This window comes from Ischnura elegans, chromosome X, assembly GCF_921293095.1.
Source record: "Ischnura elegans chromosome X, ioIscEleg1.1, whole genome shotgun sequence".
NCBI classification, from domain to species: domain Eukaryota; kingdom Metazoa; phylum Arthropoda; class Insecta; order Odonata; family Coenagrionidae; genus Ischnura; species Ischnura elegans.
This window is the reverse complement of record NC_060259.1, coordinates 7,155,590-7,277,485: the sequence shown is the minus strand read 5'-3', so window position 1 is coordinate 7,277,485 and position 121,896 is coordinate 7,155,590. Positions and strand designations below refer to the sequence as shown.

Sequence of the window (121,896 nt, the reverse complement as noted above, 5' to 3'; positions counted from 1 at the left end):
ATAAAATTGTATCTCATCGATAAAACTGTATTCGGTCTGGGACTATTTTCTTACGCGGGTGGTGCCATCGTGCCATATCCTCCTAGAAAGATCACATGTCTTCACAAGCTAGCACAAGGCGTTGGAGATCGCGTCGTTTACGTAACGTCTTACCACATTTCAGGGATTTTTGTGGTTAAGTTTGTGAAAAATAGAGTGTCTGGTAATAGTGAAGTTTCCCTTATTCTTTAATTTCATTCACTGGGCTTCAGAAACGTGTTTGTGAGATATTTTTGTTAAAAATGCCTTTCGTGTGTTTATTGTCGGGATGACGTAATGGAAACTCCGGGACATGGTTCAAGGTTTTAGCTTTCCAAAAGTTCCTGAGTTGAAGAAGAAGTGCATTTGGGCGATAAGAAGAAAACATTTCACCCCTACGAAAAGCTGTGAGGTATGTACTCTTTCTCGCTGTAATTATTTGGATGTAATTTTAAGTTAGAAGTGGCTTCGGGATGTTGATGCATCAACATCCCGAATAACCGGTTTTTACCCGGTTAACCTTCTAAAAAAACCGGTTATAATTAAAACCGGTTATTTTTGCCCATCCCTAGTAGTCACGGTGTGGCAGAGAAGGGTTGACTTTCTAGTTCCATATGGATTGACTCAGATTGGCTGTAAGACGGGAGTAGGAACCATATGGTTCCTACTCCCGTCTTACAGTAAAATAAGGCCAGACAAGTTGCCAGGACCTAACATAGGCGGTACCCGAGGAACTTTGCCCCTACGATCAAGGGTTGAAAACTTTCAGGGGGTGGGTATATTCTTAAGTGAATTCCTCCCGAAAGCAACCACCCAAAAGCATTTCCGGCCGCGGCTACGCATGGTCCTCGATGGTGGCCTTGGATGAGAAAATTCTAATTCCAGAGTGGGGAGTTCTAAATAGGTAACCAGGCAAATAAATATTTCTAGACGGCCCCGAGAGTTGAAGAATTTATGTATAATTTTCCAATAAAACCATGGCGCTGAACTTGCGCGATGAAACATATCCAATAAACGCTCATCTTGGGTCGCGACAGAAAAATTTTCGATGGCAAGAAATGCACGAACAGTCTTGAAATAATATTTTTAACATAAGTATTTAAAGTCATCAGCTGTATCACCATCGAAGGATTTCATCATGTACGCATGCGTGCCTTCAGCTTGTCTTCACGTCCACGGCGTTGTCCCGAAACCGCCCATTGTAAATCTGCGTATTTGTTTCCTTGGCAACTCGAGACTGTAAGACCGGCATGACAGTGAAAATAAAACTCTGCTACTTGAGAGAGGGTTTGAGCTCGGTAAGTGTATGCCAGTGATAGCAATTATTGCAAACTTAGAAAGACGTCAACATGCTTCGTTGGGTATTCTTGTTCTCTAACCGTCTGGATAGCATGATGGCTCATCAATGCAGCTATATATTGCGTTGCTAGCGTAGACCCATGGCTATGTCGGATAATTGGTCTTTGGATTCTGTATATAATGATTCTTGCGGCTTTACGTAAGCTGCTACAAGAGCTTTTAGAAGAATCTTTGCGTAGGTATGCATGTCCACGTGCTAATTTATTCAGGGATGTCGTTATTGTCTTCCAATTCGAGAATTGTGAGAGATATAACGTAATTTCATCAACGTCCCCACATTGATATCTATTTATGCGGTTAACGTAAAATTTTCAACAGTTAATATATACATAATAGAGATTGTCGAAGTGAGTGATGAATTATCTTTGAATGTTAGCCCAACTTTCACGGTAATGAGCGCAAAAAATTGTGCGGGGAACGCGTTCAGTCGAAATAATCGTAATCATGATCTTGATAAACTATATTTTTCGATTAGCCATCCAAGGAATGTGTAAATTTCGTGTCTTTCATTCGCAGCGGTGAAGGAATAGCTTCTCATCAAAAACTCATTAAAAATATATTTTATGGTCCCTTATATTATTCATTTCCCAGTCCATAAATTATTGTTTATTCATAAATTCATACATGGACTGGGAAACTCAGTTGCATATTTCATACCTAGTTAGAGTTTCCTTTCACGTAGTGGTCAGTGCGTTATTTCACTAAAGACCTATTATGGTTTCACATTTTCAATGAAGCATTGCATTGATTCAGTTTCTTATACCAATCTCCATCTTCTGGCCTCTCTAAAACCTCTTTGTATTTTTTTAATCTCGCATAGCCTTATTTTGGCCCAGCCCGATACCTTTAAATATAAGTGAGTGATATTACGTTGTCTTTCTCACATTATCAGTTAACCTTTTCATTAGTAAATTTTTAGTCAGATAACTGTATGTAATGAAATTTTAATTTACCTTCTTCCTTTCCCTATGAAACTTAATCTTTTACTTGTCTTTATACATGTAAAGTAATAGGCCTAATTAGGCCATATGTAACACTATTCAGGGTAGTTATCATTGAGATTCAGATGTTCAGCAATTATTTTGGTTGATTTTGTTAGGGTGTATTGATCATGATTCAAAATCACCCTGTCTTCGTAGGATATCTTCTGTTCTATTCAAACTATATTCTTGTTGAATGACATGTGTAAAATGACTACAGTTTTCATTTACCTAGTCTTCCTTTCCCTTGGGCTGCATATTCATTGTGGAAAGGCCTGAGTGTTCCTATGCCCATTCTCAGCTAGCACAGATTAGCCTCATCCCTAAATACATTTATATATTCAGGGATGAGGCTAAATCTGTATGACCACCCTTATTTGTCTCAGAGAGGTTTGTATGTCTATGAGATCATACATGATGTCATTAGAGTCCATCATCGAGTCTATTAAAGGCAACATACAGACATTATATAATTATAATGTCTGTATATCTTTATGTGAGATGCCTCTGAGATATTTGACACCATATGTGGGATACTGCTGTATAAAAATATGCAATGATGAAATATAATGCAATGGATCTTTCACTATCTAAAGCCAATACCACACTAGTCTTAAAAGTAGGTTTATATTTACACTCTGTTACACATTTACATAAGTTTAAGTGTGTACTTATCAAGAAATCTGACAAAATAAAGTAGAAAATAAACAAAATGGTTGCTCAAATATTGATAAATTTTATGAAATATTCATCTTGATATGACATATATTGCTGTAGAACATGGAGCAGTCATTATACCCTCTGCGGTAAACACAAATCGTACTGTCCGAGTCCATGAAAGCCTTATCACATCATAGCAAAGATGATTGAAATTACTTATGCATGATTTTCTTTCACAAATTCGAAATCCATTATTGTTACCCAAGAAATTGATATTTGCAATTACTATTACTTTCCATTCATTCCACAATCACAGGCAATGTGTCGCTTCCATAAATGCACTTAATCCATAATATTTTGCTTTTTATGCCAAACATCTTAATATGCCTGTGCATACTGGCATAGCCCCCATCAAACCCAGGGACACAACAAGGATGATCGGGTAGCATTATAATTTTAATTATTACTGCATAGACAAAAATATACGTTTTTTTCATAAACTTCGCTGGAAGCAAAAATTTACAATGGTAAACATGACCAATGTCGTTAAACGGAGGAAGTCAGTGCCACTATGCGTCCAATTTTGGCACTGTGACAGCCCATCTCCAAATGCTTGAAATGCTGGAAAAAAGGGAAATTGAGCATGGAGGATAAGTTTATCCCCAAAATATCAGATTTCTCCAAGGATAAGGTCAAATCTGTGCTAGCTGGGCTGGAGCTGCTCTGGTGGGTGTAATTCTCAATTATTTCCTGTAGAGGTACCCATACAATATAGGTTGAAGGTTTAAAGCCAGGTGTCAGGTAGTCCATGTGATGGTGTCAAAGCAATATGTTGGTATAAAGCAATATGTTGGTATAAAGCAAGGTGTTGGTGTAAAGTAACTGTTGCAATGGACATAACGTCACCAGCTATCTGCCCAAAAACATGCAAGTTCAATCAAATGAGCCTCGGGCACTAATTACAATTTTTTATGCTTTGAAATGAATTCTTGTTTTTTTCTGCGCTTAAGCAATTTTTAAAATAAATTCTAGTGTTACAAATAATGGACTTCTGGACTTCCAGTCTTAGTACTTTGTCGTTAGCGTCAGCGTTATAAGAGTCAGGTATCCTAAATTACTGCTTCAAGGGATCCATGTTTGAAGATACAGTCGGAAATATTAGAAAAATATACTTATTAACCAGGAAGCTAAATAAATAATAACAAAATAGCAACGAAAATAAATGTTGGGGTTTATATAGCTCTCCACCCAAGTGATCACAGGTTATGATTGATCTTAATATAAGCCTTTATACTTGTTTTTATTAGAGTATTAACATGGTTCATTTCTTCTTTTGCCATTAATAAAGTCCAAATCATAATAATTTTCATAATTTCATTTTTCTAAAGGTAAATCAGCGTAGCTGTATCTACTGGTATCCTCCTATGAAACAATATTGTAGATCACTATGATTTTGTTGGCATACTGTCCTGAAATTTAGCTGCCTGTAAGGTGACCAGATGGGTGGGCAGCATTGAGAATTGGAATCTACTGATGTCTTCTCTGACACGTGGCTTTAAGCATGGCTGCACCCCATTTGCGCTCACGCCTTCCTTCACATCGTGACCCGGTAGAGTTCAGTATCCGTGGTCCAGTGGCAGTTTCTCTTGATGAAGAGCAGCTCACTAGTCCTGGCTGTTCTGTCATTGACCTTCTGTTTCCAGCTGCCACTCATGTAAGCTGAATACTCATATTTCTTGGGGCTTAAACTATCAACTGATATATCTAGTTAATATTGCTTCTATGTGAATATGTATTGCAATCAAGGGAAAAATTAAGTTTATAATAGTGCACAGCAGACTCCCGATTATCCGGCTGCGGTTTATCCTGACTGCGGGTCATCCGTGCACTAGTTCATGGTCTTTAGAAGTTTTCTGTGATCGTTATTTAAAAAAATCGAATGCAAAGGCACCAAGATATTTGCATTTAGAAAAATACAATGCTTCACCGGGCTAATCATTTCCATCAGAATCCCTTTCTTAAAGTGGAATTATTTTATCTACTTGCGGACGAAGAATATTTCAAGTTTACTTTTACGTCTGCTCGAGCATTGATTAATTGTAGAAGATTCTTCAATGGTTATTCATATGCAAATTCAGAGAAATGTTACTTACGATCTGTAATTGTGTATTTCATATCGCAAATGCGCAATTATTGCCATGGCCTCGCATGCGACCTTCAATACGACCCTAGGAAACAGGATATTTCGTCGCACTCAGGCATTTTTACGCCGTTACCAGTCAAGGCCAAACTAGTGAGGAATGGAATAGTAGAATTGAAAGCAGTTGGGGAAGTGGAAGTAGAGATAGCAAGAGTCATAGCCAAGCACTCACCAGCGTAGACAATTTGCCTTGAGTCCTGGTTTCCTATGACCGACACTGCGCGATGGCGTAATCGCGCGTCCGTTGCTTTCACGGCAGTTCCGTGCTCCTCTTTTCCAAGTATCGCGGCGCGGTATCGGTCACAGTGATTACGGATCCGCGTCCCACAGCAGTTGTATCCCAGGTAACTTGAGCGAGACGTGACTACTCGGCATGGTGCCTGTCAATGTAGGGTCCGGCGTCGCGCAGTGGTTTCGAAGCATTCTTGCAACCCACTTTTCTGAATCTGTGACCTCGCAGCCACGGGTGTTTGGTTTTCGGAAACCTGCAGATATTTCATGTAGCAGTAGGAATACTAGTACAATCACGTTATCACCACGAAAAAGATCGCGGTCGGGAAGAAAAAGCTCTTAACGATTTCGAAAAACGATCCAAAAATAAAAGGCAATGTGCGTAAGTATTAGTAGATTGTTTGAATTACGTTAATTTGAGAATTACATTAAATAAAAGTAAAGTTTGGATTATCCGTCTTTCCCAATTATTCGTGCCGTCTCTACGCATCATTAGCTCGGATAATCGGAAGTGTACTGTACTTATGCTATGGTATCATCACGTTAGTGATAATTGATGAGCTGTATGAGACATGTACTGATCTCTTTTTTCGTGAGCATGTGTTCAGTCCAGATTTAAATTATTTTATGTCAGTTCTTCTATGTTTGTAAAAAATAGGGATGTGTTGGTTCAGTTATTTGGTTTTAGTTCCACCAATTCCCAAGGTTGGAACTGGAACCAATGCCTGAACCATCACCAAAATAAATGTTGGAAAAACCAGCTGCCAGCTGAGTCAAAGGTTGCTGTGCATCCCTTGCAGAGTAATGTCAATTAAGAAACACTGTGTGGCAAATTTATTTTACTCTTCATACAACTTAATGTTTGGAAAATTCCAACTATCATTGTCAATAATCACTATGGGCCAGTTTGGCTTATGTACATGGCATGTCAACTTTTAAAAATCATTATGAATAAATAACAAAACTATTACCCTCTCTGTTTACATCTTCTTAATGTTGATTGTTACTTTTATATTTTAGCCACTTTTGGCAAGTTTCAAAGTTGGATTTTTTGAGATAATGCCTTGATTGCAAATGCAAAAATTTCCTTTTTTCTTGTTTCAAAGTCATATTTGATGAAAAATCAACATAAGCACTGGTATTAAAAAAGGCTTTGCCTTGTGATAGTCCTACAAATCAAGCTCATTTAATTCTTATAGCACTTCTCATGGCTGTAAAAAAAACTTTCCAAAGGTGACAAAATTTTGTGATTTTTTAAAAATATTGTGAAATTTATATTTCACCTTTCATTTGAATTCCAAAACTTTCATTCTAATCAGTGAAAGTAGTGTATGCTCACTCCATGTAAAGACATTGTTGGCGCAGGTTGGGTAAGAAAGAAAAACGTCCATTCTCTTTAACAATCAACGGTAGACTAAGCTTTTTATTCACACAGCTGTCAGCTGTTTTTCAATACAAACTTAGACCATATAAGTAAGTAGACCTGAAGCCTAGATTAACGTATTTACGCTGAAAATACGCATTTTGAAAAATCCTTCGTGAGATTAGAAAGAAGGCGTGGAGCAAAATCCCACGATATTTCACAAAGGGTGAAGGGAGGGGTCCACAAAAAGGCAAAATTATTTTAGAAATATTACTTATTTACTAGTAGATTAACCTAACGGTGACATTCCAAGAAAATGAATATACAGACTGTCCCAAGGGTCGTGTGCCATTTTTGACCTGTAATTTGCATCAATAAAACTTTGCATCAAGCAATATTCATGAAAATTGGCACACTTATGGGGAAAGGTCCTAAGTTTTGTTGAGTGTAAGAAAAATTCTACATTTTTGACCTCTCAATGTGGGTCCAAACAAAAAATTTGAATTTGCCTTATGGGGGTTTAAATGTAAATAAAGTCGAGATAGAAAAAAGTCTGAATTTCATTGACCAAGATGTCAATTCTTAGGTTTTCCGACCCGAGAAACCCAAAAATAGCACTTTTATTTACGAAAATTCAACTGTTGACCCAGTAAGGTCACCGTCAAGGTCATAAGGGTGTCAAAAAGAATAGCATACCAACAAAGGTGTCGATCCATGGGTTTTATAGGGTGCCTAAGTCATTGGTAGTGTCCAAACACCTGTATTATTCACTAATTGACCCCCAAGGTTAATACGGAGGTCAAAGGTTTTGACCACTGAGGTCTCAATGGGGGTCAAAGGTCATAGAGTTAAACGTCGGGCCATCATGACAACGAACGTGTCAAACCATTGGTTTTGAAGGGTGCCAAAGTCGATTAGGCAGTTCATAGATCCGCATAACAATTTATTTTGACCTCCGAAAGTCATATTGGGGGTCAAAGGTCATAGAGAAAATATGCAACGTGCTTACCCCCCCCTCCCTTCCGAAATTTTTCCATTTCCTCGCAGTATTTTCCGACAGGACTCCCTCTTAGTTTCACTTCGCATTTGATTATTTATTTCTCTAAACATCCTTTTGATTTGCCGCACAAAACTCCGTTTAAAAAGATATTGGCTATGTCCGAAAGTAAAGGTAAAGCATAAAAGAAATGCATGAATCCAGCTTTTATTTTGATTGCATCATGCAGTGTAATAAAAATTTGACGATTAAAGAGAAGTATCATAAAACGACAAAATTAATAGGATAATAAACTGAAATGTGAACATGGAGTTTTAATTGTGCTAGTCAACCATCCAACCGCAGAAATGGTTTCAATCAAAAGAATGTTTACAACGCAAAAATAGTATTTTTAAATATATTTTTTTAATGTCAACACAATTACAATTTACAAATACAAAGCATTAAAAATTAAGTTTAGAATAATTTTTTTCTTTGGGTTTTTCTTATATTTGAGTGATTTTCTTCATTACTTTTGCGGAAAATATCATGAAATTTTTCACACGAATTTGTTTCTTTAGTTTGTTTGTTTAGTTGGAAATTCATTTCACTCATTGAGTTGCTTTTAAAGTCTCAACACTTGATAAATGGTGATTTTTCTGATGCACACACTTTATTTACAGCAGTACAAAAACGCATTCAGTCGCAGCATTAGCTTGTGGTAAGGGCAAAGAATATTTCTTAATTTTAGTGCACTATTGTATGGAATATGCTTTGTTTCAAATGATGAAATATATATAACCATTTGTACTCCATCAAGATTTGTGGTGATGCCTAAGATTTTACCCTTTTCTAACCAATATATTTTTTTAAATAATGGTACCTCATTAAAAAGATCCAGATAGGTCGAAGGGTAGGAGCCAGACGAAAGGTAGTCCATGTGATGGTGTCACGTGAATAACACTGTTGGAATGGAAGTGGGAAACCCTACCAACTATCTCTTCCCTGAAAACATGGAGTACAACCAAATGAGCCTCGGAATCTCATCGCCCGGGACCCGTTCGCAGAGGGCGGGTGTCGGGCAAGGCAGCGAGGTCGTCAAGGTCCTCGGGGTCGTCAACATGCGAAATCCTTGCAGACACTTATCATCATCAGCAGCAGCATCAGCAATGAAAAAGGAAGAAAAGAAGACCAAGAAGATGGAGAAGAAGAAGTCGGCTATAAATGTAGGGACGTGGAATGTGAGGACTATGATGAGGGCGGGGAAGTTAGAAAATATCAAAAGGGAAATGGATAAAGGGAGGATAGACATCTTAGGATTATGCGAGGTGAGGTGGAGGGATGGGGGAGACTATTGGAGTGATGGGTATAGAGTTATATATAGTGGTGGGGAGGAAAGCCAGCGAGGGGTAGCTTTAGTATTAAACGGGAAGATGGGTAAGCGTGTGGTAGGCATAAACCAGGTAAGGGATAGGATTCTGGTAGTAGAAATTGAGGCGCAGCCCATAAACCTTGTGGTGGTCCAAGTTTACATGCCCACTAGCAATCATAGGGAGGAAGAAGTAGATGAGGTGTATAAACAGCTCGAGGAAATAATTAGACACCCCGTGTATGAAAAATCTGGTAGTAATGGGGGACTGGAACGCCTCAGTCGGGGAAGGCAGGGATGGAAACGAAATAGGAGATTTTGGTCTAGGAAAACGGAACGACAGGGGAGAGAAAGCAGCAGAATTTTGTAGGAGAAACAAATTATTTATCACAAACACGTGGTTCAATCATCATAAAGGGCAAAGGTACACGTGGAAAAGTCCAGGGGATATAGGCAGATATCAAATAGACTACATTATGGTAAGACAGAGGTTTAGGAATAGTGTGAAAAACTCGCGCAGCTTCCCTGCAGCGGATGCGGATTCGGACCACAATCTAGTGCTCATGAAATGCAACGTAAGATTCAAAAGACTTACGAAAGTTAGGAAGGCGAAGAAATGGAACGTAGAAGCCCTGAAGGGGAGTGTGAGGAGAGAATATCAGGAACCAGTGGACACCAGTATGCGGGACATTGATAGTTCTAAGACTGTTGAGGAAAGATGGGATAATATTAAAACGAGAATAGTCAAAGCGGCGGAGAAGTCAATTGGTTACGTTGACAGTAGAAGGATAAAGAAGCCGTGGGTAACGGAGAACATGATAAGGGAAATGGAGGAGAGGAGGAAGTGGAAGAACGTGGACACAGAACAGGGAAAAAGAATGTATAGGGAACTGAATAATCGATTACGACGTGAAACTAAGAGGGCAAGGGAGGCTTGGTGGAAAAGACAGTGTGAGGAAATGGAAAATTTCCAGAAGGATGGAGAAGTAGGTGGGTATGGAGAAGAATGGAGAGGGTGAAATGGACGGAGAGGAAAAGGAACGACGAAGTGCTAGATATGGTTGGCGAGGAGAGGCAGCTTTTAGATGAGATACGGAGGAGACAGAAGGTATGGATGGAGTTAGTGCTTAGCGGTGAGGGGATGTTGAAAATGGTGTTGGAGGGTGGAATGTTGGGGAAACTAGGGAGGGGAAGGAAAAGAATAGGATTTTTAGATAGATTCAAAGAGAGTAGGCCTTACAGTGAATTAAAGAAGGTAGTGCTGGAAGGAAAGGGAGGCTCCCAGATCGCTTCTGGAATACTCCATGGAAACCTACCTTAATTGGTAGAATACTATAATAATACATAATTTAAAAGATCATTTTTGGAAATAATATTACTTGGAAAATTTTATGCACATGGATCGAATGATTTTAGAACATCTTTCCAATTAAGTTCTTGTTTTAATGTAATCCAATGAAAATGTTCAATATAATTTTAATATATCGTCCACTCTTCTAAATAATCTTTGCAGTTACTATAGAAATTTTTAATGTGATTCGAATAGATATTGAATAGATTTGTGCAGATATCATGATCATGATATCTGCACGAATGAAGTGGGTGCAATAAATCATGATAATGATTTATTGCACCCACTTCGAGCTCACTTATGCTCTTACCAATGGTTAATTGAAGAAAATTACTCTCTGTCCGCTTTTGATTCAGATATTTTTAACTTCATTCGCTACTTTTGATTACCAAAATTTTATCACCTTTAATAACTTCAATAGCATTTTGAAAAAGAGGTGATTGATTGTGTATAGACTCTAGCTAAATTTGAAAATTCTTTTTCAAAACTCTCTTCTAAAATTCTAGTTTCAATTCAAATTCTAATTCATAGTGTGGTATAATTTAAAAATTCTGTCTACAGCTGACTAAAAAGGTAACTAGTGCGTTTTACAGTAACCAAGTATTTTCTGATATTCAACTTCCGCAGTTTCACAAAATTCATTCAGCATTTGAACACGCACAGTGTAATGTAGAAATAAAAAATATTTTAACTACAATATTTTCCACATCTGCGGGCAACAAACCAGCAGCTGTTTGAACGGCGTTATGTATCATGTGCGATGCAAAACCATTTTGATAACTTGTGATGTACAGATCTTAGATATGAAGGGTGATTATGAAAAATAGCATAGAAAGACATCCTTCTGCTAATGCTAGTTTCTTTTTTTCGTCTCCATAAGTTGTTTTTTGCTGAAAATGTCTGTATTTTGGAGGAAGATGCAGCAGTATTTAAATATCTTTTATGTTCTTGGGTGCATCTCCAAATGCTTCGAAATATCATTCCTACCGCCGTGCAAGATAAAAAATTATCCGTTACATTACACACATTTGACTAAGTAATTGCTTCTTGTTTTTTTTTAATAAAATGAGGTTCACTTCTTAGATCATCTTTGAATTAGCATCCTACTTTGTTACGCATTATGACAAAAATCTAAAAAATTAAATTATGTCGTAAATTGTTTAAAAAAATTAGAGATGTGCGAATAGTATCCGCGAATACTCGAATACCTCGAATACTAGAAAGTATTCGATATTCGAGGTTTCGAATAGTTATGCGAAAAGTACCGCCTCGAATACCTCGAATACTTTGAATTTCGCGTCATACACTGTCGCACGCACGTCGTTGGTAGTTGACTCGGAAAAATGTAGAGAACTGTAGTCATTTAGTGCTCGCGGTGCCGTTTTACGCAAGTTGACGAATTACATCAAATTCGTGGATTTTAGCGGTGAAAAGAGTTCGACGAGGGGAACCGAAAATGCTCGGGTGAAAAAATCTGAAAATCCCCGATTCCCCCCACCAGGAGAACCTCAGTGCCATGGGAGAAGACCCCTGCTTCGAAAAAAATATCGAGTTACGATAACAAAAAAAACGTGTTTCACGCCCTCCCCCCTTTTCTCACCCACTGACCTTTTTCTGGCTACCTGCTTCGAAGTTCCCCATTTCTGGAGGTCAACTGCTGTGTGAGTACCGTGGGATACTTACATTAGCGCATTTCCCAAGATCCGGTATCCCTCTCCACTCAGCACTAGCCCCCCCTCTGAGGCTTTCCTCTTCTTCGAAATAAAAAAAAGGTCACAGCCCGCGCAGGGATCATATTACGAAGACCTTAGCTTCGAAAAAATACCAAGTTACACGAGAACAATAGAAACTTGTTTCGGGCCCTCCCTTTTCTCCCCCACTGACCTTTTTTTTCCTACTAGCTTCGAAGTTCCCCATTTCTGTGGAGGTCAACCTCTGCATGAGTCATCTATTAGCACAAAAGGTGTCTAAGAATGACTTTCGTCAATTGATGTTACACCTTTATTGAATTGAAATATTAGTAACGTGCGCGTAATTTCAAAAAGAATAAGACCAAACACGACATATTTCTGAGTTTATTTAAGCATTTTATGCAAAGAAATAAATGTCAAAATACGACGGAGACTTAGCATTCTGGCGAAACTCAATATCCTCGCAACTGAGCTTCTGGGAAGTTGATGCGGTATTTTTTTCGAAAACATATATCAAGTTACAATTTATGAGTTATGCTATAAATCTCTTTTGTCACAGTCGAAGGGATATTTTCTCAGGATATTGGGTTTTTCCCCCGCTAGAAATTCAAATTCATCTGCTTATCTCGTGAGAACTTCCAAAGATGGACTGAAAATAATTGAAGAAAATCCGGTGGAGAAGCACCTGTATTTTGCAAAACGCCTCAGATTGTCAGCTAGCACTTGGCAGCAGGAGTGGGGGTAAAGCGATGTTAGTTGAATTAATTATATGCCCAATTGTTTCCATAAAATTAAAATATTCATTAATCAGCTAAATTCCTGTTCGAATCCTTTGAAGTAAATCAAAATTACTCCCCAAAATCTTGTGTTGCCTGCTGCATAGGCAACCGAGTCAAACATTCCAGCATTCATCATTTAGTATTCGAGGTATTCGAAATTCGAGGTATTCAAATATTCGAGCAATGATTTAATATTCGAATTCGATATTCGAATTCGAGAAATCTGCTATTCGACCCATCTCTAAAAAAAATTAATTGAAAACTCTGTAAGTACATATGTACCTACAACATCACATGAAAATATTTAATAAGTTATTTAATAAATTAAATATAATTGATTGTTATAAAGCAAATGTATTTTTAAAATTATTTTAATCCAATCCTCTCTTTCTTTCTAATTATAAATATGTTAATAGGTATTATTTATTCCCAGAATTTTCCGTAGCGTACGTAAATCGTTGGTGTCACTTGCAAGGCCGGCGCTAGACCTTTTTCCACCATCGCAAAATGTAAATAACACGAGAGCTGTCTGCCAAATAAAAAATTATGCATTTATGAAATAACTAAATTACTTACCTAAATCATCTGAATGCTGATTTGTTGACATCCCTTTTTTAATAGCACTAGCACGTAGTTCAATTTGCATCGCATAAGTGACCGTCAAAAAAATTACTATATGCGAAGGCGTTGCCGCATTGCTTCGTGGCCAGCCGGCAAATTCTTTACACCATGACCCTTTTCCTCTCTAAAATTCTCCAATTTTTGTGTAAGATTTCATGTTTTTATAACAATGTTCCGAATGATGCTAGATCGCTAACGAGATAAGAAAAAAATCTGCGGAAGTTTACAAAGGGCTCTCTCTTCATTTTACTGCCACAATATGTTTTCGTCGCTGCCAATGCCAAAAAATGCCATTGTTCATTAATTGTAAGTTCACCAATCCAACCATGGCTGAGAGAATACTTCTTGTACAGAACACAATAAATATTGGTACTTTTAACTGAAAAATTGCGAAGAAAATGGTCAAAATACCGCAGTGATACAGTGAATCCCCATTCGTAGCCATGCACTACAACGATGTGCTTCCCAACCGTGACGTCACGTCGCTTTAAAAGTGGGCGGGGAAGGAAGGGAGCGGAGGGGAGATGTTGGCCACACGGCGAGCCATGGGTAGGGGTGGGGAATCGCGCGTCTACTTGCTTATATGGTCTATGAATACAAAAATCTAGTAGTGACAGATGGCACTACTAGTATGCCGTAGAATGCCTCGAAAATATTGCAACTCCCAACAGACATTTTTAACTTACTTGTCTCATTATTGTCCAATTTATAGACATTTGAAAATTGACTTTTGCCAGAATGGCTATTTTTGTTATTTTTTTGAAACGTTAATGAAAAATTAACAGAAAAAATTGAAAGCAGCCAATGGCACGCTAGGAGATTCTCCACTCCACACATATGAGAATCCCTAGAAATACAAGCTTTCTTTTTGATAAGGTTCAAATGATTTTTAAAATTTCTCAGTAAATCTTTTTGTTAATAACTTGGCATAGGTACATGTTGTTTGAAGAAATATTATTATAGTATTCTACCGATTAAGGTAGGTTTCCATGGAGTACGCAAGAAGTGATCTGGGAGCCTCCCTTTCCTTCCAGCACTGCCTTCTTTAACTCACAGTAAGGCCTACTCTCTTTCAATCTATCTAAAAATCCTATTCTTTTCCTTCCCCTTCCTCGTTTCCCTAACATTCTACCCTCTAACACCATTTTCAACATCCCCTCACCGCTAAGCACTAACTCCATCCATACCTTCTGTCTCCTCCGTATCTCATCTAAAAGCTGCCTCTCCTCGCCAACCATATCTAGCACTTCGTCGTTCCTTTTCCTCTCCGTCCATTTCACCCTCTCCATTCTTCTCCATACCCACATCTCGAATGCCTCCAATCTTCTCTCGTCTTCTTTCCTCAGTGTCCACGTTTCCGCACCGTAGAGAGCTACACTCCAGATCAAACTCTTCACTAACCTTTTCTTTAAACTCTTACATAACGATCCTCTTAGAAGCTCCTTCCTGTTCATGAACCCCTCCTTCGCTAATGCTATTCTCTTCCTGATTTCCTTAGTACTGTATCCGTTTTCCTCTAACGTACTGCCTAAATAGTTGAATTGCTCAACCTGCTCAAGTTTTTCACCACCCACCTTTATCTTGAGTCTCACATTCCTCGCTCGTGATGCTTTACAAAACCGCATAACCTTAGTTTTCTTGTGATTAATCCTCATCCCATACTCCTCGCAACGTTCGTATAACGCATCCACTAGAGCCTGAAGCCCCCTGCTGACTGGCTGATCAACGCATGGTCATCTGCGAATCTCACTGATTTGAACATCATTCCTCCCACTTTTATCCCAGCTTCTAACTCATCCCACGCTTCTCTTACCATCTCCTCAGCGTATAAGTTAAAAAGAAGCGGCGATAGAGGACATCCTTGCCTCACACCACGGCCAATGCTTGCCCACCCAGATTCTCCGTCCGCTATCCTCACTTGCGCAGTCTGGGCCATATATAGATTACGAATCAGTCGTCTATCCCTCCAATCTACACCCATTTTCTTCAGAATATCCATTAGCTTTACCCAGTTCACCCTATCAAACGCTTTCTCAAAATCCATGAAACACGCATATACGTCCTGCTCATATTCTAGGTTCCTCTCGACGAGGGACCTCATTATTGCTATTGCATCACGAGTTGACTTCCCTTTTCTGAAACCAAATTGATCTTCGCCCAAATACTCGTTTGCCCTCGCCTCCATTCGTCTGTTCAATATCCTCAGCACCACTTTTGCCGCATGCGATATTAGGCTGATGGTCCTATAATCTCCGCATTCCACAGCTTTCTTCTTTTTCGGAAGCGGATTTAAAACCGTCTTTGAAATCCTCCGGCCAACATCCCTCCTCATAGATCCTGCACACTAGTTCGAAAAACCTTTTCTTACCTTCCTTCCCTAGATTCTTCAGAAGCTCACACGGGATATTTTCCACGCCTACTGCTTTTCTAGCCTTCATATCACAAAGTGCTCTCTCTATTTCCGAATCTAATGTCTCCGGCCCAAGATTATCCTCCTCCACTGCACTTTCCTCCTCTAGAGTCAATCTCTCTGGTCTGTTCATTCCGTCATACAGGTCCTCCACGTATTCCTTCCATCTACTCTGTACCTCTTCTCGCTCGGTTAGCATCCTCCCATCTTTAGCCTTAATTTAAGATATAGCTTGTCCTCTTTTGCCGCCCGATAGCGACTTAACTTTGGCGTACAACGCGCCTACTTCTCCTTCCTTCTGGAACTTTTCCATTTCCTCACACTGTCTTTTCCACCAAGCCTCCCTTGCCTTCTTAGTTTCACGTCGTAATCGATTATTCAGTTCCCTATACATTCTTTTTCCCTGTTCTGTGTCCACGTTCTTCCACTTCCTCCTCTCCTCCATTTCCCTTATCATGTTCTCCGTTATCCACGGCTTCTTTATCCTTCTACTGTCAACGTAACCAATTGACTTCTCCGCCGCTTAGACTATTCCCGTTTTAATATTATCCCATCTTTCCTCAACAGTCTTAGTACTTTCAATCTCCCGTATACTAATGTCCACTAGTTCATGATATTCTCTCTAGGGCATCTACGTTCCATTTCTTCGCCTTCCTAACTTTCATAAGTCTTTTGAATCTTACATTGCATTTCATGAGCACTAGATTGTGGTCCGAATCCGCATCCGCTGCGGGGAAGCTGCGCGAGTTTTTCACACTATTCCTAAACCTCTGTCTTACCATAATGTAGTCTATTTGATATCTCCCCACATCCCCTGGACTTTTCCATGTGTACCTTCGCCCTTTATGATGATTGAAGAAGAATATTTACGGAAAATCATAAGTATTAGTAGTTTGTACAAAATTTCCTGCTAGACATTATTTTATGATTAAGCTTTTGGTTTCACTTATCGTTTTTGATTGGTAACACCAAAGTTGAAAAGAGTTGAATGTTTAGTGGTGGGATGTCTTATTATTTGCTGGATGATTAGAAATAACTAACAATACTCGGGCACATTGTGGTGTCACATGTTTTAATATATACACACATGGAACCGAAAGCTAGAGCATATATAACGTTATAGCAGTACATGGGTACCCCACAAACAAAAATAATTATAGTGTTACCCACCGAAAACACATAAATTATTAGGAGGCCAAGTATCACAAACTAATACTCTCCCTTAATTCTTAGGCTCCAAACTCAAACTTTTTACACAGGAAAAATGTTTCGATATACTTAGCACATCTGCGGTCATAGAGTCCATTGGTGGAGTAATCAACCTTACCTTGTACTCTCAACAAAATCTGGAATAAATTGACGCTTAGTGTCTGTATGCTTTGTCTTGTGGAAAACCCTGTCGATTTCTGTAACAATAACGCCTGTTCGTTGTCTGTTAAGTTGGCTGTTCGTTAGGGTGGTGCGAAAAAACTCAAGTTCCAAATTTCGTGTCATAATAGTGCGGAAAAGTTGCAATACGTTAGTACAAGAAAAACAAAAAAAGAATTATTAAAATCGGACGTCATCTTCCGATCCCGCAAAGCACCTGAAAAAATGACAAAAATGAAAAAAATTGTTTTTTTTTTTTTCGTTGTAAAAAAATTAAATAAAATTTATATCTTTTAACGCTGTAGCAAAAAATGATTACAAATAGCATAGGTTATTATTTATATATGCATATTTATGGCTTTTAACTGTTATTACCGATCGCACAAGATCATTAAAAATGTATAAATTTTGCAATTTTGCCGGTTTTTCAGAGTTGTGTCATAATAACTTAAGGTAATATTTTAGTCTAAAATACATGTTTGATTATGCAGCTCTTCCTTTGTTTATATATGATTTAATAATATTTAAACAACCCAGAACTCGCCCCGAAGAGGAGGCTGCACTTCCGAGTTCTACCCACACCCTCCATCCATCCAACCAATGAGGGTTACTGCTTCTACAATATTTAAATTTTTTGTCCTTCTTTTAAATTTTAACTTTTGAAAACTACTTTGTACTGCGATTTAGTGGTAAGGTCTGGCATAATGGACCTTGATTTGAATTAGCCCTTATGAATCCATCTCTGGATCGATAGCCACAAAGCTCAAGGGATGCCTCCGTTACCAATTTCACACACGGCTCCATTGCTTGCGTGTGATATGGGAAGTTATAATATCCCAATCTTGTTTATCGCCAGATTCAATGAAGGAAGCTATTTCTTCATTAGTATTTATTCTCATAGGAAGAGGTGGAGTAGATAGTTTGACTACATTCCAGTCAATCAATTCTATATGGTCAGTTATTTCGAAGTTCATGGTAGGAGTAATGAAGTTTACGATAGGTTTGCCTTTTGGTTAAGTCTGTCTGGCTTTAAATACTCTTTTTAGCCCTAGCTCTCTAATGTGCCATCTGTAATCAAAAACCATCACCATCAATACATTCTCTTCGTTATCAAAGTTAGAGTTCCGTTCAATAACAGGTAAAACTACTTTCTTTTAATATCCAGGTATGTATCGAGAGGTTTCCTTTGCTCTGTTCACACGAGCCATATAGCATGTGAAAATGGTCCAGTATCCCGGTTTGCTAAGTCATTTGGAAAGTCGCCACTTGTGATTGCTTGACTAATAAGGTATCTTTGGTCCTAGCTCAAAATTTATCTATCAACTTGTAGAATTTCACATTCAATTGTTTGTAAATTCAGTTTGGAAGCTTTCCATAACCATTCATATTAGTCCAATTGGCCCAATAAATGACTTTTGGCCACTTGTTTCACCATCTAAATACTGAAAAATATGACAAAAGTAATTCAATGAAATGAAGTAACCCAACTGCCCACTGCAGCGGGTGTCATTGGTGTTTTCCGAGCTTTCTAATAGTGCAACCTTTCCATCTAATGTTGATGTTCGTGCCATCACAGCAAACTAACTCTAAGAACTCTAATGATACTCCATGATCAGAGAGATCTACATCTACATCTACATAATACCCCGCAAGCCGCCTAAAAGGCGTGTGGCAGGGGGTGTTAGGACACCAGCCGTTTACAGCTATTAAAAAAAAAGAAGTGCTCTAACGAGGTTGGGACAAGCGTTTATTAAAGTCCTTTATTGTTCGGGGGAAAAACGAATTCCCATATCCATCCGTTCGGCAAAAAATCTCTCTTAATTTATCGCTTCTGTCGGACCTGGAAATTTAGTGTGGCTCTAAGATTATGCTCTCTGTGTCGTTCTTAAAGATATCCATTCTTAATTGTTCAAGCAATCTAAGCCTAGCGCGCAGCCTCCGAGTCTCCAACGGCTCCCAGCCTAATTCGCTTAACATCTGGGTAACACTGTCTGTATGCCCGTAGCGGTTTTTGACGAAACGCGCAGCCTTCCTTTGTATCTTATTCAGTTTGCGGATTAAGTCTTTCTGCACTGGATCCCATACGCTCGCTGCATATTAGTGATAAGATAGTATGGAGACCACTATATCTTTAAGAGATCCGGAGCTTGGAGAAACATAACTCAAATACACAAAAGCCGGTTCTTTTATTAGAGATTGGTGTTCCGCTATAACTGTCCGACATTACTCCTTCGCTTCAATCATTTCTATTTCTATGGTATTGTCTACCCTTCCGTCAAAGTATAACCGTGTAGCTCACCTAAATCAAGATGGATTTGCTGTAAATCGCTTATAATATTTTTCTTTTCCCTTTTAATTCTGCATCGGTCAATAAACTTAGAAGTATATTCTTCAGTTATAAACCCAATGTCTACAAGTACACTTGATGCTATAGCAGCAGCTGTACGGTGAGATTAGAGAGCTGATTACGGAGAGAGAGAGAGAGAGAGCTGTGAGGTATTGATCACAGTGAAAAGCTGTACTTTGGAATTTTACCCTCATTTGCCATGGTGATTTATATTTTTTTGGATGTACTAGGCATGTAATCTTCCTTGTCAACAAATTTCTCCTTGATTGTTGAACTTTGCGTTGCGTCATTTAAAACCTTAACATCTTCACTTTCGGTTTCAATATGGTTAACATGCTGCCTTTTTAAAGTGCAATTTTGCCTTTCAATTCTAGTGGTCAGTTTTATTGTCATTTTTGATCTAAAGAGCTAATTAAAACTTCTCAAAAATTATCCACAAGTAATTATTGCAAAACTCTGAAAAATAGGCGAAATTGCAAAATGTATACATTTTTAATGATCTTGTGCGATCGGTAATAACAGTTAAAAGCCATAAATATGCATATATAAATAATAACCTATGCTATTTGTAATCATTTTTTGCTACAGCGTTAAAAGATATAAATTTTATTTAATTTTTTTACAACGAAAAAAAAAAAAACAATTTTTTTCATTTTTGTCATTTTTTCAGGTGCTTTGCGGGATCAGAAGATGATGTCCGATTTTAATAATTCTTTTTTTGTTTTTCTTGTACTAACATATCGCAACTTTTCCGCATTATTACGACACGAAATTTGGAACTTGAGTTTTTTCGCACCACCCTACTGTTCGTTCCCTGTTCCTTGACCAAGAGAGAACAGGCAGGCGACTGTTTCTAGAATGTAAATTGGAACACCTTGTCTGTTCCTTGTCTGTGAGAAAAGGGTTACTTGTCTGTTCACTCCCTGTTTAGGAAGCTGCATTCTCTGTTCCTTACTTGTTGGACCACAGCCAGTGAACAGGTGGGGGACTGTTCGCTGTCTGTCCGTTGCCTGTTTTTTTAGGCTGTTAGTTCCCTGTTCCTTGTGCGAGTGACAACAGCCAGGCGACTGTTGGTAGAATGTAAATCGGAACGCCTAGTCTGTTCCTTGTCTGTGAGAAGATGGTTACTTGTCTGTTCTCTCCCTAGGTGCATACTTTGTTCCCTACCTGTTCGCTGTTGCTAATTTGGACATAATAGACAAGAGATAATTTATGTAAACATAGAATTCAAAGTTGAAATTCATTTGAATGATTGTAAGAAAAACTTTAATTGTGCTTTTCCACATCTTCCATCAGTTATAAAAATCTTGAATAGGTATAGAAAAGCAAGATTTGAAAGCAAGAATAACAGAACAACCACTACACCAACAAATATTTAGCATGTCTTCATCAAAGAAATACTTCCTTAAATTAATACAATTTGGATTCTGAACTATACCAATATAATATGTGTGATTTTAAAAGAGAAACACGCCATTAATGAATATGAATGAACACGATGATTTCACTTCTCACTAACAAACCTACAAGAAACACAGTCCTCTGACAATGTTTGTCGGTTCTTATTGGCGACGTAACACATACGCATTATACATATTAAATACAAATATCAGTAATTCAAAAACTGAAGACACGCAATAATTAATTAAATAAACACACTCAAGAACAAATATCACTTCAAGACTTTCACTATCACTGAATGGATGCACGAATTACTTAATTCAACACTGCGGGCATTTAGCACAAGTTAAATAATACTCAAATAAATAACTGTTTTCTCCACAACCAACAACTTCACCACAATACAGTCGACCATGTGCTCATAAACTGTCCGGATAACGGTTTCGGGTATCGGCGTGATTGTTTGCATTTGCTACCTTCGATAGGTAGGTGGCAGCACCATGCTATCTTTCCTTACCTGTTGAAAACCTGTTCACTGTTTTCTGATCGTACCCTGTATCGTGAAATGGACTATGAACCGGCCCTTGCCTGCTCGTTCCCAGTCTGCTGAAACCACAGGGTATATACCTACTCTTTGGCTGAAACATACAACCAACCGTCCCCTGCCTGTAATTGGCGAAGTAAAGTATTTAACATGCATAAGCCGTGCAGATAGCTGATATATTTTGCGTGCTCACTTCATTAGCCGTCATCCGTGGTTGTTGGTAATCGTGATAATGAATTCAAACGTATATAATTACTGTTTAAGTAGATAATATTTTCTTTGGATTCAATTAAACTTCCTTGTACTCCATTAAATTTGGATTGTTCGTAGGTTGTTCATACTCTGTTCTCTAAATCTCCAACAGGCTCCAAACTGACAGCGAACAGGCATTATTTTTACCAAAATCGATTGGGTGTTTAGTGTCTTTTCACTGTTGTCTGTTCGTTCCCTGTGCGGTGAAACATACTACCAACCGGCTCTGCCTGTTGAGTGCCTGTTCACTGTTGTCTGTTCGTTCCTTGTTTGGTGAAGCGCACAACCAACCTGCCCCTTCCTGTTGAGAGCCTGTTCACTGTTGTCTGTTCGTTCCCAGTTAAGAGTAGGGGCAAATTCAGATTCAAGTTTGGGGGGTTCATGATCTGGTAAAAGAGAGGCATCCTCATGTGTTAACTTTTTTAAAATATCCATTTTAAAGTGCATTTTGGAGCTTAAAATTTCATCTTTATTCTTAACAACCAATGAAATTGAACAATTTAAATATTTTAAATTAATAGTGAAGAAAATTAATAGCAAAAAATACGATTAAACTAAAAAATTTTTTTAAATTAATAAAATTTGGGGGGGTCACGACCCCTGTGATTCCCCCCTAAATCTGCCACTGGTTGGGAGAAGCGGACAGCCAACCAGTCCCTGCCTGTTGAGAACCTGTTCAATGTTGTCTGTTCATTCCCCGTGCGGTGAAACATACAAACAACTGGACCCTGTCTGTTGAGTGCCTGTTCAATGTTGTCTGTTCATTCCCTGTATGGTGAAGCATACAACCAACCGGCCCCTTCCTGTTAAGAGCTTGTTCACTATTGTTCCCGAAATGCTTGTTGCCTGCCTGTTAAGGAACAAGCTGTAAACAGAGTACAAACTGTTGGAAGGCTGTTCGTAAGTTGTTCCTATTTGTATGTGGCCTGAGATTGTTCGTAGGCTGTTTATACTCTGTTCACTAAATCTCCAACAGGCTATCAACAGACTTCAAACAGACAGCGAACAGGCATTGTTGTTACAGAAATCGACAGGGAACCAGGTTGTTGGTACTGTGACTATCATTATATAATGCAGTGGAATCACTTACTTTTAAAAGTTCTGATAGGAATTCTTTGACATAGAATTGGCTTCCTTGGCTGATTCTGTCAATGCCATATACTCTGCCTCTGTACTGGACAGGGCCACAGACTGCTGCGTCTTTGATTCCCAGCTTACAGCACCACCACTGGGTTTAAATACAAACCTAGTGGAGGAGCTTCTGTCTATAGTATAATTGCCCCAATCTGCATCAACAAAGCCTTCAATTTGTGTGCCTCTCTTCCTAAAAGCAAGACAAAAGTCTCAGTAGAACCTTACTCAGCGGAGAACCAAACAAAGTTTCATAAGTGAGGAATTTTCATATATAAGGTTTTCCGGTAAAGGAGCATGAAATCCTTTTCAATAGGGTCAGCTTTGTTTCCTGGATGCACTTTTGGAGGCAAGGCAATGAAGCCTAATAATCTTATTTACTCACAAGCAACATCACAGATGACATATTACCTTAAGAGAAACATAACTCCTGAACAACGTTGCCCACGGTTGAATGTCTTGGTCAAATTCTGGCACTAAGCCGCAGGGCTGTTATACTGCAGAAATTTTGGAATGGTGTTACGAAATGTTCATGGAGAAGCCAATTTTCGAAAAAGTTGGCTCATGAACCGCAGTTTTCAGGAAATTGATTTTACCACCTACATATAGATAAACCAAGATTGGAGGTTGAAGAAATGAGGTACCTGAGGAAAGTCATCCAAATTAACCCCATTAACACGGAGCAAAATTTCACTAATGCATCATGAAGGCTTCACACCTTGTGGGCCTGGGTTCAAGTCCTGGCAGCGGCAGAAACTTATGAGAGATGGCCGTATCCCTGCTTGAGTGTAGTGTGGAGGGAACTTCGAGTGCAACACACTATCCGGCAGATGGGACGTTAAGCCCTGGTTTCCTTGGAGCCTATCATTACAGCCTGGCTAATGCCAACACAGGGTTTCTATCCTCCCGCCCTTATCTCATGGCACAAATGACCCCAGCTGTTGATTAACTCCAAATAATATACCATAGATAATACTGAGTACATGGCACCCGTGATATTCCATAATTAAGATTTTTCTGGTGTTTGATCACTTTATTTAATTGAGCAATTTAAATAACCGCGCAACTGCTGTCAGTGATGAATGAACAAAAATAGATCAAGAGCTCCAAAAAATCTCCTCTCTTTATAATGTTTATGCATTAAAAAAGAATTTTCCCATGAAATTTTACCAATAGTAGATTGAATTTACCGGATATAGCCTCTCTGTCGGGATTCTTCTGGGAATTCAGCGCCGGCACCGTCGATGTAGCTGCATGATTTGTCTTCATGGAATATTTTTCTTTCCCATTTCTGATAACAACACTGAACACTTTTTGTATTTCGATCTTATGGTGCTAAGCCATTCCTGAGTCAAAAGGAACTGCCTTATATATTTTACGTCTTGAAGTTGACTGTAATGATTACGTGATTACGCGAGTTTTTCTCGGAGGGCATTTACAGTAACTCCCGTTCTGGTAAAAATAACTGCTTGCCACCTGGCAGGGCTATGCTAATAGTTATTCAAGGTCAACCATGTTTCATTTAAACCCACTGAGATATAAGTTTGGTCAGTTTTGATCAGCACACCACATAAGCAGCTTTCCCTGGCTCCATTCGTCCTGCAGATGAGGGGTTAGCCCGTGGAATGAGAATCACGTCAATTCTACAAATATGATTCTCTCTTTTGGATGACCTTGGAAGCCTAAATTTTGGTACGGCGGGATTCTTAATGGCTCATTTGGCATTATTTCGCTGGGGCAATGGAAAACATAGCATTGGCAAATCTCTAGAAAATCTTCTGTTGGAGATATATATTCTGTAGTTCATACTTCTGATTAACAATCATCTACTAAAATTACAGTTAATATCTAATAAACAGCATTGCTCATTATTAAAACTTTTTATTCTTTTTTGGCATATCCATGTAATGAGCATACAGTAGGTACTCCTGCTAGTAAGACTAAAATCGGCTCGCAATCTTTTTGTAGAACAGTTCTCTAACAAGTGGTGTAAGTGAGGTATTTTATCTCATTGGACTGAAAAAATATGTTTCTTAACCAAGGCATGATTGAAAAGTTTCTTAACCGAGGTTGGAAATACATAGGTTCATATGGGGTTATTCACGGGACCAAAAAAATCAGCTATAACTGAGGGTCGTATAACCGAGATTCTACTGCATGTATCTGGATGCATACAAACTGATAGATACATTAAACTTCCTATAATTTCCTGATAGCTCAGGCTTTCCTCACATTTGTGTGGCTTACAATGGTCAGTTCCCTCCTCCAATGGTGTAGAAACACTGTTACAATTAGCTAAACTAAATTTTCTTTACAGCTTTTCAATGTAAGCAGCTTGATCCAAAGTGAGACTGTCGTCATATGTTCTTTGGATCCTCATCCCCAACACATTTTTAGCTACACCAAGGTCTTTAATATACAAGTATTGTAAAAGCCTTCAGAGCAACCAGCTACCATTATAACCTTCAACTTCTAACCCCACCTGTAATTAAAATTTGAACACCTTTATAATCAAATTGAGCTACTGATAGAAGGTTGCCTTTAAGTCTGGTGCACACAATACTTTGCTTAGTTTAAAGATAGTCCCATCACTTCTCTCATTCAGTTTCATTTCAACAGTACCCTTACTTTCTACTCTAGCTACGCTACCATCAGCAATGCTACTTGACCACTAATGTTGTCAGTAAAAAAATTCTGAAGAATGACCTGACAAGGAGTCATATAATCAGATGCCCCTGAGTCAAGGAACCAATTGTTACCTTCTCTATCATGATCCACCTTCCAACATAAAAGCTTTTCTCCTTCACTACCCCTGGTGTCACATGAACTCTTTCTTCCACCGTAGCAATTTCGGCTGCGGTTTCTCTCTCTCTCTCTCTCTCTATCTTTCACTTCCCTCTTTGAATCCCATTGATTTTTCCAGGGCAATGTCAAAACAGGTGCCCCACCAGAGCACCATTATAATAAGCAACTGTATTTCTTCTTGGCATCGCTGAATTTCTTTCCAAATTTAGAAATATGTCGCTGGTTATTTGTAGGTGTAGCATCGCTCTTCACCCTTTGAATTACCCACTATACTTCTTCCATCCTGGCTTCTTCCATGCCAATTCTGCCCCTTTCGCTAACCAGCTGCTAATGTGAGTAATTTATTTCTTTCTTCAACCTTCAGATGCAACATTTCCCTTAAGTCTTGTTCTTTTCTTTCTATTTCCACTTTATTCTCTTTTCTTCCAGAAATAATTTGGAATTCACCACCTTCTAATCCATGGCCTGGTTGTCTTGTTCCAGTACCCCACTTCTGCCCTTCATATGCCTTGGAAAGGTGATCATAACATGAAGACCACGTAATATTTTTCATTGCTATGTACTGATATTCCAGATATTTCTACTTCATTACACAGGCTCTGAACCTTATCAATATGCCTCCTCTAACAAATATCATCCTATTTTTTCATGGATGCACAGTTCCTCCAAGAATGTGATCACATGCATCATTCCCAAATTGCAGCACATTCTTTTCAGTCTCTTCCAGGCTTCCTTTGGCATTTTTTAATGCCTGCCACGTACTGATCTTCGACATACTGCGTGATCAGATTCTTTGCATAAGAGTTCTTAAGTAATTGCTTTTGAAAAACACCATTTGCTTCAATATCCACACCGGGATCTACAGCTTCCCACAGTCTCTCAGTTTCTAGTAATCCTTGTATCCTTGTTGCCATATTTCATTATTATTATTTTTATCCCCTTAACGGGAAAATCGCAATCCTCTCTCCTTCGTCTCGCTCATTATGCGAAACTTGAAGTTTTCCAATCATCCAAAAAACCACACCTCACTTTCAACAATCTACTCTTGTAAACTCACACATAAATAATAAAAACAAAACAGATTGTCCTTTCAGCAGTTTAGAAACAATCATGGCCCATGACCCAATAAAACAGAGGCTAGAGAGAAAAGATGGCATGGGACACAACCTCGTGGTACTTTTGAATGCATCTTTATTACAACCGCACCTTGTGCGGGAATCAACAGAGTAACGATACACAGACAAACAAAAGAACAGTAATAGGTGAATGTAAAAAAGAAATGTGCCGAAGCTATACTGCCCAACAGAAGTCAACTTTTTCAATAAATATTAGAATTTTTATCACACTCGCAAGCTCTCCATATTGGTTTATGGATTGTTTATACTAATTTCCTCTTGTTGGCTTTCACTAGCAAATCTTTCAGCTCTGTTACAAATGTGGTTTTTCCCGGTTGCAACCTTACCCATGGGTAAAAATATATTCGACCCAGCCTTAAAATAAAACTTCTGACTGGTATGCCAATAAATCCTTTTAGAATTAATCTGCCTTTTGTAGGTTGGGGAGTTAGTTTTTAGAAACTACTACAGCGGCTGGATATCAGTGCTAGTTCGACCAGGTAGCAGCTCATCTGCTGAGGGTTTGGATGAGTCACGCCCTGATCGCTCCAAGCATCCCTCATCCTCTTGGTGCATGTCTGTTGGGCGCAAGACTTTAATGCCACTACCTCACCAGGAGATTGGAAGCCATGATCTTGTCTCTGTGGTCGCCACTGAGGTGAGTACTCTTACATCTAGCTAAAAATAGCGTCATCCAAAAGTATTACATTTTATTTTATGCCTTACCTAGTTTTTGCGAGGTGCATTTTATTTATGGAAAAGAGAAACAATTTCCATAAATTAAATTTTTTTAGTAAACAAGTCATCATTTGGTAGTAAATAATTCCAGAAAAAGTAATAAATAGGTAAATTATTTTAAATTAACATCAATCATAATGATGAATAACATACCTGTGGAGTTATTTTCTAGTAGAAATTCAGCCAAGGCTGAGAAAGAGCTGGACCTGAACACCAAGCATTTCACTAAGTAGTTCTAGTTTTGTGAAGAAACTACCCAGAACTCACCACGAGGAAGTGGCTACCATTGAGTTCCATCTGTGTCCCCCCAACCACCCTTTCAAAGTTCACCATTGTGTAAGCATGAGTGGCAGCTCGTGAGTCAATTGCTGGAAGGGGCACACTCCACCGGGGGGTCAAAATTTTTTTATATTTTGTGTATTTTAGTGAGTTTGTAAGGCAATCCAGACACCATTATGACTCACTAATACACAAAACAATCACTAACCATAAAACACTAACAAGCACTAACTCGATTAACTCAACTACAAATAGGTCTACTTATATTAAAAGAATTTACACAAAAAGTCAACTGGTCACCAAAACAAGGTATTCTGCAGCACTGCAACACCAAGAATATACGGCCGCCGGCCGGCGTGGCGATGTCAACTCACAAGATACATCGCTCTGCGTATGCTCGGGCGGCATCCCAACACTTCCATAAGGCACAAGCTTAGACGCATCATAGCACCAGCAGCCCCCACCACTACCACTCTTCATATAACTGCATGTTAATGGATTGGGTTGTTCTGGCCAGTGCCCCACGGCTACAAATGCAAACTTCTCGCGCTAATTTTGAGTGTTTTTCCTACATTTTCGATGCATGCGATTGAAAAAACACTTTGGTTAATTACATGTGTATTTATAATTGAATGGGTATTTAATTTTTTGTTCCTTTTTCAAATCTTTGGGAGGGGCAGCGTGTGAGAGTCCTTAAAGGGCAAGCTGCCACTGGTAAGCACATCATTTACACTCACAAAATTATATTGTGATTTATTTTCGAATTTTGGCTGAATTTCTCTGTCTCTAATGCACGACAATGCCCATCCATGCCTATGCTCCGTACTACAGATGGATTTTGATGCCACCGTGATCATTTGTTCATCCTCAGGTACTGCCGCCGCTGCGTCGAAACTAGTTGTATCACGAAAATAAATTGGTGGATTAATTCAAAGTTTGTTCGTATTAATTATTGAAATGAACTTCCACAAAGTTGAGCCTGAGACTATAGAGATTAATGGCTTTCCTATTTTGAGGTATCGATTCAGCGATTAAGTACGCTAAGGAAATGGCTTTTTATGGTGCTACATTTATTTTGGGGAAATGAGACGAGACGATTGAGACTGAGACAAGACGATTGAGACCGAGACGAGACGATTGAGACCAAGACGAGACGAGACTCGAGATGATACCCGAGTGCGGAAAACGAGGCTGGGACGAGACTGTCACCAGTCTCGTCTTGTCTTGTGGCGACACTAGTTCACACAAATCTTTTGATGTTGCAAACCTGGATTACTTATGTGGTCACTGGTCCTAACGACATATGAAAAAAATTGGAATTGGATGACTTTTATGCATTAGCTTATGCTTTATTCGAATGTTGTAGTAACTATAAGACATGAGTCACTGTTACGAATGTAGAGGGAAGAATCAGTGTACCAAATTCATCACAATTCATTGTTAAAATTGTAGATGAATAATTTTTCAATTGAATCATTTTCGTCTTTCCTTCATTCTCTGACGTGAAATGAGCTGTCAAGAATACCTATTGTATTTACATACATAGGCGGATCCAGGGGGGGGGCACGGGGGCACGTGCCCCCCCCAGACCCTCAAAAATATGCAAGATTTTTAATACGGTCCCATTATCATTGCGTTCGTTTTGTATTACGAGGTATCCTTGTGCCCCACCCAGAACAAAATCCTGGATACGGCCTTGCTTGTGCCCCTCCCAGAAAAAAATCCTGGATCCGCCCCTGTTTACATAATTATAGGAACTGTAATTTCCTGTGGCTAACAAATCTATAGCTATGCTTCAGCATAAAACAAGGTCAGAATTTATGATAATGAGCTTAACATCATTGAAAATTATTAATGAGGGAAATTTCATGGTTGAAAGGAAAAATTTATTTCACCAAATTGACTGTAGTAACGAGATGCAATTTCTTACTGACGTGTATGTAAACTAAACAGGATATTTCGCAGAATTTTTTGGCCCCGCTGAGAATAAACCGCTGTTTCTAATAGTAAATGTACAAAATACATCACGCATTGATGTACTTTAGGAAATGCAGCGTAAATGCATTTTGCTTGCAAGAAATTACTTTTTTATAACATCGGAACGAAATATTCAAGGGAAATATTATCATGATATTGACGTAGTAGTTCTAATAGAAATGAGTTCATTTACTATTAAAGACTACGTTGCGTTCTGCACATCAAGCGTGAATCAGTTCCCTTCTCTGAGCGTGTAGATGAAGTAGACCAAAATTCGGCTCAGAAGCACGGAGTACATATCACACGCAAAATGCAGCAAGGGACATACATTTGACGAATACTGCACGGCGGCTGCTGGCGAACTGATGGCAACAGACTCAGCGACTCTGCCCCTCCTCTCGCATGCTGAGACTCACTCAGTGGCTGAAGGCAAAGTAAACGGGAGAACGCTGCTACCGAGGAGAACGCAAAAATAGCGTGCGTTGGTTAGGATGGATTGACTTAGTGTCGTTATTATGAGGAGTACATTAAATTGGTATGGATTAACATGAAGATAAAAGATTATTTCTTAAAAAGTACATAAATAATTTTGGGTTCCGTCATCATACGTAGCAGGCAGCCAATTTTGCCGAATTTAGTGTTTTTTCCGTGGTCAAAATTGCAGCAAGAAAAACGAGAAATGAAAAATTACGATGTAAATTTTAAATATCGATGTCTCTTCTTCGTAAATGACCAATCAAATGTTATGTGGATAAAATAGCAGAGTTCTCAGACGAATACGTCCAGACGTCTGCAGCGTAGTTTTTGGCTGAGGTATCCAGGATCCTATTTGGTGGAAAAAGAAGGCAAGCCATGTCCCAAATTAAGTCTAAAGATGGAAGGGCGCTAACCAAGCGAGGTGCAAATTAGATGGAAGGAATACGTGGAGGATCTGTATGGCGGAAGAAACAGGCCGAAGAGATTGACTTAAGAGGAGGGAAGTGCAGTGGAGGAGGATAATCTTGTACCGGGAATGTTAGATGTGGAAATCGAGAGAGCCCTTTTTTGATATGAAGGCTAGGAAAGCAGTGGGCGTGGAAAATGTACTGTGTGCCCTTCTGAAGAATTTTGGGGTGGATAGTAAGAAAAGGTTTTTCCAGCTAGTGCATTGGATCTATGGGGAGAGATGACGGCCGGAGGATTTTGTGAAAATGGTTCCAATTCCACTGCCAAAAAAAGAAATCTACAGCCGATGTCCCACGGTCAAATTTGCATCAAAATATTTGCATCAAAATTTTTGTCCAAAAATTTTGATGCAAATATTTTTATGCAACTGGACGGGGGTGTCCCAAGATGCATCTCATTTTGATCAAAAACAAACAAAAGACGATATTTATGTAAACCTTAGACCATATAAGAACTAGACCCACCATTCCCCACCCCTACCCATGTCTCGCCGTGTGGCCAACATCTCCCCTCCGCTCCCTTCCTTCCCCACCCACTTTTAAAGCGACGTGACGTCACGGTTGGGACGCTCATCGTCGTAGCGCATGGCTACGAATGGGGATTCACTGTATCACTGCGGTATTCTGACCATTTTCTTCGCAATTTGTCAATTAAAAGTACTAATATTTATTGTGTTATGTACGAGAAGTATTCTCTCAGCCATGGTTGGATTGGTGAACTTACAATTAATGAACAGTGGCATTATTCGGCATTGGCAGCGACGAAAAAATATTGCGGCAGTAAAATGAAGACAAAGCCCTTTGTAAACTTCCGCAGATTTTTGTCTTATCTTGTTAGCGATCTAGCATCATTCGGAACATCGTTATAAAAACTTGAAATCTTGCACAAAAGTTGTAAATGGGGGGAATTTTAGAGAGGAAAAGGGTCATGGTGTAAAGAATTTTCGGGTCGTCCACGAAGTAACGCGGCAACGCCTTCGCATATAGTAATTTTTAAACGGTCAATTATGCGATGCAAATTGAACTGCGCGCTAGCGCTACTAAAAAGGAATTCAACAAATCAGAATTCATATTACCGTATATCTCCGAATATAGTCCCCCCCCGAATATAGTCCCCCCCCCCAATTTTGAGACCTCAGTTTTGGGAAAAATTTTAAAATGTAAAGGAAGGCAATTTGTCTGTGGTTAGCAAGTTAAGATTCTAGATTCGATAAAAACTATTATTTTCTGTGAAGATTAAGAACAAATCTGTTCACATATTTTCCATCACAACAAAATAACTATACCTAAAACATGTTGTGATCCATTGCATGCATCAGTAATTTATAGTTCCTTAACCAGATGTAATGAAGAAATGAGAATTTTTTTTAAGTATCCAAGGCTATTGTATTTTTTAAACCTTCACAAATTATTAATATTTTTGATTTCCAAATGACTACAGACAATGTCAATATATAAGCTTTAACTTAAAGCCCATAAACAGTATTGCATTTGGCCCTGAAACTTCCTTAGATCCAGTGTAACACACCCATCAACTCATCACAAATCCAAGTGACCTGAAGAATTTAGGAAATCTAAATAAAATTGTGTTAAATAAATTATAAATATTATAAAAATATTGCTATCAAATGCCTGCTAAGCAAAACAATTAAACTACAGGACTTACAAATATCAAAGTAATAAAATTAAGAAATAAACTTTTTCCAACAAACATTAAAACTGAAAAAAAATTATATCAATTTTCAATGCCTCGTCGCGAATCATTGCATAAGTTACACAAAGAGCTTCTGCTCTGCATTTGCGCACAAATTCGACGATATTTTCCTCTAATTCTTTGAATCTGCCGCGTCGAGACCCCCGAAATGACTTCCGCGATGTATTAGCGCTTTGCTAGCGCTGTAAATACTATGATTTACGGCGTATTCTGCAACGGCTATTTTTAAATTGGAATCGAAACTCCGTCTTTGAAGGCCTCTAATCTGCGGCAGGATTGATCCTCATCTTTCTACTTGATCCATCACCTCACTGTTGAACGTAAAATTATTTTTAATAAAGAAAATATCGCGGAAATAATTGCGAAACGTTATGCGACGTTATTTATCGATCCTATTTACCCTGACGAATTGAAGATATTCCTCAATAAATTGATTACACTTTCGATGCTGAGTCGCTGTATTTCGATCAAATGCAGTAATGCCGGCGCTTCTGGTTTAAAGTCGTCGATTATTGCGCCTTTTCAGAAACAAATGCATCACCTATTGCGCATTCTTGTTCTGTGAAGGCGGTAAAAGCAGTGGTTGTAAACACGAACCGCACGGACGTATAGTAGCTACGGACGCAATGAAATGCTAAATCGTCACGAAAGGTTCACTTTATCTGTTTATTTTTCGCAATTATTTAAATCGTGTAGTTATTAAATGAGCGACGGGTACATATACTATTGATTCAATTCTAGTGTTCGATTAATGTAATGATAGTGTGTGTTTAGTTTTCATTTTAATTATTTACTGTTTTGCGTCATTAAGTGATCAGTGTCGATTGAATTATTCTAACAATACTTTTCCAAGAAAAATTAGCGGCTACCCGATGGATTCCGTGAAAACGCATATTCGATATGCTATTTGAATCGGAATAATCGTATCTGTACAACATTTGTGGTAAAAATTGTCTTAATTTCCGGTAAAACGTGGCAGTATTTACTAATATCTCCGATTATAATCCTCATAAATATACTCAAATAGAAAGACTACGAGAACATTAGCCATTATGCCGTTATTTATTACTTTATGGTCACCTTTAGTATGCTAAATTGGATTACACTCGATTATAGTCCCCCCCCCCCTTACTTTTCCGCGGCCATTTTTGGAAAAAAAGGGGGGACTATATTCGGAGGTATACGGTATTTAGGCAAGTAATTTAGTTATTTCATAAATGCATAATTTTTTACTTAGCAGACAGCTCTCGTGTTATTTATATTTTGCGATGGTGGAAAAAGGCCTAGCGCCGGCTTTGCAAGTGACACCTACGATTTACGTACGCTACGGAAAATTCTGGGAATAAATAATATGTACCTATTAACATATTTATAATTAGAAAGAAAGAGAGGATTGGATGAAAATAATTTTAAAGATAAATTTGCTTTAAAACAATCAATTATATTTAATTCATTGAATAACTTAATAAATATATTCTTGTAATTTTGTGCGTACATATGTACTTACCGAGTTTTCAATGAAATTTCTTAAAAATACTTATGACATGATTTTATTTTTTAGATTTTTGTCATAATGCGTTATAAAAGAGGATGCAAATTCAAATATGGTCTAAGAAGTGAATCTCATTTTATTTAAAAAAATCCAGGAGCGATTACTTTGTCTAATTATTGAAATGTAACGGGTAATTTTCTATTTTTCACGGCAGTAGGAATGATATTTCGAAGCACTTGGAGACACAAGAGCATAAAAGATATTTAAATACTTCTGCATCTTCCTCCAAAATACAGAAATTTATAATAAAAACGAAGAAAAGAAACTTGCATCAGCAGAAGGATGTCTTTCCATGCCAGTTTTCATAGTCATTCCTTCAAATCTAAGGCCTGTACATCACAAGTTATCAAATTGGTTTTGCAGCGCACATGATACACAACGCCGTACAAACAGCTGCTGTTTTGCTGCCCGCAGATGTGGAAAATTTTCTCATTAAAATATATATTTCTATTTCTACATTACACTGTGCGTCTTCAAATGATGTAAGAATTTTGTGAAACTGCGGAAGTCGCATGTATAAGAAAATACTTGGTTACTATAAAACGCGCTAGTTACCTCTTTCGTCAGCTGTAGATAGAATTTTTAAATTATACCACACCATGAATTCCTACTTTCTATATCAGGCTTTATGCCCTAGAATTGTAAAAGAGAGTTTTGAAAAAGAATCCTCAAATTTAGCTAGAGTTTAAAAACAATCAATCACCTTTTTTTAAAATGCTATTGAAGTTATTGAGGGTGATAAAATTTTGGTAATCGAAGTAGTGAATGAAGTTTAAAATATCTGAATCAAAAGCGGTCAGAAAGTCAAAGTGGTCGACTAAAATCTCTATGACTTTGACCCCCATTATGACTTTCGGAGGTCAAAATAAATTGTTGTACGGATGAATGATCTGCGTAACCGACTTTGGCACCCTTCCAAACCTATGGTTTGACACGTTGGTTGTCATGATGGCCAGACATTTAACTCTATGACCTTTGACCCCCATTGAGACCTCGGTGGTCAAAAAATCAACAATATGGATCTATTAGCTGAAAAATCGACTTTGGCACCCTTCAAAACATATGGTTCGAAACCTGGGTGTCACGATGGCCGGACGTTTATCTCTATGGCCTTTGACCTCCGTATTAACCTTGGAGGTCAATTAGTGAATAATACGGGTATTTGGACAATACCAATGACTTGGGTGCCCCATAAAATCCATGGATCGACACCTTTGTTGGTATGCTATTCTTTTTGCCACCCTTATGACCTTGACGGTGACCTTACTGGGTCAACGGTTGAATTTTCGTAAATGAAAGTGTTTTTTTTTCGGGTTTCTTGTGTCCGAAAACCCAGGAATGGACATTTTGGTCAATGAAATTCAGACATTTTCAATCTCGATTTTTTACATTAAAACCACATAAGGCAAATTAAAATTTTTGGTTTGGACCCACATTGTGAGGTCAAAAGGTCAAAATTGTAAATTTTTGCTTAAACTAAACAAAACTTAGGACCTTTCCCCACAAGTGTGCCAATTTTCATGAATATTGCTCGATGCAAAGTTACTCAAATTACGGGTTAAAAATGACACACGACCGTTGGGACAGTCTTAATATTCATTTTCTAGGAATGTCACCGTTAGGTTAATCTACTTGTAATAAGTAATATTTCTAAAATAATTTTGCCTTTTTATGGACCCCTCCCTTCATCCTATGTGAGATATCGTGGGATTTTGCTCCACGCCTTCTTGCTAATCTCACGTAGGATATTTCAAAATGCGTATTTTCAGTGTAAATACGTTAATCTAGGCTTAATTGTGTTGGGCTCATAAATAAAACGATTTGTTTAATTGTTTTTATTGAAGATTACCGAGATCGCAATAAACTGGTTTTTGCGGAAAAAATTACGTGATACTTTCCAGAACCCCTTCTTTTTACCTAGAGGGGGTGAAGCCATGGTCTAGGGGGAGGAAAGCCATGGTCTAGGGGGGGAAGTCATGATCTAGGAGGGGGGGGGCAAGCCAAGTTGTGACATTTTAGCATGGTAAAGATGAATGAAACCAACATTATAAGAACATTATAACAGCGCTTTATTAGTTTATGAGATTATTTCATTGAAAAAATAGTTTTATTGCAGTTACTTAACTTATACTAATACATATCATTTTTCGTTGTTTTGAAGAAAATTTGTTGAATACTTTCGTTTCAATTCAGTACTGATTTTGCTTAAAGACTTTTGCGATTTTTGCTTCTAGGGGGACAGCTGCTCCCCCTGCCCCTCGCTGGGTACGCCCATATTTACATATGACATTCTTAATCAATTTATTTAATACGATCGCTTCTCGCTTTATCTTGATTTATTTAGCTTTTTGCGCACAGTCAAGGCTATAAAATGCCTTAGTTCATCGTAAAAATATATTTATTAAGTGTATAATCATTTGGCGTGTCCAATATTGTCGCTTTTCAGCGGCTTTGCAGCGTATGAGCGTTAAAATATCTCAAGCGCGCATATGGAATATCGTCTGCAGTCCCAACCGTGACGTCACGCTCCCTCATCCCACTCACTTCCACGCCGTGCGATGTTGGCCACAGCGTTCCGCCCGAATGGCAGGTCTACTTACTTAAATGGTCTAAGATTTTAACAAATTTGGAAGCTTATGGAAGTGAAGGATTCTGTCTTATTGGAGAAGGAGTTGGTCGCCAATGTTATCGATAATAATTGACGATAAGTGATGATATTTTCATGTCCCTTATCAGCAAGGTTGAGGGCAGAATAAAACGGCAGGATACAAACGTGAGGCAGTTTATTCCCACGAGGAAAATGTTATTAATAAATGATCGACATTGTGGTTGAGAAGATGTTATGAATAGTGCTGTAACGTGCATTTAAATCACATTTTTTCTCTCCTAATCTAGCAGTTGCTAACATAAGGTCCTTATTCTATAATCATAGCGATAGAAACGGGCAGCTGTAGTTTTTCACAGGTTAATCGTCAGTCAATATTAGTCATTTCTCCAGCTGCTCGCTCGCTCGCATTGTATGCCCTCCACAAAGCTAACCTTTAGAATTCAGCCTCGATACCTTAAGTAAATCTTTTATTCTTTCCAAAACATCCCTCCTTGTATTGCGATTCTAAAGATTGCATCCTTCTTATTATAGATCAGCTCATTATTACGGATTTCCTAGTTGAGAGTTTCCATCGCCTATCGAGACCAATTTTTGGTCATTTTTACTTTTAGGACCACAACAGGCGATGAAATAGACGATCACGAATGTATATATATATTTGAAATAATGTTTTGTGAATTCACTTCGCGGTAAGGTGACATTATAAATTCAAAACTAAACCTTTTAGTATTCCATACAGTACTAATGAAAAAACTCAACCGGATTCGATCTTTTCAGGTCTTTTTTTAGAGGTTTACGATAATGATAATGACCTGAAAAGGTGGAAACCGGTTGGGTTTTTAATGCATACTGTGTGGAACACAACAAAGTTAATTTTTGTGTCCATAATATATATATTTATTAATTAAAATGCTCATGCAGACGATAAATAAGTTTAACCTATGTGGCCTGTGTGTCAGCGCTTGGCGATGCTTTTTTGTCAAAGGCCCTGTGATTGGCTGGTTTCATCCAGTTGGATGAAAATTTAGAACCTGTCCTATCCATTTGGACAAATCGGTGTTTTGTGCAAACGATAGGACCAAAAGCCAGTTGGATGAAATTTTGACCGTGGGACAGGGTGCGCGTCAGTTGCATCAAATTTTGATGCAAATTTGACCGTGGGACATCGGCTGTAGAATTGTGTGGGTTAAGGGACTATTAGCCTAATATTGTGTGTTGCAAAAATGGCATTGAGGATATTAAACAGACAAATAAAGGCAAGGTCAAACAAGCATATGGGGAAAGATCAGCTTGATTTCAGAAAAGGAAAGTGAACTCTAGATGCAATATTGCCTTTTCTTATTTCGCTATTTAGCGAAATAAGAAAAGGCGTGGGAAAAGTCTGGTCTTGAGTGTAGCCTTTCACGTGCAAAAACATGGACACTTGGGAAGGAGGGCAAGAGAAGATTGGAGACATTCGAGATGCAGGTTTGGAGAAGAATGGAGAATGTGAAGTGGACAAGGAGGAGGAAGGACAAAGTGCTGGACATGGTGGGGGAGGAGAGGCAGCTTCTTCATTATGGAGGTGATGGAGGGTGTGGATGATGCGAGTACTGATCTGGGAGGGGATGTTGCAAGCATAGGATTTTTAGTTATAAAGGGACTAAGCCTTAATGTGAATTTAGGAGGGATGTCCACGAAGGGAGGGAAGGCTGTCAGAATACTTCTTAACCCTTAACCAGTGACGTGCGGTCTGAGAGACCACTGCGTTTCTAAAATTATGAATATTTTCAAAATTACCATTTCAAAATATCTTTAAGTCTCATTAGCTTCGAATTTTTGTGTAAAAAGGACTAAGCACTATTAAAATTTTACCTTCTTATTATTTATTTCTGTAAATTTACAATTGAATTCTATTAACAGCCTTTGAGGTCGCACATCACTAAATTGGAAAAATCCATAAACGTGATGCTGATGGAAATGATTCAAAAAGTTGTTAAAAACAATTCGCACTGATTTATCAAGCATAACAGTAATTAATATTTTGTTAGGAAGCATTTTTAGTTGCATATTGTGGGCAATTAAGTACTTAAATTTTCTTAAATACATTATGTAATAATGAACTACTATTCAAGTTGTTTCTGAAGGCGAACTCAAAACAAATGAAATCCTGTTTTTATTGGAAATATCATCCATTTTGCACTTTAAATGTTAATATTTTATAGATGTTATCAATAAGTAGAATAAAATTGTGGTAAATTTCTGGAACCCTTTGCAAACATTATACATATTATGTATTTTGTATTTTGGAATCAATTTGACCATTTGAAATTTTGCGCATCCATGTCTGGAGGGAAACATTCATTTGCACCTTTTTTTGCAGTCTCCTAAGTTCATTCAATGTTTTAAATAGGAGTGAAATTGAAATATTGCAATTTCTAGGTGACAAATTGATATGTGCAAGTGCATATCCGGCTGTAAAAAAGTTGTTTGTACATTATAACTCTGGCCTCACATCCAGTGCTCCTGTGGAAAGGTTATTTTCTTTTGCAGGATTTATTCACAATTGCAAAAGAAGTAATTTAGCAGTCTCTATGTTTGAAACATTATTGCTTTTGAAGGGAAAGGAGCATTAAGGAGGAGTAAGTGAGACTAGTGAAATAAACAAATTATTACCATATATTCCCCATATTATTTAAAAGATTTTGCCCTGGATAATGGTCTGATTGCCAGTTACTTATAAATACATTGTAAGAATGTTTGAGCCTCTCATTCTAAAAATAGTTCATATTTGAATTGATTTTAATTTTTTATTAGATAAGAACTTCGGTGAAGGTATGTATTTTGTATTTTAAGAATGTATTTTGAAATTACATTTGTATTTAGTATCCAAAATACAATTTTTAGAAGTAATTTGTATTTTGTATTTGAAATACAGATTTTAAAAGTAATTTGTATTTTGTATCTAAAATACATTTGACGTGTGTTTTGCCCATCTCTGTATATATTTGCCTGAAGCATATTTATGGCTATGTTTTGGCTCATATATTTCGTGTGCGTAGTATCTCAAGCAGTGCAAAAATCTGTCGACTCATGCCGACAAATAAAACTGATGGTGAAGGAGGGAGCACAGATGGTGACAGAAGTGATGTAGTAAAAGTTCTCCCTAGGTGAGAAAAAGTTTTTTACAGGAGAAATCGCTATTAAATGTCATCAAATAAGCCAAAGAGGAAAATTTGTACACCCTTCTATAGCCTTGTTACTCATAAAGGTGGTTTGAAGGGTAGCATTACATCACAAGGTAGGGATATTGAGCCTCTTGATTATTAGTCTCAGATTTTTAATGAGCGAATCTTGCAATTGATTTTGCACTGGGCAAATACGAAGCAGTAAGAGACAAGTATGAAAGGGATTGCAGGCCAGAGAAAACATTGATTTGGTGGAATCAAAAAGCCTTTATAGGTTTTTGATGAAATGTTGATTGCCTTCAGGTGTGAATGCCGTTTCAAAATGTATATTACCTGCAAGACCTTCACGTATGGTTTGAAAAGGATGCGTTTGATTGATGCTGAAAACATTTACAGTAAAACCTCTTTACATCGTAATGGAGGGGACCAAAATTTGGGCAATTTTATGTATGGATGTTCACTATAGAGAGGTTTTAGTAATAGGCACCATTTTTTCATATCCTTCAGAAATGAAAGGCACTACTGTCTTTTAAACTATTATATTAATATATTCAAACACACATGCATACATTAGGGAACATATATTTACAATTTAATGATTACCTAAAGGTAAAAGTAACTTGTTCAAGAGGCATTTTTAGAAAAGAAATTAGTTATTGGGTTTGCTTAAACTTTTTTCAAACTCTTTCGAAATAATGTTTTCAATTCTATTGAATACAATTATATTATGATCGCATTCCTCCATGCTTAATTAAAACCTTTCAATTATGTTCAATACATCCTCAACCTCTTTTTTGGTGGGAACTGTAACTGACCCCTCATTATCAATATCTTCCTCTAAATCCATCTCTTCCTGCCCACATAGCACACGGACACCTTTAGGACATCCGGTGACTGTCCGCCAAGTGGCCTATGGACGTCCGTAGGACGTCCGAATTCATGCCAAAGGATGTCCACTGCAAGTCCGCATGTCAGTAAAAAAGGTGGCCTACGGACGTCCTGAAAGTGTCCGCTCCGGACACCTTCAGGACACGTTTAGGTTAGGATTGCATTTTGTTCGATACTAATAAATAATAGGTCCAAACAAGAATTTTAATAAATAAGGCATAAATTCCATGCACAATATTTATTTGGCTTCTTAAAATAATCCAATTCAAGAAACTACATACGAATTATTTAACTTTCTTCTTCCCCTGTAACCTCTCCTTGGCGTGCCTTAGCCAGCTTTGGATGGCAACCTCCACATCCTTTTCAGGGGCTGTCATGCTCTCCTGCACTGCTCCTGTAATAATGAAGTATATAAACATTTCATTGTAGCAAGAAACCGTCTCTTGTAGGTAACAAGCAGATTACATAAGACAGGACGCTACAGTCTTATTAGTCTCGTGTTTAACATTCTTAAGGTTTCAAAATTAGGAAAACTGTCCATTTTTGGTTGCATACATTTTATGAACTTTTCTTTGAATTTTTCTTCTTCTTAAATAAGAAAAGATTTTGAGAAAAAAGAAAAATATTAATATGTTAGTAATTTATATATGTATTGTAATAAAGAAAATTTTTCACAGAGCAATTGTTGCACTAGATTTTAATCCCAAATATGAGAAGACTGTTTGTCTATTAGACCCTGGTGCACAATCTAGAAAAAAATCTTTGATCCATCCTTGCCAGATAGCTAAGTAGAGGTCTCGAAAAAGAGATTGGAAAAAGCATTCAAATGGAGGATAATATTTCTGAACAATTGGTCTCTGCTTGAAGATTATGGCTACACTAGAGTGAATTGTGGAGGTAAAGAAAAGTGTTACGTAAGCTGGTTATAAAGGAAGACTAATGCATAAGAGCTGAATATGATATAGGAGGAAAAGAAATTAGAAAATTCAAAGGAGGAAGTTTAACCCTCTCCCTATTGAAGTTTAAATGCCTCATTCTCCGCTCCGTCCTAACCGGGCCGAAACCGGCCGCCACCATTTAAGTCGCTCCTTCATAAACCGGCCGAATCCGCCCGGCCTGGCCTGCTATACTTTGGGCAGCCTTTTGAGCTTCATAGGCATCTGTTTTATCTTGAGAGTGTTTATCTATGCTAGCACAAGCATCCTTCCTATCTCTCGTTTCATTAAGAAGAAGCAGAACGTCGTCACCATAAGCTAAAATCCCGAGACAATAAGGTGCTTTGTTCCAGCGTGGTATATTAACTGGGAAGTAAGGAGAGAAGATTCTTAAGCCGTTACAAAGGGATTTTTATTAGGGCCAGTTTTGAAATGATGTGATACGAAAACCTAGGCCTGCCCTGTGTTATTTAGAGTGACTGTCACATCTTATGGCGATATTTCTTTCTGTGTGGACACACACAAGCTCACGCTTTTCCTATCTCACATGGCAAGGAGGCGAAGCTCAGCTCAAATGAAAAGAAAATGATTCCCCCTCCGTTCTGTTTGTGGGTGGTCACACGCACTCTCACACTTTTCCTATCTCATATGGCAAGGAGGCGAAGCTCAGCTCAAATGAAAAGAAACCTAATGCCCCTCAGTTATGACCATGGCTTCTTTAAGTGAGGATGCTATCGCAGAAGAAGTGAACAGAAGTGAATTTTCGAGTGATTCAGATAGTTCTAGTTGTTTGAATGGAGAAGAAGGATACAGTGATAGTGACAGATCAAGTGAAGTAGAATTGGAGGATGACGTTACCCCAAGCACGAGTGATTTAAAAGGTGATGATCAGGTGCATGACTCTTGGAGGGACACCCTGATTTTTGAAGAACCGTCGGAGTTCAAAGAAGAGATAGGGCCTATTCATAATTTGGCGATAGGTGACAATGAATTTTCCTTCCTAAAATATATGCTAGGGGGCGAAGATTTTTTTTACAACATTGTCAAGAACACAAACAAATATGCAGAACATCTTCAACATTCCTCAGGAAAGGCTGAAAAAGACTGGGTAGATGTTACGTGCGATAAAATGGTGGCATACATTGGAGTGCTTGTATACTTGGGAATATTCGATTTGCCTGAAAGCAGGGATTACTGGCATAGCCAAGATATTGACTGCTCAATTGTTCATGATTGTATGACCTTTGGAAGATACACAAAAATTTCAAAATATTTCCATATTAGTGATATAACTCAGGAAAAAAAAAGGTAGAGGAGGGTTTTGATGTATTGCATAAAATTAGGCCGGTTCTTGATGTAATGGATACTTTTCAGGTAAAGTATAAACCAGGTAGGGAATTAAGTGTTGACGAGGCGATGGTTGCTTTTAAAGGACGTCATGACATCAAACAATACATCCAAGGAAAGCCAACGAGGTGGGGATTTAAAGTTTGGGTTTTAGCAAGCTCCCATGGCTATGTCCTGCAGGGAAATGTGTACTTAGGGAAAAAAGATAAAAGAAATCGTGAAATGCTTCTTGGGACGCAAGTTGTAATGAATTTAATGAAAAACTATTTAGGGAAAAATCATCATGTGTACTTTGATAGCTTTTTTTCGAGTGTGTCTCTCATGAAATTACTACTTATGAATAACACATACGCATGCGCTACTACAAGATCATCTCGTAAAGAATGGCCTGCGGAATTTAAATATCCAAAAAAACTTAGACTCCAAAGAGGAGAGAGTAGAAATTTACAGAGCGGAAAAGTTACTGCAACGGTTTGGCATGATAATCGGGATATTTGTATCCTTCAAACCAATTGCGATCTCAATAACAAAGTCTATGTGCAAAGAAAAACAGGAAAAGGGAACAAACAAACTATGGTATCCTGTCCAAATTCAGTTGCATTGTACACCAAATACATGGGTGGTGTTGACAGAGCTGATCAAAGAAGGTGCTACTATGGCTTAGGTAGGAAAACAAAAAAGTGGTGGAAATATTTATTTGCCTTCGTCGTAAACACGGCTATAGTGAACAGTTTTATTTTGTACAAAGAAACCAATTCACCCTCAAATACTAGGCATGGAGTAACACAGAAGAATTTTCGTTTAGCACTTTACAGGCAGATGATAGGGAAATTCTCCTCGCGTAAAGTAGTGGGACGTAAAAGAATCCTTCCGATGGGCACATTTTCACAGAGACAGCAACACTCTCTTGTAAAGTTCGTGGGGAGAAAAAAAGTGTGCGCCTATTACAGCTCTAAGAAAAGAAAAACTCCCGCTGGTCGGAGCATAGAAACGTCATGGAAATGCATCGGATGCGATTTACGTCTTTGCAAAATAGGATGTTATCATCAATATCACCAAGAAAATGGAGTTGAAGGAGGGAATTAAATTCAATATAAGGTAAGGCCAACTTCTTTCAATAAATTAATATATTCTTAAAACGTATACAAAATTTAAAACAAAACACTTAAATATATTTCAAGTTATTGTATGTTAATTGAAGTAACCTGCGTCAGTTCCTCATCGCCGAGAAAAATAGGTCTACCAGTGGGGCAAATGGGTATTTAAACTTCGTGCATGACGGGGAAATGTTTACGGCCGGTTTCGGGCGGTTTAGGAAGGAGAGGGTTAAGTGGACTAGATATCTTGGGATTAGTGTGAAAACAGCCACACTGATTTGGCACACAAACCACTTGGCTGCATTGGCCGAGATGCAACTTAAAAAATAGAAACTTTGAAAAACTAGGAAAAACTTGCTGTAGTTTAGGCCATTCCATGATTTAGATCTCCGAATTCTTCCAATCTGAATAATTAAAATAGATGTTCTTATGTAGTCTGGTATCGAGGCAAAAGTGACAACCTAGCTCACTGGCAATATTCACATTTCGACAGGGACATAACAGGGGAATAGCAGCCAAGGCCTGCTGTGAGCTACTGAAATTTCTATAGCTCCTACAATAACAGCTACTTCAAAACATCTAGTATCTTAGTTAGCTACAGCTACTAGAAAATAGTAGCTTCTGTAGTACTGTGCAACTTCCATCCCTGTTGAATAAGTTATCCCATTCTTAAGTTCTACAGGTGTTATACATCGAACTTTTATGGAGCATGTTTCAACCATGTTTTTTGAAATTATACCTCCCATGTGCAGAACAAAAATTGTTTTCAATTGTTTGAATTACTTGGTAGTGGAATCTGCATCTGAAAATAATACATAACAATACTATTTTCTCTACCTTTAGCATGGAAGGGTGAACCTTGTATAATAATTATTTAAATGTACTTTATATGAGCTCCCTAAACAGGAGCAACTTGCCAAAAAAGTATCCAGACCAAAATTATTCCTCCTTGCCCAAACCCATATAATAATCTAACGAATACTTACACCTCTCTCTCATGCCTTGCTTTAGCATGTTCCAGCTAATTCTTCACTGTAACTTCCACACTAGAATTGGTGGCTGTAGCGTCCTGGTTCAGTGCAACATCTGTAAAGGATGAATACAAATAAGTATACAGACAATTATAAGAAGACAGACATACAAACTTATAAATAGAGATAGGAACTAAATAAAAATACAGATAAGCTATTTTTATTCAACTCCACTAAATGAAAGCAATAGTCAGTAGATGCCTCCAGGTAAATATACCAGGTTCAAGATACTCTACATCAAAATGTGTACCGATGGCTGTACGAAAAGATGCACAAGTTCTATTTTCTGGGTGTAAGATTTCATGCAGCAGTTTGAGCAAATAAATGAACCATGAAACATAGCCGTAAGGTTTGTTTACACAATATATATCACTTACAATTAGACCTTGTTTAGATTCATCCCGAGTTTCTTACAGTCGTCCTATAGTTTCCGCTAAATTAAATGCATGGATGACTAATAGCACAGTTACTTAGTTTGTAGTTAAATTAGTTTATAGTTTAATAGGTAAGCAAAGTTTGACAGAAAAAATATATTAAACGCTTTAAAGTTACGACGGAATTGTAATTTTTTAATCCCTAAGCCTTATCTTTACTGACATAATAGATCATTTATTTATTTAGGACCTAAAATTTTTAATTATTAACCTAGTTCCATTAAACAGATAAAGAGTATAAAAACTTTTTGTAAAAAGGCTTAACATTGGTGGTTATCTTATCATAACATTAATGTTCTTTTTTGATGCGTGCGTGAATATACATATCGAAAGAAATGACACGGTGTAGTCCGATTTCAAAAAATTAATAATTTAAGTGAAACCTATTAATCATACATGCGTGTTGCAAAATCCCCCGGTTACACGTACAATTCCTAGTTATATTTATTGCCAAGAACCCTACTTTATTGCACTGATTTAGGAACGGACTTTCAACAAATTCAGCCGTAGCCTACATTATCAAAACAACAGGTTCTATTTTATACGCTAGCACTTACATTATTTCCTATACGTTCTCACGTACAGAGACTATAGTACAAGAACTTCCACTTTAAATTATATCATGTAAACAAGGAACAAAAGCGAAAATTTCACCATGAACAACGGAAAAAGACGCTACCTTTTGTTGCCAAGTAACGGTTTTACCAAGACGGTCATGTTGTTCCAAGCAGAGCCATATTTTTCCTCGAGATATTACAGGCTGAGTTATAAGAAATATAAGGAGTATGCAGAAACACTATACTGCCGCCAGTGAACGCCAAGAAAAAATTATTTAGAAGTCACATCAAACTTACTTGGAATTCAGCTGCATCTTTGTAACCAGCCAAACCACCATGAAACCATGCTGTCTCCGGTGTTCCGTTCCAGTTCCTCTGTTTGCTCTGTTGGAAAGGAGGAACGGAGGAATACCTTCCTGTATCGCGGAGTAGCGGTAGATTCAAAATTCGTTCGCCAAATTTCAAGACCAAAAAACTAGAATTTCAATATAAAGTAAAGGTACGGCAGTACTTACCTTCTATTGCCTATCCTTAGATTGGACAATTACAATGTCTTTCCTCTTCCTCGATCGGGAGGAAGTATTCTGGCTTCACAAACGAGAGAGAGTTTTTTTTTTTATATCTCCCTTCTCCTATACTCCCTACTCGGAGGAGGATCTCGAGACTTTCTCTCGGAGTTCCTCCTTGAGGAGGTGAGTGTTTTAAGAGGAAACCAAAACTCCCAAACCCTGCTAATGGGACACTAGCTGGACGTCCGCTGGACATCCGAGATAGGACAGTGTGCGGACGGATGGCCAGGACAGCCGGCGGTTGTCCTCTGGCTGTCCTGAAAATCCGCGGACACTGAGAGGACGCGGCGAACGTGCAGCGGACGTCCTTCGGCAACGATGTGCTGTGTGGGTGTATCCATCTAACGATTTGATCGTTGGATTATTCTTCTTCATAGAATAATCCTCTAAGGTCGCTAGAATATTAATTGCGTACGCATGGTTTCGCTGATGGTAGGACCTGCCCGCCTTGTGACGGTGCAGGATTCCTCGTCCCTTCCTTCCTTCCCCGTCCTTTCCTTGGAGGCGTCATCGGGCTCCTATCGCGGTGGCGCCTCCTTTCCTTGTTCCTTTCTGTCCTTCCCCTTCTGGGGGCGAGGAGAAAAGCTAATCGCTTATAGTCCTCGCCTCAGGAGTGTATCCAGCGAACCCGACCCAAGGGTTTCGTTACCATTGTGTGGGTGTATCCTGCAATATACATCTTCACCACAATCTTCCCACGAATGCGGTGAACATATGGATAAATCATTATCTACGTTTACAATGTCTTCAAATGTTGAATTTGTGTCAACTATTTTGTTCTCACTCCACTCTGTAGGTTCATTCTCAAATAAAATAAATAAAATTCTCAAACTTTCCTCCTGTTTGCTACCACCCGTAATCCCAGCCTTGATGAAGGATTTCTCAAAAACTGAGGATACTAATTCCTTCCATAGAAGGCACAGCCTGTGCATGGTCTGAAGGATGTTCCATGAGCACTTTTTAATGTCATTTTCACTATCCACTCTCCATAACAAATTAATTACTAGCTGTTTTCGATAATGCCTTTTGACCAAATAAATAATTCCCAAGTTGTAATTTACTAGTAGTGTTCGGAGGGAAGTACGCTAGTTTTATATTTCCTAACATAATTCCTTTATCCTCTAATTTCACTGCCTGAGTTTTTTTATTTGTGCAGCCTAGGTATACAGTTTCTTCTGTTTTTCATCAGTTGTTTATAAAATAGATAAAATGCCATGCAGGGAAATTTGGGCAAAAAATAATTGCAAAACTGTATTTGATATATTTCGAATCGCGGTAAAGTCATGAAATATTTTCATTTTAGCAGCGGAAATAGCAATGCGGTTCTTTCTCTATGGATGGGAGTTAAGTTAGTTGAAATATTACCGCCGGCAAGGGATTATAGGCTGCGCTGGTCGCCTCTTATATTAAATGAACATAGTATGTAAGCACTTATAAGAAAATAAAGCCATAAACAACAGAAAGCGATTGCTATAGCGCGATTTTTACCATGATTCGAGGGAAAACGATGCGCTCTGTCTTAAGGCCGTTTGACACGGTACACGGAATTGCGCAATCTGACGTAGGTGCGAAGGCGCAATAAATATTGCGTTGTGTAAAGCGGTGAATTGCTAGAACCATAGAGTATCTCTATGGCTAGAACACACGCGAGAATGCGTAGATGCGAGACGGCAAAATAGCCCCTGTTCTAATTTCGTTCATGCATTCGCGCAATTCCACGCCATTTTAGAAATTAATGCAGCTCTAACCTGCGCAATTCCGTGTACCGTGTAAAACGGCCTTTAATTTACTGTCACTTAAAATGATCAGAATAGTAGAATAGATGCCTGTACTGTTAGGTATGCTCTCATATGGAACAAAAGGCCCTAACTAATGGTTAACGTGAAAATTACATTATATTAAAGGTGTATAAGAAAAAAAATAAGTGCAAAACATTTATCGCTGAAAATGTCATTCCATCTACGTCATCGCGGCTGCATTAATGGTCTCTAGTTGTCTCGGTACGATTTGCGGAGGTAGTTAGGCCGTCTCGGGGGTGTCTCGTTAACGTTAACGAGACACCCCTGAGACGGCCTAACTGACCAATTGGTATGATATGTGGAGGTTTTACGAGATAAAGAGGTTTGCCTATACATTCACATGTAAATCTGACGGGACCAGAGGGTTGGTACGAAGTATGGAGGTGTACGATGTAGAGGTTCACTACATAGAGGTTTTACTGTATCAGTCTAACGCGTGCAAGTATTTGTCTGCTAGAAAAGACACAGATGGTATATGTCTGTCAGACAAAGACAAAAACCTATCAAATCCATCCCAGTCAAAATGCATTCATTTTTTTCTGTTCTTTGTGTCTCTTTGAGCCAATAATCGGGTCCAACAGGAAAATCACAGCGGATAATTTTGGTTCACATCTATTAACCCTTTCTAACCCAGAGCTGCTTCTAGGAGGAATCAAATTTCAAGATTTTTCATTTGAAAAACTTGAAAATTTTGCACTGAGTCATAATTATCGTGGCAGCTAAATATTTCGTCATCACAATTTACACCACAAAATAATGTGTAGTTTAGATATTTCCTAAAGAGAGCAGAAAATTAAAACATTTTGGATGCTGCTTAGAAGCAACATTGGGTTATAATGGGTTAACTGGTAGAAAAATTAAAGAAAAGGGCTGATGTACATTGGTACAATTAGAAAAAATAAAAGGGCCTAGTGATTTTGCTTCATCCACAGGGCGCGTAATGGGCTCTTCACTTTACGGATTCTCAGCCAACAATAAGGCTGTAATGTCCAATGTCCCCAAAATATAAAATGCTGTTTGCTTAGTTTCATTTATGCACTACTGGGTGAGTGATGATATAGAGTCAGGGAAACCAGGGTAATTGTATTTTACAACGCAACTAAAGGTGGCGTAGATACTTCAGACAAAAGGTGCTGTAGATACACATCCAGGAGGTTGCCAATGGCAGTATTTTTCAGAATATTAAATATTTCCTTTGTCAACTCTTTTGTACTTCAGCAGTCTGCTAAAGATAAGAGAGATACATATTACACGATTGAACTTCATTGAATCGATCGCTGCAGATCTTGTTAGACTCCATATGAGAAGGAGAATCTCAAATCTTAGACTCACGGGACCGGCGGGATTAATTATTGCGTAAATTCTCCATCTACCGTTGGAAGAGGCTGAAGAAGTTGAAAGGTTTGAGATGCTGACAACATGTATACTGTGTCCACCGCACAAGAAAAGGAAAACCTCATTCTTATTTTTCCGATGAAAAAAGCCTATACATGTGCTTTTGTGAAAAAATGTTATTTTGATCGCCTGCAGAATGCATCAACAAAAGGAATAAGCAGGATAAATGACAAGGTTTCATTATACTTAGCCTTCCAACTAACATTTAAGGCCTTATTTTTAAATCTGGTGAAATATTAATACATAAATATGATAATCATAACTCAAGTGTTTTTGACATCAGGTTTTTGATCCTGTTTCAAAAAACAATTTTTGCTGAAAAATTGGCCCATATTGGGATTGTAAAAAATTTCATGTTAGTTTTAGAATAGTTAAGCATTTAAGGAAAAATCAAACAAAACAATAAAAATGACATTGCAACATTTTATGAATATTTGATTAATTGCAGTCTCCGACACTGCACGTTGCTGGCAGTGTAACAAGAATTTCACGTCACTGGTTGAGTGTCAAATTCTTCATTATTGGCATAATACTTAAATAACAATATTATGTTTAATTTAATCGCAATTCGTTATGGAATTTCATGTGCATTTTTATTTTTTAATTCTTTTTTAGATTATTTTGAGATAATTATTTTACTATGATTGTGTAATTCTATTTATTGTACTCATCATAATACAAACATAAAAGCATGTTTTCTTTTAAATGTAAATTTTTATTTACTAGCTAATAAAAGATTTTGTTACACTATAGTTTTACTGTATAAAGATACAGTACAGTGCTTGATAAACCACATAAGTTACCATGGGTTGCTCGGAAGTGCACTCGTTATAAAGGTTTCAGAGATTGCAGTGTTACCGTGATAACACGAGTGCAGGCCAAAATAACCCACATGACCCTCAACTAGCTGAGTCCCTCAATAAGAGCAAGTGTGTTCTTATCGAGGGTCTCCTTCACTCCCTCTGCGCCAACAGAGTGCTGCTCCGTGGATTGGGCTCACTGCAATGCGGCTCGTGTTGAGGCAGCCATCGCCATCATGGAGGACATTTTTGGTCGAGGAAGTTGCTGTGTATCGGGACCTCCCAAGAAGACTCCCTCGCCCTGCACTACCCATGCATGTAATTTCATTTATCTTATTTAAATCTCTGGCCATCAAGCTGTGGAGTGGGAGTTCGTTATGATCGTGTCCATTGTAGTGAATTACTGTTTTGTGAAATATTTGTTAACTTTTTCATGTATGTATTGTTATGTTTAATATTTGAATTGAAATTTTGTGTTATGATGCAATAAATTTAAAGTCATTAAGAAAGAAAGGTAAAAAATATATTTTAAATTTAACAAAGGATTCTTATTAATCTCAGGGGTATTTTCAATCTGCTAAGAAATAGTTTACACTCTACCACAGGCATTGAGCAGTGTCTCTGTTTATAGTGCATGGCATTCAATATTTCACTCATCTTTTTCCCTTTCAGTTGACAGCTGATGGCTCATTGAGGTGTGTGGATTCAGCTTCAGGGCCAAAAGAGCAAGCTATGCCAAGGAAGGGCTCCACTGACGCTGGAAAGGGTAAGCGAGGAGAAACTCGCCCTGCTCTCCTGCAGCGACAGCAGGATGGCCATCTTGCAGTATTGCACACCCGCACTGCACTCGTATGGTCTCCTGGCAATAGTAGTCGAGGTTCCCTTCATTCATCAAGGGGAGGTGCACACCCCAAGGTTGTGGTGAGTATAGTATCTCTGCATTTCCCTGAAATATCAGCATTGGTGTCTTATGGTTTAAAAAAGGCAATTTAAGGTTGTAATCAGAAAAGTTTTCAAGGGTATGTTTGGAGAGTGGGTGCATTATGGGGATACACTCGAAGATGGTACACTTGGCACAGTATCTTCCAAACACTTCAGGGGGATTTGAGACCCTTAACCCCCCTACAAACACAGAAAGTATTAAATCTGTATTAAACTCGTATTTTGAAATCCACGAAATCCCAATTATATCTAGATTTAATCCATAAATAATCTCGTGCCACGCAAAGGATTTTTCAGGGATTAAATACGGATTTCAGTATATAGATTTTCTAGGGGTGCACTACAGTATTGCTTTTCATTTAACTTTGAGAAACCTTAGCACTTAGTTTAGGATTAATGAAAGATATTGAGGCAGCTTCCCCCAAAGGAAGAACCTCTTATCACCATCATAAGATCTACGTGTCTCACCACTTCACTCAAATGAGAATTAGCTTTTTAAGCACCCAACAAGTAAACTCTCTTACTGAAACACATAAGCCTATCAACAGGAAATCAAAAGAAGCTGTCATCAAGTGTCTTAGAGGACATAATATGATGGCCTGTTATGGAGCATTCAGGTCTTGACGAGATTCACACAATCCAGCTCAGAATTTTAATTAACACAACTAGCTTTTAATGTGCCCTTATCAAAGTCATAGATTTTTAGATGGAAAAATAAATTAAGTAACCACTTCGCAATAATACACTGACTTGAGGAAATAGGTTAATAATACGGATTAAAAAACATGAGATTGAAGAAATGATGTTTTATTAAAAAATCACAAGTAATGTTCATTAACGCTATATATGAATTCCAAATATTTACACGGCACGGCAGGGTTATAATGCACGGTTCAGATAGAAAGCAGGTTCATAAAAAAAATCCATTTAAGTCAATATAAGTGAGCCCATTGAAGTCACAGTTCAACCATGGGCCCAACGGTCACTCTAGTGAATTTTTTGGGAGAGAAACGATAAAATGTTTATATTGCAAGGTTCAGTTAGCAAGCAGGTTCATAATAACAAAGCCATAGAAGTCAACATGCGTGAGAACACTAAAATCACAGTTCAACCATGGGCTGAGTAAGAAAAAGGCCATTTCTCCTCGTCGTTGTTTTTGTTGCCAAGACCATCACATCCCTCGTCACTATTTTCTGTGGCGCTTTACACATTGAAACATTACAATACAGCCATAAAATGAAGCTAATAATGAGCCAGCGTAATATATAAATGTGCACCAACGTAATGGAATGTGGTTAAAAAAACTATACATGTATAATGAATGATACAGTTCACTACATACGGAAGATCCAGGTTATTGTGAGGTGCAAATACTGATGCAATCTATGGATATTAAGGAAAAATATAACAGAATATCAGAGCAAAACAACCATCAAATCTAGTCGTAGAGTAACAATAACAAAACACACTTCCGCACTTCATCACCAATGTTTCGGCCATTTTGTAAAATTACGTCACCAACGCTAGCGCTGCTTGTGGCGCAGAAACTTCGGAAACAGATTTAATACGTATTTAAAAAGGATTTGGAAATCTAGATTTGATGTATTATGAAATCTCTCTAAAATACAGATTTGATCCTTTTTGTATTTGTAGGTTTAGCGCCCAACATGAGTTGCCATGACTTTTATTACATTTTTTGTAGTTAGTTTGCATAAATATAATCACAAGAAAATGATAATACAATTTTTTTCAAATTTCCCTCATACATGTCGATTTCGCAACATGTTGCTTTGGAGCAACTGTGGTCTGATTGGGAATTTTTTCAGATATCTGCTGTAAATGAGTATTGCTTTCAAACTTCATTCTTTGAAGCTGTAAATATGGTTAATTATTCACATTATTAAATATATTATTTTTATTGCTATTATTGCTAAATTAATTTACCATGAAGGTTATTTCTATTAAATATTTTTATCAAATGAAAACTTTTTACTAGCATTAAGTACTTCATTTTCACTGATGCAGGAGTAAAATCAAATGAGTCACAAGGCATTGAAAAATAAAAGACAATAGGCAAAGAAAAAATAGGAAATAATGAGCACTAGGTATTGCAATAGAATAATTTGAAATGAAATTCAAGGAGCAATTTTATCCTGCCGTAAAGCGCAAATTTAGTTCACATTTCGAACGTTTGACCTGAGTAAAGCGGTTTCTGCAAAATTTATTACTCCCCTCGGAAGAATACTGATGCCAGTGGTGGTGACCATCATAGCGTACATCTTCTACTGTCAATGCAACGTTTTACTTTTGGAAAGAGGCCGACGTTCCCTTAGTTTATTGGGGTGAATTTTGCGATATACATGGTGTCCCATTTATCTTGACCATCCGAAATAACTTTTTGTCCAGATGCAAATTCAAAAATTGTCAAGCTAAATGTTCATAAGCAGTATGTCTTTTTTAAATGGCACCCTATATTTTTTATTTGGATATTCATTTCCTCTCCTATAACTCCTCCTGTTCATATCTTTGTAAATAACGAAGTGACAAGGAAGGCAATCATGCTGATTAATGTCCCCCTGACAGCTAATGAACATTTTCTTGACACATTTTTGAATTTGCATCTGGACAAAAAGTTATTTCAGGTGGTGAAGATACATGGGACACCCTGCATACTCATTTCTTTGCTGGTTCTTTTCCTTCTTCGGTGGAATGCCATTTCTAACATTTTTCTCTGCCAGCTAATGTTAGGGCAGCTGCAATATGTGCTTGAAATTTAACCAGGGAGTACTTAAAAGCCAGTCCTTGCTGTTGTTGATGCCTTTGATAGAATAGCCACAAATTTACAGATGCACCAGAATATGATTATACAGCAGTGGTGGCGCGTGCATATATGCATGTTAGCAACTGCACACGCATAGGTAGAGGTCCGTAAATTTTGCGAGACGCAATATCGCGAAATAACACGAAATAACGCGAAATCGGTAAGTAAAAACGAAATTTCGCGTTTTATGCGATTTTAGGTGGATTAGTGAAAAAAATCACATCTTATGAGTCATAATTTATTAAAGCCTAAGTTTTCATTATTTAATGCTGCCTACGTTCATTTGCTCTATCTCATTACGATTCCAAGGTCAATTAGCTCGTTTAGTCTCGCGCATAATGCATCCACGTAATATCGCGCGCTGTAGTGATTTCTCCGCCAGAATTTGCCGTTTAATTTATCACAGATTATCTCTTCGATTCCCATGTATCAATCCGGAAATGTTTAGAATGAGGCGCTTTCTCACCTGAAGAATTAGATATTATGAATTTAAAATGCGCGGAAAGAAATTTAACGCGGCCCGGAAGAGCGAAAATACAAGCTCACGCGCCCGGTACGCGTCAATGCCGAGCGGTGATTCCGGTGACCCACCGCGACACATTAGACAGCTTTATTGGATAACTTGTTACAGGTAAACCTTGAGTGTGGGTCTAATGTAACCATTTCGTTGACTTAAACACGGCCGCTGGCTGGGACCGGGCCGCCGTTCACGGCACGCTCCACAGCGTGGCAGAGAGTCGTCTCGTCTGAAAGCGGCCTGAATTTCACGGCGTCGTGACGTGAACGGCGGCCGGCGAAAAGTCGTTTCGTCAGAAAGCGGCCTCAATGTAGCACTGCCTGTATTTCACGCCGTAGATGGCGCACCGTCGCACAGTGGGCGGAAATCGGAAAAAGCCGGACAAAATTACAAAATGACTTTTTTTAGTTATAAACTTGAAACTTTGCAATTATACTCAAACTTAATTGAAATTTATGGATATGTACTTCATTTGACATAGATCAAACCCGTTACTGAGATACAGAGGCTCAAACGTGAGCAAATTTCCATAAAAACGCCCGTCTTCAATTTTCTCTGAAAATCTTCCAACGTAAGGGGATGGTGAAGTTATGGGTGGATTCTTGCGGAATAAAAAACCACATAATCTGTTGGCATGGTGTTTTTTCTTTAATTTTCCGTAATCTTAAAGAATACCGTCCATAAATTCTTACCGTGCAGTAACAAAATGGCGGATACTGTTTTTCGACAAAGTTTTACATTTAGGTAGAGTTTCAAATGGGTTTTCGGCAAAGTCACGCGGAGTAACTTATATGAGAGCAGTCTTTGAAGATTTGTTGAGGTTTTTATGCAGTTTTCTTTGAAATAAGTTTGCGTCGCCGGAAATTACATTGATTTTTCGATCGCGCGGTAGGGTTCGTCTCCGCGCGTCGGGAGTTGGATTAGCCGCGACGCGGTAAGGTTATTGAAGCTGTATGGGTTTTAACGCTCAGCATTCACCGTTTTTATGTTTTTCTTCAAGACACCGATTCTCAAATGGTCTATGATGAAGACAGTGGAGGTTTTTCATGCGATGTAAGTGCACGTTTCATCGAAGTTCATTTCGTTTTCTTTGGATACGATCGAAGACCATACTTCTATTAAAAGCTTTCAAACCTCGAAAAAGTGAGTTGTTTTCCTGGGACTCATACAAAAAGACCTACCAGAAATAAACCAGCTGAGACCCTTATACCTCCTTCACTCTCCGATCCCTGACCCTCAGGATTCTACTTCGAAAACTGTCGTTTTATGACACCGCGGAGCGGAGCCTTTGACCGTCGTAACGGGGGTATTTCCACGGGAACTTCTAGCTTTTTTAAAATGTGTATCATACCCTCAGTTCTACCTTGACTTATAGATTACCATGTCTTTTACCCATTTACCATACGTTCTTCCCCGTGTACTCATTAGGACATTGGATAACCATAGGTTCGATAAATTTATTATTTCTAAATTTTACATAGCCTCCATCCGCCATTCAATAGAAAATGCCACCTCACATTATTACACGACTTGATATCTATAAAAAAGTATCCCAGACGGCACAGAATCCTCCGTATCTAATTCGTATGCAGAATGTATCCATTGAAAAAAAAGCTACAGAGCGGTAGTCAATGTATACTATCTGCATACGAATTAGATACGGAGGATTCTGTGCCGTCTGGGATTGGAATTGAGAAAAAAATCATTCATTCGGAAAAAAATATTTGCTGCATTATTTATCGCGGAGGCTGAATTTAAGACAAGACCCTGATGCTCTGAAATTTCTCAATGACCTCCTGACAAAACGCATCCTATGGCCATACCTTAAGAAATAGAGAGTTCTCGAAATAATGAACGATTTTTGTGGCGATACAAAAGTTGGCTCGCGGAATCCATAACATTAACAGAATTTGTTATGCATCACTTTCCCGATACTTCAACGACAGGCGGTTGGTATTGTATTTTTGTAAAAATCTAGTCCTCTCAAATTGATTGATTAAATAAAACTCCCTCTGTATCTTCATGCTACAAAATTCATATTATATTTGCCATGCATTCCCGGGCGGCCAAAAAAATGTCGCATTTCATGTGTTGGATCACGCAGAAGAAAATTCAACCTTTAAAAACTACTGCTACTACTGCTGACCTTGCTCTCGCGGCATCTGTGAGTTTGAGAGAGAGGGGAGACACTGCAGCAGCTCACCTTATTGCAGAAATAACAACTACGACCCCTTTTCGGGCTAAGAGAGTTCTTTCAAAGTGGAGGACGAGTGAAAAGGTCCACCCAGAGATGACAGTGGAAGAGGCACTGTCATTGATGATTACCTCTGATTTAACCAAGAGTCAATATCGGTCTTTCCGTAGGACAGCTCTGAGCCATGGACACGAATTGTATCCTAGCTATGACAGAATAGCGCTAGCAAAAAAAGGCAGCTTATAACGAAGGAATTAAAATAACCCTGTAAACACAAATAGCTGCTGAAGCGCAGCAGCAGCGCTACACCGTAGCGCTGCAGGCGGTGCCCACGCGCTGCTGACGCGCGACAGCAACCTTCAAATTTCCGTTTTTTGAATGCCACACGCGTTGCTAGGGCGCCACTGTAGCGCTGCAGAACCATAGAGGTTACTGGAGGGGGCGCGCCCTATCCTTTCCAATAGCGGGAAGTGAAGCCAGGGGGGCGTGGCCAAATTGCGCATTTAGCCATGATGCCGGGCCCCGCTATGACACAGTCTTACGGGGCAACGACCAATTTTTGCTTTTAACTCATTAAATAATGCTTTTAGGCATTTTCCGCGAAAAGTACGATGAAAATAAATGGTAATACATGCCCAAAGAATAAATTTATGCTGGATCAGAGCCCTTGTGACCTGCAGGAAGACAATAATCAACGGACAATGAGGTGTTTAGTCAAGCATAATTGACTCAATATTACTAGCAAAACAATGGCTGGCAATTCGAAAATTGCATTAATTTCAACTTTGTGAATCTTAATCCGGAAATTAAAGATCGATTGAATATGTTGCCATGCATCCGTCGTTTCTTCTACGAACATAGTAGTCACCATTGAACTCGTCATGAACTGCTCCTGTACGAAAGAAATATTGACCAAACCCGAAGTTAAAATAATTTTTACGACATTACGCAGAAATAACTCACGACTTTGTTTCATATAATGCCATTTTCACTGTCAAAACCCCCGAAAAAGAGCGGTGCTACCTCTCGTAATGCAAGTTAGTGCACTACGAGTACGTACGTCCGCAGTTGACCATGCTCAGCTAAGATTGACGGACGAAAGATTACCAAATCACTATGTTTTCGATACAAATTAATATATTTTTACTACCCAAGCCCCTGGAAAATACCTATACTACATCAAGTAATGCCCCTTTGCACGCGAGTGAACTCGTCTGAGTCCGTGCCTCTAAATTTAACTTGACGAAAAGGTCGACATATTATGATTTTCAAAGAAAAATAAAAATTCATTTAAAGGGCAAATTACATTATTTATTGCTGAGGCTGAATTTAAGACAAAACCCAGGTGCTCTGAAATTTCTCAGTGATTTCCTAACAGAACGTATCTCATGGTCTTCCCTAAGAAATGGGCAGGGTGTTCCCGAAAAAATGAACGATTTTTGTGTCGCTACAAAAATTGGCCCACTGAAACCATAACATTTCCGGAATTTGCTTTGCATTACTTTCTCGATGCTTCTATGAGAGTCGGTTGGTATTTTTGTATTAATCTATTTCTTTCAAATTTATTGAATAAATACTATTCCACCTTTAGCTCTACGTTACAAAATTCATACTTTATTTATACGTTCCGACGGCGTTGTAATATCGACATAAATGGCGTGAATAAATTATTCAGCGACAACCTTGCGCTAGGTAAAGGAAACTTACCCATGCGGGACTCGAACCCTTGACTTCTTCTTTGACAGGCGAGCATTTTACCCCACCGCCACTCAAGCCGGCAAAATGAACAAATAACGAACTGCAAAAAGCGTCATTAAAACTAATATTTTCTTCTTGAGAAGAAGAGAAGAATGTTCAAAAATATGGCTAATAATACAGTGTTCAGTGACTTAACATGACTACTAATCATGAACATATGTTACTGATGGCAACTAAATAATCTAAAGTTTATTGACAAAAATTATGGATCGCGTGACAATCTCATGTTCGGCACATACAGTAAGCACTAGAAAGTTGTTGAAGCAAATACGATGAAGACAGGGTAGTTTAGGTAGACAATTCCACGGGAACTTCTAGCTTTTTTAAAACTTGTATCATACCCTCTGTTCTACTTTGACTGTGGTGAAGGAAAGTTAAGTTCTCTTGAATGCACAGAATTTGTTTGTGGAGCGTAGAAATTTCAAACTTCCACTTGCCTGTAACTACGCTTTTGAATAAATCCCCGAACATCTTTTTCAAAATAGTTATTTTAATTTGTATTACTAATTTAAGCTGAAAAATTTCTTAGCATTCCTTTCCTAACTAAAATAAATTAAATCTTAAATTATCCAAAGCCACTGTTTAAATTCCAATCGATACGACATATCCTATATGCATTCAGAAAATCGTATGTAGCAGTGCAGCGTACACAAACCAACAGAATATTTATCGATATCAGGTGTACGATATTCTACATCTAAGTTATTCATACCCGACGCTCTTGCTCCGCAGGTTTAGAACCTCATGATTCAGCTGTCCGTCAGTGTGTTGCAAACTATAAACTATCGTTTTTCTTAACTTCGAAATTACTATACTTTCCTGTAGAATAATAAATTATATGGGTTTTAAGATTAAGAAAAAATTAGGAAAATAAGGTAAGCAATATAAGCATTACTTTTCCGTTGATCATTGTCAGTAGTAAACAGAACTTGATCGTGTAAATTCCTGAGTGGAAATCATTAAGGCCATCCACCTGCCTTTCAATATAGGTAATGTCTTTCTGATTTTGTAACTTCTTTTGTCTCTTTTTTTCCCCTGAAGCGGAAGGGATGACAAAATCGTGTCGACGTCGGCCGTGGATTTTCCCAGATAGTGTCACCTAAAATTGTAGAGCCTATATGTGAGAAGTGTCTCCGATGCAAGTTGAATTCTTTATCAAAAGTTTAGAGACAAATGTAATTAACCAAGAGAAAGTGGAAATAAAACTTCAGTCGTTACCTGTAGTGCCGTTAATCAAACTAAAAGGTACAAGGGAAGTCATGACTAGGAATTTGTCTGAAGCATCCACTTGTTGCCACATTTGCTTACATTGAGAGCCGCCCGAACTTCCATTAAAACCGTAGTTAGAGATTAATGTGTAGTTCACCACACATTTTAATTCTTGAGAGGTGGAAGTGGTGGCTAAGCAGGCTATTGTTCCCGATATGGTGTGGTTCAGTGGTGCTTGAAGGTTTACCTCGCACATGGTCTCGGTTCCCTGTAAACACAAATAGCTGCAGCAGCGCTACACAGGGGTTTCACAGCTGCAAGTTCGTTTCCGTTTCAATGAAGCGCGGTAACAGCGCTTGTGCAGCGCTCTTTCGCAACGCGCTGGTGAAACATGCAATTGCAGTGCATGAGCAAAGCATGCCTGCAGCACGCTGCTGGAACGCTGCTAATGCGAGTTTGTGCAACAATCCTCCGCTATGCGATACGCGATTGTTTACCAGGGTGCTTGGGAAGTTTGCTGAGGCTATGGCGGCCAACGTTGTGGAACTGTTGATCGTCTTTGGGGATTCTTATTAGGTAAGAATTTATCATCTTTTTTTAAAATGTATAATTTTAGTTAATTTAAATTCAATTCTCCTTGAAATTAGGTTGAATTGGCATTCTTGCATGGTGAATATAAACACATTTTAAGAGTTTGTGTTTTTGTTTACATACGTGGTCGTAGTTATATTCGGAACCATTGGATATATAAGCTTTAAAATATTGATCATATAGGTTTCCATTAATAGTGAAATAGGAAATTTGTAACGCATGTTACAGGGAAAGGTCACAGTTCAAAAGTTTTTAGTTAGCCAACCTTTTTAGTAAAATGCTAAAAAGATTGTCTAACGAGATGGGCTGACGCGGGAGTGAGAAAATCATTAAAGCGACAGAGAGGATGCCCTGCTAAAATGGAAGACGTTAATACTGATTCATCCAGTAATTATCTCGTGTTACCAATTAAAAAATATAAGTTGTTTAAAGCTTAAGGAAGCCTTCAGGAATGCAATGACGAATTTTAAAATGAAAACACTTGTAGAGGAGTTACCGGATAACTCAAAAGCATTTTGGTCTGGTGTTAGGGAAGTATGAGCAATGTAAAATGTCTTCCGTTTGATTGCTAAAATATGATGATGGATAAGTATTAGCAAACAGTTTCGTTAAAGCCAATTTATCGAATTCCTACTTCAAGACTGTGTTCACTGAACCTTCTGAGAACTAATCAGAAAATATTGACAATGTTTTTGCAAGTTCTAGCTTCAGGGTAGATAGCCTTCACGAGTGTTTGGTAAGTTTAGCCTTTTTATAAATGAAGGAGTGTAACTTTCTGGCGTATGTAACATTGTTGTGACCGTGTGGTGTGCATGTGGGAATCCTCTCGCGTGCTTATGATTCATCATGATAAATATTACAATTATTACAACGCTATTAGCTTGGTATATTTTTACTCTTGTCATTTATTCCTTCCCTCCTTTTACAATTGGTCTCCTATTGATTGCATCTTTTGTATCAGTTGATGCTTTATGTGTGTTCTTTGGTATTTCCTCAGATGCTGATAAGAAGCCTACGCTGGTTCATGTCGGTTTTGGTAAAATAAATAAAAAGATAGGAGAGTGGTACCAGCAATTGCACCAGGATAAGGAGATCCGTTGTTGACAGCGATTGTGTATATTGTTACATTGTAGTGAATATGCTTTTATTTTTCATTGAATTGCTCTTGCTTTATCTGATGTGTCTAGCACAATTACTTTAAACGACCACTGTTTATTCTCTAATTTTCAGTTTTGTATTTCGAGGAAAGAGTATAAAAACTTCCGCTGCGTATTATATGCCATGCAATTCTGCCCTTGGGTACTGTCATTTTGTTCTGTAACTAGAAATTGTGATGCATTCTTATTCTATATTGAGTACTGTGTTTGTTGCCTTTGCATTTGATGATTTTTCGTTGCATTGCTTCTGCTGACATATCAAGCATTAATTACTTAACATGAATTTTGTTTATTCTCTAATTTTCAAATTTATATTCTGAGGAGAGGGCAGAGAAACTTCCAATGCCATTAATTGCTATTGAAATCTGGCCTTGCATACTGTCTCTTTGTCCTGTGACTTTTTGGAATGCAAATAAAAGGATCCATTGGAAATAAATTTTTTTAAGCATATTTTGAATTTTTTGCGATTTTATTCCTCTACCATAAACTCATGCTGCTGTAAGGATAATGCTATATAACGAATGGGGAGTAAGTATCTGTGTTTAAGGTATGCTTAGTTCTTCTGAGGATTTTTGTACTCTTTGTACGGAGTGGTTACCAGTTATTAATTTTGCATTCTTTTTTTTGTTTCGAGATTTGAGAACTAATGCTGTATTGGTTGAGTGAAGTACTGATGGTCAACCTAGAGTGAAAGTCTATGGAAATTTTACTTTCTAGTTTATGACCGTCATAGAATTCTACCCTGTGTGCCAAACTTCTTGCCAAGGTAATTTCGTTTTGTTTTACTACCCTGTTGTCATAGTTATGCAGGTTATTCCGGACCTTTTCATTGATGGTATGGTTTCAGCGTAAATCCCCAAAAGCAATTCCATCATTCATGTGCAGGTCTGAATTATCATCGCTGCTATGGTCGTTGATATGTCTATGAGTTCGGGCACTAGTCAGCCTGGCAGGTGAATGAAGAAATAGCTATTGGGCATAAGCTATGAAAGAGTACTGAAATAAATTATTAGGTCTTGATTGAACTGGGTTATTCGATCAAGACCTAATAATTTATTTCAGTACTCTTTCATAGCTTATGCCCAATAGCTATTTCTTCATTCACCTGCCAGGCTGACTAGTGCCCGGACTAGTAGACATATCTACGAGCATAGCAGCGATGATAATTCAGACCTGCACATGATTGATGGAATTGCTTTTGGGGATAGACCACCGGGTAGTAATCGGCAAGAATAAGCTTGATTCAGTACGCAATTAAAGCGAAATACGGGCGCCGCAGCGCCGCTGGTGTAGCGTTGCAAATGCATTTCTACAGCGCTGCAAGACGGTTGTTGCAGCGCTGCCGCAGCAACTGAACGGCGCTGCTGCAGCTGTTCTGCACATAGAGGTATCTGGAGGGGGCATAAGCGCTCTGAGGTGAAGCCAGGCATAACCAGGCATAACGGTACTTTTGCGCATTTAGCCATCATGCAGAGCCCCGCTTCGTCAATTTGCAGTAAGCTTACACGTTAAGAAAATATTGTTTTTTTCTGAAACCAGTGGCTACAGAGGTCATATAAAGGTACATATGTAAGACCCCCGATGCTCTAAGGGGTGCCGCCGATCAATTGGCAGGGATTTTTGAAAGGAAACTCATACACTACGGAGAGATGATTTTATTGTTGTACTCGTTTACATTACGCCACCACGCGTCCGACTACTCACGACCGCGTCTCCACAGCCCGCCTTCGCTGACCTCCCCTCCTCCTCCTTCTCCCTCCTCAGCCATCGTGTTTCTTTCACCAAGCTCTGCAGTTTCCCACGGGAGGTTGGAGTAGCCACTGGATACGCGGAGGTAAAGCGATCCGACCCTTCGCAAAGGCAGAAACTTGGGAAGGAATATGGAAGAGAGTGTAGGTGATGGGTTGAGGCGTGAAAAGGGTGGGAACGGAAGTGACTCTTCTGTTTCTGTCTCTTACATCACTTTCCCCTCAAACTGCCTTTAATCTAATTGATTATAGGCCTCGTCTGCTTCACCCATTGAATCCTGTGAAAAATCCGTACATGGAAATGGAGAACACAAAGAATAAAATACAAGGAGCCTTGGAATGGGTGGACTCGGTGATGACACAGAGGCTAAATACATTATATGTCCCCAAGGCACTAATTAGTCAAAACAAAATCCTCCAGCAAAACACTAAAATAGCAAATACAAAGAGAGAAAGAGAAATAAGGTTTTATACGTAAAATTGACAAACACTGCATTGCAAATGCATCCATTCGTTAATGTTCATTCATTGAAATTCTACCCAAACATAATCAGAAGCATAAAAATATCCTGATTCTCTCCCACTAATTAGAATTCATCTCATAACCAGAGTTTTTCACTTTTTAACATACTCAGCTCCATAAAAATTACAACCAGTAGATTATATTGAAAACTCAAAATTCCGTAACATACTATAAAAAAAACTGTTCGTTCCACGAAAAGACATAATTTACTCACAAATCTTAAATGACTTTCTCGGCCAGCTGTTCAAAAAAGTACACAGCGGCCCCACTTAACAAACACACGATAACAACACACGATATCAACAAACAGCTCTACTCTTTCTCTTCTCTCTACGCTCTAATGCGAACTCTACGCTTTCTCTTCTCTTACAATTCTCTCTGCCGAAGCACTAACACTTACGTCTTCCCTTCTGAGGACGGTCCGGTTTGCGACCTCAAAAGATAGGGAGAGCGGGCGGGATGGGTTGGAGAGATAAGGATGTTGTCATCTGCGTCGCTACTCCTGCTGTCTCCGCGGCCTTCCGCGGTATGTGCTGGCGTACGGGGTGTGGAAATGGGAGAAGCAAGGGCACTATCGTCTTCTTCACGGCCTTCACTGGAATGTGCGTACTCTCTTAGAGTACTGCTCTCGCTGGGTAGGCAGCTCGCTGGGGTTCTACGGGGAGTGCCCTCTCGTACACCCAACGGCTCTGGAGGCGTAGGGGTAGGTCGGGGCCTCAGGAGATAAGGGCTCCTTTGCCGGGCAGCTGCTTGCGACTCGGTCGTCGACGGGTATCTCTGCTCCTCCGTGCTCTCCGGCGTAGAGGCCTCTTCTGCTCGTTCTCTCTCGGCTATTGGCGATCCGGGCTCTTGGATCGCCGCTTCCTGCCTCTCTCCGCCCTCCGATGACGATGTCGACACCTGACTCATTTCCTCCCACCGTTCTTCGTCCTCCGACTCGGCCAATATATGGGATCGGGGGGACATGACACCAGGGCGAGGGGGAATATGGGAAAAGGGAGTGTCTCCTATTGGGCTTTCTGGGCCACGCACAATTTCCGCTGATTTGGTGGGGGGGTGTTTCCGTGGTCTTCCTCGACGACGTTCTCCACACGGGGGAAAACCTAGAGTTGGCAAATTACCTAAATGCAACTTTAAGCGATTTTTGTGCACCAAAAGAGATCTGTAGGGGAGTTCAATTCGCACGTTGCACGGGGGAATCACTTCCGTCACTAGGTAGGGCCCTTTCCACGGGTAATGGAATTTTTTCGCTCCGCCTGTCTTCGTGCACGGGTCACTCAGGTAGACGTATTGACCACACTCATATGCCACGTCCTTCGTCCCCCTGTTAAAAACCGCCGCCCTCTCTCGGCGAGCGCGCGCGTCATTGATCTTACATCTACTCCGTAATGTCTCCAATTTCTCTTTCAATCCCTGAAGATACTTATTGTCAAACTGTCCCAATGTCGGTTCAAAGTACTCGAAGGGAGATCGCATGACGTGCCCGAAAACGATTTCATGAGGCGAGAAGCCTGTACTGCGATGAATTTTTGTATTGTAGCAGAGGACAGCGTACGGGACCCACGTATCCCAGTCCGAGTTTTTGTCGTTAACGTAGTGGCTAAGTATACCAGCAATTGTTCTATGTACCCTCTCCACTTTCCCGTTCGATTCTGGATGGTAAGGAGAAGAGCGAAGTCTGGAAATTTTCATTAGTTCGCACACCTTTTTAAAGAAATCGGACATATAGTTTGCACCCTGATCCGTGAGAACCTTGACCGGTACCCCAAACCTTAGAATCCACCTTCTCACGAATGCCGAGGCGATCGTCTCCGCCTTTTGGTCCGGTAAAGGAATCATTTCTAGGTAACGGGAAAAATTATCAATAATAGATAGAATGTATTTGTTACCATACTCACTACATGGAAGGGGCCCGACGGTGTCCAAAGAAACGAAATCGAATGGTCTATCGGAAGAGGGTAATTCCTGAATGGGTGCCCTTGTTCTCCCGTAAGGGCTTCGACGGTGGCATGCGACGCAGTCTCTAAGAGCTTCTTTAATGTCCTTCGCTAAATTTCGCCACCAATATGATGCCCGCACTCTCTCGAGTGTAGGCCGGATCCCTAGATGCCCCGACAATGGATGATCATGGAAGTTTTTAATTATATCTTTCCTCAATTTCTCGGGGGCCACTATTTTCTCACCATCTTTGGTTTTCTTATAGAGAACGCCCCCTTTCACAAAGAATCCTATCTGCGTTCGCAACCGTTTGCATTCGGCGTCGTCGTTCTGATAGTCAATTATTTCGTCACATAGCCCTCGTTCAACCGTTCGTACCTTCCGACTGAGTGCGTCGGCGTTTGAATGAAGCTTCCCTGGTTTGTGTATAATTTCATAGTCGAACTCGCTCAATTTCAACGTCCACCTTACCAAGCGGCTGTTAGGATCCTTAAGACTCAATAGCCATTTGAGGGCCGCGTGGTCTGTAATGATTTTAAATTTTCGACCAAATAAATAACATCTGAAATGTCCCGTAGCCCATACGGCCCCAAGGAGTTCCTTCTCCGTGGCTGAGTAATTTGTTTCGGCGCTGTTCAATTGTCTAGAGGCATAAGCGACGGGATGCTCTTCTCCGTTTATCTCCTGCGATAGAACCGCGCCTAAGGCATAATTTGAGGCATCCGTAGAAAGGATGAAAGTTTTTCTGAAATCTGGGTACGCTAGAATAGGGCTTTTAGTAAGCGCTGACTTAAGCTCCCTCATCGCCACTTCGCAATCGTCTGACCAGCTAAAAGTTGCCCCCTTTTTCAGCAGTCTCGTCAGGGGCTTTGCTATACTGGCATAGTCCTTCACGAACCTCCGGTAGTAATTGGCTAAACCTAGGAAGGACTGTAGTTCCTTCGTGCAACTGGGCGTGGGATATTCATTTACTGCCGAAAGCTTCGATGGATCGGGAAAAACTCCGTCCTTCGTTATCACATGACCCAAGTAATTCACCTTGTCGTGGGCAAAGTGGCATTTATCAAATTTCAGAGTCAAACCTGCGATTCTCAGTCTCTCCAAAACGCCCCTCAGTCGTTCTGCATGTTCTTCAATTGTGGAGCTAAACACTACCACGTCATCTAAATAGACGAGACAATGCGCCGGTTTCAGCCCGCGCAGAACGCTGTCCATAAGCCGCTGGAAACTGGCGGGGGCATTGCGTAGCCCAAACGGCATTCGCGTATATTCCCAATGCCCGCTCTCCGTATTAAATGCCGTTTTTGGTTGTGACTCTCTGTCCATGGGAATTTGATGGTAACCGCTTGTTAAGTCCATCGTAGTAAAGTATCGGCAATTCCCTAAATAGTCCAAGGTCTCGACTATATTCGGCAGGGGATAAACATCATGAGTCGTAATGGCGTTTAATGCCCTGTAATCTACGCAAAACCTATACGAATCTTTCCCATCAGTCGATTTCTTAGGGACAACAACAATTGGGGCGGCCCAGGGGCTGGTACTAGGCACTATGACACCCGCCTCTAACTGCTCCCTCACTAGCCTATCGACTATTTCCTTCTGGTGGAATGGCGTGCGGTATGCCTTCCTATAGATTGGCCTTTCGCTAGACGTTGGAATATGATGTGTCACCAATTTTGTCGGCGGTGGAAGACCCTTACCGGCAAACAGATCCTTATATTCCTCAAGAATTGGCAATAGAGCGTCACGTTCCCCGCAGTTTAAATGCACAAGTTTATCCGCAAAACAGACTTCGCCCTCGCAACGCCGCACCGCATGCACTCGCGGACCCCAATCAGCTTCCTCTTCCGCCCCTCTATCTTCCCATTGTGTAGCGGAAGCTAAAATCGTTCCCTTCCTTAGCGTTACCTCTCCTTCGTTGAAGTTAGCTACTTGAACAATTACTTCACGGTTTTCATTCACTCTTGACATGCTTCTAGCCACTACACAGCCCTCCAGATCCTCAAAGTTTGGTTCGATAAGGATATCAGCGCCGATAGGGATTTGTAGGTCAGGTACATTGACACTAATTAGTTTTTCACATCTACCCGGCAATATTTCTGTCTCTATTGACCGGATTAAAAACCCCGTGTCACTCCGCTTTCGGATTTCTTTCATTATTCCTACATTCGCTTGTTCCCCGTGGTTGCCCCTCAAACCCCAGGTCTCATTCCCTACGGAGAGTGTTCCCTGTTTAATGTTTATACAGCAACCTAACTTTTCTAGGAAATCTAAACCTAATATCCCCTCGTAATCCCCTAGTTCACTCACAACTTGCATGCAACACTTATATTGAACACCGTTTACAAAAAATTCAATAACCTTTTCCCCAAAACTTTTCACCACATCACCAGTAATGCCCCTCACGCGATAAGGGGACCGTTTAATACCCTCATTCCCACACACATCACTGCACACGAGGGATACCTGAGCGCCGGTGTCACACAGGAACCTGGCCCTTCTTCCCCCGATGCTCACCACCGCCACCAAATCCATAGGTCCGCCTCTTTTCTCCACCCTCGGAAGGAAGACATCTAGTAGGGGCCGGAATTGGCGGCGTTGCCGGCCCCGCCGTCGTTTAACTCCGTAGTCTGCTGCCTCCGTCTGCATTCCCGGGCGATGTGGCCCTCACCTCCACAGTTGAAGCAGCGCCTCCGATTTCGGCACTCCCTCGCCATGTGCCCCATCTCGCCACAGTTAAAGCATTTACCTTCCCTTGGAGCCCGGAAGACATGGCGGCTCGCAGGCTCCTCTCTCAAGGGGCGCCTCTCCACCTCCTCGATCCTAATGGCGGCCTCGACCGCCTTGTCAAAATTTTGAGGCGACGTCAGCCGGCACTGTCTGCCCACTTCCCCTGAGAGACCATTAAGGAAGGCGTCAAGGGCGCGCTGATCTGCCTCATAGCGCGTCGCGGCGGCATGCTCCGCGGGCCCGGCCACGTCATACGTCTGGCTGTTGATTTTTCGCACCCTGTCTGCGAAGGCTTCCAAGTCTTCTCCAGCGCCCCTTCTTATGTTGGCTAACAGCTCCCGAAAAAAACGGGTACTCCGTTTCGTTCGGTACCGCTGCAAGAGCTGCGCTTTTAGTTCCTCGAACGTCGCGGCCCCTCGGCACTCTTCCTTGCTATGATAAAATTCGGCCGCTTCCCCGTTCAACTTCAGGATCGTTGCATTCAGTTTGTCGGCGTCAGAGAGGCCCCCCAAATCGGCTGCGCGTTCCACTTTGTCTAAAAAGGCCGTTACGGACTCTTCCGGTCTTCCCGAGAACGCTTCAGTCGCCGAAAGCAAGCCGAAGTTTTTCCGCCCGCCTTCCTCCCCAGCAGCTGTCCCCGTCCGCCTAAGTCTCTCGTTATCCGCTTCGAGCTCGCGTAATTTCTTGCTCATCTCTGTGATGGCCTGCTGCAAATCCATCTCCTGGCCTCCCAGGCTCACTCTCGCCGCCATCGTAATCAATGAGTCCTTCCAAAAATATGCCAATTATCCCACTTCTTGACACCAGTGTAAGACCCCCGATGCTCTAAGGGGTGCCGCCGATCAATTGGCAGGGATTTTTGAAAGGAAACTCATACACTACGGAGAGATGATTTTATTGTTGTACTCGTTTACATTACGCCACCACGCGTCCGACTACTCACGACCGCGTCTCCACAGCCCGCCTTCGCTGACCTCCCCTCCTCCTCCTTCTCCCTCCTCAGCCATCGTGTTTCTTTCACCAAGCTCTGCAGTTTCCCACGGGAGGTTGGAGTAGCCACTGGATACGCGGAGGTAAAGCGATCCGACCCTTCGCAAAGGCAGAAACTTGGGAAGGAATATGAAAGAGAGTGTAGGTGATGGGTTGAGGCGTGAAAAGGGTGGGAACGGAAGTGACTCTGCTGTTTCTGTCTCTTACACATAAATATTTATTAGTGTGTTTATTTTTATGCATACTATTATCTACATCCGGAAACATTCCGTTTGGCAGATATATGCTATTTAAACTTTGCATTCGCAGATGGTTTGCTGCTCGGCTTCCGGGTGAGTTAATCGTACGGAAAGAAGGAAAACAGGTCTTACTTTCCACCGGTGAGTAAAATATAGAATAAAATATTTAAAAAAATGCAATATTGCATGAGATGTTCGCTACACCTGATACATATTGAATTTGTTACCTACAACGTGCTCGTGTTTGGGGTGCCCATTGTTACAAAGATGATGCGGGCAGTTAACAATGTCAATTTTCTCATAAGTCCAGCTTCTGCCCTTTGTAATTACCTTAAGGTATCACCGGACACTCTTAATTACATTATTTGATTGTTATTATCTGCATATGTCAAATTTTACGGGGCAGAAAGGGGTAATTATTTTTAGTACCTTAATTTAAAAAGATTATCTATAGTAATATTTTTTGGAATTGGTGTATTCATAAAAATAATGCTTATTGTAGAGGAAATTTTTTCATTTTGTGACGGAACGCTCCCGTGAGCCATGCACCGTCGAACTGAGATTATTATCCGAGTTCTTAATTTTTCGTAGGTTCTGGGGCTCGCGGTCAAGATGGGAACTCGCGGCATTAAACACAATGGCACAGCAAGGGGATGAATGACCTCGTACACAGCGAATGACTGTCATACAAAAATTTATTAGAGAAAAATAAACGAACACTTGTCCTTAAACGCTAATGAGGGATGGAATAGTGATGCTGAATTGGGCGAGACATCAATGATACACTTGCAGAAATAAAAATGAAGCAAATATGCCATACACAAAAAGAAAGAGAAATCTTATATCTAATAAATGAGGGATGAGATGATTATTGGGGTAAATGAACAAAAATGGACAAAAATAACACTATACTCTCAGAGATTGCTATGACACGGGCACTCGAAATCTTGCTGCACTTCAAAGGCAATTATGAGTAATGTTCGTCGTTCTACTATCAAATGTTACATGCTCCACGTTCTGTTCAATCAAAAATGAGTCTGACGTCAACCAGAAGGGATGACGAGAACGGGAGAATCGTGATACAATTAAAAATGGTCTTTAGACCGAGAAAGAGAGACGTGAGTTTGTGTCAGAAGCCACATGAGTATTAGGATGACACACGTGCACACTGGGGGACTTTCTTCGTACAGGGCGCGTGGGCTGGCTGGAGCGGGGGAGGGATCGGGATTATTTCCCCGTCCCGGGAGAGGGTTTAGAGTACTTAAGTGTCAAAGACGGCGGGTCCGAATCCTGGCCGCCGGGTCACGATGCGTCGATCGCGGGGAACCACCTCCCGCAAATCCTTGGACGATGTCGTGATGTCCTGACGAAAAAGCAAGGACACTTTTCTCGTGTCTCGCTGTACTCCACGCTTCTCTCTCCGCACGCCCTTCCCCTGGTCGCGTTGCCCGACCTCCGAAATTGCCGTAGCCCTCGTCTGACGCAGCCCCGTCTTGTCGCCCCACCTTGGCACTGTCACAGCTGACCTCCGTCTTCTCTAGCGGAACGACTGCCGCTTTCTCAGGAATCCAACCAACCCCACATCCCACAATACCGGGCCTTATATACCCTTTACAAAACAAGAGACATGCTAAATTCTAGCAGACAACATAGGAAAAAGAAAAGAAGGTCGCTCATCACCCGCTGTTGCCGCGCGCCAATATGAATCGGGGAGAAGAGATGGACGCAGAATGCGCCGTGACGAGGCTTTTCGTCACATCGCCCCCCTGCATGGGTGCATCTCTTTCCTAAGGGGTGAATGAAAATGATGTGTCCAAACGAAAGAGATGAATCCATGCATATCGCGGAAAGAATAAGCCAGATGGGCGAGCAACAAACTAAAACTAAACTTGAGATTCTAAATAGACCCGAGAGCAAATGAAAAAACTTATGAAACAACCCAAGCTGGGTATCAGACACCTTAGGTGTTGTTAACAAGACTAAATCCCTGACATGAAAATTAGAATGGGTCTTGTCTTGACTACGCTTTCTTTTTAACCCAGCCTTTTTTAACTGGCGGGTGGCAAACAAAATTAAATTTTCCCTCCCGATTTCCGAATCTTCAGTAAAAATCATTTTTGATTTCATCGTTTCCGGAACGGTAATCATCGAGAGACAATTTTCTACTTCTTTTAAAAACGCTATCGGGTGATCGGCGTCTCGAGCGGAGAACACGGGCTTCGTCAATGACTCACTTGATAACGTCGCCGTTGCTACTGGCGTGCCGCTATCCTTCAATGCCTCAAATTCCGCTTCGAGCGATTTTACCCTGCGTTCGCATATTTCGACGGCATTTTCCTCGTGCTTTTTTAGGTTTTGAAGGTCGTTATAAGAGCGTTCTACAACCTCCGTGCGGACCTTAAGGTTTCCGACTTGTGAATCAATCTCCCTCAGACATTCACCACGTACTTTTTTCGCGATCTCATTCACCTTCTCTAGACAGTGGGTTTCAACATTGCTTAGTTTATCTTTAATTAAAGACATTTCCTGCCTTAGACTATCATTAATTTCCTGACGCAATGCTTCATTATTTGTACTCATCTCAGAGCGCATGCTCTGTATGGCTTCATTATTTGTACTCATCTCAGAGCGCATGCTCTGTATGGCTTCATTATTTGTACTCATCTCAGAGCGCATGCTCTGTATGGCTTCATTATTAGCGTTAATCTGAGCGCTCATGCTCTCGTTACGAGCGTTAATCTCAGAGCGCATGCTCTGTAACATCAATAAGATTGTTTTATTAGACACATAATCATCATTAGAATCGTGACTCGATTCGGTTCGGCTGGCTTCGCCCCCCTTGTCACCTTCACGCTGTGTTTTACTTTGCCCATTCACGCCGGAACCCGGCGTGTCTAACAGCATTCCCCGGAATGTGTCAGTTAAATCATCGGTTCCCGAATTCGCGCTCTTGTCGTCGGAGTCGTCTACTTCGTTCGCGACCTCCCGATACACGGTAAACGCGGGTGCCTTATCGTCGGACGTATTCATAATTGGATCCCCTTAAACAACAGGAATAAAACAAAGGGATACCCCAACGACCCGTAGACCACCATTCATCGGCCACAAACACCAAAAAAATAGAAAAGAAAACCGACAACGCAATGGTACAAGAAAAACACACAATCGGATTCAAACTTGAGAATGGATTGCCAAAGGCGTGACACTATAACTAACAAATGGTCGACTAACCTGAACCCAATTACATAATAATCACGAGTTGGCTCGTGGTCACGCGCATTCATATGGGTGAAATGCACTAATAGCTGACGCGAGCGCCGAATGATCAAAATGTGCCAATACAGTGGCATCGAAAACAAACATTAAAATTAAATGGAAAGTTTTCTCGTGATCGAGCTGCGCGTTCTTGGCCGCCAGATGTGACGGTTCGCGCCCAACACGCCGTTTGATCAAAACGTGCCAACCTCGTGGCATCAAAAACGAACATTAAAATTAAATGGCAAGTTCTCCCCTGATCGAGCCCCGCGTTGTCGGGCGCCAGATGTGACGGAACGCTCCCGTGAGCCATGCACCGTCGAACTGAGATTATTATCCGAGTTCTTAATTTTTCGTAGGTTCTGGGGCTCGCGGTCACGATGGGAACTCGCGGCATTAAACACAATGGCACAGCAAGGGGATGAATGACCTCGTACACAGCGAATGACTGTCATACAAAAATTTATTAGAGAAAAATAAACGAACACTTGTCCTTAAACGCTAATGAGGGATGGAATAGTGATGCTGAATTGGGCGAGACATCAATGATACACTTGCAGAAATAAAAATGAAGCAAATATGCCATACACAAAAAGAAAGAGAAATCTTATATCTAATAAATGAGGGATGAGATGATTATTGGGGTAAATGAACAAAAATGGACAAAAATAACACTATACTCTCAGAGATTGCTATGACACGGGCACTCGAAATCTTGCTGCACTTCAAAGGCAATTATGAGTAATGTTCGTCGTTCTACTATCAAATGTTACATGCTCCACGTTCTGTTCAATCAAAAATGAGTCTGACGTCAACCAGAAGGGATGACGAGAACGGGAGAATCGTGATACAATTAAAAATGGTCTTTAGACCGAGAAAGAGAGACGTGAGTTTGTGTCAGAAGCCACATGAGTATTAGGATGACACACGTGCACACTGGGGGACTTTCTTCGTACAGGGCGCGTGGGCTGGCTGGAGCGGGGGAGGGATCGGGATTATTTCCCCGTCCCGGGAGAGGGTTTAGAGTACTTAAGTGTCAAAGACGGCGGGTCCGAATCCTGGCCGCCGGGTCACGATGCGTCGATCGCGGGGAACCACCTCCCGCAAATCCTTGGACGATGTCGTGATGTCCTGACGAAAAAGCAAGGACACTTTTCTCGTGTCTCGCTGTACTCCACGCTTCTCTCTCCGCACGCCCTTCCCCTGGTCGCGTTGCCCGACCTCCGAAATTGCCGTAGCCCTCGTCTGACGCAGCCCCGTCTTGTCGCCCCACCTTGGCACTGTCACAGCTGACCTCCGTCTTCTCTAGCGGAACGACTGCCGCTTTCTCAGGAATCCAACCAACCCCACATCCCACAATACCGGGCCTTATATACCCTTTACAAAACAAGAGACATGCTAAATTCTAGCAGACAACATAGGAAAAAGAATAGAAGGTCGCTCATCACCCGCTGTTGCCGCGCGCCAATATGAATCGGGGAGAAGAGATGGACGCAGAATGCGCCGTGACGAGGCTTTTCGTCACAATTTATACCTATTCACTTTCGCAGCCTTCTTTTCTACTTTCTTCAGGATATCCTTAGAAGTTTGCTGGTCCTTTTATTAAGCCATTTCCGAAAACCTTTCAACATTTACTTTCCTGTGATGAATCATGAAGAGTGGCAGTTGCTCACTGGAAAAATTATGAATTGCAATCGCCTTATCTGTTTGCATTTCGGTTTTGCATTTATGGCCTCACCCATGCATTGTGTATACACATTTGTTTACACATTTATTTACACATTTGTTTACACATTTGCTGTTGATCTGCCAAAGTTGAATCTTGTACTTGAACAATGTGAAAATTTTTTGTGTCGTGAATTAATCTTTTTGTAATTTGCCCTTTAAATGAATTTTTATTTTTCTTTGAAAATCATAATATGTCGACCTTTTCGTCAAGTTAAATTTAGAGGCACGGACTCAGACGAGTTCACTCGCGTGCAAAGGGGCATTACTTGATGTAGTATAGGTATTTTCCAGGGGCTTGGGTAGTAAAAATATATTAATTTGTATCGAAAACATAGTGATTTGGTAATCTTTCGTCCGTCAATCTTAGCTGAGCATGGTCAACTGCGGACGTACGTACTCGTAGTGCACTAACTTGCATTACGAGAGGTAGCACCGCTCTTTTTCGGGGGTTTTGACAGTGAAAATGGCATTATATGAAACAAAGTCGTGAGTTATTTCTGCGTAATGTCGTAAAAATTATTTTAACTTCGGGTTTGGTCAATATTTCTTTCGTACAGGAGCAGTTCATGACGAGTTCAATGGTGACTACTATGTTCGTAGAAGAAACGACGGATGCATGGCAACATATTCAATCGATCTTTAATTTCCGGATTAAGATTCACAAAGTTGAAATTAATGCAATTTTCGAATTGCCAGCCATTGTTTTGCTAGTAATATTGAGTCAATTATGCTTGACTAAACACCTCATTGTCCGTTGATTATTGTCTTCCTGCAGGTCACAAGGGCTCTGATCCAGCATAAATTTATTCTTTGGGCATGTATTACCATTTATTTTCATCGTACTTTTCGCGGAAAATGCCTAAAAGCATTATTTAATGAGTTAAAAGCAAAAATTGGTCGTTGCCCCGTAAGACTGTGTCATAGCGGGGCCCGGCATCATGGCTAAATGCGCAATTTGGCCACGCCCCCCTGGCTTCACTTCCCGCTATTGGAAAGGATAGGGCGCGCCCCCTCCAGTAACCTCTATGGTTCTGCAGCGCTACAGTGGCGCCCTAGCAACGCGTGTGGCATTCAAAAAACGGAAATTTGAAGGTTGCTGTCGCGCGTCAGCAGCGCGTGGGCACCGCCTGCAGCGCTACGGTGTAGCGCTGCTGCTGCGCTTCAGCAGCTATTTGTGTTTACAGGGTTATTTTAATTCCTTCGTTATAAGCTGCCTTTTTTTGCTAGCGCTATTCTGTCATAGCTAGGATACAATTCGTGTCCATGGCTCAGAGCTGTCCTACGGAAAGACCGATATTGACTCTTGGTTAAATCAGAGGTAATCATCAATGACAGTGCCTCTTCCACTGTCATCTCTGGGTGGACCTTTTCACTCGTCCTCCACTTTGAAAGAACTCTCTTAGCCCGAAAAGGGGTCGTAGTTGTTATTTCTGCAATAAGGTGAGCTGCTGCAGTGTCTCCCCTCTCTCTCAAACTCACAGATGCCGCGAGAGCAAGGTCAGCAGTAGTAGCAGTAGTTTTTAAAGGTTGAATTTTCTTCTGCGTGATCCAACACATGAAATGCGACATTTTTTTGGCCGCCCGGGAATGCATGGCAAATATAATATGAATTTTGTAGCATGAAGATACAGAGGGAGTTTTATTTAATCAATCAATTTGAGAGGACTAGATTTTTACAAAAATACAATACCAACCGCCTGTCGTTGAAGTATCGGGAAAGTGATGCATAACAAATTCTGTTAATGTTATGGATTCCGCGAGCCAACTTTTGTATCGCCACAAAAATCGTTCATTATTTCGAGAACTCTCTATTTCTTAAGGTATGGCCATAGGATGCGTTTTGTCAGGAGGTCATTGAGAAATTTCAGAGCATCAGGGTCTTGTCTTAAATTCAGCCTCCGCGATAAATAATGCAGCAAATATTTTTTTCCGAATGAATGATTTTTTTCTCAATTCCAATCCCAGACGGCACAGAATCCTCCGTATCTAATTCGTATGCAGATAGTATACATTGACTACCGCTCTGTAGCTTTTTTTTCAATGGATACATTCTGCATACGAATTAGATACGGAGGATTCTGTGCCGTCTGGGATACTTTTTTATAGATATCAAGTCGTGTAATAATGTGAGGTGGCATTTTCTATTGAATGGCGGATGGAGGCTATGTAAAATTTAGAAATAATAAATTTATCGAACCTATGGTTATCCAATGTCCTAATGAGTACACGGGGAAGAACGTATGGTAAATGGGTAAAAGACATGGTAATCTATAAGTCAAGGTAGAACTGAGGGTATGATACACATTTTAAAAAAGCTAGAAGTTCCCGTGGAAATACCCCCGTTACGACGGTCAAAGGCTCCGCTCCGCGGTGTCATAAAACGACAGTTTTCGAAGTAGAATCCTGAGGGTCAGGGATCGGAGAGTGAAGGAGGTATAAGGGTCTCAGCTGGTTTATTTCTGGTAGGTCTTTTTGTATGAGTCCCAGGAAAACAACTCACTTTTTCGAGGTTTGAAAGCTTTTAATAGAAGTATGGTCTTCGATCGTATCCAAAGAAAACGAAATGAACTTCGATGAAACGTGCACTTACATCGCATGAAAAACCTCCACTGTCTTCATCATAGACCATTTGAGAATCGGTGTCTTGAAGAAAAACATAAAAACGGTGAATGCTGAGCGTTAAAACCCATACAGCTTCAATAACCTTACCGCGTCGCGGCTAATCCAACTCCCGACGCGCGGAGACGAACCCTACCGCGCGATCGAAAAATCAATGTAATTTCCGGCGACGCAAACTTATTTCAAAGAAAACTGCATAAAAACCTCAACAAATCTTCAAAGACTGCTCTCATATAAGTTACTCCGCGTGACTTTGCCGAAAACCCATTTGAAACTCTACCTAAATGTAAAACTTTGTCGAAAAACAGTATCCGCCATTTTGTTACTGCACGGTAAGAATTTATGGACGGTATTCTTTAAGATTACGGAAAATTAAAGAAAAAACACCATGCCAACAGATTATGTGGTTTTTTATTCCGCAAGAATCCACCCATAACTTCACCATCCCCTTACGTTGGAAGATTTTCAGAGAAAATTGAAGACGGGCGTTTTTATGGAAATTTGCTCACGTTTGAGCCTCTGTATCTCAGTAACGGGTTTGATCTATGTCAAATGAAGTACATATCCATAAATTTCAATTAAGTTTGAGTATAATTGCAAAGTTTCAAGTTTATAACTAAAAAAAGTCATTTTGTAATTTTGTCCGGCTTTTTCCGATTTCCGCCCACTGTGCGTCGGGCCGAATTGAAATGGGCGCCGTGGTGACCACGGCGGCCGTTAACGGCGCGATTCGATTCGTTTAAAGACATCCATAGACACGAATGGTTATTTTATAGCACGAAGCGCTAGCAGGAAGGGTAAAGGAAGGAAGGAACAGATAGGGTAGGAGGAGAGGGGATTCTCCTCATTAGCGGACGGATCGTCGGATATTCGGCTCTCCACAGAGCCAAAATGCAAAAAAAAAAATCATTTCGACATTGGCCAAGTCTAATATCTAATTCTTCAGGCGAGAAAGCGTCTCATTCTAGATGTTTCAGCATCGATAAATGGGAAATAATTTTTCAAGTTTCTTTGAACCCGATTATGTTTTGTTAAGTGTGCTTCTTTCACTGCCTTTCCTGACCGATTGGCAACAGCTGTAATCAAAACTAAGCGATTTTGTTGTATCTAGCTGCTATCCTACCTTCCCTCAACACCTGGTATCGAATGGGAACCCACGACATGAAACATTTCGGCCAATTTGCAAATTGTACAGTGCTATGGTTATACCGTAGATAGCAGCACCCAGTTTGAAAACACCATTGTGATAGGTTGTGTTTTGCGTTTGGACTTTTTTTAAATCGTGGTTCCAGCTTTAAATATCAAACGAAGGAAAGGAATTTTAAAATGCCACAAGCTAGTGATACCGCTCATACCAGGGAAAGTGAATTCAGCTGAGAAGGATTTTATGCAAAAAACAGAGTATTACTGTGCAAAGTTTGCGACAAAAGATTTGAATTTGAAAGATGTGACACTTTGTTAAAGCATATCAGTAGCGATACACATAAACGTGTAAAAGAAAGGGGACCCGCAAAACGACAGCTATCATTTGAGTACACAGTCACTCAGTCAAGGAAAGCAAAGGAGGAGCTTGATGTTGCCACTATAGAAGCATTTTTAAAGGCTTTATTTAGTGTAGAGAAACTTGACAATCCAAAAATTCTGGAATGGCCCTCGAAGTGTACACATATGAGGTAGTGGGTATTTGGATTTTGCCGATCGTATTCACCAAGACTACATACTTGAACCATTCATATACCTTGAACCAATATAAGTTGAACCATCTCTTTCATTTACTTTTATCATAAATGTTGTACAATCAAAATTGTGTTAAATGCTTTGTCCAATGCTTAATAAAAGAACGTGTACCATAAGATAATACCATGCCTATAAATGTGGGAAAGTTGTAGCATTATAATAACACCGCCAAGATTTTCTATAACACCGAAATCACATGGTTTTAAAACGAATTTGAGCAAAAAATAAAACCCTTTCACGGACCTCTACCTGTAGGTGAATGTGACATAAAAGAAAACTATGTCTTCCTTTGCAAAGAGAAGGATAAAAATCCTGTTCACACAGAGATGGGATCAACAGACCCATAGATAATGACAAATCTATGTGTGTTGTTTTCGCTTGGGAAAGAACATTCTCAAATATTCGTCATTGGATTCTCTCCATTACAAATATTTTAAAAGAATCCTACTTTCCATCTCTTGGAATTGCCATCTCTGCCGCCGTCAGATAACTTGGGACATGAAGTTAGAAGATAGACTTTGGTGCTCTCCATCCCAATTGCCTAGTTCTTCCTCTTGTTCCCCCAAATTTTCCTCCTCGTACCGCACCCAACAGTACCCATACCTAATCCTTCTACACATCTATTTAGAAACTTTGGCTTTCACCATCCCGGCAATACTATTCATTCGTCTCTCTGAAAATATTCAAATCCCTGATCAGTAATCACCCTCCCTTAACTTCTAGTCTGCACCTAGTCTAGATGTAAATGCCCATTTCTTAAATGATGTATATTAATACTCCCCTCAACCCACTCTAAATATCCCTAATTCCCTGTGAATTCTGTATTTCTGTTTATTTTATCCATTAACGTTTTCACGCTTTGTCATTTCTTATAAATTAATTGTGTGTTGGTCAAACCAAATTAAAAAGCTGTCGTACTGTAATGGGAACTGTTCAAATAAATGTATTCCAAATAAGTATTTAATTTATACGAAAAGTTTCGCTAAATTCCATGCCTATTTCTTATGATTGATTATATATGCTTTATATGGAGTCAAGAGTGAAAGTATTCAAAATGTGGTGCTACCAAAGAATGATAAAGATAAAATGGACTGACCGTGTAAGCAGCGAGGGATTGCTCAGAAGAGTGGGAGAAAAGAGAAGCCTCCCTCCTATAGCCAGGTTATAAAGGAGGTAAAAGAGAAGAAATAAGTCGCGATGAAAAGGTTAGCGGATAGGAGAGAGGAATGGAGAGCAAACCAATCCTAGGATTGTTGACTAATGATGATGATGATGAATTTACTTTTGCCAGAAATTGTACAGCACATATGTTATATGCTGCGTCAATGACGTGGGAAAAATTAGGCAATCACCTAAATAGCATTAAATGATCAGTTTTCTCATACATTTAAATTTTGATAGCATTACATCCTTCAAGTGAGAGGGGTTCTAAGTGTTCTTGAAGTGTTTCTATTTTTTCTTAACTTCGTAATTTATTTATTTTTTTTTAAACGCAGATTTCTGCTCTCCCACAGAAGTTTTTTCATCGTGTTCCGATTTATTGCTTCTTTTCATCGGCGTTAATAAAAAATATTTCTGGCTGTAATTTTAGTAACTATTGTTTTTTGCATCCAAGTGTGACTTTCAAGCATGCTAGCCGACATTTATTGTTGTTTTACTAGTAATTTATTATGCTAGTTGAATATAATTCACGTATATTTCAAATGAGAAACCTCTCCATTTTTCGAATGCCACCCGAGTTTCCCCTCCGTTTTGAAAACTGCGAGCGATGATATCTTCCTTACGTCAACAGACTACATTCCGTGAAAATAGCATCATCAACCGCAATTCAGTACTGAAGTTGCTACTGATGACGTGATTTTTACAAATAGACTGCTTCCATAATGAGGATAACATCGTCGGCAATTTCAGAAAAGGCGTAAGCTCAGACGGACCTTCATAATCACAAGCCTACTTTTTTAGCACATGGGAGAGGAACATGGCTCCCATAAGTTTTTACTACGCATGTGGAGTTGGCTCGCCAACATCTGGGAATCACATATTAACTCCTACTGCGACCCTTATTCCGGCGACCCGTATCGAATTTATCAATAGTATCAAATTTCTCCTCAGAGTCGTCCTCAGCGAATTTGGGAGGGGAGTTGCCTTTTTCTCCCCCCTTTCTCTCCCTCAAGGCGCTTTGGCTTCGGTCTCCATGTCTCGGCACTGCGACTAGAAGGTTTCGTGAGACGTTACATCGGGAAATTCGGCCTAATTACCCGCTTCTCAGTAATTTCAGTGGCGGCTTGTCCATAAGGACTCTCGGACGCCGCCCCTCCTAAAGATTTGAAAAAGGAAAAATTAAATAAATAACCCTTCAATTATAATCTTAAATCTAATTAGCCAAAGTGTTTTTTCAATCGCATGCATCGAAAATGTAGGAAAAACACGCAAAAATAGCGCGAGAAGTTCGCATTTGTAGCCGTGGGGCGCTGGCCAGAACGTCCCAATCCATCACCATGCAGTTTATATGAAGAGTGGTAGTGCTGGGGCCTGCTGGTGCTATGACGCATCTAAGCTTGTGTCTATGGAAGTCTTGGGATACCGCCCGAGCATGCGCAGAGCGACGTATCTAGTGATTTGACATTGCTGCGCTGGCCGTATAATCTTGGTGTTGCAGAATACCTTGTTTTGGTAACCAGTACTTATTATGTGTAAATTGTTTTATCGAATGAGTGATTGGTATGTAAATAGGCCTAGTTGTAGTTGAGTTAATCGTGTTAGTGATTGTTTGTGTTTTAGTTTAGTTTTGTGTATTACTGAGTAATAATGGTCCCATCTGTTTTCAACGATGTGAATTTTTTTATTAGTAATAAAATTAAGGACCTGGAACATAAGATCGAGCTCAAGAATTTTGGCTCCCCTAGGCCTATACTAAATATAAATCAACAGCAAAAGGCCTATGAAGCATGAAACAGTTTCGTTCGGGAATTTTCCAACTCTGTATAACTTGTAATTTGTACAACTATGCTGATGGGTTGCGTGGGTGCAAGGTTAAACATTCTTTTTTTCTATCCTTGTTTGGTAATAGGAGTTGCAGACCGTGCATGGACGGTGGATGGTGTCTGGGATTTAAAACATTTCAATGATAAAGCCGAAAACATAAATTTAGTGAAAACATGTTAATTCTTGCATTGAGTATGCCGTGTTAGGCAAAGTTGACATAAGAGTCCAATTCGATAGTGCGTACGGATTAAGAGTTCAAAAACCAAAGTAAAAGAGTAAAAAAAACCGTTACGTATCAAGCAAATTGATAGATCCCAATGGTATCTTTAATCTTTAGTATATCTAATAGTATTTTTGAATCAAGCTTTACTAGGAAAACTAAGTATTTTTGTAATTTTGTCGAAAAAAACGGAACATATGGCGTCACAAATTTAATATCTAGATTGCCTTATAAACTCACTAAAATACACAAAATATAAAAAATTCTGACCCCCTGGTGGAGTGTGCCCCCCCCCGAGCATTTTGACTGACGAGCCGCCACTCAGTAATTTTGAGAATTGGATTGGCTGGACTTCAAGTAAATGGTACGATTTTCTCAGTTTACTATCTTAAAACAGCTAAACTGTACAAAAAACTTTATCCATGGCATCACATGCCGCCAACTATTCACAGATGCATGCATGCAATGCATGGAACGGGAATACTGAAACATGCCATTTTTTTCTCTTGGGAAGATTCATTGGAAGCCCGGCACAAGGATCTAAGAAGATATCGTGAATAGCATACTAGAAAAGTGTCTAGGAATTCCACAAATCACGACCTTTTCTATTGGTTTCTGCTTACATCAAGTCCTTAAGGATCCCCGCAGAACAAGAAACATAATTATATTTCTTGTTCTGTGGGGGTTCACTGTAAAGTAAAAAATTACCAAGGAAAGAAATTAAAAAGACGTGAAAAATCTTCTGTCGTTAGAAGAAAATATTTTGGAATATGAGGAGTCTTCATTCTCTGACTCAGAATAGCAGTTTTAGGCTTTGTTTTTGAGGAATTAGCTTTAAAAATATTTCTTTATGGTTTTTTATTTTTTAAGTTTCAAATCAACTTTCAAATTTAAACACCCAGTTGCAATTTTTATCGTCATATATCCTTTGTACAGCTATTTGATAGCTTCAACGCTGTTATCAATGGAAGAAATTCTATCTTTCCCCTGATATTCCCGTAATTAAAAAAAAAAAAAGCCTACTTGCCCCTGGCAACTTTGTTTCCCGCATCGCTTATATTTTTTCATGACTCTCCGAAGCAATATTGTGGACTGAATCATCCTAAATAGTTTCATTGCATCTTTACAGTACAAAAAATGCAATAAAATGCACCAATCCAGCCATACTTACGACTCCAGCGATTTTTGGATAGCTTTTTTCGATTGCCGCCCACTGTGCGACGCTGAGGGCTGAATGACTATCATTTTCTCCGTCCCTCTGAGTGATTGCTTAAGCGATAACTTTTTCTTTCAGGGACCAAAAAGTGATTTTTAGACCCATTATTTTTGGAATCACAAGGTCATTCCGCCATCCCTTTTTCCATCGCTTTCCGTGTTATAACTGTCATATCATTAAAAGCCAAACGGGGCTTTACAATCGAAATCTGTAAGAGCGTGATATCTTTAAGAGCGACAGAGAGAACATAATATTAGATTAGAGCCACACTATATTTCCAGGTCCGATAGAATCGATAAATTAAGAGAGATGTTTTGCCGAACGGATAGATATGGGAATTCGTTTTTCCCCCGAACCATAAAGGACTTTAATAAAATAATTTTTCGCACAATTTGTGCATTGCGGGTGACTCCGTAAAAGTTATCACCGTGGATAGTCCCGGTTCACTGAAATAAGTCTAGAGCGAACACCTCTCGTGTTCAAAGTTCGGGCTTTGCTCTCCGGCTGTGGCGCCATGCGCACGACCTGGACTGCTAGTCGCATAATATGCTCAGCAGTCCATACCACCTTGTCCCGTATAGTCCACAAATTTCCATAGGGGAGAATGACGCCTCGGTAGCTTAACTGGCTAAAGCAATCGGCCGGAAATTGAGGGATTCGGGTTCGAATCCCGGTCAAGGCGAATGGTTTTTCCTCTGTGGATTTTTCGCACGACTTTAATAAACGCTAGTCCCAACTTCGTTAGAGCACTTCAATTTTTTTTAGTTGTAAACGTCTGGTGTCCTAACACCCCCCGCCACACGCCTTTCAGGTGGCTTGCGGGGTATTATGTAGATGTAGATGAGTCGCTAAGCGGCCGTGCATTCTAATTGACCGGTTCAGTTATTTTTCTTTCCATACTGTGTCATTATTTTAATTGTCGATTCTTATCACAGTATTTTTTTCATAAAAATGAAATTATTATGTTAAGAGGAGTGCTTTGATTCTTATTGGACAATTTTTTTCTTAAAAATGTTGATATTACACTGATAAGTGTGTTTATTTTTGCTGGCTGGATGGTTTCAGCGACGGAAAAAGAAACGTGCCTAGGGATGGGAAAAGGAATAGGATTCTCATCCATCCATCCATTGCTGAAAATAACCGCGTGAGAGGTAATTTTCCCGCCATCATTTTTGGGATCACTGGCGCCATCGCGCGAAAGGGACGGAAAAAACGATGGCGTGATTTAGTCTTAAAGAAAAGTTGAGTTTTGCTCGGGCAGTAATTTTTTCGACTGGGTTCCCGCTCCGATCCGAAGAAAGAATGAAACTTTAGATCCCCTCCGTCTTGAAAGTGGACTGTCTCTGAAAAATGGGCCTTTTCATCCTTAGTAAGAATAGAAAGGATGTTGATGTCCACCGAACTGCTGGCGAAAAAATTATTCTAAACCTTGTAACATTTAGTCAGTCATAATTGTGGAAATTTCTTGGTTGCTTCATCGAGTTTTCCCTCATTTGCAGGTTATGAACTCGTACTTCTCGTTCTCTCATTATCGGAATAATTGGTTTTCGCAGCGAAATTACAGAGCCACAAATATTTTTCATATGTATTGCTCCAAACGGGTTGCGTTTCCCCGTGTTGGTCTCTCATTCCAGGTTTAGCGGAGAAAGCCTCTTAATGAGAAAACGCCCCCACGACTCTTTTCACAGGTCTCAATTCCTGCCTGTTTGGTGGAAAAAATCATTTCCATTTCTCATCAAATTGTCTCCGCAGGCGGGCAATGCGCGTTTGTTCCTCCTTGAGCGTCAGTTTTTGCGATTGCATTTGATGACTCGACAGCTTAATACCATTCTGGTAGGAATATCTCCTTAAGTCTTCTGGAAAACCCAAATATTGCTTCTGAGGTCAAGTGCATTGGCAATATTATTCTTCCTCTCGCTACTCTGTAGTTTGGAAATTTTCCGGCAGAATCTTCCTGTAAAGGTACCCTTGCTCACGAATATTACATTAGGAGTAAAGGAGTCCCCTTGCCCTTGCTAATGCATTCAATGTTCATCCTTCATTTCTCTTCAGTGAAATCGTACGAGCTGTGTCCCTTTCACGTATGAAGGTCTCGCTCGCCCTGTCTTTTGTCAAGAAATTTTCCATCTAAAATATTCTGTATGAAGTTGTTGTTCGTGTGTGAGGGTCCGATGAGCTTTTCTTTCTCTATTTTATTTTTTCCTAATTGTTCTATCTCTGTATGGACTTCATTTAGTTCTTGCTTATTAGTCTTGATGTTGATCCACTTAGTTATTCTAACCCTCTTCGAAAACCATGTTTTTGCTGCTTCAAGTTTGCTCGTTTCAGACTTCCTTATTGTCTATATCTCACATCTATTTGCTAGCACCCTCTGCACAAAACTTTTTAGGACTTTATTCTTACTCCCAATACTGATGTATTATTTGCTACGAGACTTTTCAGTTAAGGTAATTGAGGTGTACGGATCGGAAAAATCGATTTTTTTTCAAATCCATCTGGCCCAACGAAAAAAGTTGTGGGACCGATCAAAAATAAGGCCTGAAAAATTTGAGACCTCTACGTGAACCACTGACCCTCGCTCAAATGCAATTTAGGGGGGGAGGTCAAAATTCGAAAATGTAATGATGAACGTTCAAATTTGAAGTTAAATATTCCTTTTATTATACATGCGGACAAGAGATTCGTGAAAGAATTCATCAAAACTTTGTTGACAGCAGCGAAAGACGAGGAATGACACTGACATAAGAAATATAGACTGGAAAGCAGATAATTGAGTAATTCTTTCGTGATTGTTCCTCCACAGACGATGCTGAATCATCAAACATTAGCTAGACTTATAAAGAAAGACGCAATTTGGGTGTGAATTTTGGTGCATTTGGGGCGTGGGGGAGGCGAGTGGGGGGGGGGGGGGGGACGCGAGCGGCCTTCGCCCAAAATCTATTTAGTCACAGCTGTCGGACAATACCGGAATAAAAGTGCATATCATAAGTTCCCGCACCTTCGTAGCCACTCGAGAGGCGTCTTCATAGACTGTAGGCACCTTTTCTGCGTTCTCGGATCTAAAAATATTTCATCACTTCTCTAAAAGTTAGTAACATCGATTTGTTTAGCGCCGACGAGGCGCCAAATAAGAGACATGTCGTCTCACTACGCATCCTTTTTTACCTTCTACCATCTTCCGATTTATATTATCAAAGATGAACGCCCTCCTAGCAGCACATGCGGGATAAATTTTGCTGTATTCGAGGCGTGGGAGGGAGAGAAGCGAGCTGGGAGGGGACGGAATCGGCCTGCCGTTCTTGTATCCGCGACGCTGCGTGGGCGTTGGAATATTTTCTTCGCGGACGCGGACTCAAATTAGGCATTTTTTGGCTAAACGGTGGCAGGTACGTCAAAATGCACGAAAATTTGGTCTTAAAGGGCCATAACTCGTCCAAATCTATAGGGAATGACCATAAAATATTATATTTTTAGAATTGTGACCCTCCCCCCCTAAATTGCATTTGAGCGAGGGTCACGGGTTCACGTAGAGGTCTCAAAATTTTCAGGCCTTATTTTTGATCGGTCCCACAACTTTTTTTCATTGGACCAGATGGATTTGAAAAAAATCGATTTTTCCGATCCGCCCTACTGTACGGCCCCTGTTAATTGATAGTCAAAAGAGAGAAATATTACAGCAATTGGAGACTTTATTTTAACTGTCATTCTACGAGATTTCTCTTTAATTGAAAGCCTTTCTTGGCTTCTTTTGACTACAGGGGAATATTTGTTATTGCTCTAAAAAATTCGGGATAGTAAGACCGACCAATTCCTCGCCAAAAAAATGAATGGCGGGTGAAGTGGTGGGAGACTAGACATGACGACGTGTTAGGTCAATGGTGTGGTTTGTGGTCTTGTCGACACGGGATACTACATTCAAGCAAATAAAATAAAACAATTACAATCCAAATTTTGTTTGGTTAACATAAGCAGGACACTGCTTAATGCCTTCATTTTTATCTTGCACGCGAAATATTAGCCTGAAATATTGACGCGTGTCCCGCGACTTCACAAGTATTCCGCGAATGCCTAATCTCGTTCAGTGATGCTGGAAATCGCGCTTTTTATTGTCTCGGCTGAATATGCTAAAATTCAGCGCATTAGGCGTAATACCATTTGAAACGATACACTGGCTTGAAAACAGAATATCGCAATTAATCCAGGGAATCATGCTCAGTAATTTTAATCATGTTTTATAGCTGGACTTCGTCTGCTGCTTTACATCAATTTTCGTGCGTTCGATATTCTACCTTGTGGAGGTTTTCGGGAGTGCACTTCTAAAACACTTCTAAAACCTTTTTATTTTATTTACCGCGGAGTGGAATCTTTGCGGAATCTGAAACCTACATAAGAGGCATTCCACCTCGTCTATATACCTCACTGTAAGCTGCTTCATTATTAGGGCTCCTAGATTATGGTAAATAAAAGCTTCACTTGGCGGTATAAAAAATCCATTTTGTGATAAAGGAGGTAAAAAAATCGTTGAATAAAATATCCTTTTCCAAGAACAAGGTGCTATCCTTTCCCGATACAGGGTGCTTCGTTCGAAGTAATATCGAGGTCGATCGAGGAATATCTAACAATACACGTTTCGATCGTAATTTGAAACCTTAATGGATCATCAATGGATGATATGATGAGGAATGACCCGAGCAGATTCTTCACTCGTGACTTCTCAGCATTGCAGAGGCATTTGGAAATATTTCCACTTTGACAGAGAAAATCTCATTGAATTGACCATTCACACCTTTCCTCCCTTATTGTCCACAGATCACGAGCGTTTTAGAAACGGGACATAAAGATCTAAGAAATTAGAGATTAAATCTTGGAAATAAATACATTGCGAGAGAAAAGGCCGTGAATCTATAAAAAAAACTTCAACGAACGAACAGTGCGAGTTACACATCCATGACATAGATGAGTTTTGGGACTGCTCATCGAAGGAGCACGCTTGGCTTGGATTACTTCAACAATTGAGATGAGACTCTTTCAGTATAACAAATAGTAAATCATTTCGCAACTGCGGTATATTTTCAGGTGCGAAAGAAACGGTGAAATACGGATGAACGGGTGATGGAATTCGTTTATTCCCAAAATAATATAGGATCAAAATTAAAAATTGGACACACACAAAATAAACCTCTCGATTGAAATAATGTGTTCCTTCAAATACTTAAGTTTGACACTTGGTGCCCCAACAATCTCTGCCACAGTGATAATAATTAGTAGGTCTCCTTGATTTTCGCGAACGCGAAATTTCGCAATTTTTCGCGAATTGCGGCGCATTTTCAGTTTTTACGCGAATTTCAATGTTTTTTACTTTTTTGCTATTTTTCAACGATTTTGAAAGTATTTTTGATCATTTCGCTAATTTTTAAATTTCAAACAACCAAAAAGCGTTTCTGTTTTTTTAACAAATCCGCGAATACAGGTGAAGCCGCGAATTGAAAGGGCTCTCGACGCCGGAAATCTCATTCGAAGCGTTCTCATCGACATCGCCAAAAAGTTCTTTGTCCCAACCAACTAAACATTGCTTGCTCCAACAAGTGTAGTGAAGAAGAGCTCGCCAAGTGGCCATTAGTACGTTGAAGACACGGGTGCATTCAGGAGTGGCCGCTAGTCCCCGATGCACAATTGAGCCGGCCGCTACGCGAACCTCCCTGACTGCATGAACGATTCGGTAGGGCACCCAAGTTTTGGCTTCTAGCAACACTTATAGCACCTTCAGCGGCATCGAGTTCTAGGGCAAGAATCGGCCTCAATGAATGTTCCGAAAAATAGCTCCGCCCTCGTAGTGAATGCGTTGAGGGCTGTAGCTACAACAGTTGCGCTCTGGGCGCCCCTAACCCCCGACTGCGTGCGGAGAAGGTGGTATGGTGGCATATTTGGAATCAAATGCACACGTGCTGCGACAATTTCAACTAAGATCGAGTATTTTAATTAGCTAGCAAAACGATCTTTTCAAGATGGCCGCCGTGCGCAACAATTTTCGAAGCTCCTTTTCCGGCAACACTCCGTTGCGTCCAAATTTCGTTTGCGGGAAATGACTCACTCACGCGAATTTAGTGGCCGTACCTTATGGGGAAGTGTTTTTAAAAAATCGCGTTTAGGTGTCCATGTGCTGAAAGAGACAAAACGATACTTCTATTTTGTTAAGAAATGTTCATTAAAAATTTTAAGATTTATTGCGAGTGTGTAAATAGGCCTGGATAATTGAACATGACGGGTAAATATAGCCGACACAATTCCTATTCTGAATCAATAAAAACTATTCAATTCGGATGAATAGTACAGGAAACATAAGACTTATTAGGTAATATTTATTTTTTTGGGGGGGTCCCAGGGGGTTTTCGGGGGACTTTATGTGCTTGTCCCGCATAACGAGGCATCGATTACCTTGGATAAAAATTCAGGCTCTTTAGCTGTTGTGCAAGCATGGTTTTTCGATGGTGTCACCCGTTAAAATTAAATATTCTTCGTTCTCCTGGTAGCGGCACATAGGGGCACGAGATAGTCGTTACTCACGTTAATTTGGTGTCCCTACCTAGTCGGGAAGTGGCAAAAAAAATTCCGAAAAAAATTAAAAATATGTGTTGAGGGAATGCAAACTTCACGGCGGATGTGTTGTAAGTTACCAAACGTTGTAAGAGTCGCGATTTCAATGGAAAATCGAATGTCGTTAATTACTCATATTTCGTTCGACTTATGGAAATTAAAAGATAGCAAAAAAATTGAGGGAAAAATCTAGTATCTTGCATTTAAAGGAATTTGTCCTATGATAATTGCAAATAGGTCAAAAAAATTCCGAAGTTCGGCCCATAAGAAAAGCATTGGAAATTTTAAATAGTTAAAAAAAATACTCAAAATCAAAATATTGCAAAGATTACCACACCAAAAAATCAACCGAAAAATCTAGTATCTCATACGTTAAGGAGTCATTCCTACAATGATTGAAAGTTGGTTTTAAAAAAATCCAAAGATAGTCCCGTAAGAAAAGCATTGGAAATTTAAAAAAAATTATAAAAAATACTTATTATGAAAATATGGCAATTGTTTTCACATAAAAAAATCGGCCAAAAAATCTAGCTTCCGTCAGTGAAATTTCATGTTCCCGTAACACTTGCAGGTAGGCAATGAATGGAAAAAGTTTTAGTCCCATAAGGCTCCAATGTTAATTCGGATCGATATATCTCGAAAATCGATCGACTTTTTCTAGTTTTCGGATTTTTCCCCCCGATCAATATTTTTTCTCCACCCACGGTGAAAATTTTCTTCCCAGCACGTCCGGAAGTGGTCGGGAATTTGTATACGTGAGTCAGTGAGTGGTCAATGAGTGAGTGAGCTATCTGTCACACATCGGGTTGTAAAATTATGGGTTAGTATTAGTTAGATTAGCCAACCCAGTTCGCTAAAGGCCCTTAGTCACCTCATCCCGCCGCCTTGAACTCCCAGGCAGCTGCCTCACCCCCTACATTTCCCATCATCTCGTGACGCATTCACGACCTACCTTTGCTCCGTTGATACAACCATCTTCTCTAATAGCTCCATTTCTTGCTCTGAAAGTTATGCGCTTAGGATGGCTTTTCGATTGCTGTCGCTTGATACTTTTTTGAAATACTCGCTGTAAAATTTTTAAAATATATTGATGAGTTTATTGTTATTTGTTCCTTACTTTTGTTTGCCTTTGTGGAGTTGCCCCCTCATTTTGTTTGCAGACAGATGCAAAGAGTTCTTTTTCTCGTTAGGGCAAAAGTTTAAAACTGGGGGTTTGACAACTTTTCGTAATTTTTCGGCATGGAAAATTTTTGTTACGCCGCAGCTGCTTAATTTGGAGAGCTGGGAGGCAGTCGTTGGGTATGATTTTCGAGGATTTTCACCCATCTACAGTTGAGGCCAAGAAAGAGCAATGACACCGCGCTTGCCCTCACCATGCGAGCGATAGGTAAGGACCTAATAAATGACGTTCTTGATGGTGAACCAGCTTCAGGGGTATGGTTGATCCTTATGGAGCCCTGACCTAACAACCCAACCCAAGTGATGGTGCCATGACGAGACGGAGGGAGTACGGAAATCCCTAATCCTCTCCATACTCTTACACCCATTCCCCATTTCCTTGGCCAAACTCCACCCATGGGAATTCCTCCCCTTAGCCCTAACCTCAGACAGTTAAAAAAAATTTTTTTCTGGAAATAATAGTGTGTGTGACAATTTGTTCCCTGCCTTCTATGCATTTGTACCAGATGATGACATGTCACGTCGAAACCTCGGTCGAACATAAAATATTTATGTGGAATTACAAAGTTTTCTTTACTTTCCATTATGTTAAAATAAAATTATAGTTATAGCTTTAAATTAAAACGAACAATACCTTATATTTGAACAGCTGATCGTTTGCTGAAGTGCAGTGTGTATTAACTTAGGACTGTATTAACTGGACTGGACTTAGGACTGTATTAACTTAGGACAGTGTGCAGACTTAGGGTCTAAATAATTTTCCAAACATTATTCATTACATTCTACACAACTGAACTATCAAAATATAGCACGAACTCAACAGCTCTTTCCACACGATTCACTAGTGTTAGATTCAGTTGTTCATAATTGTTTCTCAAATTTTCCATCGCCTCCCTCTGCATTACACCCTCCCCTCTACATTTTTCCACATCTGCGGCGGCTGAGTCATCGATATCTATCCATTAAACATTATACATGAAAGCACAGGCAACGTCGTGAATTACTACATTTCCTAATTAAGGAATAAACGCTGAAATTTCGTAAGTCATTCAATATAAAGCTATCATTAGAAACCAAAGCTTCGAGTTCATTCAGTCAAGCCATATCGTCACGAGTAACACAAGCAAGCTCATGCGCAACAGTGTACAGGTTAGTGTAACATATTTACGTGCAAGAGATGCCCAGACAGAGACTTTATACTGTTACAGTCCCCACCCGTGCCCGCTTACCATTGTCCCTCGCGTCGAAACAACGTCCACGTCAAGTGTTCTTACGAAGTGGGTCCTCAAAATCTTGAAAAGCTTATCCTCCGGACTGCACATCAGCAGCCTTATGTAGCCTCCTTTTAGCGACGGGGAGTCACTGGGGAAGGGAAGGAATTTGGGGCTAATACTGCTCTGGGCTCATACAATTCTTCGTTGCCCAAGGGCAGGCGCGCACTTGCGCGACCACGACCACAGCTACGACCACGGCAGGTCTCTTTCGCACACCTTCCGACCAGAGCACGACCACACCCATGATAGCAAAACACGTTCATCGTCCACTTGCTCAGTTCGTATGGTCGGGTCGGAGTGAAGTCGGAGTCAGTGCGCGGCGCGCCATTACAATGTGTGTAATATCTGGCCGCAACGACCGCTGAGTCGGGGACTACCAAATTCAAAAATTTTGGTCGGACGACTCGGGTCCGACTATGGGTCCGACCAACGAGTCGCACTTGGCCTAGTGCGCGTCGCTCCATTTGTTGCAATGCTAAAACTGGTCGTGTGCCACAGGTCGTGGTAGTGGTCGCGCTAGTGCGCGCCTGCCCTAAAAGAAGCCCCTTCAGCCCCATAAATTATGGTCACAATTGATCATATCCGCATAAATGACACACACACAAACACACACACCACCCTGCTCTTACACAGCGCTGGCATCCACCAATGGATGCCAGGAACCACGTGAAAAAACAGGAGTGGGGAAAAGGATAATATGAGGGAAAAAATGGGGTGAAGAAGTGATACGGATTGTGATGCATCTATACCGTCACAATACATATGAGAAATTGAACAATACTTGTGTAATACATTTTGTACAATAATTAGTTGGAGAGAAACTGCACAATGCAACATTTATTTTTGTTATTCCTGTTGTTCGAATTTTGAGGAAAGGTGTCATATTATACCAAGTTTGAAACCAGAAAACCATTCGTTATATTTTATTCTCGCGTTGTAGCCTCTACACGAGTGTATGTTGTTTATCTGAACTGTGCTTCCCTCTCGATTTTTCCTTAAATTGAATAAGGGAACGTTTTTTTCTGACCTAAAACTGCAATGGAGTGTGTTGGCTTTGTTTCCACTAAGAATGCATACAGTTAAATTGTTTGGAGAGACTTGTAGAAATATAAACTATGTCATGTATTATAATATTTGCGGGTTAATGCGTTTACCTTTGCATCTATTTATGCCCGTGTTAACTTTTTAAATACGTGTAAATTTTTCTTTCAGGGGACTGGCGGATACGAAATTGTCGGACTTCCTCAGTTGTAAAAATATTCTCTGCCCTGGCTTGATTTTCTGGAATGGCCACGTGAATCAACCATTCTCGCTCTCCTCTCCAGAAATGACAAGAATACTCGTGGAAACGTATGCTTCTCATCCTAGTCGCCTGGTGGACTTCCTTCAAAACTATTGTCATCGCTCAGATACTATTATCACGTGTGTTAATTTCTTTAGAACTTAGAATCGATGGTTGACACTAGCTCAGAATAAATTTATATCCATCGAGTTGATGAATCTATCTATATTATATACAACCCGATGTGTGACAGATAGCTCACTCACTGATTCACGTATACAAATTCCCGACCACTTCCGGACGTGCTGGGAAGACGAAATTTTTACGGGTCGTGGAGAAAAAATATTCATCGGGGGGAAAAGTCCGAAAACTCGAAAAAGTCGATCGGTTTTCGAGATATATCGATCCGAATTAACATTGGAGCCTTATGGGACTAAAACATATTCCAATATTTGCCTACTTTAAAATGTCACGGGAACATGAAATGTCACTGACCGAAACTAGATTTTTTGGCCGATTTTTTGATGTGAAACATTTTGCCATATTTTGTTTATAAGTATTTTTTATAATTTTTTTAAATTTCTAATGCTTTTCTTATGGGCCTATCTTTGGATTTTTTTAAAACCAACTTATAGACGTTGTAGGAATAAGTCCTTTACTTATGAGATACTAGATTTTTTGGTTGATTTTTTGGTGTGGTTGCCTTTGCAATTTTTTGTTTAAAAGTATTTTTTTTAACAATTTAAAATTTCCAATGCTTTTCTTATGTGCTCACTTTGGGAATTTTTTTGACCAATTTGCAATAATCGTAGGACCAATTCAATTTAATGCAAGATACTAGATTTTTTTCTTAATTTTTTGCCTATCCTTTGATATCCACATGTTAATCGAACTTCGAGTAATTAACGATTATGTATTTTCATTGAATTTGCGACTCCTACAACGTTTGGTAACTTACAACACATCCGCCGTGAAGTTTGCATTCCCTCAACACACGATTTTAAATTTTTCGGAATTTTTTTTACCACTTCCCGACGTGGTACGGACACCAAATTCAGGTGATTGACGTCTTTCTCGTGCCCCTACGCGCCGCTACCAGGAGAACGCAGAATATTTAATTTTAACGGGTGACACCGTCGAAAAAGCATGCTTACACTACAGCTACAGAGCCGAAATTTTTATCCGAGGTAAACGATTCCGCGTTATACAGAACAAGCACTTTAAGTCCCCCGAAAACCCCCTGTGACCCCCCCAAAAAAATAAAAATTACTTAATAAGTCGTATATTTCGTGTACCATTCATCCCAGTTGTATCGTTTTTATTTATTCGGACTGGGAATTGTGTCGGCTATATTTACGCGTCATGTTAAAATATCCTGCCCCATTTACACACCCGCAATAAAACTTCAAATTTTTAAATGTACATTTCTTAACAAAATAGTAGAGGTAAAAAAGGGCTTCCAGGACAAGGACACCTAAAAGCGATTTTTTTAAACCACTACCCCATAAAGTACGGCTACGAAATTCACACGAGTAATGCCTTATTACAGCGCCTATGCACCGCTATGTGGAGAACACAGAATTGGTTATATAAATGTGAGCACTACGGGAAAATTAATTGTTCCCCTAAAGCTAGATCGCTGGAATTTCTACTGTAGGTAAATAAAGACCTTTTATGCAAGAAAACCCCTCGAAATTTCAAGTGGCTTCCTTTAACAACGGGGAAAAATTCTTTTTTTTTCTGTAAATAGCATGTTCTTCGGTGTTTTCGCATATTTTAGCAGTAATTCCCTTCTCCTATGACTCATCGCTAAATAATTTATTTCGATGATTGTGACCGTTGCCAGTACACTCAAAAAAAACCTGTTAACCCCCGGACCGCCTTCAAAACATCGTCATAAGCTAAAATGCCACAATCACGGCTACCATGCGTCAAGATTCTGCCTCATTATCCCCCGGTAGCATTTGTAAACGATGGGGGATAGCTGGTAGTACGCATTGCTCTGTGAGGAGTGAAAACCCTGGCGGCGAAGCTGCCCCCGCCCCAGGAACGACGGAGCCATTCCGAGGAGTCAGAGGCGCGGAAAACCTCCGAGAACCCTCGGGCGGCAAATCCGCTCCAACACGTGGTGCAGCCGAATGGGTGTCTTACGAGGGGGTAGGGCGCCGATAACCCTTGGGCGGCAAAGCCGCCCACAGGCGAGGAACGGCGAAGCCGTTCCGAGGAGCCGACGTCACGGGGGGACACATGTAAACCTTGGGCGGCGAAGCCGCCCAGAGCTTAGGAACGGCGAAGCCGTTCCGAGGAGTCGACGTCCCGGGGGGACACATGTAAACCTTGGGCGGCGAAGCCGCCCCATCACCAGGAAGCCTACGGGGGGAGGGCGCCGATAACCCTTGGGCGGCAAAGCCGCCCACAGACGAGGAACGGCGAAGCCGTTCCGAGGAGTAGACGGCTCGGGGGGACACAGTAAACCTTGGGCGGCGAAGCCGCCCAGAGGCAAGGAACGGCGAAGCCATTCCGAGGAGTCGACGTCCCGGGGGGACATATGTTAATTTGGGCGGCGAAGCCGCCCCATCACCAGAGAGATTACGGGGGGAGGGCGCCGATAACCCTTGGGCGGCGAAGCCGCCCACAGACGAGGAACGGCGAAGCCGTTCCGAGGAGTCGACGGCTAGGGGGGACACAGTAAACCTTGGGCGGCGAAGCCGCCCCAACACGAGGAAGGGCGATGCCGTTCCCAGGAGTCGACGTCCCGGGGGGACATATGTTAATTTGGGCGGCGAAGCCGCCCCATCACCAGAGAGCTTACGGGGGGAGGGCGCCGATAACCCTTGGGCGGCGAAGCCGCCCACAGACGAGGAACGGCGAAGCCGTTCCGAAGGAGTCGACGGCTCGGGGGGACCCAGGTAAACCTTGGGCGGCGAAGCCGCCCCAACACGAGGAAGGGCGATGCCGTTCCCAGGAGTCGACCCCTCGGGGGGACTCGGGTGACCCTTGGGCGGCGAAGCCGCCCTCCCACGATGAACGGCGAAGCCGTTCCGAGGAACTAGCGGGTCTCCGTCAGAGGGCTACCTCGATATCTGGGCGGCGAAGCCGACACCGGACGAGGAACGGCGAAGCCGTTCCGAGGAGTCGTGGGCGGGACGGCGAAGCCGTCCGGCGGGGGCAGCCGGCGAAGCCGGATGCGGGGGGTTTTAGGGGGCGTAGCCCCCTAACGAGCGCGCGCAGCGCGGCGAGTCTATAATATATACAACCCGATGTGTGACAGATAGCTCACTCACTGATTCACGTATACAAATTCCCGACCACTTCCGGACGTGCTGGGAAGACGAAATTTTTACAGGTCGTGGAGAAAAAATATTCATCGGGGGGAAAAGTCCGAAAACTCGAAAAAGTCGATCGGTTTTCGAGATATATCGATCCGAATTAACATTGGAGCGTTATGGGACTAAAACATATTCCATTTTTTGCCTACTTAAAAATGTCACGGGAACATGAAATGTCACTGACGGAAACTAGATTTTTTGGCTGGTTTAACTCGAGTGACTATTTATAGGGTAGGAGGTTGACCTTTTTTTTCTTCAGTTATTTTCCATTGCATTTTCGAGTGCGGTTTTGATATTTTTGCCTTGTTAGCGTTTTTCATGTGTTAGGATATACTTTCACCAAACGCATTGCAACTGATCACACTTTTATCCCAAGGACTCATATACTCTTTTTTACTATTTTATTCAAAGTCTATTATACTTAGTTATTTAAAGTCTATTTGCGCTTATTTATATGTTGTTGTTAGTACACTTATTAGTTATTTACCCTTATTTATACATTTTTGTTAGTCTATCACCCTTTTTATAGCTTTGCTCTTTCGTGGGGATCATATTGCGGGGAATTTATATTTTAGCTAGTTAGTTTCGTCTTTGCTCTCTTGTTGATTATTATCGTTAATCTATTTGTCCCACGTTAAGTTATATCTTAATTTCGTTAATTAGTCTTCCTTGGAACTATATAGTTCTCCAGTTTTAAACCCATTAATCGGTTTAATCCATATCCAGGTAACTACATTCCCTTATTTACGTTTAAAAAGAGACAAGTTAGTAAGTTTATCGGTTTGTTTTACTCTCTCCAAAATATCTATTAAGCGTAAATATCTATTAAAAAGAGACAAGCTAGTAAGTTTCTCGGTTTGTTTTACTCTCTCAAATATCTATTAAGCGTATCTCCCGTCAGGTAAGCTTTTCTGAAATCCAAAGTTGCGATAGTGATAGGATGCCTTCGAATAGGTCACCCGTTGCCGGAGTTGAAAACGCCAGTGAATGCGAGGCTCTCGGAGACCGCATTACCGCGTTGGAGACGATGGTGCGGGAACTTCGGGCCCAGTTTGAAAGGGTGGCTGATACCGCTGAGGGGAATGGTCCGAGGGGTGGTTCTTCGAAAAGTCGCCGTGCCAAAGGGGCTGCACGGGTTCGCCCGATTGCAAATAGCGGCTGGTCGATCGAGAGCCTTCCTCGAGGTCCATCTCTCGATGACGGGGTCACGTCACCCCGTAAATCTGAGTTTTGGAGGGTCGTATCTCGGAGGGACGGTGGTAGTGTCACTCTAAGACGGGGTTTGGGGGATTCTGAGGCAAATCCCGTCCCCGTCTCGAACAGGTACCAGTTGCTGTCGGATGGAAACTCCGAGGTGCCAGACGTGCCTACTCCTACCCCGAAACCGGCACCTAGGAAGGGGCGTCAGAGTGGGAAGGGGGGGATCATAGTGTTAGGGAGTAGCAATGTCCGTCGTGTGATGGTCCCGTAACGGGAGAGGGCAGACCGCGAGGGTGTAAGCGACCGTGTGACATCATGGTGCATCCCTGGTGGCGGTGTTCCTCAGGTGACGCAGGCGGTTGGTGCGGCGGTACGGGGCACGAAGTGCTCCAGACTTCGGGTTGTTGCTCATGTCGGCGCCAATGATGCCACCTTCCGTGGATCTGATGAAATTCTAGATTCCCTCCGATTCAGATAATTTTAAAGTAAATTGCTGCACAAATGGCGTCCGAAAATGCTTTTTCGAAACAAATTTCATAACACCCTCTCCCCTCGTCGTTAACCCTAAAAAACTAAAATTTGAATATAAGTAGCCTTTTTGGGTACTTTTCATCACAATTCCACCGCTTTTCTAGCCTTACCACTCATCGCTACGGAATTGATATGGACAATTGATGACCCCTGGTAGTAAAAACCTATAAACCCCCGGTAAACCCACATACACCCCCCAAAAAATAAAGTTTTGTATATAAGTCTACTTTTTCGGTACTTTTCGTGACTTTCCACCGCTGGTTCTTACCCCAACGACTCATCCCTACGGAATTCAAGTGAACGGATGTTGACCGCCAGGAGTACACACATATAAACCCCCGGTATCCCCCTGAAATCCCCCCAAATGTAAAATGTGCCATTAAGTCTCCTATTTGGGAACTTCTCGCAAACATTACGCCGCACTACCCGTCCCCTCTGAGCTCTAGATCCGGAATATTTATGAGGGCGGGCCATCGTAAATAAAACGGGAAAATATACCAGAAAACCCCCGATCACCTCCTGGAACCTCGCCGAAAAAGAAAATTTAAAAAATGTTAAATGCGCTTTTCCGAGTAGTTTTCGTAACAATTTACTCTACTACTGTCTGGTGCCTCTACTACGTATTAAAACCCCCGATAACCCCGTGAAACCTCCCAGAAAATTTTTCTAATAAATCGCCTATCCGGGTAAAACTATCGTCAGAATTCTGCCACTGTTCCAGACCCCTAGGACTTATCCGCACGGAATTTATGAGAACGATTTGTGACCACTGGTTTTCACACGTATAAAACCCCCGGTATTCCGTTGGAACCCCCCGCAAAAAATGAAAACTTGCCATTAAGTCTTCTTTTATGGGTACTTGTCGCCACTATTACGCCGCATTGCAATACCCTTTAAAATCATCGCCACATGATCACTGTGGACGATTGATGACCGCATGTATAACACATGAAAACCCCCTAATCCCCCTGGGCACCCTCTCGGTGGAGAGGACCATTTATGAGGACTACGTGGAGCAGCCGCGGGGGGCTCATTATCCCCAAGGCGGCGAAGCCGCCCCACAACGAGGAACGGTGAAGTCGTTCCGAGGAGTAACTGGCGTAGGCGAGGGGGAGCTTCAGTAACCCTTGGGCGGCGAAGCCGCCCCGACGTTATAGCGGCGCAGCCGCTGTGGGCGCCCTCCGCCTCTGGGCGGCGAAGCCGTCCCTTAAACGAATGACGGTGAAACAGTTCCAAAATGCCCTTGCCCTCTGGGCGGCTTTGCCGACCCCTAACGAGGAACGGCGAAGCCGTTCCGAGTATAAAGCGGGGTAGCCCCGGGGGGGCACACTCAACCCCTGGGCGGCGAAGCCGCCTCTCAGCGAGGAACGGCGTAGCCGTTCCGAGGAATGGGTGGGGCGCTTCCCTACCCCCTGGCCGGCTAAGCCGGCTAGCTGAGATGAGATTATTTGAACTTCAAAAGTCTTCGAACGACCAAAAATAAAGACGGCGAAGCCGGAACCGGGGTTTTTAAGGGGCGGAGCCCCTTAACGAGCGAGTATATATATATATATATTGTTTTAATATATTTTTTCTGTTATAAAGCTCTTAATATATTATTTGTTTTACCGTTGTATTGAGGTCTACTTTGAGTGTTAGGATTTTTATTGTAACTTTCGTAGCGCAGCACTCTCATTGTGATCTTGAAAACTCTCGTTCCGTTCTCCAGTAGTGGTCATTTTAGCACATATCTCCCCTTGAAACACAGGTAGTTCCTTCCTTCCCTCTTGTTGTTAGTCATTGACTCACCCCTTCACTCCTAGCCCTCTCAATTCAACACCTGCGTCCTTGAAGAGAAAGGCACACCTTCCCCCCCCCTGCTGTCAATCTCTTTTGCTAATCCGTTTCTTCCACTTGCGGTTAACTCGAGTGACTATTTATAGGGTAGGAGGTTGACCTTTTTTTTCTTCAGTTATTTTCCATTGCATTTTCGAGTGCGGTTTTGATATTTTTGCCTTGTTAGCGTTTTTCATGTGTTAGGATATACTTTCACCAAACGCATTGCAACTGATCACACTTTTATCCCAAGGACTCATATACTCTTTTTTACTATTTTATTCAAAGTCTATTATACTTAGTTATTTAAAGTCTATTTGCGCTTATTTATATGTTGTTGTTAGTACACTTATTAGTTATTTACCCTTATTTATACATTTTTGTTAGTCTATCACCCTTTTTATAGCTTTGCTCTTTCGTGGGGATCATATTGCGGGGAATTTATATTTTAGCTAGTTAGTTTCGTCTTTGCTCTCTTGTTGATTATTATCGTTAATCTATTTGTCCCACGTTAAGTTATATCTTAATTTCGTTAATTAGTCTTCCTTGGAACTATATAGTTCTCCAGTTTTAAACCCATTAATCGGTTTAATCCATATCCAGGTAACTACATTCCCTTATTTACGTTTAAAAAGAGACAAGTTAGTAAGTTTATCGGTTTGTTTTACTCTCTCCAAAATATCTATTAAGCGTAAATATCTATTAAAAAGAGACAAGCTAGTAAGTTTCTCGGTTTGTTTTACTCTCTCAAATATCTATTAAGCGTATCTCCCGTCAGGTAAGCTTTTCTGAAATCCAAAGTTGCGATAGTGATAGGATGCCTTCGAATAGGTCACCCGTTGCCGGAGTTGAAAACGCCAGTGAATGCGAGGCTCTCGGAGACCGCATTACCGCGTTGGAGACGATGGTGCGGGAACTTCGGGCCCAGTTTGAAAGGGTGGCTGATACCGCTGAGGGGAATGGTCCGAGGGGTGGTTCTTCGAAAAGTCGCCGTGCCAAAGGGGCTGCACGGGTTCGCCCGATTGCAAATAGCGGCTGGTCGATCGAGAGCCTTCCTCGAGGTCCATCTCTCGATGACGGGGTCACGTCACCCCGTAAATCTGAGTTTTGGAGGGTCGTATCTCGGAGGGACGGTGGTAGTGTCACTCTAAGACGGGGTTTGGGGGATTCTGAGGCAAATCCCGTCCCCGTCTCGAACAGGTACCAGTTGCTGTCGGATGGAAACTCCGAGGTGCCAGACGTGCCTACTCCTACCCCGAAACCGGCACCTAGGAAGGGGCGTCAGAGTGGGAAGGGGGGGATCATAGTGTTAGGGAGTAGCAATGTCCGTCGTGTGATGGTCCCGTAACGGGAGAGGGCAGACCGCGAGGGTGTAAGCGACCGTGTGACATCATGGTGCATCCCTGGTGGCGGTGTTCCTCAGGTGACGCAGGCGGTTGGTGCGGCGGTACGGGGCACGAAGTGCTCCAGACTTCGGGTTGTTGCTCATGTCGGCGCCAATGATGCCACCTTCCGTGGATCTGATGAAATTCTAGATTCCCTCCGATTCAGATAATTTTAAAGTAAATTGCTGCACAAATGGCGTCCGAAAATGCTTTTTCGAAACAAATTTCATAACACCCTCTCCCCTCGTCGTTAACCCTAAAAAACTAAAATTTGAATATAAGTAGCCTTTTTGGGTACTTTTCATCACAATTCCACCGCTTTTCTAGCCTTACCACTCATCGCTACGGAATTGATATGGACAATTGATGACCCCTGGTAGTAAAAACCTATAAACCCCCGGTAAACCCACATACACCCCCCAAAAAATAAAGTTTTGTATATAAGTCTACTTTTTCGGTACTTTTCGTGACTTTCCACCGCTGGTTCTTACCCCAACGACTCATCCCTACGGAATTCAAGTGAACGGATGTTGACCGCCAGGAGTACACACATATAAACCCCCGGTATCCCCCTGAAATCCCCCCAAATGTAAAATGTGCCATTAAGTCTCCTATTTGGGAACTTCTCGCAAACATTACGCCGCACTACCCGTCCCCTCTGAGCTCTAGATCCGGAATATTTATGAGGGCGGGCCATCGTAAATAAAACGGGAAAATATACCAGAAAACCCCCGATCACCTCCTGGAACCTCGCCGAAAAAGAAAATTTAAAAAATGTTAAATGCGCTTTTCCGAGTAGTTTTCGTAACAATTTACTCTACTACTGTCTGGTGCCTCTACTACGTATTAAAACCCCCGATAACCCCGTGAAACCTCCCAGAAAATTTTTCTAATAAATCGCCTATCCGGGTAAAACAATCGTCAGAATTCTGCCACTGTTCCAGACCCCTAGGACTTATCCGCACGGAATTTATGAGAACGATTTGTGACCACTGGTTTTCACACGTATAAAACCCCCGGTATTCCGTTGGAACCCCCCGCAAAAAATGAAAACTTGCCATTAAGTCTTCTTTTATGGGTACTTGTCGCCACTATTACGCCGCATTGCAATACCCTTTAAAATCATCGCCACATGATCACTGTGGACGATTGATGACCGCATGTATAACACATGAAAACCCCCTAATCCCCCTGGGCACCCTCTCGGTGGAGAGGACCATTTATGAGGACTACGTGGAGCAGCCGCGGGGGGCTCATTATCCCCAAGGCGGCGAAGCCGCCCCACAACGAGGAACGGTGAAGTCGTTCCGAGGAGTAACTGGCGTAGGCGAGGGGGAGCTTCAGTAACCCTTGGGCGGCGAAGCCGCCCCGACGTTATAGCGGCGCAGCCGCTGTGGGCGCCCTCCGCCTCTGGGCGGCGAAGCCGTCCCTTAAACGAATGACGGTGAAACAGTTCCAAAATGCCCTTGCCCTCTGGGCGGCTTTGCCGACCCCTAACGAGGAACGGCGAAGCCGTTCCGAGTATAAAGCGGGGTAGCCCCGGGGGGGCACACTCAACCCCTGGGCGGCGAAGCCGCCTCTCAGCGAGGAACGGCGTAGCCGTTCCGAGGAATGGGTGGGGCGCTTCCCTACCCCCTGGCCGGCTAAGCCGGCTAGCTGAGATGAGATTATTTGAACTTCAAAAGTCTTCGAACGACCAAAAATAAAGACGGCGAAGCCGGAACCGGGGTTTTTAAGGGGCGGAGCCCCTTAACGAGCGAGTATATATATATATATATTGTTTTAATATATTTTTTCTGTTATAAAGCTCTTAATATATTATTTGTTTTACCGTTGTATTGAGGTCTACTTTGAGTGTTAGGATTTTTATTGTAACTTTCGTAGCGCAGCACTCTCATTGTGATCTTGAAAACTCTCGTTCCGTTCTCCAGTAGTGGTCATTTTAGCACATATCTCCCCTTGAAACACAGGTAGTTCCTTCCTTCCCTCTTGTTGTTAGTCATTGACTCACCCCTTCACTCCTAGCCCTCTCAATTCAACACCTGCGTCCTTGAAGAGAAAGGCACACCTTCCCCCCCCCTGCTGTCAATCTCTTTTGCTAATCCGTTTCTTCCACTTGCGGTTAACTCGAGTGACTATTTATAGGGTAGGAGGTTGACCTTTTTTTTCTTCAGTTATTTTCCATTGCATTTTCGAGTGCGGTTTTGATATTTTTGCCTTGTTAGCGTTTTTCATGTGTTAGGATATACTTTCACCAAACGCATTGCAACTGATCACACTTTTATCCCAAGGACTCATATACTCTTTTTTACTATTTTATTCAAAGTCTATTATACTTAGTTATTTAAAGTCTATTTGCGCTTATTTATATGTTGTTGTTAGTACACTTATTAGTTATTTACCCTTATTTATACATTTTTGTTAGTCTATCACCCTTTTTATAGCTTTGCTCTTTCGTGGGGATCATATTGCGGGGAATTTATATTTTAGCTAGTTAGTTTCGTCTTTGCTCTCTTGTTGATTATTATCGTTAATCTATTTGTCCCACGTTAAGTTATATCTTAATTTCGTTAATTAGTCTTCCTTGGAACTATATAGTTCTCCAGTTTTAAACCCATTAATCGGTTTAATCCATATCCAGGTAACTACATTCCCTTATTTACGTTTAAAAAGAGACAAGTTAGTAAGTTTATCGGTTTGTTTTACTCTCTCCAAAATATCTATTAAGCGTAAATATCTATTAAAAAGAGACAAGCTAGTAAGTTTCTCGGTTTGTTTTACTCTCTCAAATATCTATTAAGCGTATCTCCCGTCAGGTAAGCTTTTCTGAAATCCAAAGTTGCGATAGTGATAGGATGCCTTCGAATAGGTCACCCGTTGCCGGAGTTGAAAACGCCAGTGAATGCGAGGCTCTCGGAGACCGCATTACCGCGTTGGAGACGATGGTGCGGGAACTTCGGGCCCAGTTTGAAAGGGTGGCTGATACCGCTGAGGGGAATGGTCCGAGGGGTGGTTCTTCGAAAAGTCGCCGTGCCAAAGGGGCTGCACGGGTTCGCCCGATTGCAAATAGCGGCTGGTCGATCGAGAGCCTTCCTCGAGGTCCATCTCTCGATGACGGGGTCACGTCACCCCGTAAATCTGAGTTTTGGAGGGTCGTATCTCGGAGGGACGGTGGTAGTGTCACTCTAAGACGGGGTTTGGGGGATTCTGAGGCAAATCCCGTCCCCGTCTCGAACAGGTACCAGTTGCTGTCGGATGGAAACTCCGAGGTGCCAGACGTGCCTACTCCTACCCCGAAACCGGCACCTAGGAAGGGGCGTCAGAGTGGGAAGGGGGGGATCATAGTGTTAGGGAGTAGCAATGTCCGTCGTGTGATGGTCCCGTAACGGGAGAGGGCAGACCGCGAGGGTGTAAGCGACCGTGTGACATCATGGTGCATCCCTGGTGGCGGTGTTCCTCAGGTGACGCAGGCGGTTGGTGCGGCGGTACGGGGCACGAAGTGCTCCAGACTTCGGGTTGTGGCTCATGTCGGCGCCAATGATGCCACCTTCCGTGGATCTGATGAAATTCTAGATTCCCTCCGATTCAGATAATTTTAAAGTAAATTGCTGCACAAATGGCGTCCGAAAATGCTTTTTCGAAACAAATTTCATAACACCCTCTCCCCTCGTCGTTAACCCTAAAAAATTAAAATTTGAATATAAGTAGCCTTTTTGGGTACTTTTCATCACAATTCCACCGCTTTTCTAGCCTTACCACTCATCGCTACGGAATTGATATGGACAATTGATGACCCCTGGTAGTAAAAACCTATAAACCCCCGGTAAACCCACATACACCCCCCAAAAAATAAAGTTTTGTATATAAGTCTACTTTTTCGGTACTTTTCGTGACTTTCCACCGCTGGTTCTTACCCCAACGACTCATCCCTACGGAATTCAAGTGAACGGATGTTGACCGCCAGGAGTACACACATATAAACCCCCGGTATCCCCCTGAAATCCCCCCAAATGTAAAATGTGCCATTAAGTCTCCTATTTGGGAACTTCTCGCAAACATTACGCCGCACTACCCGTCCCCTCTGAGCTCTAGATCCGGAATATTTATGAGGGCGGGCCATCGTAAATAAAACGGGAAAATATACCAGAAAACCCCCGATCACCTCCTGGAACCTCGCCGAAAAAGAAAATTTAAAAAATGTTAAATGCGCTTTTCCGAGTAGTTTTCGTAACAATTTACTCTACTACTGTCTGGTGCCTCTACTACGTATTAAAACCCCCGATAACCCCGTGAAACCTCCCAGAAAATTTTTCTAATAAATCGCCTATCCGGGTAAAACAATCGTCAGAATTCTGCCACTGTTCCAGACCCCTAGGACTTATCCGCACGGAATTTATGAGAACGATTTGTGACCACTGGTTTTCACACGTATAAAACCCCCGGTATTCCGTTGGAACCCCCCGCAAAAAATGAAAACTTGCCATTAAGTCTTCTTTTATGGGTACTTGTCGCCACTATTACGCCGCATTGCAATACCCTTTAAAATCATCGCCACATGATCACTGTGGACGATTGATGACCGCATGTATAACACATGAAAACCCCCTAATCCCCCTGGGCACCCTCTCGGTGGAGAGGACCATTTATGAGGACTACGTGGAGCAGCCGCGGGGGGCTCATTATCCCCAAGGCGGCGAAGCCGCCCCACAACGAGGAACGGTGAAGTCGTTCCGAGGAGTAACTGGCGTAGGCGAGGGGGAGCTTCAGTAACCCTTGGGCGGCGAAGCCGCCCCGACGTTATAGCGGCGCAGCCAGACGAAAGAATTTCGAGTTATTAACGATTACGTATTTCCATTGAAATTGCGACTCCTACAACGTTTGGTAACTTACAACACATCCGCCGTGAAGTTTGCATTCCCTCAACACACAATTTTAAATATTTCCGAATTTTTTTTTACCACTTTCCGACGTGGTACGGACACCAAATTCAGGTGATTGACGTCTTTCTCGTGCCCCTACGCGCCGCTACCAGGAGAACGCAGAATAATTAATTTTAACGGGTGACACCGTAGAAAAAGCATGCTTATACTGCAGCTACAGAGCCGAAATTTTTATCCAAGGTAAACGATGCCGCGTTATACAGAAAAAGCACTTTAGGTCCCCAGAAAACCCCCTGTGACCCCCCCAAAAAAATAAAAATTACTTAATAAGTCGTATATTTCGTGTACCATTCATCCCAGTTGTATCGTTTTTATTGATTCCGAATGGGAATTGTGTCGGCTATATTCACCCGTCATGTTCAATTATCCTGCCCCAATTACACACCCGCAATAAAACTTCAAATTTTTAAATGTACATTTCTTAAAAAAATAGTAGAGTAAAAAAGGGGTTCCAGGACAAGGACACCTAAAACCGATTTTTTTAACCACTTCCCCATAAGGTACGGCTACGAAATTCACAACAGTTATGCCTTATTACAGAGCCTATGCACCGCTATGTGGAGAACACAGAATTGGTTATCTAAATGTGAGTAATACGGGAGAATTCATTGTTACCCTACACTAAGTTCGCTAGAATTTTTACTGTAGGTAGACAAAGACATTTTATGCAAGAAAACCCCTCGATATTTCACGTGGCTTCCAAGAAGACCAGGGAAAAAATTATTTTTTTTCTGTGAATAGCATGTTCTTCGGTGTTTTCGCATATTTTAGCAGTAATTCCCTTCTCCTATGACTCATCGCTAAGGAATTTATTTGGATGATTGCGACCGTTGTCAGTATATTCATAAAAAAACCCTGGAAACCCCCCGGACCCCCTTCAAAACATCGTCATAAGCTAAAATGCCACAATCACGGCTAGCATGCGTCTACATTCAGCCACATTATCCCCAGGTAGCCTTTGTAAACGATGGGGGATAGCTGGTAGTACGCATTGCTCTGTGAGGAGTGAAAACCCTGGCGGCGAAGCTGCCCCCGCCCCAGGAACGGCGGAGCCATTCCGAGGAGTCAGAGGCGCGGAAAACCTCCGAGAACCCTCGGGCGGCAAATCCGCTCCAACACGTGGAGCAGACAAATGGGTGTCTTACGAGGGGGGAGGGCGCCGATAACCGAAGCCGCCCACAGTCGAGGAACGGCGAAGCCGTTCCGAGGAGTCGACGTCTCGCGGAGACACTGGTAAGTCTTGGGCTGTGAAGCCGCCCCATCACGAGGAAGCTTACGGGGGGAGAGCGCCGATAACCCTTGGGCGGCGAAGCCGCCCAGAGGCGAGGAACGGCGATGCCGTTCCGAGGAGTCGATGGCTCGGGGGGAAACACAGTAAAGTAAAGAGGAGTCGACTTCCCGAGGGGACACATGTAAACCCTGGGCGGCGAAGCCGCCCCATCACGAGGAGGCTTACGGGGGGAGGGCGCCGACAACCCTTGGGCGGCGAAGCCGCCCATAGACGAGGAACGGCGAAGCCGTTCCGAGGAGTCGACGGCTTGGGGGGACACAGTAAACTTCGGGCGGCAAAGCCGCCCCATCACAAGGAAGGGCGATGCCGTTCCCAGGAGTCGACGCCTCGGGGGGACTCGGATAACCCTTGGGCGGCGAAGCCGCCCACAGACGAGGAACGGCGAAGCCGTTTTGAGGAGTCGACGGCTCGGGGGGACACGGTAAACCTCGGGCGGCTAAGCCGCCCCATCACGAGGAATGGCGATGCCGTTCCCAGGAGTCGACGTTTGGGGGGACTCGGGCAACCCTTGGGCGGCGAAGCCGCCCTACCACGATTAACGGCGAAGCCGTTCCGAGGCACTAGCGGGTCTCCGTCTCAGGGCTACCTCAATATCTGGGCGGCGAAGCCGACCCCGGACGAGGAACGGCGAAGCCGTTCCGAGGAGTAGCGGGTGGGACGGCGAAGCCGTCCGGCGGGGGCAGCCGGCGAAGCCGGATGCGGGGGGGTTTTAGGGGGCATAGCCCCCTAACGAGCGCGCGCAGCGCGGCGAGTCTATAATATATACAACCCGAATCACGAGGAAGGGCGATGCCGTTCCCAGGAGCCGACGCCTCGGGGGGACTCGGGCAACACTTGTGCGGCGAAGCCGCCCTCCCACGATGAACGGCGAAGCCGTTCCGAGGAATTAGCGGGTCTCCGTCACAGGGCTACCTCGATATCTGGGCGGCGAAGCCGACCCCTGACGAGGAACGGCGAAGCCATTCCGAGACGTCGGGGGTGGGACGGCGAAGCCGTCCAGTGGGGGCAGCCGGCGAAGCCGTCCGGTGGGGGCAGCCGGCGAAGCCGGATGCGGGTCGCCGATAACCCTCGGGCGGCGAAGCCGCCCACAGGCGAGGAACGGCGAAGCCGTTCCGAGGTGGCTACGGCTCGGGGGGACACAGGTAAACTTTGGGCGGCGAAGCCGACCACGGGCGAGGAACGGCGAAGCCGTTCCGAGAAGTGGTTGGCTCGGGGGGACCCAGGTAAACCTTGGGCGGCGAAGCCGCCCCACCACGAACTAGGGCGATGCCGTTCCCAGGAGTCGACACCTCGGGGGGACTCGGGTAACCCTTGGGTGGCGAAGCCGCCCTCGCACGATGAACGGCGAAGCCGTTCCGAGGAACTAGCGGGTCTCCGTCACAGGGCTACCTCGATATCTGGGCGGCGAAGCCGACCCCTGACGAGGAACGGCGAAGCCGTTCCGAGACGCCGCGGATGGGACGGCGAAGCCGTCCGGTGGGGGCAGCCGGCGAAGCCGGATGCGGGGGGGTTTTAGGGGGAGTAGCCCCCTAACGAGCGCGCGCAGCGCGGCGAGTCTATAATATATACAACCCGATGTGTGACAGATAGCTCACTGACTGATTCACGTATACAAATTCCCGACCACTTCCGGACGTGCTGGGAAGACGAAATTTTTACAGGTCGTGGAGAAAAAATATTCATCGGGGGGAAAAGTCCGAAAACTCGAAAAACTCGATCGGTTTTCGAGATATATCGATCCGAATTAACATTGGAGCCTTATGGGACTAAAACATATTCCATTATTTGCCTACATAAAAATGTCACGGGAACATGAAATTTCACTGACGGAAACAAGATTTTTCGGACGATCTTTTGATGTGAAACATTTTGCCATATTTTGTTTATAAGTATTTTTCATAATTTTTTTAAATTTCCAATGCTTTTCTTATGGGCCTATCTTTGGATTTTTTTAAAACCAACTTTTAATCGTTGTAGGAATAAGTCCTTAACGTAAGAGATACTAGATTTTTTGGTTGATTTTTTTGTGTGGTCGCGTTTGCAATTTTTTATTTAAAAGTATTTTTTTTTAACAATTTAAAATTTCCAATGCTTTTCTTATGGGCTCACTTTGGGAATTTTTTTGACCAATTTGCAATAATCGTAGGACCAATTCAATTTAATTCAAGATACTAGATTTTTTTCTTAATTTTTTGGCTATCCTTTGATATCCACATGTTTATCGAACTTCGAGTAATTAACGATTATGTATTTTCATTGAATTTGCGACTCTTACAACGTTTGGTATTTTACAACACATCCGCCGTGAAGTTTGCATTCCCTCAACACACGATTTTAAATTTTTCGGAATTTTTTTTCGCCACTTCCCGACGACGTACGGACACCAAATTAACGTGAGTGACGTCTTTTTGGTGCCCCTACGTGCCGCTACCCGGAGAACGCAGAATATTGAATTTAAACGGGTGACACCGTCGAAAAACCATGCTTACACTACAGCTAAAGAGCCGAAATTTTTATCGAAGGTAAACGATGCCGCGTTATACGGGACAAGCACAAAATGTCCCCCGATAACCCCCTGGGACCCCCCCAAAAAAATAAAAATTATTTAATAAGTGGTATATTTCTTGTACCATTCATCCGAGTTGTATCGTTTTTATTTATTCGGACTGGGAATTGTGTCGGCTATATTTACGCGTCATGTTCAATGAACCTGCCCCATTTACACACCCGCAATAAAACTTCAAATTTTTAAATGTACATTTCTTAACAAAATAGTAGAGGTATAAAATGGCTTCCAGGACAAGGACACCTAAAAGCGATTTTTTTAAACCACTTCCCCATAAGGTACGGCTACTAAATTCACACGAGTTATGCCTTATTACAGCGCCTATGCACCGCTATGTGGAGAACACAGAATTTGCAATCTAAATGTGAGTAATACGGGAAAATTCATTGTTCCCCTAAAGCTAGATCGCTGGAATTTTTATTGTAGGTAAACAAAGACCTTTTATGCAAGAAAACCCCTCGAAATTTCACGTGGCTTCCTATTAGACCGGGGAAAAAAATTATTTTTTTTCTGTAATTAGCATGCTCTTCGGTGTTTTCGCATATTTTACCAGTAATTCCCTCCTCCTATGACTCATCGCTAAGGAATTTCTTTGGATGATTGTGACCGTTGTCACTACACTCATAAAAAAACCCTGGAAACCCCCCGGACCACCTTCGAAACATCGTCATAAGCTAAAATGCCACAATCACGGCTAGCATGCGTCTACATTCTGCCACATTATCCCCCGGTAGCCATTGTAAACGATGGGGGATAGCTGGTAGTACGCATTGCTCTGTGAGGAGTGAAAACCTTGGCGGCGATGCTGCCCCCGCCCCAGGAACGACGGAACCATTCCGAGGAGTCAGAGGCGCGGAAAACCTCCGAGAACCCTCGGACGGCAATTCCGCTCCAACACGTGGAGCAGCCGAATGGGTGTCTTACGAGGGGGGAGGGCGCCGATACCCCTTGGGCGGCAAAGCCACCCACAGTCGAGGAACGGCGAAGCCGTTCCGAGGAGTCGACGTCTCGGGGGGACACTGGTAAGCCTTGGGCGGCGAAGCCGCCCCATCACGAGGAAGCTTACGGGGGGAGGGCGCTGCAGCCATTATCTGTGGGGTGGGATAGGAAAGCCCTCTCGCTCGACGCTCAACAATGGCACACCCTGTTCTGACCTGGGAATTGGAAAGTTGCGAAAAATGGGGTGCTCTCTTAAAATTAAATAGCAATTTAAAAAAATGTATTGACAGGTAAGCTAAAGTCATTAACGTATGCAAAATATTACGTCACAATTCTAAATACTGTTGTTGCTACAGAGCTTCAAAGTTCGCGAAAATTACAAAATTCTTTCGCGCGACAAGAACGCCTTGTGATTGGTGCGACGTCAGAATGCGGGTAAGCAGATTCGCTCCGTAGCGCGGCAGCGTTCCATAGTAACAGTAACGTGACTGAACGTGACTCATAACTTCAAGGAAGGCGTCAGAAACAGTTGGGAATAGTTTTCAATATTTTGCGGTGTGCATATTTCGTGATGGTTCGCTTCGTAAAGGCGCACTCTGGGAATATTCCCAAAGTGGACATTTATGATCGCTGATTTCTTCAGCGGCAATGAAGATATCATCGGCGCTGAGTTAAGAAGCAGCAAGTAAGAAGGTAAGATACTGGAATTAAGTCAAATATCTCATTCGCTAATAATCTAAGCTCGGTTTGTATCTTATTTAGCAAATGTAAGTTACTCATTGCTTATAATGAGCTGGGTAAACCTTTGGAACAAGTGAAGTTAACGTTTTGGAAAAATACAACGGATCATATGTGACGCTGATTTACTTTGCATTCCTTAGGTCTGGAAGAGAGAATTACGGCGATTCAGCCGTTGGATACGTTGAAATAAAAAGATATTTGAAAGTGTGCACTGTTAGGGTAAGGTAACGCCAGAGCATAGAATGAAATCCAAATCGTATAATGTGGAAGTCACTATAAATGAGGAGGAAGAAAAAGTTATAAATGCTAATGTCACGACTGTGCTGCATCTTCCGATAAGTAAACATTCTTTAAACCAGCAAATTATTAAATATAATTATATTCTATTACTAAGGGTTAAATTCACAAGTGTGCCTATGAAAAATATAACCTGTACTTGGAAAAAGTTCTGAGAGATAAAACTCAGGGAAAAAATTTTGCTGTGTAATCCATTTGGATCTGTCATGTATCTGCTTTGTACCACTGATTTGTATGTGTTTTCGAACTGCTGTGGAATTGAAGAACGATGCACAGCAGTTCATGACGTCATAGCGTCCTACCATGTCATCAACTCATTTGTAACACATTTTGAACTGCTTTGGATTTCCATTGGAGTAGTATTGAAATAGCGACTTTGGCGCATGACTTCACAGCTTCATCTACCTCAAATATCTTCCATATTTGAATAGATAAATTTTTGCTTTAAGCGGCATAGCTGTCAACATTTTATTATCCTTCGAATGCAACCATCAAACTATCTTAGACTTATTCAGGGTCCAAAGTAAGGATACCAGGGTATCTTATTTGAAGAGTAAGCGTTTTGTCAGTTATTACAGAAAATGTTCCTCCTTTGTCGTAATATACGAATCACTGATTATTTTTTGCGTATTCAACCGGTAAGCCTCCAAAGGTGCATGCCGAAGCTGGCATATGACGTCACAGCAGCATCAAACTTTAATATCTTCCACATTTTAATAGATACATGAATGCTTAATACGGCATAGCTGTTAGCATTATATTATCTCTCGGATGAAACAATTAAATTTTCTCAGACCCTTGAGGCTCCATTGCCAAGGTGCAAGGGTACCCCTATTTCACGATATATCGTTTTGACGTCTTTTACAGAAAATGTTCATCCTTGAAGCTAATAAACGAAACCATACTTTGTATTAACATTTCTGTTCTCTAACATTAATACTTTCTATTCTAATATTCCAAATTAGTGTTGAATATTTCACTGTTTTTAACCTTTTCGCGCCGAGCTGCTTCGCGGGAAGTTGCTTTTGGCTCTACGAAGGGTTTGAGATTTTCTTTTTCGCCCCGTACGGAGTTTTTTCGGCTCGGGACTGACCAGGTAGTCGCTTCCTCCCCTTAATGACCTTTCCTAGTGGAGATAATCCTCGACCCTTTTCCCCGAGAGCAGCCCATCCCGGCGTACTTTTGCGGTCAGTTAATTGTTACCAGTGCAATTTTAATTTTTTTTTATTGTTACTGTTGCATTAAATGTCAGTTCATCAATGTATTCATTTCATTTTGCAATGCCTGTAGAACTTTTAAACGAAGTTCTACGGTTATTTTTAGGGTTTTCAGCAAAACGGCATTATATCATAGACCAACAAATACTTTAAAGGGAATGAAATCTTTCAATGTTCCCAGCCTACTTCTAGGTATTTACGATTTATGATATTAACATAATTTAGATCCATGATGCCAAAATCCACACTCCTCATTCGCGTCTGCTCTGCAGTTCTCTGAAAACATGAGAATGATACATTTAGAATTTTTTAGAAGAATATTTTCCCGAAAAATTCTCATAAAACTACTTGAATCATACAAATGCATACAGAACATTTACGGTTAAATTTGAATACACGCCAAGAAAATTTTGAAAAGAAAATGAGCTTTTCCGAGAAGAGTGAGGTTATCATCTTTCCGTAGAGAATACTTACACCAATATACTCTTGTGTCTTCCAGTTGGAGGATGATAAGTTTTTTCTAGAAAACATTAATGCGCTAATGTGTCCCGAAATAAGCCCGTGAGGGGCACAAAGCAGACCACCTGGATCCTGACCAGAGAAGCAAGATATGAGAGTAATTACCTGGGTGGTGCAGTTCTCTTTCATTCATGGTATGGGCTGCATCGCACAGCAGGGTTCCACAGAAACCATCCCTGGTACAGGTAGCGGAATGCGTACAGAGAGTTAACGGCTAAATTTGAATACGCGCCAAGAAAATTTTGAAAAGAAAATGAGCTATTCCGAGAAGAGTGAGGTTATCACCTTCCACGTACATATTTCAGTAGGAGAATACTTACACCAATATACTCTTGCGTCTTCCAGTTGGAGGATAATAAGTTTTTCCAAGAAAACATTAATGCGCTAATGTGTCCCGAACTAACTCTGTGAGGTGCAACCTGACCAGAGATCCAAGATATGAGAGTAACTACCTGGGTAGAGCAGTTGTCTTTCCTGCAATGGTATGGAATGCTTCTCACAACATGTGTCTGCGTAAAACATTCCTTATCATACATTATCGTACATTAAATTTACGAATTTTTAGGATATGCATTAAACAGTATTTATAGCGAAATTCGTTTATAATACCTTTGTATTCAAAGGTTGGTAAGAGGTTATTAAAAATAGTCGCTGTAATTTTGGCTCACGACAAAGAACTGAGAGAATCATATTTTATTACATTACGAAGGCTTTTTTTCATAGAAGTTACATCGAATATTCTATCGAATTTCACCGCAAATGTACATCTAGAATGTAGCTAACAAAATAACGTATATTTTTACATGTAAATCATTACAATATCGCACCTACAAACTTGCTAGTGAGTTATAAAAATAACAATTAAACATCTAACCTTAGCGTCTCCTAAAATTGTTCTAGGTGATGATCAACTCCGTTAATATGAACGCTAGAATTCCGTTTAAAATTTGGAACCAATCAGCAGAACACACAGAATGTAATTCCTCGCATTGATTTTCAATAAATGCAACATGAACGTTTTTAGTTATTTTAACTTACAAACAAATAAGTGACCATGAGCACCTTCCTTGAGTGGGTCACTAAGTGCCGGGATGGGCCGAGATAATCCCCACGCGGACAATAGGAAAGGGTCGGACCTCTCACGCCGAGAGACCCTAATGGCGGTTGGGACCCACTTGGCATACTTGACCGCGAAATCGTGAAAACACGGCCTTTGGCCTTTTGCTTCGAAAACGTCAAGTCGTGATAATCCGGCCTTCCTTCTTTAGCATCAGAAAACTCAGGCCGTGAAATAACGCCCTGCGTAGGGAAGAGGTTAAAAATCGAAAGATCATCTCCATCATTCTAATGCAACTTCTAACATATTTAAGGGTTATTGTTCTGGGTAAATAAATAAGAAATAAATAATACATTTTTCATTCCATTTGTTATTTTTTATTAATTTACGTACATAAAACTTTTCATCCCCGTTTAAGTTGTAAATACATACGCCCCCTTCAGTCATCCTGAATATCCGGGGATAACCTAGATTTCTCTCTCCCCCATCATAATTAATTAGGGTCAACAACCCCTCCCCGTATCGGGTACTAATCCTCTCCATCCGATATCCTCTCCATCCGATACTTCACCCCCTCCTCCAACTCTTACTTCTTGAGGAAGGTGAACACCTCCAGTACATCTTGTAGTCTTCTCCTTAATAATCACTGCCAGAATAAATGGAAAGACAAAATATCAGATATTCGATAAATTAGATACATTATCATATATTTCATAACGAAAAAGAAAAGAAACTTTCAAATGAGCAGGAGGAGCTTGCTGTGTTGGTGAGGGTATGAGGTGGTGGTCGTGTAAGAGGTACCGGTCGTGGTAGTGGAGGGGATTTCCATCCTTCCAAAACAAAAGGAAGAGAATAAATTAACATCATATTGAACAATGAGATTTAAGAATTCCGACTCATTCTTCCATTATCTGTTTTATTTTTTGTTGAAGAAGCAGATCTCATTAATTATTTCATTGATTATTATAGCGATAAATTATAGTGATCTTCCTCTCAGCCCATAAAATTCCGTATATTCCACTCATAATCAACTTAAAGTTGAATCTCAACGTTTACAACACTCATAAATAACACTTTTCACCCATTTCCGCGAAACACCGCATGGAAACAGTAGAGTACATTTCTTCTTTATTTTAGGTATTCTAGTTTAAATTTTTTCCATTTCCTTTCCTTTCTTAGTTCTGCAACTTTTTCTAGTAGGATTTAGGGGTAGGGGGTATCACAGGGGTCATGACTCCGTAACTATCTATGCAGTTATGCCTTTAATTGTTGACATACAAGTGTCCTCCATATTAGATGAGTATTATTTTTTTTAACTAGACGAACCAATACTTCACAATATTGCGTCAAACTCGGGTGCTTGTACTTATGACGTGGGAAGTCAATGAAGATGACAAATATGCGTCGAAAAGTCGGAAAAGATATTAAAAAATTGACCCAATCTCAAAATAAACCAGAAGCATCTCTAATAACTAGAGATACGTGTAAATATCACTTTCATTTTAATTTTATAGCACTTACAATTATAGTTTATAGCATTGTGCAGCGTCTTTCTTTTCTTTTTTCATTATACATTATAAGTAGATGACGACAAAGTGCGGTGAAACACGGTTATTCGAAAAAAAATACGGAGCAATTTTAATTATGTGTTGAAAAAATTAATTAAGGAATAAGATATTGTAATAGATCACGGGTCTATTATAATAAGTGGTAGTTCTGCGGCGCGCGTTCGCGATAAAGGTATCTAAATACTGGGGATGGATTGACCTCAGTGCAGAGCACAGCACAAGATAGAAACGACCTCTTACAGAATGATCGGGTTTACACATTTATTTTCAGAATTGACCATACAAACACAAAAATCAAAGAAATACCCTTTCTTAGTTCTAATGAGGGATGAATGATTTGACTTTTATGGTGATACATAAATGAAAAAATGAATCAAAAAGACGAAGAACACTACCCCACCAAAATTACCTAATTCTAATACAAAAAAAATCAATAGGATGAATGGATGAATGATGAATTTACAAATGCCAAAGAATGTACGGGCTCCTCGTCCAGTTGTGCGAAATGTCCAGCACAATCGCTTTGAATATGCAAACCTCGTGGACGGGAGATTAGTGATACAACTTTTCTTATTGAATGTTGAAAAAACTTGGCAAAGGGTTGCGTGATATTGTTCCACAAATCACTAATTTCGAGTGAACAGCACTCGGGGTCTCTTCTTGAGGAATTATGTTGGGTCGAGCAGGGAGAGTGGATAATGCACTATCCAGGGAGAGGATTTGTTGAGTATATTACCGCGTCAATGGTGTGGTTCTCTGTCGAATCACCGCTTCGGCCGTTGAGCCCAACAGGCTTCTCTCTGCGTGCGGCTTCGAAGAACAGCGGGTGATTCCCACGATGAGTCGCGTACTCCGACTGAATCCTTATCTCCCGTTGACTCTCGCTCACTGTGCGCTGGCCTTATCTCGGCTCGGAAGGTCTCTCTGCTTCCGCGCACTTCCAAACACAAATTATCCTACGTTCTCCTCGTGAACACCCGTTATATAGCGGCGTTCACGAGACATACCAAAAAAATGACACTCGAAAAACCCTTGAACTTGATGGGGACGCCGCTCTAACAGTGCTGTGCCCGCTTAATTTAAATGAGCGATGGCTCAGACCAAGGACCGACCGCGATGAAAACATTGAAAAACGACGGTGCAAGTCGTACCGTCACAACATATACTAAACTATCTCACCCCCGGTGAACTTCGTACCACCTGATAATCAATGAACGGTTTCAAAACACCATTTATAAATCAAGAACGGTTGTAATGATTTTAATAATTTTTGAATTATTATAAAAATATTAGTAAAAATGTGCACTCAAGAAACTACAAGAATAAGTATTACAATGGCTTGTTAGACATTTTTATTTATTCTATCTACGTTGGGTAGACGGGAGACTTAACTTGCCCGTTCTTGGGACAAGCTTACATAACGCTAGACCGATGCTTGATTGACGTAACAATCTCGTGAATAGGGCTCTAAGGAAGAGCACTAATATGTTATGACTTATGGCGCGCTATAGTTTTAACTCGGTTAGGTTAAGTGCACCGCGTAAATCTACCCCATGTGTAAACGTACCTCTGTCTACCCTACACATTCGGGTCTATTCCATTGAGCCAAGCACCTTCTGATATGCAAGGTAAAACACAAAATGCCATCGTCGTATAGATCGCTAACGATCTTTGGTAGCGTTTTTAATAACCGTAGTAAAGGTCACAGTCTGAAAAAAAAACATTCTCAGGAAGAAAGGTAAAGAGGGAGAAATGCTTCTATATTCCAATTGGTGAACTCGCCGATTTTTGCGCCTTTCAGACGGAAGCGTGCGAAAATGGGCTTGCGGGCGTGGTGGAATAGCTTGTCCTCGATGGTCTAGTTTGAGTCTCAGTCAATTAGCAGTAAGAGTCGGCAGAGCATTTCAACAGAGCTCGTGACTAAATTTACGAATTTTACCATCGAAAAGACAAATTTGCTGATTAAACATTAAAGTCCAGTTATCGCGCCTATGTCGCATTTATTCACGTGCATCGCATCAATATCGCATTTATCACATCAGCGATTTTTACGTATCACTACAAATAACTTATTGGTCATTGAGCACACTCGTTGGTTCAGACAGGAGATACCCATTTCCTGTCGTTTCTTATTGTTCTCTAAGCTCTCATGCTTTCACTAATTCTGTTTTTATTTTGCTAACTATGTCAAAAAATTGAAGTATTTTCTCAATTATCATTACGATACATCTATGCTGGTAATCACTTATTTATTCGAAAAGTCAATGGTTTTCATTACAAAAGTAAGCACAATCTTCTACCATAATCAACGTATTTTCATGTGCGTCATCCTAATGAGATTTTTTTATTTTGATATTTCGTACAGATAATTTTCTATCACAATTTTTGTTACGTATCTCCAGCTTAATTTAGATAATTCCACAAGCAATATAATAGTTATGCGTCATCACAATGGTATGTGAGAGTAGTTTCCATCGAGGCAATGCTGTTTCCTGCTCCGAATTCGATGATTATAATGTAAAATTTTAGAGCTCAGGTCTACAAGCTCCTAACATGACTTATGATCCCACAAATCCATACAAATATATTTTAGACATCAATTTACGGGAAAAAATCTCTTTCGCATTCATTTATAGCGATTAATTTACCCACTGGAGGCGCTCCAAGCCCCCCGCAAAGCTTTTATTTCTTAGCTTACCATGATCTAACCTTTATGTGATCCGGATGCGTCATGCGTCTTTCAAACAAAAATTTTTTAGAACGTGTAAGCTTTATTTGAGTGATGGAGTTACAGATAGATACCACTTATTTCTCTCCAATAGTCAGGAAAAATTGGTCCAAACTGGAGGAAAAATTTCAATAAAGTTCAAAGCTCATGCCCTAGAGACGTAGGAGTAGGAATAATTAACATATTTGAGTAATTATCAAGGATTCTGACTATGGAAAACATAAGTGACTTTTATTCAATTAAAGTGCCAGAAACCACATTCACGTTTTTAGAGTTTCGGGTTGAATTCGTAAAAAATAATCAGTGATCCGTGTATTACGATGAAAGGGGAACATTTTTTGTAATAAATGTCAACACGCTAACTCTTCAAATTGGATACCCTATAGAGCGTTCCACATTTAATTGACAGTATGGGCTCTTATGGAGAATCGTTTCCCATGTTAATCTCCATAAGGCCAGGGGCGCGGTGTTGTCAATAACAGCACGAAAATTAATGTTGCTTTATGCACTGATTAAAAATTGCATTCTAATGTAGAAAGAGATGCTGCATTCATTGGGGCCAATAGTTTTTCGATAAAAATTAAAACAAAAGCTATAAAAAACATTTCCTTAAATTTCCGTTCGAAACGTATTTTTTTACTTTATCTTCTTCTCGCAAATTCTGCCTGACCGTTATCTGTATTGAATTGAATCTTCTGAACAAAATTCTTCACACTATTTTCTCTTTGAAGGTCTTCACTAATTGTACAAATTATGAGTTAAAATGTTGTTATGCCGACGTAACACCCTTAAGGACAAGAAAATTTGATTTTTGCAAGGTAAAAAGTAGTCGCTTACTAACTCACGTTTCTTACGTCGTAGGTCCCTATATGCTGCGTATCAAATGTAAAGAAAACTACAAAGTTATTTTCGGTGAAAAAATCATTAATCCACATCAATTCTGAAGCGAGTTACAAGGTTTTGATCTTAAGAAAAAATATTACGGCGCCGCTGGGCCGGGCTTCTTGCTTTTTCTTGCGTGCAGAGGGAAAATTCTCGGGCGGAAAAGGAGTGTTTTGTGAATGTATATTATGAAATGTATTTATCTATTCGTTTGATATCCTAAACAGAGAATACTCATACTTCGTAACAGCAGCGTTTTTATCTTAATGCATTGATACACGAAAGTAAGCAAGCGGCTTGGAAATAAGACGCTTTCGCCTTGGGTGTTTCGGTCCCATCGCGTAAACCAAGAAAGAGAATATCTCATAATCTGTGCGAAACACTACGCCTTCCAGTGCCTTTTACAAAAGGGGGCTTGGGTTTTTTTCTGAGTTCCTTTCATAGGCTACCAGAAAACCTGTACCAAAATCGACCCTAGCCGAAGGGGCCGGGGGAAGAATAAACGAAGGCGTTCAGTTTGTCATTGCATTTTTTTTTTGAGTGAACAAGTGTTGTGTAGTCTGCTGAATTTGAGAATTGTGAAGTGTGTTTTACACTTATCTCTGCTGTAACACGCCCATTCAATATGTCTGATACAAAGAAG

At 40.9% G+C, this 121,896-nt stretch overlaps 2 protein-coding genes across 4 annotated transcripts; one reads left to right on the top strand and one right to left on the bottom strand.

The window, feature by feature from the left end:
- The first annotated feature begins 1,184 nt into the window (after positions 1-1,184).
- Positions 1,185-94,344, top strand: LOC124171394 (nicolin-1-like). 2 transcript variants are annotated; one of them, XM_046550567.1, is made up of 6 exons: positions 1,185-1,316; positions 4,406-4,731; positions 27,411-27,629; positions 50,977-51,120; positions 51,475-51,723; positions 94,179-94,344. In XM_046550567.1, exons 2-6 carry the CDS (start codon positions 4,579-4,581, stop codon positions 94,218-94,220), a joined length of 807 nt encoding a protein of 268 aa, XP_046406523.1. In that variant the 5' UTR covers positions 1,185-1,316; positions 4,406-4,578; the 3' UTR covers positions 94,221-94,344. The 2 variants fall into 2 exon arrangements, with proteins under 2 accessions (XP_046406523.1, XP_046406524.1); XM_046550568.1 differs by lacking the exon at positions 50,977-51,120.
- Positions 63,632-65,451, bottom strand: LOC124171396. Of its 2 annotated transcripts, none has more exons than XR_006867701.1 (2): positions 64,477-65,451; positions 63,632-64,017 (listed from the first exon to the last, which is right to left on the bottom strand). XR_006867701.1 is itself a non-coding variant. In XM_046550569.1 (2 exons), the coding sequence occupies exons 1-2, from the start codon at positions 65,226-65,228 to the stop codon at positions 63,978-63,980; spliced, it is 606 nt and encodes a 201-aa protein (XP_046406525.1). In that variant the 5' UTR covers positions 65,229-65,451; the 3' UTR covers positions 63,632-63,977. The 2 variants fall into 2 exon arrangements, 1 of the variants encoding a protein (XP_046406525.1); XM_046550569.1 differs by having other exon boundaries at positions 64,663-65,451.
- Positions 94,345-121,896: the final 27,552 nt, after the last annotated feature.

Bases quoted from the DNA above. Each gene is read 5' to 3' on its own strand.
- LOC124171396 (XM_046550569.1), bottom strand. From the start codon at position 65,228: ATGTCCCCCCGATCCCATATATTGGCCGAGTCGGAGGACGAAGAACGG. The intron at 64,018-64,662 runs GTAAGTGTTAGT...GATTTTTCACAG, and splicing joins CCGTCCTCAGAAGGGAAGAC to GATTCAATGGGTGAAGCAGA.
- LOC124171394 (XM_046550567.1), top strand. From the start codon at position 4,579: ATGGCTGCACCCCATTTGCGCTCACGCCTTCCTTCACATCGTGACCCG. The intron at 27,630-50,976 runs GTGAGTACTCTT...CTGCGCCAACAG, and splicing joins TCTCTGTGGTCGCCACTGAG to AGTGCTGCTCCGTGGATTGG. The intron at 51,724-94,178 runs GTGAGTATAGTA...TTTTTCTTTCAG, and splicing joins GTGCACACCCCAAGGTTGTG to GGGACTGGCGGATACGAAAT.